The 141,497-nt window shown below is 42.6% G+C and overlaps 11 protein-coding genes across 25 annotated transcripts; 6 read left to right on the plus strand and 5 right to left on the minus strand.

Annotated features, from left to right (window-relative positions):
• Positions 1-291: 291 nt before the first annotated feature.
• LOC306705622 (potassium/sodium hyperpolarization-activated cyclic nucleotide-gated channel 2) lies at positions 292-25,577 on the minus strand (the record flags this gene model as incomplete). Its single annotated transcript, XM_079172425.1, has 8 exons — positions 292-1,241; positions 1,803-1,967; positions 2,081-2,321; positions 2,591-2,737; positions 11,313-11,531; positions 19,633-19,794; positions 21,811-22,234; positions 24,367-25,577. The coding sequence occupies 8 exons, from the start codon at positions 25,575-25,577 to the stop codon at positions 292-294; spliced, it is 3,519 nt and encodes a 1,172-aa protein (XP_079028551.1).
• A 2,579-nt stretch (positions 25,578-28,156) lies between these two features.
• On the minus strand, positions 28,157-33,858 carry rnf126 (ring finger protein 126). 2 transcript variants are annotated; one of them, XM_079173602.1, is made up of 9 exons: positions 33,764-33,858; positions 32,479-32,537; positions 32,309-32,369; positions 31,981-32,219; positions 31,560-31,628; positions 31,385-31,454; positions 30,915-31,008; positions 29,509-29,624; positions 28,157-29,207 (listed from the first exon to the last, which is right to left on the minus strand). In XM_079173602.1, the coding sequence occupies exons 1-9, from the start codon at positions 33,836-33,838 to the stop codon at positions 29,106-29,108; spliced, it is 885 nt and encodes a 294-aa protein (XP_079029728.1). In that variant the 5' UTR covers positions 33,839-33,858; the 3' UTR covers positions 28,157-29,105. The 2 variants fall into 2 exon arrangements, with proteins under 2 accessions (XP_079029728.1, XP_079029727.1); XM_079173601.1 differs by having other exon boundaries at positions 28,157-29,230.
• A 1,489-nt stretch (positions 33,859-35,347) lies between these two features.
• sugp1 (SURP and G patch domain containing 1) lies at positions 35,348-42,922 on the plus strand. Its single transcript, XM_079172507.1, has 14 exons — positions 35,348-35,478; positions 36,203-36,371; positions 36,521-36,624; positions 36,901-37,149; positions 37,299-37,422; positions 37,519-37,619; positions 38,431-38,554; positions 38,657-38,964; positions 39,272-39,378; positions 39,734-39,911; positions 40,044-40,150; positions 40,745-40,890; positions 41,475-41,604; positions 41,804-42,922. Exons 1-14 carry the CDS (start codon positions 35,460-35,462, stop codon positions 41,828-41,830), a joined length of 1,893 nt encoding a protein of 630 aa, XP_079028633.1. The 5' UTR covers positions 35,348-35,459; the 3' UTR covers positions 41,831-42,922.
• Positions 42,923-43,334: 412 nt separating this feature from the next.
• On the plus strand, positions 43,335-58,232 carry stk11 (serine/threonine kinase 11). The gene is made up of 11 exons (XM_079172503.1): positions 43,335-43,473; positions 44,294-45,226; positions 50,420-50,503; positions 50,681-50,770; positions 51,149-51,281; positions 51,521-51,657; positions 52,523-52,650; positions 53,925-53,982; positions 54,137-54,330; positions 56,567-56,811; positions 57,532-58,232. The coding sequence occupies exons 2-10, from the start codon at positions 44,943-44,945 to the stop codon at positions 56,773-56,775; spliced, it is 1,317 nt and encodes a 438-aa protein (XP_079028629.1). The 5' UTR covers positions 43,335-43,473; positions 44,294-44,942; the 3' UTR covers positions 56,776-56,811; positions 57,532-58,232.
• Positions 58,233-60,717: 2,485 nt separating this feature from the next.
• Positions 60,718-67,742, minus strand: cbarpa (CACN subunit beta associated regulatory protein a; the record flags this gene model as incomplete). The annotated part of the gene is made up of 9 exons (XM_079172988.1): positions 60,718-62,533; positions 62,613-62,817; positions 62,947-63,145; positions 63,867-64,010; positions 64,108-64,288; positions 64,372-64,534; positions 64,639-64,700; positions 64,867-65,012; positions 67,695-67,742. The coding sequence occupies 9 exons, from the start codon at positions 67,740-67,742 to the stop codon at positions 60,718-60,720; spliced, it is 2,964 nt and encodes a 987-aa protein (XP_079029114.1).
• A 7,454-nt stretch (positions 67,743-75,196) lies between these two features.
• LOC306705685 (midnolin) lies at positions 75,197-79,892 on the plus strand (the record flags this gene model as incomplete). Its single annotated transcript, XM_079172502.1, has 7 exons — positions 75,197-75,411; positions 75,499-75,586; positions 76,502-76,564; positions 77,290-77,802; positions 77,995-78,100; positions 78,899-79,141; positions 79,488-79,892. The coding sequence occupies 7 exons, from the start codon at positions 75,197-75,199 to the stop codon at positions 79,649-79,651; spliced, it is 1,392 nt and encodes a 463-aa protein (XP_079028628.1). The 3' UTR covers positions 79,652-79,892.
• A 1,526-nt stretch (positions 79,893-81,418) lies between these two features.
• cirbpa (cold inducible RNA binding protein a) lies at positions 81,419-86,164 on the plus strand. Of its 4 annotated transcripts, XR_013767362.1 has the most exons (8): positions 81,419-81,507; positions 82,211-82,317; positions 82,431-82,537; positions 82,640-82,784; positions 82,883-83,048; positions 83,143-83,201; positions 85,683-85,765; positions 85,851-86,164. XR_013767362.1 is itself a non-coding variant. In XM_079173247.1 (7 exons), the coding sequence occupies exons 2-7, from the start codon at positions 82,218-82,220 to the stop codon at positions 83,799-83,801; spliced, it is 591 nt and encodes a 196-aa protein (XP_079029373.1). In that variant the 5' UTR covers positions 81,419-81,507; positions 82,211-82,217; the 3' UTR covers positions 83,802-84,707. The 4 variants fall into 4 exon arrangements, 3 of the variants coding, with proteins under 3 accessions (XP_079029373.1, XP_079029374.1, XP_079029375.1); XM_079173247.1 differs by lacking the exons at positions 85,683-85,765; positions 85,851-86,164 and adding an exon at positions 83,788-84,707; XM_079173248.1 differs by lacking the exons at positions 85,683-85,765; positions 85,851-86,164 and adding an exon at positions 83,788-84,707 and having other exon boundaries at positions 82,640-82,763.
• A 390-nt stretch (positions 86,165-86,554) lies between these two features.
• Positions 86,555-89,962, minus strand: ndufa13 (NADH:ubiquinone oxidoreductase subunit A13). Its single transcript, XM_079173987.1, has 5 exons — positions 89,831-89,962; positions 87,735-87,813; positions 87,558-87,629; positions 87,383-87,452; positions 86,555-86,756 (listed from the first exon to the last, which is right to left on the minus strand). The coding sequence occupies exons 1-5, from the start codon at positions 89,922-89,924 to the stop codon at positions 86,637-86,639; spliced, it is 435 nt and encodes a 144-aa protein (XP_079030113.1). The 5' UTR covers positions 89,925-89,962; the 3' UTR covers positions 86,555-86,636.
• Positions 89,963-92,123: 2,161 nt separating this feature from the next.
• Positions 92,124-108,959, minus strand: LOC306706208 (transcriptional repressor p66-alpha-like). Of its 10 annotated transcripts, none has more exons than XM_079173181.1 (11): positions 108,820-108,959; positions 100,535-101,118; positions 98,366-98,495; positions 97,939-98,067; positions 97,740-97,817; positions 97,050-97,169; positions 96,577-96,744; positions 95,142-95,403; positions 94,158-94,570; positions 93,813-94,071; positions 92,124-93,331 (listed from the first exon to the last, which is right to left on the minus strand). In XM_079173181.1, exons 2-11 carry the CDS (start codon positions 101,113-101,115, stop codon positions 93,192-93,194), a joined length of 2,280 nt encoding a protein of 759 aa, XP_079029307.1. In that variant the 5' UTR covers positions 101,116-101,118; positions 108,820-108,959; the 3' UTR covers positions 92,124-93,191. The 10 variants fall into 10 exon arrangements, with proteins under 10 accessions (XP_079029307.1, XP_079029304.1, XP_079029306.1 ...); XM_079173178.1 differs by having other exon boundaries at positions 96,577-96,765; XM_079173180.1 differs by having other exon boundaries at positions 96,577-96,741; positions 98,366-98,498.
• An 8,713-nt stretch (positions 108,960-117,672) lies between these two features.
• armc6 (armadillo repeat containing 6) lies at positions 117,673-120,864 on the plus strand. Its single transcript, XM_079173495.1, has 7 exons — positions 117,673-118,066; positions 118,598-118,674; positions 118,760-119,330; positions 119,437-119,582; positions 119,677-119,808; positions 119,994-120,131; positions 120,236-120,864. Exons 1-7 carry the CDS (start codon positions 117,937-117,939, stop codon positions 120,446-120,448), a joined length of 1,407 nt encoding a protein of 468 aa, XP_079029621.1. The 5' UTR covers positions 117,673-117,936; the 3' UTR covers positions 120,449-120,864.
• A 396-nt stretch (positions 120,865-121,260) lies between these two features.
• Positions 121,261-130,074, plus strand: slc25a42 (solute carrier family 25 member 42). Of its 2 annotated transcripts, none has more exons than XM_079172529.1 (8): positions 121,261-121,694; positions 123,430-123,593; positions 124,089-124,200; positions 124,392-124,417; positions 124,584-124,750; positions 124,901-125,017; positions 125,265-125,416; positions 125,818-130,074. In XM_079172529.1, the coding sequence occupies exons 2-8, from the start codon at positions 123,513-123,515 to the stop codon at positions 126,141-126,143; spliced, it is 981 nt and encodes a 326-aa protein (XP_079028655.1). In that variant the 5' UTR covers positions 121,261-121,694; positions 123,430-123,512; the 3' UTR covers positions 126,144-130,074. The 2 variants fall into 2 exon arrangements, with proteins under 2 accessions (XP_079028655.1, XP_079028654.1); XM_079172528.1 differs by having other exon boundaries at positions 121,261-121,573.
• Positions 130,075-141,497: the final 11,423 nt, after the last annotated feature.

Consider the following 141,497-nt stretch of genomic DNA (forward strand, 5'->3'; position numbering starts at 1 on the left):
GAGTGTAAGGGGTGATACTAAGACTAAAGTTGCTGGCACAGTAGACTAGACCAGTTCCACCTTAAGTTATACTAGTTTAATTGTATAGACTTCTCCTAGCCAAAGTGTCTAAAGACTTTGAGTTGCTCTTTTCCTTCTGCTGACACCAGCACCACAGTGCATCCAGGTCCACTGACTGGTGCCGCTGGCGGTAGCTGATTGGTCATTTAGCAGGCTGACAGATCAGCTGGATTGACCTAAAACAAACAGATTCTCCTACAAAAAAGGCCTCTTTCCTGAACTCTACCAGGGTCACAAGTTGGAAGACAGCCGGGATCTGGCAGAGTCTAGCTCTGGAAGGCTGACAATTGAATCTTTCTTGGGAACTCCAGAGTCTGGAGGTCCTGATCCAGCAGCTGCTGCTACTGCCCCCATTCCAGCAGGTCCACCTGGAGGGGGTGCGGAGGCAAAGACCACCCTTTGTTGAGCTCCTGCCAATCTCACCACCCCCGAGGGCCCTGGCAGGCTGGGGTGAGTGGGCTGAGGGGGACCGATGGAGTTGTTGGAGGTGCGGGTGGATGGTGGAGGGCTGGGGGCTGCAGAGGCAGCTTGTTGTGTTCCCTCCTGGGGAAGTGAAAGCTGGGAGGCAGATATGGCCCGGGAATCCTGGCTCAAGCTACCTGCATGGAGGGAGTGGGTGCTCTTGTGTGAGGCAGCCCTCTGCTGGGTCTGTAGTGGGCTGGGAGCATGGTGCTGTACAAGGGACAATTGGGAACCAGAGGGTCCTGCGCTTGCCATGTACTGGAAAGTCCGTCCTGAGGCTGCGAGCGGGCTTTGGACAGGCGGGCTGGAGATGGCAGATCCAAACGCCCCTCCGAACGTTTGAGGGGGTTGAGACTGAAGAGGAGACATGGCGACTGGGCTGGCCAGATTCTGCATCACATGGAACCGTCGCACCACGCGAGGAGACTGCAGAGTCCCTGGACCCACCAGCGGACTCGCCATTTGAGGACAAAAGCTCATAGCCACAGCCTGCTGAAGCGTGGCGATAGCGGAACCCGACTGCGGCTGGCCAGGGGGAGCAAAGATACCGCCGATGGACGGGGTCATAGACATGGACCGCGGCCGCTGCAGGTCCACCAACTTCACCATCTCACGGTCGTACTTGACAATCTCCTGGATCAGCTCGTTCTCCTGGTTGTTGAAGACACCAGAGTTGAGATCATGCTGAACCTTGTGCATCAGGGTGGAATTCTTCTTACCTACAGAAAAAGTAAATGGATTCATTATTAAGGACGAGGCAAAGGGGACAAAAAGCAGAACACAAAAGGATCAGGAAAGGTAGAACAATATGGGTTAGAAATGGCATGGGATGTCCTTCAAATCAGGTAAATCCTCGAGCACAACAAGCCCTGAGGAAAATGGATGTGTCACCCTGTACTCTCATCTTCTGTTACCGTGTCCCGTGTTATTCTGAGGGAACAGCACGGCTCATTTTACTCTCTATTTTAACATTAATATTCTGGATAGATTTTCAAAGCACAATACCATTTTGTTCTGAGTACATGGGATTCATTTTAGAGTTTTTTAATTTGAAAAAAAAGCTTAACAGACTTACAAATGTGCAATAGAGATGTTACATGTGTTTGTACTGCTAGTGATATGTCTGACTGCATCAGTAGCTGCAACTTTCGGTCATTCGGACAAGATATGTACTTCATCCTCAGAACCTGCACCATCAGCGTTTAATAAAAAATAAAATCAATTGTACCCATATTTCAGCCTCTTATCTTATGCAAGCATTCACTGGAGGAACCTTTTACCTATGCGGTCTAGACGGTCAATGGCAACAGTCTCAAAGGCGCGTCTCATCATGGGATATTCTTCCAGCACCTCATTGAAGTGGTCAACAGACAGAGAGTAGAGTCGACAGTAAGTCTCTGCTCGCACGCTGGCTGTTCGCCGACCCCTCGTTAATAAACAGATCTCTGAAACGAGGAAGGATAAAGTGCATCAGCTTTAAAAAGAAGAACAAATGTCACCATCAGAGAAACAAAGAGAGAAAAGAGAAAAAAAGGGCAAGCTACAAACTGTGTCCTACCTCCAAAATAAGAGCCGTCAGAAAGTTTCATTGCCAGAGTGCCCTTAGTGATGACGCTGCAGACTCCGTGCTGAATGAAGTACATTTTCTTCCCAATGGTGCCTTCCCTTATAATGTAATCATGCGGCTGGAATACCTCAAAGCGCAGCTTGGTCAACATGGCCGTCACAAAGTACGGCTCTGCGTTGGCAAACAGCGGCATGGATGCCACCAGCTTGCGACAGTTGAAGTTCACAATTTCCTAAGAAAAGACATATGGTTTGGTGAGAACTATCTGTCAAATCTGCAACTGCAGCACTACACTGCAGTCAAGTATGAAGGCTGAGTTCAGGGATTTTCGTAATAAATGTTCATCTTGTAAGTATATGCGACAACTAACTACAAGGCTTAAAACAAATACTGCTTTATCTGTATTTTCAAAATCAAACAAGTACCTCAAACACAAAAATAATCCATCAGTACAGGACTTCATATGTAGATTGCATGTCTTATTGTCGATTTATGTCTTACCTCTCTGAGGGGCTCGCTGAGTTCTCCCAAAATGCTCTCCTCGTCAAACATCTTGCCCTGGTATCTGTGCTCATAGTAGTCATGGATTTTCTGTCGGAAGTCGGAAGGCAGCTTGTGGAAGGACATATACTGCTCCACTTGTTTGTACTGAGAGGGAGTGAGACGGACAGAGGTAATGTTCTGTTAATGCAGTTTACATAATAAAACAGTTTTCCCACTGTAACAATGTTTAGTTGTATTAAGTCTGGTGATATTCTGTATTTTTCTTATTGGCAGAAAAATCCCATGAAGAGGATCCAAAACCAACAATGCTTCTGATCCCACCAACAAGTGCTGTCTGTGTAGTCAAAGCCTGAAAAACCTGACTCGTCTGTGCCAAACAGCTCCATTGTTGTCCAAAAAATATCAAAAACACATCAATTAGCCACACAGTTGACTTGTTCCTTCATTATGATGAGAATGGGCACTGTAGTTTATTTTAAGTTAATCCCACAAACATGCTGTTAAATACTCACGACAGAACTAAATGTGTATTTCTCCACAGCTGAAAATAGCCACATGTTGTACAGCACGAGGGATCCGATCACGTATGCGCCCATATCGTTACACACTAATGTTAATATACACAGTAGGAATGTAGAGATCTTTGGACGTACGTATGCACAAAGCACAGCAAAATATAATCTTTGCTAAGCAGTTACATGTGTTTTTCTTTTTTACTACATTGATACCTACACTCAGTTCTAAAGGTTATAATGTCAGTTTATACTAGAACAGTTTTAGAGAGGTGCCTGATTAAAATGTATGGCAATTTCGAGGCTGTAGTTCATGGTGCTGTTGAATTGTATTGCATTGCATTATCCTCAGATGATTTTCAAATACTTCATTATTGGGTGGACAAAATAGTACATTATAGCGCATTACAATTCAACAGCACCACAAGCTACGGCCTCCAAAGAGGATGCAGCTAATCAATGAAAATAAACAAGGTATGATTCTGAAGGATGACTCAACAAACACAATACAGACTGCACAAATCAGTGCAAGCACATGTCCTTCAGCTGTCAGCTGAAATGAACACACTCCATTATGCTACCTAGAAGTTAATCGATGCCAGATCAATAAGAAGTGAGGGGACCAACATGGCAACATCACAAACAATCAGCTCCTGTTGTTGAGATATGCTAATCGCAATCCATCCAAAGAGCCCACTGAGAAACCAAAAAAACTACGTGGCCGGCCTGCGGACTGGGGAGTGATGGTCGGGTGGTGAATCGAGCAAACGATAAACTGAGAGAAAGAGAGAGATTTATCCTCGTACTTTGCTGTCCGACTGTGTGCACTTCAACCAAGCTCAAATGGAAAGCCTAAGAAGAGGCACAACTCCACCCTGCACCTATAAAGCTGTCCGAAACACAATTTTGAGAGGCAGTGACAGCTCAGCGGGCGAGCTGCTGTGTATTCTCGGCTGTCAGGGACTGAGGAAAGGCATCGTCCAAACCGCCTCTGTCCCGTCGGTCCTAACGCTGCGCGGTGGATGAACAGTGAACATCATGAAACACTTTCAGCTGGCATCAAGTGATATCTCCTGACAGTGTTTTCAGCAGGTTTAGTGTCAGAGCAGCAAGACACAACTCTAGGTGTTATTGCCTCAGCAGCCACGAATCCTGACGGAGGCCCCGAGCTAAACAATGAGGTACACCCGCTCGCAGATCTGAATCCTCAACAGCAACATATACGTACATGTCTAAATTGGAAATTGTTTGTTCTCAGAGACAGACAGGCTGGCTCCCAGTTTCCAAACGAGATACATACTTGGCAAACAAAGATTGCTAGTTGTACATAACTGAATACTTGTGTGCACATGGAGAATCCTGCAGTACAGGGAAATGAAATAGCAGCCCTCTATGTTATTGCAGCTGATATTGTCTTTGCACCTGAAACTAAACGGAACTGTGAGTACCACTTCATATAACTAAGGTCGCAGTAGCAACAGCAACTAAATTATCTCAACTGCAGAACTGACAAAGAGTATTTACAGTGCTGTCAGAAAGTTATTACATTTTGTTTCATTGTTTGATTTGCTATGAAACTAAACCTGGGGGGTAGAAGTTTTACTCAGTGTGATTACATCCACATCAGATGAACTGTGTAGGAATTGTAGTGGGTTTGTTTATGCAGTCATTCCGTTGTAGGAGGAAGAAAGTAAGTTAACATAATCTTGAATAAAGTCTCCATATTTCATATTCGTGTACACATTTTTCAATAGCTGGCTGAACTCTGTGACCCGAAGATATCAGCAGACACTTGGCATCCTCCCCTGTGATGCTCTGCCAGGTTTGTACTCTTCACTTCTTATTTAAGGCCCTTTCAACGTTCAGTCTGGTCTTCAGTAACAGAAACACATACTGTTTCTTTAGGAATATTATGGTAAATATTATCCTGGTGCTTTACATGCTTTACCTAACCAAAACACCTAAATTAAAACAAATGGACTATTTCTTTCCATTAGACCCTTGCGATTAATTTGGACTAACATTTTCAAGGATTAGTTTTTTTCTGTTTAACTGACAATTTGTGATTTGTCGTTGAGTGGGAAATGATTTTGTGCTTGTAAATTAGGCGACACTTTATTTTTAAGGGTTTTAAAGGTGTTTAGACATTAACCATGACTGAACCCCTCAAGATTATGTGTAATAACTTTGCAGATCTCTTGACTCCCCTCCTGACTTTTCACATTGTCAATACTTTGGTCTATGACCAAATACCTGCCAAACTAATGACATTCCCATCAGCCTCAGCTGTACTTTCTCCTCTAATTACAAAATGTTAGCAGGTTAACACGCCTAAGTATAGCCTCAGAGCTGCCAGCATAGCTGTAAGTGTTTTACCACCTCCGCTGAAAAGCCAAAAATCTAATCCAGAAAATAATGTCCATAATACTGGCAGTCTGATCTTAAAGCCTCGGCGTCTCTATTCTATTTCAAATCCGATATACTAGATTACAGAGTCAAAACAGTGAAAACAAATACTTTCTGACCTGTATGTAGGATTAATGCGACCAAATACTGCTTTTGCAGAGAGGATGTTGATATACAATCACCCCACATAGACAAGAAAAGTCTTGTCTCTCAGCCCAGAAAAAATAGCAATGTGTGTTTCTGACTGATACCGTCACCCACAATGCTTCCTTCTGCCATATAACATAAACATAAATAAACCAAACATGCAACGTTAGAATTATTTAGCATCTCCTGGACGGAGGGCAGCTGCACAGCTCCTCTGATCTTCCGGAGTTACACAACACAATTTCTCACCTGCATGAGTGACTCTGCTTCCTGACATTTGCAGATGGAGAGTGGCCTGAAGAAATGACCCCGTGTCACAACTCTTTACCCGACGTGTCAGAGCTAACGCTGCGGCTAGTGAGCCTTTCATAGAATAGAAATGCTGATTGCTGAACAAAGTGTAGGTGAGGGGGGCGGCCCGGGCAGCGAGGGAAAACCTCACGCTCCCCGCCAGAGAGGCAGCGGCCAAGCAGCCGTGGTTAGACTGTGACTCTAAATGAATGAGGCAGCAAAAAGCCTATCTGATTGAACTTAGATGGTGGCATTTAATGACTTGACTTTGAGAGCCATGTCACATTGCGGTGTATCGATCGTCACCAGGCCAAACCTGAAATCTCCCAAGTGTCACAGAGGAGAGGGAGCGAGCATTTAGCCGGTGCGTCACAGCGCCCACGGGGGACTGACAAATCCCCAAATGAGAGTGAAAATGACATCAATTTTCTGCGTCACTTTGATGACACTGCATGCGGCAGCAAAGTGCTCTGCTAACATTTTGTCATCTAAACTTCTGCTTTTGGGAACACATTGAAATTTATGGGGAGTTTTGTCTTTGACTTTGATTATATTTTTGAACTTTTAAACCCATTAACTACTGACCCAATATAACTAGCAGCTTTGTATCATTTCCACTTCTTTCTTTCCTTTCTTCCTGTTTCCTCTCCTCTCTTCTCCTTTTCCCTCCTCTCATCTCCTCTCCTCTTCTCTCCTCCTGCTCATTCATCCCACAACCTCTCTCCATTGGAAATGCTAATTCGGGTTCATCCCAAACGGCCATGTGGATGTATAATTCATTCACTTAATTCCCTGCTAAATCGCCTCATTATACTATGCAGCACATTCACCAAAGAGAAGAAGATCAGATAGCGTAAGTCGGAGCTTGTCTCGTCTTTCTTCAATTCAGGGATGTGTACACAGGGAGGAACAACACACTGTGGGGTCTCACACAGTACAAAGTCTCATTAAATGAAATGAGACTTCTTAGGAAACACTGATATTCCTACAATTCAGTCAAAGGGAGTGACGACCAAAGGAGACTGGCAGATAAGGGTTTGTTCATCAGACACACTTTCTACTGCAGTGAATATCATTCATGGCTAAAGGGATGCTGTTTTTGTTGTAGACGATGGCGTAGGAATTTCTTTGGCCCCTATCTTTGCACAGTCAGTCTGGCTCTGGATAATTGGTGCGATCAGTGACAAACCGTCTGGCTAATAGAGGACAGATCACTGTTGTTGATGATGCCAGTGGCGCAGAGAGGAAGCAGAGGAGGAGTGTATGTGGGGGGCATGAAACAATCTTGTATCCTGTCTTATGTCACATAATGGCAGAGAGCTCAAACTGATGTCTGCTCTCTTTCTTGCTGTTTCTCAGGAGCGCTGATTCAATGTAAAACTCCATGTCACATTAAGTGAAGATAATTGATGCAAAAAGGTGTATCTATAGTCTATTGTCTGCTGCATGTTACAAGGCTGGGTTATCTCAAGTGTTTATTATTTAAATTAAATGTATGAATGTATGTATGAATAGCACAGGTGTAAATAATATATTTAATTGTGGCTGAACTCGATCTAGCTGCTCCTCTTTCATGGTCCTGGTTGTGCATGCTGGCTCGTTTGTGTTATTAGTAACATCTGTGCTTTTCCTGCTTTGAGGTAAAAATATCTTCTCTTTATGTTAAATCTTCCTAATTAATTTTATTTACACTTCATCAAAACGAAAGTGGCGTCACATTTTCTAAAGTAGATGCTGGTTGATTTCAGGCAAGCTCTTAACTAAACGTAGTTATCATGTTAATTAAACAATAATATATCTGTCAACTGATGTAATGCAATGATCAGCTATCCATACCTTGAGACCGAAATCTGCCCGATTAAATGTAATCACGGAGTGCACCCAAAAGCTGATTAGATCAAACTTCACAAGCCAGTAAGGAGTTTAGGTGTATCCTCTCCAACCCAAACAGGTACATCCAAATGAATACAATGCTCGGACAAATGTCAGTAAAGCACAGCGTTACATGCCCACACAGTCACGTCATATTGTTACACCCTAATTATAAGTAGCCACGTCTGAAAATCGTCAGCCTCCCAGTTAAAGATATTTCCTGAATTTCTGACAGTGACGATTTGTCCCACTTAGTGAAAATAACTACAGAATTGTCAACAGACAGCAAGCAAAATAGCTGACTGCAAAACCACCATCCCTGGGTGTTGCATCTAAATATAATCCAACACTAACGTCACTATAATGGATTCAGCTGGTTTAAAATAGTTTATCTGTATCTGGTTTCACTTATTAAATACATAAACACAGAAAAAATACTGTGTGAACTCTCAGGTTGGTTTTCATGCTCTTCTTATTATGCCGACAGTGCATGAATCAAGCATGGGACAAAGTTTAATCAGGCAAAATAAGAGAAAACACCTCTGTGTCTGTTTGTGCACCCTAGAGTGTGACGGGCCTTTAATGCTGCATTTTCTAGTGACCTTACAACGGATTACATAAAACAGGGTAATGTCAGAATCACAAAGTCAAAATCACAGAATATAATGCACCAAAAGAAGGTGTTTCAACTGGCTAAACATGCAAGTTTGAAGGTCAGATATCATCAAACATGAATGCTGACTTTCTAAGAACCGTGATCCCCAGAAACACATGCCCGAATTGGTAATTTGCATTGTTTCCAAAGGTGCATTAAAAGTGGCACAAGTGAGACTATGTATTTATATTTTAGGTCTATTAGCCCTCCTGTTATGTGTGCTCTGTATAAATAACGCATAGGTCTCTGCACCAAAGCCACCAAAGCCAGATTCTCCCTAAATTCAACCAGCATGCATTGTGAGTCTGACATTACTGCCGGGCTGAAATGGAAACCTCCACACAATGCTAGCGCGAGCCTCACTGGGGCTGTAACAGACTGCCAGCAGACTTGTTTTGCTAACACTCTCCAAATGATAAAAATGTCACTCACAGTCCGATCTGGAGGAGTGGCGAATTCACCCAGCAGCATCGGCATCAGCCTCACTGGCATGGCTGGCACTTTTCTGCCATTTTTTATTTTCTTTTAATAACCACGTCTTCAGCTCAAATACTAATCCTCACAGAGCAGCAGAAAAAAACGTTGCACAAGGAAAAGGGAAAATCTGACAACTGGTCAGAAAAAGACTTTTGGGTAAATGCACTTTCCTGCACTCAGCGGCATAAATATATATTCTGGGATGGGGTGACGATGCATTAGCAAATATCTAAATACGAGCGAATACTCAAAAAAGCACACAGTATTATGAACACATTTCTGACGTGAAAGCATGTTTGTTTCTTACGTCTCAATTTATCCTTAAACTGAATAAAAAGGCTGTTTAAACTTATACAACTCGTCACTGCTCCTAAATACATAAGACACTGCTGCTTGTGGTGCAAATTTAACTGGATACTTAAAGCTGAGGTGAAAACTTTCAACCATCAGCAACAGGAAAAGGGGGCAGAGTAACGGTATTATCTTTGGACAGAGGAGTGAGACCCACTGTGGAGGAACCCATTCCTCCCAGATAAAACACAACTATCTATCGCTAGCCTTTAAACCATCATCCAGGACACACAGTTAAGAGCAACAGTGTAAGCACTCAAAGCATTTATTGGAAATGATTTGTACCCAAGCGTCCAGCCACTGGGAAAGCCACTGGGAAAAAAACCTCAGGGGAGCTCCAAACAATGCCAGCGAAATAAAACGCTGACAAAAACAATCTAAACGATGTGAAACAGACAGTGTTGAAATATATCACAGTGCACCAGGACTTAGCCCTGAGCCCTACCGTCTTCCACAGGTTTCCCCTCCCCCCCTTGCTTTGCTCCCTGTAGCAGACAGTTAGCAGTAGCACTGCACCTCTCAAGGACACCACCAACCGAGAGGATAGAGAGGGAGGAGGAGTGGGAGAAAGAGAGAGAAATTATGATCGAAATGAGAGGAGAGAGGGGTACAGATAAGAGAAAGATGGGGAGCTGAAAATCAGGTGGAAATATTTTAAAGGTGGATGAAAAGAGAAAAGAGGGGACGAGCTAATGAAAAGAGGGATGGTGAAAGATGCAAACAGATGATACAGAGTGCAGGTAGAGTGAGAGCCAGGGAATGAGTGATCAGGAAGAGAGGAAGAGAGGCCGCCATGGTTGCTTACATCACCTTCAGGATGACATTGGCAGGACACACAGGTCTGCTGCCTCATCAATTCTACTGCTGCCCAAGGGGACATTATATCTGACACACACACACACACACACACTCTCTCTCTTTCTCTCTCTATCTCTATGTCTCGTTCTCTCTCTCCCACATCAGCCCCCACGCACACATAGGCCCAGCCCCTGGCGACGTGGCTCTACCTGGCCGAACACACCCGCAGCCTCTGATTGGCTGCTGAGAGCCAGCAACACACCCCCTGCTCCCCAGCCAGCGAGACTCTGCTTGGAAACAGAGAGGCTGTGCCGTTACCACTATAGGCCACTGCTGCAGCACTGTTCAGCACTCCTCTGATCCCCATCCTTGTTTCTGATATTGGAAGAAAAATACTACCTAATGACCATATACGAGTGGTTAAACAGTGTCTGGTATCGCGCGATTAAGGTCAAAACCCAAAGCAAAGTGGTGTGACCTGATGCTACACTGGGCTGTTAGAAAATTACGCACACAGAAAAAAAATGTCCACTCATGTTTATGGTTATCAAATCCTGTGTTTTAAATAAATAATGGAGGAGCCTACAATATGCTAAATTTACATTTAATCAGTGACATCAGCTGCAGCCAATCACTAACAAAAACACAGGAGAAGAAAGATAAATAACAAGCTCTACCATTGTTTTGATCAACTAAGATCATTTTTAATATTGACCACTGAAGGAGCTCTTCAATTGCACTGGCCCACCAGTGGGTCAATCAGCACAAAACTACCGCTGAGCAGCCAAACATAGTTGAAAACCGTCACCTAAACCAAAGCTATCAGCATATGCTGACAGAGTACCGACCCGATACCAGTGATCTGTAAAATGATTCTATATATCAGGTAATATGAGGCTGTAACTACACCACAGCTCTCAAAGATATAGCGTGCTAATTACAGAACTTTGGAGGTGCTGGTAGGTGGATTTCCCCTTCATGCTAAGTTAGCTGGATGGTGATGGTAGCTTCCTATTTACTGTAGAGACATGAGAGTTGTACTGATTTTTTTTTCTTCTATAAGTCTCGGCAAGAAAGCAAATATTTCATAAAACGTCAATATTTTCCTTCAAGGGGAAATAAAAGTGGAAAACTGGTTATTAAGAGGTTAACAGGAAACAAGAAAAGGTTTGAGATCGTGGGACGGAGGTGATGTAATGAAGCTCCTCACCTTTTCCTGATACTGCCGTCTGGAGGAGTCCAGGGACTGGATAAGAGCTGTTGCATGGCCAATAAAAACAGCGTAGCAAGTCGCTCCTACAATCATACTCAGCATGGTGAGCCAGATGTCTGAAAGACTCTCCGGGGCCTGCCGGCCATAACCGATGCACAGCATGTGGCTCATTGCCTTGAACACGGCAAAGGAGTACAGCTCTGACCAGGTATCATTCTGTGGAGAGAGAGAAAAAGGAGATAAGCAAATAGTTAAAGACATCAATGTTACATAAAAAGGCATGTTTTGAGGGAGAGTGGTGGCAGAGAGTCAGAAGAAAGGCTTTGGGGACAGCGGGCTCGTGGAACAGCACTTAAACAAATGAGAACTCCAGGGATGGAGTTGCATTAGAAGGAGAGAGGGAGGAAGAGGAGACGACATCAGGGGAATCCTTCGAGGCCTAATCAGTAAAGTAGAGACGGTTTGGAAATTATTTCCTCAGAGAGGGATGATAATGAGAGGTCATTAAATATGCCCTTTCAGAGCTGTGTGAATAGGAATCTCCAACAGCCAGGCAGCGGCCACCAGGCTGCTTGTTTTGAGACTCACGAAAGGGGCACACTTATGGTCGAAAGTTACAAAAACATCAAGGGGCATTTCACATGTTGTTTGATCCCTTTGATAACATCTGTCCTAAATGTAAATAGTGGCTCTGTGTCATTCCACTGCAGCTTTAAGCCAAAACTCCCTTTGTCACAAAAGAGACGGGTGAATGAGAAATCCGAACAAGCTCCATTAATCTGATACTTTTGTCCACCAGCTCCCTTTGTTTCCCTTTTTGCTTTCATTAGCTCCAACTGTGGTGACCTCGACCTGAACACACTGCTCATGCCAATTAATATGAAGGTAAAGTCAAAAGCCAGGGTTGAAGTCCAGGTTTTGGGGTTTAATTTAAATCTTTCTACCAGGGGAACTACAATCTCCAGCCTCCTGAAAACCTCTTAGAGCCTGGCTTCAAGGGCACAAAAAACAACCTCTTCTATCTTGGCTCCTGACACACACACACACACACACACACACACACACACACACACACACACACACACACACACACACACACACACACACACACACACACACACACTCATAATCTCTAAATGTGTAGCAGGCTATACACAGAGGTTACAGTCTGCATTCAGCAAAGACAATTAACTATATCCTCTCTCATAACTTATAGCGGAGCATCAGCAGTCTATTAGTGGATGTGCCAACACATTATAAAACCTCTTTTTTATTTAAAATAACTAAATTAGCCCCATCACTATCTAAAGCCAGCTCCAAATTAAAATGTCAACATTTCACGAGTTAAGAAAGTTGCTTTAATATGTAAGATGTGTTATTTTAAATTGCAACGGGCACTTTTTTATTGATTAAATGATGAATAAATCAGTAACAAAAAATGTGTCAATAATTAAATAAATCACTATTTGCAACCCTTGAGAAGTGAACTATAGAGCAAATGTACAAAATGCATCAACAATACAGCAGCATGTGTCGCATGTGTCTCTTCTGATCTAAGAGGCACGACATTAAAGGGCCACGCGGCGATACAAGGACTTCTCCATCACGAGCAGAGAGAAAATGAAGACTCCAAAAATAAAACACAGCTCCACCAAGTGGGCTAAAGCTAAATGGTGTCTGTGAAAACAGAAAGAGAAACAGTGGAGTGAAACAGATTGAATAATAGATGAACGATGAGCACTTTGATTCTGAAATAGCACAGGCAAGACAGAGGGAGAAAGAGACTCCATAGCCTCCTAAGTCTCAACAGCCCTCCCCAGAGATCTCAGTTTGGGAAACTATCCGTTGCTTTGTTGGTAATCAGCGACTCCATTAGCTGCAGATGGTCTGTTTGAAGTTGGCTTTAAATGTATCTTCCACTGTCTTAAGATGCCCCTTTGTTTATATGCTGCTGCGGCCTCGCTGTGCAGCAGGCCTCATGTATCTCACATATATACTCGCACGTAAATTTCCCCTGCCAAACAGAATGACCGGCGGTTAGTCGTGTGCCTTACAGAAGTCACTAAATGTCCCAGCACTGAGCTCAGAGTGTGTGATAATTCAAGTGAGGTTATACTGTGAGGCTGTAATGCTCATTGGAAAGAAAAACCGAAATTCTAGATAGAAAAAAAAAACAGTTTTTAAACTTGAGCAGTCGCAGTGACATAAACGTAACAATTGGACAGAGGGTGATGTCAGAATAAAGGTCTTTGGTAACATATATCAGAAAGGTTCATCGGGGGTTTGTCATGAGAACTAAGGTGTTAAGATATGTGTGTGGCAGAATTACAAAGTTCACTTGTGTGAGGGTGGTGTAAGCAAAAAGGTGAGAAAGCTAGTGTTGGGTGAGGTAAAGAGATGTATGAAAATCTTTGTTTCTGCTGAAGCATAAAGTATGTTGAAAAGCATCAGTGTTTTCATCCTTTTGTTCCACTGTTAGCACCAGTTTAGAGTGTTAGCACATACAATAGCACAAAGTACGGCTGAGTCTGATGAGTGTATTAGAAGGGAACATCTGGTCCAAATTGTATGGTAATCCATCCAATGGTTGTCAAGACACTTAACTATGCAACACAAATATCAATCACATGGTGGCTGTAGAGGAACAGTCTGGGGATCCCCAAAATCACTAGGATTTAGCCTCTGAGGAATACATGCCTGTACACATTTCTATAGCAATCCTTCTGATAGTTGTTATATTTCAGTCTGGATCAAAGTGGTGGACCGACACGGCCATCCCTAGAGCTACAAATGACAAAAAGTGCACCCAGGGACCGACACAGAAGAAGATGAACGTTTGCCCTATTACCAGTCTCATCACTTCACACTTCCCTGGCTGAGGGACTGATCGGTGCAGGGATGGAAGAAATGACAGCGACAGGGAGATGCAGATAATAGAAAATGACGTTATATCAGACTGAATGATCGATCACTAAGTGTGTGTCTAACGGCTGATAAGCTGGGCAAATATCAAAAGATAATGGACACACATGTAACAAAGCCTCTGTCTGCTCGGCTTCCTCTCTTTGTGTCTCTGTCTTCCTTTCTTCTGGTCTGCCTCAGTGAGTGAGTGAGTGTGTGTGTGTGGGCTGGGCACTGTTGCTTGGGAATGAGGAAGGCAGGGCATCCTCATCCCTCGACAGTTCATTCAAAGGCCAAAAGAAAAGCGTCTCAACGCATTCTCTCCTTCAACATGAACACTGTGTGATCGCTTCCTGGAGTAGATGGTTTCAGTTTATCAATTTGAGGAAGTACACGACATGAGAGGATTGATATAACATGTTTGTGCGATATGACACTAGAGATGGCCAGCTTGCTTAGCTTAGCGAGACTGAAAGCAGAGGGAAACACAACTTGTCGTTATTACATTGTGTACTGATTAAACAAATAACTTGTTAATCGGTGAGCTTTAGAGGGGGTGGTTGGTATTTTCGTCCCACTTTGGACAGAGCCAGAATAGCCGTTTCCCCCCTGCTTTAAATGTTTAAGCTAAGCTAACCATACTCCAGATGGGGCTCAGTATCTCACACACAGATATGAGAGTGGTATTGTTCTTCCCATCCAACAGTTGGCAAGAAAATAAATAAGCGTGTTTCGCAAAGTGTCAAACTATTCCTTTAAAAGCTGTTGTACACATGCATGTGCAGATAACACAAGTATTCAGCATCTCTAAGTTCAGTAGAACAAACTGTTTACAAACTCTTCACACTATGATAAGAAATCGGAATTTCTATTTCTGAATATCAATTGAATCAGAAGATGACTTTTGGCCTCTAGGATCAAGCTCCAAAAACGTAGGATCCCACATTTCCCACAATGCAACTTAATAGCTTAATTGCTTAGTAAATGTCTATCAAGCTTATAGTTTAATATGTAGTCACTCCAGAGTGACAGAAAACACTATACGATTGTTATCACAAGCTGAGTGGGAATAATTATTATTAAACTAACCTTTATGTGTAAAATATGTTTGTTTATGTTGTTAAATATTTCCTTAGTATGTAAAGTGTGTGAAGACTTTTGATGAATTCGGCTGCATTCTGGAAATGCTAAAGCAACTATTAAGCCTATTTTGTTGTTGTGGGACAGTCTAGAATTTAAACCAGTAAGTTTGCTTTGAGAACACTATTTTTCTCATGAAGCTATTTATGAAAAAAATGTCTTACTAACATCTAAGATGCACTGATGACTACTGTATCACTTAACTGGAGAGGGCTTGGTTGGCAACATGTCATCATTTTGAAATAGTCCCTATCAGGGTGCCGCTTTCATGGCAACAAAATACTGTTTCCAAAACAGCAACATTTGCACTTCAACACAATAAGCTCACTGCTTCTGAAGTAATGGTTAAGTACAGTAACTGCACTTCTTGCTTGAGTAGGATACTGTAGCACTACTTGCCCTCAACACAATGTGATTCTTCAGAACAAAAACATCTGAGTTCCTCTGGGACTGAGATAATCTCATCTTTTCTCTCCTCCTCGCTCAGGAAACAAACACCACATCATTACTAGTCCATTTACAGAGGTTAGACAGCAGCTTTCGCTTTTCGTGTTTACAGTATATCCTTTTACAGGCCTTATGCGTTTACATCCAATTTGCAACGTCCAGCGGTAGTCCTGTAATGCCGTTTGGTCAAACTAGGTGCGGTGAGTAAATAAAGTGATTTAACACCATATCAAGTAATTGCCGGCTTATCTTCTCCGAGGGAGCAAACCAGTGTACTGCAAAAGCCCCCTCCTGCTGATGTCAGCGGGGGATAATCAGAAAGAGACGTCTCTGTGATGTGGATACAGTAAGGAATGGGTACACACACACAGTTGTAATTATAGAGTTGAAACCATACACCCTGTGTCTGTCTGTTAGCGCTGCTGTCGCTATCATTACCTTGTCGCCACCACGGATGCAGCGAGTGCTCTGCCACCAAACCGCAACTGCACCATGGAGATTAACTATGTGGCTGACAAAGCTGCATAAACCTAATGCTAAATATAAACCAAATGAAATGCATTGACGGAATTGGGGTGCACTGAAAGAAACGAACTATGTTCCCTGAGGTATTGAAAGTTTGACTGAATCCAATTACTGGTTGGTGGATGTCATCCAAAGTTACAGCGTTCTCAACGCCCTCCATGGGTCCTGCCTTTGGGCCCCTCACCACCAGTGCCACTGCAGGGTGTGAGATGGATAGATGGCCTGGCTGCAACACAATGGCTAATGTTACAAGTTGTCAGCCACTCAATAGGGGGGCGGTCTCAGGTGGCTGTAGGCAGCCTGTACCGTGCCAGAGCGGCCCTTTGGTTTGAGAGTGACGGCTCTCTGGAGACGGGCTGTCTTTGATTATACAGATAGAGAGAGCAATGGAGGAATCAGTGGCCTGTCACCTCCAAACTTCATCATCCTGGACTTCAAACGCTGCACGCAGCACAAGGTTGTCCTCTTGTGAGTTATGTAAGTTTATAAAAGAAGAAATATTCAAGTGTTCTTGAAGTTCAGTTTGCTGTGCCTGCAGTGCTTTGAAGGCAAGGTCAGCACGGTTTGTGTATTTTTTACACGCCCTACATTAAATAAAACAAAAAACATTAATAGTTGAGATTGAGATTATCATAATTCTATACGTCCAATATATTCTCGATTCATTGATTAATCGCTTAATGTCCAAATTCCCCAAAACTTTGCAAAAAAGCTAAATTTCTCAGAGCTAAAGATGATGTTCTCAATTTGCTTATTTTGTCTGGCCAACAGTCCCAAACCCAAAGATATTCAGTTTTAAATAATGTTAGAGAGAAAAGCAGAAGAGCAGGAACTGGTGGCTGTTAACTGAAAGATTTATCAATCATCAAAATAGTTGCTCATTACCTTCCTGTTGATCAACGTATTGATTAATCGACAAACCGTTTCAGCTCCAACTACCTCAACATATCAATCAGCCTTACTATTTGCTTTCTATTTTTGTTTCTATTGTATTACTTTCATGTTTGTTTTTAAAGAAAATACATGTATACCAGGATTCAGTATTTGCTTTGCTTTGTTCAGTAAAGTGAGTAAGTAAAATGTATATATATATATATATATATAGCGCTTTTCACAGACAAAAGTCACAAAGTGACTTAACAGGAGCGGTATTGCAAAGAAGAAAACTTAAATAACACAATATGACCATACAAGGGCCAATACTTTACAAGAACAGTTTTTAAAACATGAAACCTATCTAAGAAGGCACAATAAACAGTAAAATACGCAATAAAAACATTGAATAAAAGCAGACCTAGAGCATGAATTTTACCCAAACGCCAGTTTAAAGAGGTTTGTCTTGAGCTGATTTTTAAACAAAGTCGCAGACTCAGCAAACCGTTGAGATGCAGACAGAGCATTACACAACTTTGGTGCTACTGCCTCAAAAGCTCGCTCACCACGGGTCTTAAGGCAAGTGTGTGAGAGCAATTTGAACACGTTTGACCTGAGAGCTCGGGCTGGTAAATAATGGCAAAGTAGTTCAGCCACATATGCAGCAGTCTGACCGTGTAGTGCTCTGTAAGTGAGAGGGAGAATTCTAAAGTGGATCCTATATGCTACAGGGAGCCAGATCGGAGTATAGGGGAGATGTGAGACCGTCTATTTGTCCTAGTGAGTATTCTGGCGGCAGCATTCTGGATTAGCTGCAAACGGTTAATAGCAGAGGAAAAAAGTGCGTTACAATGATCAATGCGAAAAGAGATAAAGGCATGTATGATCATCTCTAGTTCAGCTGTTGATACTACAAATCTCAGGTTACTAATATTTCTTAGGTGGAAAAAACAAGATCTGGACAGTTGTTTAACAAGGGGGGGATCAAACAACAAGGATTTATAAATATTACCTACATACGTACATGTTTGTGTGAATGTATTTCAGTGCAGGGCAAACAGTTGAAGGATGCCGTTAAAGGCAATGTGTGATGATGTTTTTGATCGTCTGTAACATCAAAGACTTGTCTTGGATATGGTCGAGAGTCTGCCTCAGGGATAGTGGACACACCTGCTCTGGCTAAAGTCTTTCAATGTCTGCATTCTGGTTTTTGTAACATTTAGGTACACGTAGCTTAAATGTTGTCTTTTATATTATCTCAGAGTTTACCCAATCTGTTTAAAACCCCATTTGGACCTGTGCCTCATGTCTGGGTTGGTGTGGTCTCCCCTCACTCAGTAAAAGGCTCACAGACAGGACGTATAAACAACCAGCTTTTATCTCTGTGAGATAGACATGGCAACAAAGAGCCCAGCTGCCAGGTTATACCACCTCCCCATCCCTCTGTTTTCCCCTTTTATCTTTCCTGTCATCAGCCCACCATGCTGAAGAGGAGGCACGGAGGGATCTAGAGGTGTGCTTCAAATCTCTCCGGTTTCGTTTTCACAGCTTCTTATTTGGTATCCCACGGTTGTTTTGTCTGGCCTACCGGCTGAATGCTTTTGCAGAAGCCAGTGATTTAAATAATTTTCTTGATTTGTTGGAAAGAAATACTGACCTTTCCTCCTGATTCAGTAATAGCATAATTGCAACAATCATCCCTTAGGATAATAATGGTTCCCTGAATGGTGGAGTGCAAAGTGGACCATATTGATAGAAATTACAGTATATATAACGATCGCCGCTAACCTAGACACTTTAGCCCCACTAGTAGCATGGGTCTAAGTGTTGAAATGTTAGCAGGTCACTTTGGTTCAGACTGAATAAAAATGAATGAATATCTTAACAACTGCTGCATGGATTGCTGTGAAATTTTGCAGACATTCGTGGTCCTTAGAGGATGAAGCCAACTGACATTTATGTTCCCCTGACTTTTCATGAAGCGCCATTATCAGGTCACAATTTCATTAGTGTGGCTAATAGTTCTGGTCTTAAAATTTAAATAAAGCTCTTTCAAATGCGAAAGTTCACACACAGATTGAGCCTTTCCACTATCCTTACTAGAGCATGAGGAAAATTGCTCCCGTAGCTGTGCCTACGGTATGATAGCATCTAAAATGTAAGTCGCTTTGGATAAAAGCGTCAGCTAAATGACTGTAATGTAATGTAATGTAATGGGTTCCTGTTTTAGTTAAGACAAGAAAGAGTTTATCATGGCCATAAAACACTGATTGACATTCAGCCAATATTTTCTGATGGCGGCCAGAAAGAATCAATATTCTGTGACCACCGTTAGTTCTTTCCCAATTAACACAGAATAAAAGACGCAAATCCAGTTCCGGGGGTGATATGTGCAACTTGTTATGCGCAGACATGAAACCCTGTCACATACCTCCATCTTGTTGAGGGACACCCAGCAGTCTATGGGGAAGTCCTGCAGCATGGGAACCAGGAACTGCAGGCAGCCGTCCCAGTGACACAGCAGCAGCATCATACCAATCAGGTTAAATATCCGCATCACCGCACTGGCCAGGTCATAGGTCATATGGAAGATCTGGGGGGAGACAATAAGACAGGGAGGGGAGTTCAAACTAGGCTGAGACATATAGAGATAAGAGAATATGTTGGATTTTGCAATATAAACTCTGTGAATATGGCTTTCCTATATTTGTCACTTTAGACATTGACTTCATATCTCAGTGACAGCCTGGAATGGCTTACCACTCAGCTCCACAGTCTCCTTTGGATTGTATCAAGTTTGATTAATGAGTAGGGGAGACAGGTTCTCATCAGTCCCACATCAAACACAGCAAGAGCAGCAAGACATGTGTTACAAAGAGACACATGACATCAATCAGAGGCTCAAACATGCACACAAAGTCCAGCCACACACAAAACACTCACGCAAGCCTGCAGGCACACTGATATGCCAACAACACATGCAAACACCTACACGTACACAAATTCAAACACACAGAGTGATGGACAGGGGCCATCATGATCCTTAACAACTGATAGTCTATGTCGTCTCACACATCAATCATTCTGAGTCACTGGACAGTCACTTAGGCCAATTATCTATGACCTGGCTGACTTCGAGAAACCACCCTTTGTTGGTGCTCAATGGCATGCATTTAATACCACAACACTCTGTATGAGGTCTAAATCTGTAGAAAGTACAAAACGTTTCACAGTAAGACGTGTACAAAGGTCTGATAAATGGGTCATTTCTTACTCAGTGCAGCTGAGGTAGAAGAGATACTCTGTGACGGGAGTGAAGCGGAATGAGACTGGACATGAACCACATGTGCTGATGTTTCTAAATGCAGCTTCAACCTTTATGGAGTTTTCATTGTCCGTTTTTATCAATCAGCAAAATAGACTAATTTGTCATATCGTTGTCATGAGAGAAACTGTACTGTACACAGTCGTGTTGCGCTGGCTGATGGAAACATTCAGCACCATGGACAGCTCCAAGAGTGTTACAGGAACTTAAGCTAGTTTAGAGTCGAGATTCATGGATTTTCAAAATAAACTATATGACAGATAATGTCAACCAGACTGGGCTTTTGAAACTGAGCATTTCCTGTGTCAGCCTCTCACTCTCTGCCACATTTCTATTCTCATTCGACATGCATGCCAAGTATCACTTCCCATCATGCACCACTGTGTGTGTATGTGTGCACGCATCACATCATATCTTCAGAAATCCAATTATCCAAAGGTCAAGTTAGCAGCCGAGCCCCTCTGCGCTGCTCACTGCTGCAAAATGCCAACACCGGGTTGCCAATACTGGCATGAACGAAAAGTCCAGAGATCATGTGACTTTGTTGGACCTCCTGTCTCCCAGGCTGCCCTCCTTCTTTTGAGGAAGGAGTCCGATGGAGAAGCTGTGCATGCCTCAGATGGTAAATACAAGCTGAGTGGCCAGGAAGGGCAGGACTGGGTCGTTGAGTTCAGTCTTCAGTGGACTACCTAGCAACAGCACCCATTTTCATATCCAGAGTCTATCAGTCAGGCCTCTGAGGAAATGCCAGCGTACCTAACCTCTCCGATCCCTTTAAATGAACAATTAGTGACATATATAATCATAGTCAACAGCCCCCTAGTGCTGAATATTATCATCACCCTCTACCCCACCTGCTCCTCCTCTGGCACTGTAATTGATTAACTGTGTTTGCCCTGGTAATAGGCTGCTTATTAGACCGCCTGGTGCTGCCTGTGGGACTAGCAGGTCAGACAGGGAGACAGAGGGGTAGGGGGGCTTGTGTGACAATAACAGTCATTAGAATGCAAAGTTTGTTAAAGCTCCAACATCCTGCTGACATTATACATTTCTCACCAGGTGGCAGGTGAGAACATGAATATAAAGCCTCCAGGCGGAGGAGAGCAGACAGAGAGGCAGACTGTTGGTATGGTCACAAGCCAACAATCTGCATATTGGAGGCAAATCAGTGACCTTTTATCACAGACTAGATTGGGTGTTTCTTCCTCAGTGGCTCAGAGTTGTGTGATCAGAGTTAATATGATATTTACGGAGGGACCGTCATGAAACGTATGCTACTCTTACCTCTTCCCATTGGTGAATGTAGCGTATTAATCTGGAGAGCCTCAACAGCCTCAGAAGACTTAGGATCTTGGTAAAGCGGACGATCCTCAGGGCCCGGGCAGTCTTGTACACCTCCGAGTCAATCCCTTTCTCCACTATGAGGAATATGTAATCCACTGGGATGGAGGAGACAAAGTCCACAATGAACCAAGTTTTTAAGTACTTCCTCTTAATGGTTTCAGGGTCCAAAATGATGTCCGAGTTGTCCTCAATGATGATTCCAGTGCGAAAGTTGAGCATCAGGTCCATGAGGAAGAAGGTGTCAGAGACCACGTTGAAGATGATCCAGGGCGTAGTGGTCTCCTCCTTGAAGAAGGTGATGCCCACGGGGATGATGATCAGGTTGCCCACCATAAACAGCAGCATTGTGAAATCCCAGTAGAACCTAACAGGCATGTGTGTAGTTGAGTTGTGTACATGACAGAGTGTGTGTGTGTGTGTGTGTGTGTGTGTGTGTGTGTGTGTGTGTGTGTGTGTGTGTGTGTGTGTGTGTGTGTGTGTGTGTGTAGAATACAGGAGGGGAAAATGTGGGGGAAGGGAAAAAAGACAAAAATAGAGTCAGACAAGAAAAAGGGAGTTGCTGTGGAACTCAAGATGGGAAAGTGTAAAGCAGGAGCTACACTGTGTCTGAACATGAATGTAATGATATGCTAAACTTACTTTGATGATTGACATCCCTCATAACACATGCATACAATATTCTTAAAATGCAAAAGAAATAATCTTGTGATTGTCTTTGCTCATGGCTGAATTTTATTTTTTGCTATGTTTTCTAGTCATGGCTGAAGTGAATGTGCACTTCAGGTTTCATTTTCAAAGTTTTAAATAATGAAAGCAACTTTCAACCCTTCTGTTTTATTGACATTGGCTTGACTTACACTTATAATAATAATAATAATTTCCTTACAAAAAAACTGGAATATTTCACGTTATCTATGATGTACTGGCATATGTTTCTTATACATAACCTTCACGTCTTTGGGGAAAATTCGACCTCTTATGAACGAACTATTGTATGCAGAAGTATTATCAACACAAATCATAAATATTGAGCATATCCATTGTGTTTAACCGTGTTTTACAGTCAGGGGGCTTAACTGAGACCCCAAACACAGACAATTATCTCAAGCTGATAAAAAAATATGTTAATATGTTTCTTGAGCTGTTAAACAGGGCCGAGGGTCTCCAGCACCTCAGACAGCACATTAGGTTAAATGTATCGACCTTGCAGTGCACACGGATACCAAGGGAGCGTCTGTCTTGCTAATTGTTACCAACGCTGATGTGGCAGTTCGGTGAATGGGACGGAGAGAGTAAAAGTATTGAGGTTTGAGCCCGTCAGAGGAAGCTCTGCAGGACAGGTGCAGCGCTGAGTCATTACACTGCGACTTATGCAACAAGCTCCGACTCCTTCACCTCACGGTATAACCGCCCCGATGACAATGTTTGAAGGAACTTTTCTACTTTAACAATTCATGGATTAGCATAAGAATCACGGAGAGGGCATCTATAAATATTCACATCGTGTATGAGCTTGAATTACAGAGAAAGGTGTCCAAAACTCGTCAAACTGCATCTCTGCTGGAGGAAAACATGTGATACAAATTACAAATGGGCCAAACATGAATGGCGCTGTGTGTGGGGGGGGGGGGGGGGCTGAAGGTAGCGCTCATACGCGCGAGCCGACTCCAAAATAGACACGAGAGCTGTCCACTCCTTGTGGTGCTGAAACCAGCCGAGAGGAGAACCCACTGGTTTCAACGCAATTCAGCGACAGACACATGTCGAAAAAATTGAATTAGATGCTAATTTCTCTAAATATGTGGATGACAAATTAGCTGCTGAATAATCCAGTTGTGTCCGTCATTTAAATGAAGAATCCGGGGAGCCGTACAGGCGGATATGTCTCCAGTGAGCATGCTTGAGGTTTTTTCGCACACTTGGCTCAAGGTGACATTCCATTACTGAGTGCATCGCATATACGCACACACACACTTACACGCGCGCGCATAGCCTACATCCTGTCAGCACGGCTCACGTCACAGAGCATACCTTATACTACAACGAATATTAACCAGTTCTTTGAACAACAACAAATAATGGCGTTGTAAATTAGCCCAAATCAGCGACGTCCTCTTTGTTGAATGTGAGCGTGCTGCAAGGAAAAGTGTTAGCAGGCCGGGCTTGTTGAGCATCCCAGACATGCTACTGTATCTCTAGACTGGAATGGGATTTCTTTACAACCTTGAGAGGACACTCTTTGCTCAATTTGCCTGACAACAGGTTGTTTGGGAGGGGGGGTGCAGTGCATCGATTCAAATCTCTGGGCTACAGATTCAATCGTATGGGGTGAAGTGAAAATTCAGCAGCCTGTATAGCCTTGAACAATAACCATGTGTGTGTTCCCATGGAGTCACAGCGGTTACTCACTATGAAGTTAGTTGAAGATGACAATGAAGAGCCGCACGGGCCCCTCATGACTTTCAACGCGCGGCCAATGGCAGCCCCAGCTCTTACCTGAAATCGCTGTAAGGGTGGATAATCCAATTTCCAGCAGATTTGACCCTCTCTTGCTCTCTCTCCACTGCTTTTTGACTACCATACATGCGCAAGGAGAATTTGTTAACTCCAGGCTGCAGCATACTACTAAACTGCCGCTGCATGAAGCTGACTTGGCTGTCCTGAGGCTCCGCGTCCTCGGCGGGCACAATTGGGGGTCCATCCTCCGGCTTCAGGAAAGTGACAGAGTTCCGAGGCTGCTGGGTTTGAGTCTGAGTCGGGCCGTGCAGCGAGGACGACGCTTTCCGGCTCGGTGCGTTAGAGAAGGACACCTTGGAGTCCCTTTTATCGGGGACACCGCTGGACACGGGGGTATTGCCGGGGTTTGCGCTCTCTCCTCCGTGCCCCCCGGTCAGGGACCCGCCTGGCGTGATCGAGCCGTCCATGCTGGCGGTGGTCGAGTTACAGGCTCCTCGCTTGGCGCTCCCTCCGTCCTCGGCCCTCCCTGACCCCCCTGTCTGCTTCTCCTGCTTGGAGATGATTGAGCGCAGGCTCCCGGTACCCGAGTCCCTCCTGCATTCTCCGTTTTTGTTGCATTTCATACTGGAAATTGGAGCGACGCCTTTGCAACCATCACCCACTGTCGCATTTAAAACCTCTAACGCGACCGCTGATCCCGACGCCTCCGCCCCAGATGCTCTGCTGGTCTCGCCACGCTGGGCAGCATCGCCCGGAAAGGGTGTCTGGGTCTCGGTAGCTCTGGAGGCAGCAGTGGGCCGTGGAGCGGCAGCAGCGTCCTCTGGGTGCGTATGGCAGGGCTCCTTGTTTGAGTTTCTCCTGGAACCCGAGGACGCGGCTCCCCCTCCTGGCGTAAAGTTCTTCATCCTGATACTGCCGCCGCCTCCTCTTCCTCCTCCTCCTCCTCCTCCACCTCCGCCGCTGCCGCTCCCCCCGGCTCGGCGCAACCGCGGATGCTGGAACCTGGACTCCTCTTCTCCGTCCTCCGTCTCGTCCATCACGACGTCGCTGGCCGCACCGGGCTGCTTACCACTCGGTGCTCCGGGAGAACCGGAGTCCAGACAGTTCTGGCTGCTGTTGCTTCTCGTGCATTTGGACGCGGCAGCCTTTGGTGCGCTGATGTGGCTGCGTCCGCTGCCGCCCACCGCCTTCTTGTTCATGGTGGCAGCAGACGCCGGCGAAACCTCATTCCTGTCCATGACATTGAGCATATCAAATTTTGCCTCCAATTATCTTTGGAGAAAACCAATCAGAGGTAGAGGGGAGATGGAGAGAAGAAGAGAGAGAGAGGGAGAGAGAGAGAAGAGAGGGACAGGGGGACAGAGGGAGGGGTGGACGTGACTTCTTTGTAAACTACTGCGCTTTTACTTTCACTCGTCATTGTGTCAAAGATGCTCAAGCCACAAACTAACTGAGCCCCCTGACTGCGTGTCAAATGTCGTTAAATGAAATGAGCGCATAGCGGCTGCTAATTCAACTCAAGGTGCTTCCAGTCGAGGCCTCTCAGTCACGACGATGAAGCTCGATTTACCTCAAGAAGCTCTAGTTACAAACACTCACACAGAAAGAGATGCTTAATGTGTTGTCAGTCACGGTACAACGACTACAAAAGTGTAATTACCACGTGTTAATGAAAACTCAAATGATGTCATATGTTTTTAGAAGGTGCTTTCAATGACAACCTCCCTGATCCGCCCATTGTTGGTGTTTAGTGCGCCCTAGCGGCCACTCGAGGGTGTCGCAGAGGTTGAAAGACAAATGTTCATTGTTATGTGATTCTAACAGAACAGAAATGTCAAACGTAGTGGTCAGACACAGGAACAGGTAAACAGTTACGGTCAATTTATTTACAAAAAGGTAGTTATTGTGCGATATATGTCGCCTCAAAGGTGCCCGATCCTTTGGGTGCTTGTTGGCTGGGTCCATGCCCCTGAGGGAACATATTGTACCTTCCACTTCTCACAAGGTACATTTTGGACTTTTTGATTTCAGCCCCTTGGAGTCTGGTCTTGTTAGTTTAGAGGCACAGGTGGCATGAGTATAGAAGGGTTTGTTTTTTGTGTGCACAGTACACAATCCAGGCAACAACAGTTTGTGCTGTTTTGGAATACTGTGCCAATGGAGCACTGAGGAGTAATCCGTTTGCTATTCACGTCAGCTCTGTCAGCTACTGCATAATCCGTGCAGGTACTACCTGTAGCAAAGGTCAACGAGTACAGCAGAGGTATTCATGCGGTGCACACACATCACTGACAGCTGCAGGTTCAGCATAACTGCCGGACTATTTGTTGCTCTGGTTTGAACTGCATGGTGTGAGAATAAAAGCAGATGGTTGCACATAGTGCAGTAGTAATTACATTTCTAGTAGCATCTCTGTTGAATATATAAAATGGCCTTGAAGCATGTTTGTGCCTATAAGCTGCAATACTGCAGAGCATTATCCAAACACATGCGGGATATACATCATGATAGTGGAGTGCTTCGTCACTGGAGAAGAGATACAATAGTTAGCCTATTGTACATCATCACTATACTTACTTTTAAAACAGGAATTCAAACTGGTGTAGAATTTTCTTCCTGCACGACTTTTACCTTTTGACATCAGTGCTGGTGAGCCATAAGCGTCATCACTCTCTCCCCCTCCCCTCTCCTTCTCTCTGCCGTCCTTCCTCCACTTCAGACAAAACGCTGCACCAAGGTTCCCTTTTCATTTCCTGGTGAGGTGACGCAGCGGTGTGACGCTCTCTTAACAGTTTTCAATGAAAGACAGAGACCAAGAAGATGCTGCGATTCACTGAAATGGCAAGAAAATGAAAAGAAGTGTTGGTGGTATGAATGAGACGGACACACTTTAGAGTACTGCTCAGGAGCTAAAAGGGTTTTTATCTTAAAACCCTTTTAGCTCATAGGTGAGGAACAAAAGACACAAATGTTCTGAACCAAATAAAAGAGGATGATTGAGAATCTCTTGTTTTAAGTCAGCCTTTGCTCTGTCAAGGTCTCGTAAATAAGCCACTAAAAACCAAACAAACAGTATTTCATATTTGCTTCATGAATTCAACTTATTAGTACTTATTTGAATATGTAAACCTCTGGTCTGATGACTCATCGGCCACCTGTTTTTTAATTATTGCTAAAAATAAATTCCTGGTCCGAGTTAGTTTATCAACATTAATTAAAATTAATTTTTCATGTTTTTTGTGATTTGTTAATGTACTTGCCATGTGGAGTGTGATTTATTTTATATGGACATCACAGTATTTTAGTATTGTAACATTTATGCCTAAATACCAGATGCATTATGTTTAGAGTTTGTAGCAAAAGGTTAATTTACAACACCTGTCCACAGGAGGATTTAAAGAAAAAATAAATACGTCCACAAATACATTTGCCAGACTTGACAAAATGTCTGCAATTAACAGGATCTATTGGCTGCACCAGTGGGGACTGAGGTGCGTCCTTAAAGGGGCTGAATATAAACAAGTATTCTATATTATGTAATTTAGATATCTTTGTAACCATCTGCTTTCACCATTTTTAAAAAGGGTATTTTTCTGTTGATCAGTTTTAAAAGAGCCACATTAACTCTTTATTCAATGTTTAAAAGCATTAAAACATAAAAAAATTCCCAGTGGGGACTTTTATCCTGATCGACAATTGGGGTTTGATTGACCTTGAAGCGTCATAAAATGTGTTACATTAAACAACAGCACAGGTAGGATACGATTGTGAAAATGTTCATCATCAGCAGGAACTTCAAATGTGTTTGTTTTAGTACTTTATTGCGACGGTACGAAAAATCTGTAAATAAAACACTTGTTTTGTGAAACCCATTTGTCCGGTTTCACAGAGGTAAGATATTCCCATGCCGTTTTTATGTGTCCTCTTTTTTTCAGTTACAATCCTCAATTTGAGTTTTGTAAGTAGGTTGGTGAATATTTTCACTTTAGGAATAAAAATGTGTCCACTGATGAGCTGTGAGGATCTTCACCTCGTCAGGATGCAAACTCACTGAATCAATCTCCGATAGAAAGAGAATCTAATAAAAACAGATAAACAAGTCTTAAAGGACTTATTCAATGCAAAAGATGTGAAGTCTTTTTGTTGTTGTTCAGTAGTTTACCCAAATTCACATTCTCAACAGAATTGTGTGCAAAATAAAAAATAAAATAAAAGAAGGTGCAAATAAATAGGAATCAGATGAACACACTAAGGTTTTAGTTTGATCCTCCAGCTGTACAGTGGCTGACCATTCAAAATGAATTCTCTATCTACACATCTATGGACTCTGCACCACCACGGGCTATGTTTTAAAAAAAAGAAAAGCGCATTCTGTTATTTAAATATAAAATGTGCCCCAGCCTTGTGGCAAACGCATGTCTCCATCAAAAAGCAGTCCACTCCGGCTCAAAACTGAGCTCACGTCAGTTCTGGTCACAATCTCTCTCTTAGTATTACTCCTCGCAGCCTTTCTGGATCCTCTTTCAACACTGCCCAGTCCCACCTCCTCAAGTCCTCCGAGCTGGACCCGCTGTCCGTTCAGCACAGAGGAAGGAATGACGACTTCAAATCTGCAACAGATTTCACAGTTCAACTCGACTCATATTGTCCCCTGGCATTGAGACGGACTACTGTCCTGGTCTCGGCTGAGAGGCGCTGGTTCTCGTTCGTCGGTGAGGTTTCTTTTCAGATGTGAGGCGACGGTGAACATCTAGGAGTTTCTGGCAGCATTCTCATTGCTAGGTGAGCTGGGGGAGGAAGAGGAGGAGGACGAGGGAGAGAAGGTCATTCCCGATAACCCCGGCGGGTCTGTGGCTGTGTTCTGTCCGCTTAGACTCTTCCTGCACACAGGACATGTATCGTGCTGTAGGAAACAAGGACAAATTCCCTTTTTCTATACATCAAACACACACACATGACTGGTTGGATACAAACAATTGTGTCCTAAGCTGTTCAATTGTACAGTGTAACAGTACTGAAGAGGAGCACCACAGGTATGTCTCAAAAACAGAGTCATCAGTTTGATGTCGTTTTGCAGTTCACTTGCTCACACTGCAGTGCGTTTCTCACACGTTTTTACAAAGCACAATGTGTTAATGTGTTTGGGACATCCGTAATACGGTAGGTATTAGATTTACATACCTGTTCCAGCCACGGTATTATACAGTCATTGTGAAACAAGTGATTGCACGGCAGTTGTCTAACATTCTCCTCGACGCTGTAGTCTTCTTTGCACACAGGACACTCTAAACCAGCACCTGCACAAACAGAAAACAACACAGTCTGTCGGTCTGTCCGTGTGTTACAGAACCTCGGTCACATGCGTCAGCTGCAATGACAATAGTCGTCACACCAATTCTGTTTATTTGAGTTGAGGCAGTGTTGCTTCACTCCCCCCCCCCCAACAAGAATACGCAGGAATCTTCCTGCATACGTCTGTGATGATAGCACAACATTGTCTGAGTGAGTAACTGTCAGGACAGGCCCCGTTCACATCGGATCATCCAAGACGCACAGCTTTAAACTGCAGGTGTGAATGCACCCATGACGCCTCGAGGACGCACTGAGACGTGATCGCTCAGACCACATTCGGAGGTGGTCTGTGACGCATGTAGCGCCATTCTTTTAGCAGCATGTAGGCCAATGAATCCTGAGTCACACTGAAGGACCGCCTACTCAACTGGCAACTTAACAAAAAAGCGTATGTAGTTATTTTGCTAAATAGCTTTTTGGTGATGTGTGAGTGTTCTATACGCGGGTCCCCTGGGACCTGCCGGTAAACAACCTTGCAGGTATTTGTAGGTTCATAAAATGTACCGGAATTCACAAATCTGTAGTATATTACTGGTCTACTGCGCTCTCTCAGCGGTTAAAAACAAGTGGAAATGATGTAGGTTACATGTTTATTTGCATACAGAGTCTCGAGACGCATGTGGCGACACATTCTAATGCCAGGTGTGAACCGGGATACTTAGAGCGGTCCACTTGTGATCTTATCACACAAGACGCATGTTAATGCCAGGTCTGAACAGGGCTTAAGATCGCTCAGACCACGTTTGGATGCAGCCACATTATTTTAGCAGTGTGGACACGAGTGTGTCCTGGGGCCTCAGTGAAGGACCTCCTCACCAGACGTCCTCTGCGGTAGCGGAAGTGCGCACTCATTTGCGAGCCAAAGGCTCCATTTTAGAAATCAAGCTAAATGGATGGAGGATACAGGATGGATAGAGATATATTACAAGTAAGTCAAATGTCTTGACTTGTCTTTGGTTTGCCTGGAACACGACCAGTCTATATTGTTTTGATTTCTTCTTCCTTTATTTCGCTCTAGGTTTATCACTTCTCCTGTTAAAAACAATAACGCATTTGGTCTTTGCAATCGGAAAGGGTGCAAGTGTTCATTTTCTTACAGAGTGGGGAAGTGAGATCCGATCACAAGTGGTCACAACAGACTGACAAGAACGCGGAGCGGTCCTCTTGTGATCGGATCAGCAAACACGCATGTTAACGCCAGATGTGATCCAAGAGAGAGAGAGACGTGGACTTACCCACATGTTGTTCTGTGATGGTGACGGTGGGTAAACTCTTGATCCTTTCTCTGTCTGCAGGAGGCGGACCCGTGTTTTCAAACTGGTTCAATAACTACAAGTGAAACAGAACAGAAACCCAATAAATGTCTGTGGGATCATCTGCAGGACAACACGGCTGTTCTGTAAATTACAACTTTTAGACATTCACTTCTAATATCTAGCTTAACTACATGTCTGATTTAAAGGATGAATTATTCACAGGGTACCATCCATATATACTCAATACTACAAAAATGACACTTATTTAAAATGTAGAAAACACATTTTTAGGACATTGTATCCTGGTGTCATTATATTGCTTATACCATAGAAATATACTATGAATTATGTATTATGATTTTGTAAATAGCACAATTCCTGTGGCGCTATTCTAAAAGGCTCTTGGGACAATGTAGCCGCCTGCCATATAAAAGTAACACTTTCTATACCTGTGTAATGATAGCATCAAGACCATTGGCCCCCCAGGCGTAGTCCATTGGATTGGAATGGAGCATTCCCCTGCACGACAAGAAGGTAGTCAACAACAACAACAACAAAAAAATGATAACTTTACTTGGTGATATGAAACAAGTACACACACGTGCATCAGTTTCTTGTACTCACCACGGTCCCATCCCCATATTTGGCATGGCTGTAGGTGCTATGATTCCATTTACTAACTGCTGGATAATTCTGTATCCGGAAGAAAAACACTTCCAATGAATCAAACTAATTGCACAAATGGGAATTTTCTGTAAATATGAATAGTTTTATGGTCGTAAATATATATTAATACAAATGGTAATCCTAAATATCTGCTGTTTGGTATTTACAGGAATAGTGGCTCTTTGGTAATACTAGATATTTTGTGTTTTATACCTTTTGAATGAGGTAATATGTGTATACTAATATGTATAACAGGTCCCTTTAGTTACGCAAAAATCATATTAAAATGTATCTAAACATAATATTGTTCAAGTGTTTTTTTTTACATAACAACATGTGAAGCAACCTTCAACACACTCTGCTGGTGAACAAGTCTCACCCTTCTAGTGTGGGCACTCCTTCGTGACGCGTACCCTGCCGTCGAGGAACATGCCGGCCGCGGGGTTGCCGCGCACTGTATCGTTGTCGTGATGCCATTTCCCTTTCTCTCCTGTTCTCCGCGTCGCGGTTGTCTTCTGTGGGTAGCCGCATTCGGAGGTCGAAGTTCTCGTCAAAGATCCCGAGGGCAAACGGACCGTACCCGGAGGGAAACGTGAACAAGTGCTGGTGATCCACGTTCTAGTAGAAAAGACAAGAGGCAACGTCAAATCACGGCGCCGGGTGCAAAATGTATCCTGAAACCAACTGATTCAACACATCACACTGACCTCAAAGGCTTGCCGGTTATGATCACTGGTGGAGGTCGATGACACAGAACCATTTTCAGTACTGCACAAATACAGTGGTGAAGAAAGTGAAAAGTTAAGACTTGAAAATACACTTAAACATCAAATTAATCAAATTCATGAGAGTAAAAAAACAGAACAATCCTCCATACCTTTGTTCCTCGGCCAGTTCCTCGATGAAACCAGAATCACAGCGTGGACAGGTGTAGTCCTACAGTGAAGATATAAAAGGTGAATATCTAGTATACACCACAACATATACACAGGTATCTGTTTATTATGTACACATAGCTAGAATCATTGCTCAGCAACAAATCCTACCCTTATGAGCGTTGTAAAAGCAGTTTAGAGTGTTAGTAAAGGTGATGATTCAACTTCACGGTCATTTTGGAGGCTGCATGCTGCTTTTGAATCGTTTTATTGCGTTATTCTGAGAAATGTTTATATTTGGTCGAACACCATATAAATTGGGGGGGACTAAGTAGTAGAAATACAATTTAACAGCATCAGAAAACAGTTTGTTTCCAAAATGATCATAGACACTTAAAACTGAACACTATAACCTTCATACAAGTTGGATTTTTTACAAGGCTTGTAATAGACTGCATGGGTGTTAGCAAGGTGCACTTCAACCCAATATCTGATGTCTAAAAATGTCAAACTCTCTGAAGTGCAGACTATGTTCCCAATATTGATGTAAACCATTCATGTAATCAGTATCATCCAACATGTTAACTTTACATACTGTAACACATTGTGAGCACTTCCAATGAGTCTATACTCTCCAGAGTCACGTTACGCTGTAGCACGTGTCACACAGGTAAGCAGCTGTCAATAAATAACCGTTACTGTAACATTCAAGAAGCTTCCCATGAATAGCCACCGACAGACTGCTGTGGCAGGCAAGTGCACCGATAATACAACACTGATTGAGACTGGCTTCGGATAGATGTTGTGAAAGTGTCCCTGCTCTTTGAGGTGTTACCACAATAAGCTAACGGCAATTATTGTGGAAAATACATTTACATTAAGCGTTTTTATATTAGCTGATTGGAAATCTTTAAATGAAAACGTGCCTTAAGCCCCTGGACAGATAGTGATCCTTAGCTTTCTCCTGTTAGCCAGCTTGCTGGCGTTAAACGCCTCACTATGAAACCTTGACCTAAGCTAGCTGCTGTTTATTATGCCGCCATGAAGCTCAAATGTTATGTCTACAACACAAGAGCATAACGTGAGTGTTACTACCATTTGACCGTCACTCTGGACCGTTGTTGTGTATGTGGCTAACTAGCTAACTAGCGTAACGTTAGCTACACGGCAGCAATGGGTCGACGTGACTAGGTGTGAGCCACAAAATACATATACAACCACACTAAGACCAAACTCATTCTTCATTCTCATTCTTCAAGGAGGCAAATGTGTCTCTTGGGTCCTTACCGGTAAACGCGGACTAATCTCTGCTGAACACTGGTGACAAAAAAACCGGCAGGGCCGTGGTGGAGCTTCAGCCATTTCTAAGCAGACCAGTTCGTACGACACGGACGGGAAGCAACGAGGGACAATAAAACCTGACTTTTGCAACAGGAGAGACAAGTGGCAGCTGGAAAAAATGGTAAAGAAGAGGACTTCCGGTTTAATATTTACTTTCAAATTAAAACGAAAAAGCGAAAGGTTCTTTAATTTGACATTTTACAACACAGGGCTGCACAATGAAAGGGAAGTTGTAGCCATGCTACACAAATGTAATAAACATACAAATATACAAAACAAATTTGGGGAAATTCTATTAATTTATCACTTGTTATGTGGCATGTAAAATTATTTATTTACATAAAATCCTAGTTGTATAACTGAGGCTAGATATATTATGTTGAGCAGAATAAGTAATATAGAATACAATAATTGGTTAAAATTTAAATAATAAATTGGACGCTGTACAGTCTTTCTATCATTGCTCTTCCAATGATGTCGGTACTTTCCATAATCGTTAATAACACACTAAAATATGGACCCCAGCCCTCATTTTCAGATATTCATGCTAAGATCTTGAGAATACAGTGCACACAGTCGGGTTTCTGCAGACTGTGCTGCAAATATTAGCTCTGAGTTTTAAAATGTGATGCAAAGCAATATAATACACGTGCAATAAATTATATTTTCGTTTTGAAACTGAAGATGTCATGAGTATGTTTTGCCCAGCCCTGATCAAGGTCCTACAATGATGGGGACAGGACATTTGAAACATCTCTCTAAATTCTTGAATACAACACCACTGCACATGTCAACAAAGACTGATTATCATGGCCGTCACAAAGTTTATTGCAGGGCTATGTACTAGTTTGAATAACATTATAATGGTGTAGGCTATATAGTATAGTTTGGGGGCAGCATTGTGAGGAAAACTACCATACGCATGTTTTCTCCAAAATGTTCCTTTTGGGCTGTCATCATAGAAAACACTGCAGTCTGATGATGCTCTGTTGCATCATTATTTATTCCCCTATTCAGTTCACCAAATGATCCTAACAGCCGAGGGAAAGCACTGCAGTCATGACTCTCAGGCATCTGATAATTTAGTGCATCAGGTCCTAACCTCCTCAGGATAATGGGAGTTGCGTCTTCTCCCTGGGGTTGTAGATTAACAGAGAGGCCTGTTCTCTCTTTTGGGGAGTTTGTGTCTACTCAAGGACAAAGCCAGGGAGCTCAGCACACACACACACACACACACACACACACACACACACACACACACACACACACACACACACACACACACACACGCACATATTGCCAGGCTAGTTGAAGTAACAAAGCCCTCCCAGCGGATATAGTGGAGCTATGAGCCCCAGACATCGCTAGAGGCTCCTGACTTACTGGTTGATTGTTCTGCCTATGACCTGTAGCATGTGCGTCCTGGCCTCTGATTGGGTATTCTGATGTAGTCCACGCACTTACGGCTTTGCGACAGTAGTAGAGATAATGCTTTTATTCTGGAAAAACAACAACCGGAAGTCCTGTTGTGATGTTTGCTAGTGGACTTAACTTACGAATCAGCTATTTCGGTAGCAGCGATTGGCCTTATTGTAGTCCGTGTGCGTCTTTTTCTAAATAGATTTTTCCTCCTGCTGCGACCATGGAGCATAGCGATGCAGGTAAATCCTTACTGTGACTTTGACTGTGATGCTAGCGCTGAACATGTAGCAGCTGTCTGAGTTATGCTGAAGCCTTAAGTTAGCCAGGTTAGCCGTTAGCTCTTCATTTCATCTATCGAGCTCATGTAGCCGGAGGAGCCCTTTGCTCGATCAATAGCAAGACGTTAGCTAGCTATCGGCTAAGATAGCAAGGTTAGTTCATATATAAGACAATTTGTATTATATTTACGGAACTTAACTAATAACGTTACCCAAGTTTCATTAGTTCTGCAAACTGTAACGTTAATATCCTAAATGAATTACACAAATGTTGCTTTACCCCACAGTTCCTATTAGCTTTTAAAAGTTAAGCTTTCTTATATGCTACTCTGCAACACAAAGAATGGTGTGTGTGTGTGTGTGTGTGTGTGTGTGTGTGTGTGTGTGTGTGTGTGTGTGTGTGTGTACATTTAAAGAAGTTGAACCCTAGTAAAATCCAACAATGTAATAGAAAATATACTCCATCATTAGAATATAGTTATTGTTTTTTCTTGTGTATCGTAAATGGACTACAGCTTGCATTTCGTGTGCAACTCTGTGTTGTAGATTGACAATAAATTAACCTTGAAACCTAATTGAGAAAATGTAATTTTACTTTTTGCTCCCTCTACTGCCAGCTCCTCCGCCGCATTACATGCTTATTGTCTTGTTATATTGCATTTTCCCCTTTCTAATCTTGTTTTAGGGCGTGGAGGATGGAAGTCCAAGCCCATCCAGCCACAGAAAAACAAGATGAACATGAATATTCTCCGGCAAGAGAAGCTGATAGCTCAGAAGAAGAGGGAGATTGAGGCCAGAATGGCAGAGCAAGCTAAAGTGAACGTACAAACCCCGAGCAAACCCCTGCCTCCAAGGTATCAGTATACTGACGGACATACATTCAACACATGTATATCGTTTCATTTGAGAATGGTCCTGTTGGTCAGTATCGTTGACCCCAACATCAGCCTTTAACTATAACAAAGAGTATTTAAACCCATTTCATTCATTCTGATCCCAACAGTTCTCCCAGTTTTCAAGGAGCTTCCTCAAACAAGTTTGTAAATGATGGAAGCTTCTTACAGCAGTTCATCAGGATGCAGAAGGACAAACCCAACAATGGCTCTGGTTAGTACTTTGCTCTGCACAGTGACCAGGAGGTATTACTGTGATGTTGTATAGTGGAATTTAACACAGCAAGAGCAACCCTGGAACACTGAGCGATAGCCGTAACCTTGTAGCTTTGCCTACTCTTAGTCCTTGGCAGCTGCACGGTTTGTGGGAGGTTTTTTAAAGAGGGCATCCTGACCTAAGGAAAGTAGTTACATTGGTTAGCAGAAAGAATAATACCTCTTAAGGCTTGTGCTATTTTTACAAATGTGTCCTGTTTCATACTCTTTCTAGCTTCCACCACTGATGCCAAATCTCCCGCAGCTTCGACTTCACCACCAGGAGGAAACGCGCTGCAGAAAAAGAGCATTCTCGTTGGCAGGCGGCCCGGCCTCGGAGTCAGCAGCATGCTCAGTCAGTTCAAGAACTACTCGCACTCCAAGAAGAATCCCGTTCTCAGCCAGAGGCCGAGCGTGTTCTGTTCTCCAGACGATGAAGATGAGGAAGAAGAGGACGATTACTCCAGATTCTTAGAGATGAAAGGTAATTCAGAGGCCTGTGTTTTCCAGTGTATCTCTGGACAACTCCGCGGCTCGGACTTTTCAGTGCATCGTCGGCACACTCCGGTGCCTTGTGATTGGCATTTTGACATAGGTGCCCTTAGAGTAAATGTACTCATAGCCTGCTTAAAGTCTCTCCCCCAGAGGATTCAGACATCCGACTCATTATCGACAAGATGGCTTCCTTTGTGGCGGAGGGAGGAGCTGAGCTGGAGAGAAAAGCCAAGGAGGACTACAAGGACAATCCCGTTTTCTCGTACGTTTGACGCACAATGTAGCTCATCCAGATGTATTTACTTTTGCCGTATTCTTACAAACTCATCTCATTTCGAATGCTATCCTTGCCTTTCAGATTTTTATACGACAGGAGCACCATGGAGTATCTCTACTTCAAAAACAGAGTTGCCGTTTTGAGAAAGGATTCGCTAAGACCTGAGAATACGTCAGATAATGGTAAGATTGCCTCTTCTCACACTCCGGTCAATACAACATTGTCCGTTTCATTACCAGTTTTCACCATATGCCTTCACAGGGACGCCTATAAACATTATGATGTGTTGTGCTAGCCTAAACGTACGTGTATGCATCCACTCCCAAGTCCTTCCCTCACAGATACATTAGATTGTTTCACGCACGGTTACTGTAATACAGTCATTTCCCCTACAACTGACCAGTTCAGATGAACTAGAATATATGATTTACTGCTGACGTAACACAGCAGGACCGATTCAACTCTCCCTGTTAACTGGACACGTTCACCTGACTGCATTGGTATAAAACTATTTTTCGTCACGGTACTTATTTGGTTCACCGTCAAACTGCTTCTTTAGTTTTTCCCTCATTCTCCTGTGTTTGAACTAAACCATATTTGTTTTTGGATTGATCTACACTCTAGCCAGTAAATTGTGATGCGCACTATAAATATCCATATTGTTCACCCCTATGTCGTGCCTATTTGAATCATATTAAGAATTTTGAAGGTTGGGGTACATGTTCTAGTCTTGACGTGTGCACAGCACTGTACCTGCAGATAGAAGTTTCACGGTGTATATGGTGGAGCCTCTCTGGGCTTCACGTGGTCTGACTTTGTGACAGTGAAAGCCTCGCATCCATACAGTTCCCCATTCACCACCCCTGTCCCCCTTGCCCCTCCTTCCTCTTCTTATCCCCTATTAGCTCTAGACTGGTGGTGTGTGAGGGCCAGTTGAGTACGGTACAGTAGTAGAGTTTGAATTGAGTCCCAGTACTGATAGGCTGCTTAAAGTCTCCCCCCCAGTGGACCCGGAAACCCAGCAGATGGCTGAGAAGCTGGCCAGGTTTGTGGCCGAGAGTGGCCCCGAGGTGGAAGCCATTGCTGCTGAGCGAAACCGAGACAACCCTGCCTTCAGGTCAGTCGCTGTATATGTGTCACTCTGTTTATTTACACTATTAAAGCCTGGTTTTACACAAAATATCTACTGACCCCCCGCCCCCCCCCTCCCGCTTCTCAGTTTTTTATATGACCACCAAAGTCCAGCCCACCGCTTCTACAAAGAGAAAGTACGGCAGTATCGGGCCGCAGCCTCCCAGAGCTCCTCACCTCCAGCAGAGAAATCCTGGACGGACCCTCGGCGACCAGCCGCGCCAGCATTATCAGTAATCCCTCCACCACTGAACCCCGAGGCTGAAACTCCGCCTGTCAAGCGGAAGAGAAAGAGTAGGTGGGGGTCTGAGGATGACAAAGTGGAGATGCACATTCCTCCCATCGTCGCTCCTCCGGAGTTTCATGTTCCAGAACCCAACACGCCCTCTCTCTCCGGTACTTAAAGTTGTTTACTTGCTGTAAATATGTGTGTGCTCACACATTTAGTTCTTTTGGGGAATGAAAGTAATTAACATAAGACTTGGTGTGGTGTCAATGTGTTTTTGGCACCGATACCGTTGTCTATTCTTTTCCAGCACATACATGCTAATATATGCATTTTGTAAGATAATGTAATTATTGTCAAGAAATTTGTACTGCGATCATTATAGGTATTGATAAAATGGGCTCTTCTGGGCACACTATCGGCCGATCCAATGATTAATTCATGAATATATAAGTTTGTGGCAACGTTTTTTTTCAGTCCAGGATCTGAGAACTCTTGGTTATAAGAAGGGGAAGCCTCTTGGTCTGGTAGGAGTGACGGAACTATCCGAGGATCAGAAGAAACAAATCAAAGAACAACAAGAGGTACGAAAGTGCCAACTAAACATATTTATTAAGGAAAAATTGCACAACTGCAATTTTTAACTATACCTAAAGTCCACCCACCCCAAAAATATTTAATTTGCTGTTTTTTAGAATAGTCAAAAGGCACTTTGATGACTCGGGTTGAACGCACCCTAAACTAAGGATTATTAGGTCCTGTAATCTACTTTCAGCATCACTGTGTGTGTAATGTTTTGCTGTGTGTGTGTGTGTGTGTGTGTGTGTGTGTGTGTGTGTGTGTGTGTGTGTGTGTGTGTGTGTGTGTGTGTGTGTGTGTGTGTGTGTGTGTGTGTGTGTGTGTGTGTGTGTGTGTAATGTTTTCTCACACGTTCTGTAGATGCAAGAGATGTACGACATGATCATGAAGCACAAGCGTGCGATGGCAGAGATGCAGGTGATGTGGGAGAAGGCCATTAGAGACCACCAACATGAATATGACAGCGATGAAGAGGTGGACCAGCAGGCGGGCACCTGGGAGCATCGTCTCCGACATATGGAAATGGAGAAGACCCGCGGTGAGGTTCACCATCAGTGTGGAGTATTGGCCTTGCTTCTGCAACACTAGCAGCTGCCGGTGCTTGATAATCAGTTCTTGTATGGTTTTCGTGATCGCATGATAAATAAACGTCTTGTCTGTACTTTTCCAGAGTGGGCTGAATCTCTGACAGATATGGGTAAAGGGAAACATTTTATTGGTGACTTCCTGCCCCCGGAGGAGCTGGATAAGTTCATGGAGACCTTCAAGGCACTCAAGGTTTGTTTGCCTCTGAATTCACTTGTTCTCCAGCCTAACGGGGAAGGAGCGATGGTTTCCCTCCTCCATTAGTTTCAGCTTTAGAGGTGAATGAAGACGACTCCTTTATGAGTCAGAAAGAGGCAGCTAATGTCAATAATTGTTTTTCAGACATCCCACAGGTTACTAAATGCTTTGAGTGTGTGATGTGTACAGAGAAAATCCTATTCGCTGCAGGATCTCTTCAGCGTACTGTAAAACGTGTTTCACGTGTAATTTGTGGAAGCTGTTTGCCCTTTAAATGTCTGCGTCTCCACAAGAAGCACGTACACAGTTTAGTAGGGCCAGGGTCAGTTGGAAATGTCTGTAAACAGGATTGTAATCATCCATCCATGCCTCTGTTTTCAAGTTGCTTATCCAGGTCAGAGGCACTGTGGCAATAGACGCCCTTTTCTCCAGATGACAGTGTTCATTATATTCCAGTTAAACCAACTAAATAATAGTAGATCCTGACTCGCCTCATGCTGAATTAGTTTGAAATAATCTCCCCTTCTCGGTGCACCACGTCAGTGTGTTATGGCATGAATGAACACTCGCAGTCTTGTTGACTTGCAGGAGGGCCGGGACCCAGACTACACGGAATACAAAGAGTTTAAGTTGACGGTGGAGAATCTTGGTTTCCGAATGCTCATGAAGATGGGCTGGAAGGAAGGAGAAGGCCTGGGCAGTGACGGACAGGGCATCAAGGGTCCTGTCAACAAGTGAGCGTTCATCTTCACTACATTTGCCTTTCATTGCGTTTTCTTAACATTCAGGGAATCTGTAATTCAACAGTTGAATTAATATTTCCACCAACTATTGTTAGCTAGCTTTGCGTGTTTGTGTGTGTGTGTGTGTGTGTGTGTGTGTGTGTGTGTGTGTGTGTGTGTGTGTGTGTGTGTGTGTGTGTGTGTGTGTGTGTGTGTGTGTGTGTGTGTGTGTGTGTGTGTGTGTGTGTGTGTGTGTGTGTGTGTGTGTGTGTGTGTGTGTGTGTGTGCGCCATTGATGGCATTTACACCTGAACAGACCTTTTTTCCACAGCCAACATTTTGACTTGTCATGGCAGGAAATGCGCAGGTGTTACTAATTCCATTAACGACAGCTCTTTTTTTCATCAAGTGAGCCGTGCCAGTGGGCCGGCCTGTACATCGGATTATTCATTAATTTTATTATTTACACCTGTGCCTTTTCTACTGTGACATGTTCAAATATCCTCTGTGGGAAAGGGCGATATTTTAATGGTTTTGCTTTATCCAGATAGACTGAGATTACCACATTTTGAGTGCCCTTCTCTGTCTCGCTCTAGGGGAATTACCGCTATGAACGGAGCAGGGTTCGGAGTGGACCGTCCCGCTGAGCTCTCAAAGAGTGATGATGAGTACGATGCTTTTAGAAAGAGGATGATGCTTGCTTACCGCTTCAGGCCCAACCCACTGGTAACTTCCGTTTCATATTGTTTTCCGTTTGTTGTAACAATATTCTGTAAATGTAATGTGTAATAGCATGTAGAAATCCACACTCGTTGTGTTAATAATGTAGTTATTTTTAGAAACTTAGAACTTCTTCGTTCTTCCATTACTGTGCTGCTGATCCATTCATTTTAATTTATCAAGTGTTTCTTTTCTGTTTCCACAGAATAACCCACGGAGACCATATTACTGAAGTAGAGGACTGTTTTTGTTTGTACTTGTTTTTAGTTTATCATAACTTAAAAGCTGTTTTCTGCAGCTATCGCGTCTCTGCTCGGTTGTGGAATGGACTGTGTTGCAGAAACCTTTTAATTTGTGTGACATGTAGAAAGATTAGACTATCTATTACATTTGAGGTTTAATATGAGTGAGAGAAAAAGAAATCTTTCTTTAAATAATTGATCACCTGTTTTATACCATTTAAATGTAACAACGTGAAACATGTAGGCTCACATCGCCTGACTTCCAGAATGATTTCACTCTTCAGTTTGTGTTTCCATTTTGTTCTTTTCAGAGCTTGACTTTGCATTCTCAACTATACTGTACACTATAACAGTTCTGTCTTAGTGCACAATCTTCTGTGTAGTTTGTCTGCATCTCACTGTGCTATAACTGATATTTGATTCCTGTCATTATATGCTTCAGTGTTCACAATAAATGTCCATTTACTGAAATGTGGATTTGTAACAGATATGTCTGTATAACTGCTGTACTGTTTATTAGAAAATAAGTAGGAGCTAGTAGTGAACAGGGAACTCACCGTACGTGTATTGACTGTGCAGGTATCTAACCAATCATGTTGATGACTGCCATCAGGATTGATTTCTCTATGGCTCTGGACAGCGTTGAACCATTTGAGTAGAGCTGACCAGGCTCAAGCAGCCAGTGGTGAGGAGGAAGGTGACAGATCAGTGAAATCAGACCTACAGATTGCCATTCCCCGAGGGGGTTTACACGGGATAAATATAACTCCGAAATCCCAGCTAAGCAAGAGCCACTCTGGTGTTGGCCTCAGCATCAATCAGAAGCAACTTAAGCCATATTAGAAGGTAAACCGACGCTTTGATTGGTTAGTGGCGTGGTAAAGCTTTTAGTTGAATGTAACGATTATTTTTCATCGTCCACTAATATTGGGTTACTAAAATGTCAGAAAGTCAAGCTGCTTGTTTTGTCTAAAATATAATCAATTGACTATCTTATGAAGGGGGGGGGGCTTTGATTTGAGAAGCCAGAACCAGGGATCGTTAGGCCTTTTTGCTGGAAAAATACTGATTATAAAAATTGTTGCCAATTATTTTTCTGTCAATCAACAAAGTGACTAAGAACCTCAGCTTCGGAGCCAATGGATGTGGAGTGGGGTTCCTAAAGGGAAAGGAAGTATGACACAAGCTCAAACTAATGCGTTTGTGCCTCATTTTAGTGCCGATTATAATCAGTGTTAATAAAAACAATAAACACCTTGTGGAAGAACACAACTTGTCACGAGCGTTGGTGTGTTCTTTCCTCGTGATATCCATCGTAAATTCCCCCCCAAAAAATATCAATGGGATCAGACTGCTTAATTAAATGTAAAAGGCTAAATAGCTTACAATTTAAACTATGTATTGTGGGCACTGGGTGACATTGTTCTCGTTGCTCAGTGTGTGGGAGGAAACGCTTTGATTTGACGCATTAACGTAAGGGCTGTCAGTGCGAGTCGGGGGGGGAGGTAAACAAGATGGCGACAACCTGAGTAGCAAGAGTAACACGAAGACTGACATTTTACTGATAGACCCAAGTGAAACATTTGCTTTGACCAGGACGGACTAAAACCTGCAACGATTCATATGGATAAAGGTGAGACCCGGTGTCACGGTAGTTAACTAGTTAGCTCGTTAACTAGCTAGCATGCTAGCAATTTACCTCCTGAATCTGAACGGCTCGCTAGACAACGCAACTCCGGTTAGCTCGCGTTAGCGGGATGTATCGGGATCGTTTCTCCGGTGAAGGGGCCGGCTTGGCTGTTAGAGCTGATGTTGATTTTGCTATAGGGCCAACATAACGTTAATGCAGTACACACAGAGAACCATCCCCGTCTCCTACGGGGGGCCTCTATCGGTAAACGAGGTGAAGTTGGCTAACGCTAATCTTGGCAAAGTTGGCTATCGCTAGCTGGTGCTGCATAACCAGCAGGGTTAGCTACAGCTGTGTGACGACGTTTCGGTTGATCCTCCCCGGTTGTCGTTGGTCCTCATCATCCACGTTAAATCAGTTGTTTAAGAGCAGACTTCACGGTTAAAACCTGCAATGGTCGCCAAGGGTGTGTACCTCGATGAACAACGTTGCGAGTGTACGTTGGTGAGCTATTCATTCAAGCAGACGTGCTATGTTAGCTTACCAGCTAGCTAATAGTTAACACATTCAATTAAAAACAATTCAAGTGAGCAACGTCAGTGTCAACCGTACCTCACACACGACTGATTACAGCAGTGTGCTGAATGTGCACTCAACACAAATAACATCCTCGTGTCTCATGTGGACCTCACAGCAGATTAGAAACCCAATAAGGTTGACCGCTCAAGTGTTGATGTCTGGACAGATTGTTTACCAAAGAGGGCTAACGTAGTTCATCTATGTGTGCATGTTCATTAATGTCTAAATGCCCTCTTGTTTTCAGGCACCAGGCAGTAGAAAGCGCGGTGGCATGGAGGACACCTGAGGACGGTTGGGACACGTTGGATGGCTCAGTCGACCTCCAGGAGCCGGGCTGACACTGCTGCATGCGTTTGTCTGTAGATCTGAGCTTGGAGCCGGTCCAGCTGTACACACTTATGCATCCTGAGGAAACCTGTGCTCTGGAGCATGGACCTTTGACAGAAATGCTGTGCTGCACGGCCTTGAAGCAGGACTGGTCGCCTCTACCGTAGGCTGTATGGTGTTACATTCAGAGTTAAGCAGAGAATAGTAACATTTTAGAATCACAAATCACATTTCTGTTCTACTGCACAGAATGCACAGTATCGTACACTAACTTGGCACTGGACCCAGCACGTTTTGTTCCTCCTCTGTTCGCACCTCTTGAGAGAAAAGAGCGCTAATGTTTACAATTTGGGATTGATCTCCCACCACCCCCTCAACTCTCAGGCGTGATTATTGTCTCTCCCGTTGTTCAGTATTTTTTAAGTCGTCTGTATTCCATCTTGTGGAATCGAAACACTCGGCTCAGTGCTTAAAGGTTACCAGTGGATTACTCCCCAGCAGCAATCGTAGCTATTTGTGAACAATTTGCACAGGAGGCTAAAGTTGTGGCTGCCGAACTATCAGTCATGAGTGCCGGCGAGCTGCAACATCTTGACTATCTCAATGAAAATGAACTGATGGAAATGGATACGTTCATTCATCGCATCGACTCTACAGAGGTCATCTACCAGCCGAGGAGGAAGAGGGCAAAGCTGATTGGGAAGTACTTGATGGGGGATCTGCTAGGTGAGGGGTCGTATGGCAAAGTGAAAGAGATGCTGGACTCAGAGACTCTTTGTCGCAGGGCTGTCAAAATACTGAAGAAGAAGAAGCTGAGGAGGATTCCCAATGGAGAAGCCAATGTGAAAAAGTGAGTGTTTGTCAACCTGCTTTCTTTGACCATTTATTACCGTCTTTGCGCTGCACTCTTGACAATTTCAGTCATTACACCAGTGTCACTGACTTAGATGATTCTTTTCAGTTCGGGATAGTCCGTCATCCTGAGATACAGTAGCTTTGACTTGACTGGAATTCTTGTTCTTAATATGAGTTAATTGATTTAAATCTCCAAACTGAAAGTGTAATGACAACGGTTAACTGGGCTTCATGCCTGTCCCGCTTTATTAACAGTCAATCCCTGTGCACAACTCGTAACTTTCATTTAAACCTGCAACTGAACTATTTCCCTTGAAATCTCACTACTGTAGTTTCACTATAAATACCAATATAATACCTTTTTGTATTTACTTCCCTTTCTACAAACATTTTTTTTTTCTCATTTAACCAAATAAGCCAAACTTGTTAAACTAATCAGCATTTTGCACACTTTTTAAGAATAGTTTACACAACATTTCCTCTCTGGCCTCTTCTGGTTGAAGGGTTCATGTCTTTTGCACGTGTGCTCAGGTTCCACCTGTTCCACACATGATGTGAAGTTGCACTCGGCACACCCCGAATACGCTTCTGCGTCAATGAAAACTGTTGAAAGGCCGACAAAAAGTTAATTTAGCTTGTGTTTCAAAAAACGTAGCCTGAATAATAAACAGTTCTAAAGGAATTAAAGTATAAGATGTTTCAGTTTAAACGTATACCAGTCATAAGCTGACACAGACCAGGACTGCAAAAAATCAGCACCATGAGTTTAAATGTCCACAGGAAGGAGGGAATACCTCATCTTCATGCGTTGAGTGCACTTCAGTAAATGGGTCAACTTGTTTGCAACAACCCAGTTGTAAACATTGCATAGAAAAGAACCGTGGTTGCTGTAATCGAGGTGAAGTAATAAGGGAAGCTTGGTTAACACAGCTAGACCTTTTCTACAAAAACAGCCGCAGCATGTTGCTTTAACCAGATTTCGCTCAATAAGTTGCTTTGTTTGCACATTAATGTAGTCGGTGCAACCAAATATGTTCTTATAAATCATTGCGACTCAAGAAACTAAAAGATTACAGAGAAGAAACAGTCATTTAACAGTGTTGTTTGTTGCCAGTGTTTATTAACACTGGGAAATGCATCACAATGTATCACTTCATTGATTTTATTATGTTGAGCACAACACAGGAACACAATTTTCTCTTTGTGGCGTTGCTGGTAATATAAATCAAAATCAGGCGGTTATCAGATTAAATATCTTAAATGGATTTTTTTAACTTGTTCTATTTGTTCCAGTCTGTCTTAATGCCTCTGTGATTTGGCTGTAGCACAGGTTTTAATCACACCGTAGTTCATTAAGTATTACTCCAGCCTTTCGCTGCGGGCCTGTGCTAATTATAGAGGAAGCTTTAGAAAACTGTCAAAATGAGTTCACACGGAGAGAAAGAAGAGCTGCAAGATGGCGCGCTTTGTAGGCCGCAGTCAAAACGTCAGCAGAAGAGTGACGAACAGCCCATCGTAACGGCTCAGGGAGAACAATTCTGTTACTATAAGCTACAAGCAATGTTGTAGCTTATAGTAGGAACTATAACTTAAGTCTGTCACAGAGTATCGTGTTAACCATTCTAAGATAAGCAACTTAATGTGAAGAAATGCCATATTTCCCCCTCTCGGTCTGCAGTTAGTTGGGACTGAAAGCAGCCTGTCAGCAGCAGCAGCAGCTGCAGTTCTCCATCAGTGTCCACACTGGATCTTTTCACTCAGAAGCTTTGAGAGCGCTAGCAGCCCGATGGACTTTATGCCTAAAACGACACCTCAGGTTAAAGTGTGACGTGCACCTCATTGAAGGTGGAGGTTAAAACAGACGAAATTCCCAAATGCAAACCCACTGGTGACGTATGAGAAGCACCAAAGCTACACCGAAATTATTTAAAAACAACTCGTATTAATGTTCTGGAGGAGACAACTCTTAAGACCCGGCCTTAGTCAAATCCAGAACTTAAAATGACTGTTAAGTCAGTCAGTCCCCATGTTACGTGATAGGTTAAGCAGCTTTGTAAAAACAGAATGGTGAAAAACTCATGTTTAGATGTGTGAGATAAGTGATTACTATGTGTTCATATTTCTTTACATGTTTAAACAATTTAATAAGGTAGATACTCGATGGAAAGCTACTTAAATTTAAAAACTGGTCCCTCTTCGCAAATATTTCTCCTCCCATAACTCTTGTTTTCAAAGGAGTTGTATTTTTTAAATCCTGGCTACATGTATATGTTTAGGACAAAGCTGCAGAGGTTGGCTACATGGTTGAGTCGCTCTGTTCGGACGACCTCAGCAGGGTTCTGTCCTTACGTCTGCCAGCCGGAGGAAGCCGGACTCTCCCGTTCAGCCTCTGCTCAGCATTCCTGTCTGCTGAACACTTCCTGCTTTTTACAGGGTTGCCACGGGAATGGGCATGCTCATACCAGCATCGATTGAGTAACGCCACTCCTGTTTCTACGGCAACGCCCCAAAAATGCCATTTCCCTTGTTTGGAATGACGGGAGCGCGAATGCAGACACGCATACCTTAAACTAGACTCCGACTCTGGGCCGGCACACGGTGGAGATGCAGAATTTGATCCATTGTTAATGTTGCCACTGTGTGTGTGTGTGTGTGTGTGTGTGTGTGTGTGTGTGTGTGTGTGTGTGTGTGTGTGTGTGTGTGTGTGTGTGTGTGTGTGTGTGTGTGTGTGTGTGTGTGTGTGTGTGTGTGTGTGTGTGTTATATCGCATCGCTGAGTGCTGAAATCCTTTCAGCTCTGCAGCCTGCAGGCCTTGAACACACACGAGGTCCGTCAGCACACATCTGAGCTCAGAGACTGCAGATGGACTGCAGCAGTCACTGCTTTATGATTTGTTTTATGGAAACGAGTAGCGATGCAGCTTGGTTTGCTACATTTCAGGCATGTCGTCCGTGCTTGCTGTCCAGCTGAACAGCAGCGATGATGTATTGCTTATAAAGTATGCTATTCATGCCGTACCATATTTCTTTAACAAAGTTAAAGATTTTTTTGTCATTTTGACAATTCACTGTATAAACAGACTTGAAGGTACCCCCCCCCCCCCTTCCCCCACCCATGATACCATTTAGAAGATATACAACTTAATCTATGCAAGGATAATATATAAATAAATATACAAGTAATATAAAATAATCATTGTTTAAGAAAGGAAAAAGAACAATCTGCAGTTCAGAAGTCTCGCCCACGGTGAGCGAGGAAGTATTTTAGACTCGAATGCCTTTCCATATTTTAATCATCAGTCTGCTTTTAGGCGTGCATGAGTCAGCTGTCTTCTTACCAGTGCAGCGATGCAGCAGCAGCAGCTTGTGTGCGTCTGTGCGCAAGCAAGCGGCCGACTATGCCCAGAATATCCCTTTGTCAGTAGTACGATTGTGTAAAAGGCAGAGGACTGACTCGGCTCACAAACTGCAGGGTGATAAAGGACGGGACAGTTTGTTGTGAGATTGTGAAGAAGTAAAAAATAAAGGATGAACAGACGAGGCCTCAGCACTGTTAGAGCTTTATTTAGTTTTGGTACAGGCGCACTCCCTTCATGGCTTTGACTCACGTCTTTCCCGGAGGGATGGGGAAAATCTCTTTACATAAGAATCATTTTATCTTCTACAATTCTAAATATATATTCACAAAGACCAAAAATGTATTCTTTTATTTTTGTCAGTGACCGATGATGTCTTTGACATTGGTTACATAACGGTTTGTCCACGCTACACAGTGATGATGAAATGGTAAAGACAGAACTCCACCTCGAGCATATGGGACCATGGTGATGTCATACAAAGACCATCGTGATGTCATACAAAGACCATGGTTATGTCATACAAAGACCATGGTTATGTCATACAAAGACCATGGTGATGTCATACAAAGACCATCGTGATGTCATACAAAGACCATGGTGATGTCATACAAAGACCATGGCGATGTCAGACAAAGACCATCATGATGTCATACAAAGACCATGGCGATGTCAGACAAAGACCATCGTGATGTCATACAAAGACCATCGTGATGTCATACAAAGACCATCGTGATGTCAGACAAAGACCATGGTGATGTCAGACAAACACGACTACGTGCGGCGACCTCCAGCTCCTCCAGTAGAGCTTCCTCACGCTGGAGACCCCCAAAAGATTATCTTAAAAAAACAACCTTCAGTGACTGCAAACATTTAGGATTTTATCGTCTCCCCAATGAAGAAGGAAGTTGACACGACTGAAACATGTACAGAGAACAGCATCTAGTTTTTATTCAATATTCACTGCTGCTAATTAAAATGCATAACTGTCATTCATTTGCGGTAATCTGAACAAAGTACCTGTGAGACAGATTGAATCTAAATCTAATCACCAGATTCCCGTCCCTAATTGTTAGGCAGAGCTCTCCTGTGTGTGTGTGTGTGTGTGTGTGTGTGTGTGTGTGTGTGTGTGTGTGTGTGTGTGTGTGTGTGTGTGTGTGTGTGTGTGTGTGTGTGTGTGTGTGTGTGTGTGTGTGTGTGTGTGGATGTGGATGTGGGTTGTAAGTCTGTGGTTTGTTTCTTTGCGATCTTCCACATCCAAATTCATTAGCGTCCCTTCTCACAGCTCTGGGATGAATGTTGAGTCTCCTGGGTGTGTTGCCGTGCTGGTGATTTAAACCTCGTCTCCTTCGGGTTATCGGTCTTTATGAGACCGCTGTTATCGACTGCTGCTACACTCTGACAATATCAAGTCTTACAGGATCATTCCTGCAATTGTGTTTCCCACGAATCACCTTCTAGGAGAGTCTTATGTTTCATCTAACTGGATATACAAATTGAGTTTCTCGTTACTAAATCGCAATTCATTTGAATTTCAAAACGCCAACTACTGCGATGTGAAATGATCGGAGTTGCCATCGATTCTCGTCTCTGCTCAATATGCAGTGTATAGCTGCTCGGTATGCTTCGGTATCGTCCGACACCCAAAGCCCAGGTATCTGTGTCCGTATCGGGACTGAAAAAGTCGGACCGGTGCATCCCCAACGAGCACCTGGCGTTTATCCTACAGTCTCAGCAGACAAGCGGCAGTATTTGATTATACAACACTTCCTGTACGTTGCCTGATTGATCTTTTGCATGTTTGTTTTTTTTTGTTCTTTTGTATGTTTACAGGGAGATTCAGCTGCTAAGAAGACTCCAACACAAGAATGTGATTCAGTTGGTGGATGTGCTCTACAATGAAGAGAAGCAGAAAATATATCCTTACGTTGTGAATGAGTTGATTTTAGATGTTAGATTTGAATGTTGCTGCTCCTGAGGGTTATTTCTAATGCCTAAATATTTCCATTTGTTACCTATTGTCTTTATAATAGGCTCATTATATTAAAGGATGTGTTTGTTTGCTCTGGTAAATCCCCTTGACTCCTGACTCACGTATATGGTGATGGAGTATTGCGTTTGTGGGATGCAAGAAATGCTGGACAGCGTCCCAGAAAAAAGGTTTCCAGTGTCTCAAGCTCACGGGTAAGGGTCAGTTTTTCTCTCTCCCCCCCCCCCCCCCCCCCCCCCCCCCTTCTCTGCTCCCTCTCTCCCCTTTTCTCTTCGTCTCTCTGCTATATTTAGAACAAGCCTCTCTGCAGCCATTGCTCCAGCCTTAAGTTTAGATCTCAGACTGCAGGGCCTCTGCTGTTAAGATAACTGACCGTGGATTGTGTGAATGTGTGGTCACTGCTGAAAAGCCACTGACGCCAAAGTACAAAGTGATGAAGGTTCATGTCACCACAGTGATAAATTGTTTGAAATGCCAATTGTTTTTGTTTTTTTACAACTTGCAATATGAAACACTTCCAGTCTTTAAATTGAATCTGTCAACCCCTCTATTTCTTTTTTTTTTTTTTTCAGGTACTTCTGCCAACTCTTAGATGGCCTCGAATATTTGCACAGCCAGGGAATAGTTCACAAAGACATTAAACCAGGAAATCTGCTGCTGACCACAGACGGAGCGCTTAAGATCTCCGACCTGGGAGTAGCAGAGGTGAGCTTTGTGCTGCAGCATGGTGTTGTCACTGCCATGTTGGCGAGGTCTCATCAGAAACCTTTGAGTGACGCCATGTTTGATGCAGTCTATGGTCTCAAAATGTTATCACTACTGGTTCTACTGTGGATAGCGTTGCTTACGAAGGAAATGTCTTCAAGTTATTCAGTTATTTCATAATTCCTATTTAAACACTTAACTCAGATTCTCACTAATCTTATTCACTCTATATTTTTCAGGCCCTTCACCCATTTGCGGAGGACGACACATGTCGCACCAGTCAGGGCTCACCGGCCTTTCAGCCTCCAGAGATTGCAAATGGACTGGACACCTTTTCAGGGTTTAAAGTGGACATTTGGTCCGCTGGAGTAACACTGTGAGTAGTTCAGAGCCTCAGGCTGCTCGAGTCCTCAAAGAATGCCTTCAATTTCATCAATTATAGACAGAAGATCTGCTAAGTTGTCGTAATACTTGACAGAAGTCATGGGAAAATGCTCCTGCATGTCCTTTCATAGGGAGCTCAAAGGGCAGAGCAGCAGCCCTGAAGTTATAGAGAAAGACGCTGAACTTTAATATAATAAAGTAACTATCTATCTATCTATCAGATGTCCTTTCTGATTTTCAGTCATCTCTCTCTGGGTACTTGACACATTGGCATGCGTGAGTTGTCCACCTCTGAGGTCCTCAACAAGTCTTTCCTGCTCCTGGTCATTCTGTGTAAACTTCAAAGTGTAGGATTTAGGGATTGAATAGACTCACTGTCTACAATCTACAGAGAGGTTGACGAGTATACGGACATCGTATAGTAAAGAAAACGCTGTGACTACAATGTGCTTCAGGAGGGTTCTGTTAGTCTTTTAAAGAACAGTCAAAAATAACTCCAGAAAGGTCGAAACAATGACATAATATGTTCGTCAACGACCTTTTTTGATGAGATTTGAAGTTTGACTAAAACAGCAAAATGATTGGTTTTGGCTAGAATAGGTAGAATGAAATGTTCAATATAATCTGATGACTGAAAAAGGACAGTTGACCCAGGACTAAGACAAACACTAACAACATCTAGAGAACGTTTTGAAAAGTAATGACTTTGAGTTGTCTATGACTAAAATTATGAAAGATAGAAATAACTATAACGTGACTAAAACTAATAAGTATTTTTGTCTAAAGAGAGACAGAATTTGAAATAGCTGGTAACAGTGTCAGTTTATGAAACTTTCTTTCTTTTCTGACTCCTTCAGATACAACATCACAACGAGTCTGTATCCGTTCGAGGGAGACAACATCTATAAGCTATTTGAGAACATTGGAAAAGGAGACTTCACTATTCCCGAGGAATGTGGACCCCTCCTGTCAGACCTGCTGCAAGGTGAGTGTTTTAAAGAGATAATGTTTTTACCCATAAGGCCAAATCATACTTTCTCATCAAGGTGAAAGGATTAATCCATCGAGTGCAGTATTTCTTTTGTCACTGCAGTCGATGACTCTTGTCATGCATCGTCATGCAACACCATGCATTTATATCAACATAGTAGTGGAAGTGCTTTGCTCAAAGTGTGTTTTTCGATGCTTGTGTAGCATTGCAGACAAAAGTGTCGACTGGAAGTAAAAGCTTTGAAATGGAATTGGTCCGGTTTGTCCAGAAGGTGGTGCTGTGACTCTGAAAGTCACGATGCGAGGCTTCCTCCAAACTGTAGAAAACCCTCCAGCTGTTGACGTAGTTTCCATTGATCTGGAGCCAGCAGCGGAATACTAAACATTTCATAGTCAGGCGTTGCTTCTCCCGATTGGAATGCTGCAATGCTTCTGCCCCTTGTACAAACAAACCCCCCAAAAAAAGAGTCAAGTAGTGAAATTTACAATCGGCTGAATGGATGTAAATCCAAGAAGAATGTTGGGAAGATTATGTCTGCACCAACTAATGAAACAATGACGCTGAATCCCTGGTGTTCCAGCATTGATCCGTCTAATCTTGTTGTTTTGCTGTACTTGAATGGTGTCTTAACCGTGAACAGGAAAAAATAAGAACGGCCACATTCTGGTGCCGTTATAAGTCGGAGCGCCTGCATCCCCCATTTTGTGTGAGCGCGTGACGTCTGTGTGTGTGATGACGCAGCACCTGGGAGATAGTCGCTCCATAATTACACGGTCTAAAATAAGCCCAGTGCCACAAAAGGTGTCCTTCAGCACAGGCGCAGCACTACTATCAGCGCTGTGCACGCTGCCCCCTCGCTGCCTGCTGGCAGACAATCGCATTATTAGTTCTGGATAGACACCGCATCACTGCTGCCTTATCACACCGACGTTCTGCTTCTCCCACAAGATTCAGCCCACATTATGACAATTAAGGGATACAAATCTTCATTACATGGGTACAGCTGTAATGCTCCTCATGTTGATGTTTCCTTACTGTACCTCATTGACTCCTTAAGCTTTGCAGGATGCCTCGACACGCGGTGATGAATGAGACGATTATGTGCATTAATTAATGTTCCTTGAATGAGTTTTCCGTCCGTCTCGCTCCTCTCTGCGGCGACCTCCCACCGGTTTTATGTGAAAACACTTAACAGACCGGTAAAGAGGAGAAATTGTTCAGGATTGTTGTGATTCAATTCAACCTTTTTTGAATGTTTGTTTTCCCAGGAATGCTCGAGTATGACCCTGCGAAGAGGTTTTCCATACAGAACATAAGGCAACACAAGTGAGTGATAAAAGTATTCTGCATTTATCGTGTATCTCGTGTAAAAATCATAAAGTGCAGATTAAAAAAACGGTGTGAGAAGTGTTTTCGAAAGCATAGTTGAAGTCAGATCTGTCCTTTACACGTCCATCTCCTCCCTGCCTGTCCCTGCTAGCTGGGTGCGTAAGAAACACCCTCCGTCTGAGCCCCCTGTGCCCATCCCTGCCAACGCGGAGAGCAGGGATCCTTGGCGGAGTATGACGGTGGTGCCCTACCTGGAGGATCTCCACGGCTACACTGAGGAGGACGATGACGAGCTGTACGATGGAGAGGATGAGATCATATACACTCAGGACTTCACAGTGCCAGGTACGCGTGAGCTCAGACTGTTATTATTTATTATTATTAATCATTATGTGCTGTTACTTCTTGATTTAGATATACGTTTGTTGTTTTTACAGTGTGTGTTGTGAAAGCATCAGTGGTTAGTGAATGTCTTTTGTGTAGTTTAGGTTAGTCCTCTATTCTCTCTGTTCTGACTTGGAGAAGATTGTAAAACATCTGTAGTCTCATTGTCCGCTACTTCCTCCTTTTCATGACCGCACTGAATCTTCCTTCTTAGAAATGCGTCGCGTTACACTTACACCGAACCGCTTCCTTGAGTCAAAAAGACTTTCATCAACTTCTAACATTCAACTGTCACCTGTGACTTAAAGCCAAGAAAAACATTCTTGATGCGCTTCACTGTGACGTGAAAGGCAGAAACAGGAATTGTTCACGTTATATTAACGCCATGCTTACACTGCTTTTACTCATTTCAGGAGGCTTTCCTCCGTTACTGCTCTTTTGTTTTAGTGGTTGAAAAAAACTTGAACTATTTGATTTTGTGTAATCAGAGTTCCAGACATGACGGACATAAACTGATCCTTAAATATGTCTTTTAAAATGTCCAACATAATTTAACATGACCTTGTATAAGGCTGCATATTACATCACTTATCACTAAAAACACAATGAGGTAAACTAAGGCTTACCAGAAATATCCCTCATTCTGTCGCCTGATAATAAGACTGAATTATCGTTTAATTTCACTTCATTAATTCTGACATTTTGGTCACATTTGGCAGTTTTCTGTTTGAAGTTTCCCGACATTTTTAATTTTTTTTTCTGTTGACACTGAAGCTGCTGTAGCAGTTGCCAGGATCAGCCAACGTAACATTTTCCAAATAGATCAAAGAATTATGTTGTTTTAGTATTTATGATTATTGTATGTCTAAGATTAACTTGGGGGCAATTTGTAGTACAGCACAGTAAACATAAATATGTCGGCAAAGTTAAAACACAGAACAACCGAGACAAAAACAAAAGTTCATGATCAATATCTATCAACAGATCAGAGATTTTTTTTGTTGCACGTCAGCCTTCCACAGCTGCGTCGATCTCATCCATGCTAGTTGGAGTTTTTCTTTCTGTATTTCTCATGAATGTATGTAGTTAGCCAGCTTCACGTGTGTAGGAAGATCCTAAACCCAGCTACAGAGCTCTGATTGGTTGACGGTTCACCAACTAGGAATGGGTAAACAAGGCTTAGATCCAGAGTCCCGTCTGGAAAAAGCTACATTTTATGTCAATTTTGTTTATTTTCAGAAAACTTTATTTAACTGTGTGTACAAACGTTCTCGGCGTTTACTGACTTTGGGGTGAATAGATCATGACGCCATCTTTTATATTACACTTCATTTGTTTCCCCGCTCTTCTTTTATCTTTTTCTCCCAGAATTCAGAGCCTTTATCCGTTGCCAGGCAACAGTCGGTAATAATAAATGCAGTAGTCGTGTCGGGGACCTAGAAGTGGTGCTCCACATGAAAAACAAGCGGAGCTGCACGTTGTGAATGAAGGGATCTAAAAATAGTCCAGCTGAAATGGTTTTGGTGTGGGAGTATGAAAGGTTTGTCAGGGTTCACTCCCACACGCGCTCGACACGGTTTCAGATGAATTAAATAAAAGAGTCGACGGTAAATTAAACAGTAAGACCGAATGTTTCTCCTAAGCAGCAGCTACATCGCCCTGCTGTTATTATTCTCCTCCGTGTTACACTTCTCACAGTGTGGGAAGTTATTTAAGAGTTTCTTTGCCTAAAACACACGCACTAAGATGCACCGATCGATCGGCCGCCGGTCAAAACTAGCTAGTTGTCAGCTGATCGGCCATGTATCAGTGGAAATCTAAATCCGCAGGTCAGAGATTTAAAAAAATCGGAAATCGGTCGAGAAAACACAGGCGCACACCTCTGCACCTGAAATTGAAAGATCACATTGAGGTTCGGGCCTATTTTTCACTCGGCTGACTTCCTGTTGTTGTCGGTGACCTGACATTTTGCCAGTGCTGCTGACAGATGAGCTTTTCAAAGGTCCCAAAAACAAAATGTGTTAACAGCTTTTTACAGCAGCAGCTCTGTTGTAATTTCCATCCATGTGATCACTCACAGTTTTCCACACTCGTGCTATTACGTCACGCTTGCTGAAGGACGCAGCGGTCGCGACGGCACTTGTTTGAAACTGTGACGGATTTGTTCTGAGCCTGCTGTGCGTGTACTTTTTTTTAGGACAAGTGGCCGAAGAAGATCTGGATCAGGGGCACGAAGACTACAGTCCAGCTCTAGCCAAGCCAGTTTGTGTGAACGGGACAGACGGGGGGTCTCTGAATAGCAAGGCCAAAGCCGAACGCCGATCCTCCTCTTCATCCAACCCCTCACGTAAAGGAGTCTCCACAGCCAGCAAGATCCGCAAGCTCTCCACCTGCAAACAGCAATGACCCCCCCGCCCTCTTCCCTCGGCAACAACCCGCCTGGTGAGTGTGTAGACTCTGAACAAAAGCTCTGAATTGTGTTCAGAGGACGTCTTCCGTACAGTAGACAGAGGAGAAAGATTGAGATAAACACCTACGGAGCACAGTCGAAAAGATGGGAGGGACGAGATAAGAAGACGTTAGAAGAGACGGAGACGTAGAGATGAGTATCAGTGGAAGAGGGAATCGGGGAGGAGAGAGAGTGTGTTGATATTCAGAGAGCAGTGCCTCTGACTCACCACCTCTCCCCAGGAGGTTTCCTATACAGTCACGAAAACGAGAACTGGACTCGTCCGGTCTTGGGGCGTCATTTTTCTATTCTCCGTCAGGTCTAATCTAGACGATAACCTTCCAGGGGTTCGTCAGTGGCCCCGCATTCAGGAGAAGAAGTGGGACCGATTGTATGCTGCAAGCGTACACAGCAATTGAATAGGTTGATCTCCTCTCTTTCCAGTTACCACCCACAGCTTGCTCTTTCAGTCTGTAGCGCATACAAACCAGTCGCAGTGTGAGGCTGTTTGTCATGAGTTCAGTGCAGAGGAGAGGCTGTGTATTCATTTGTTCAGGCGATGACTCACCCTGGATGAGAGAGAAAGTGGGCTGTCGGATGTGTGTATCTCTTTCTCACCCAGTGGATGAGTCTGTCCAATGTTAACGAATGAGATATCAACTAAAACGCAACCACACCAGACGTCTTGTTATATTCTGTCCTCTGTCTCTCAGGTTGGTCTGTCCCCGTCCTTCTGTGTCCGGAGTCCTCACAGTTGTGAGAGAAACCTGCTGACGTTTATGCCCCCGAACCTCCTTGGACCACTGGCCTGCAGAGTCTTTCGAAGATGCGGTATGAGTGACGGGGAGGAGGAGGACAGCATGAAATGTTCTTTTTGCTCGCAGACTGAGGCACTGGCTGTGAAGATGGGGTTTTTTTTTTCCTCCCATATTTTTGCTCCTTTCAACTCTTGTCATCCACTTCTGTCATCTAGTCAATTTCCCGTCTCCACCCTGTCACCCTCTTAGGAGGGTCAAGTGTTGCACCGGACGTTACAAACACCATCACCCCTGTACCCCACCCATCCAAACCCCCCCACCCCACACCTTCTGTTTCTATTACTACTTTTGTTTTTACAGAACCCTAATGGCAGTTTTTAAGACGCATTGTGAAGTGTAAAAAATTAAAGAGGAAAAAAAAAGATTCAAAAGTTATGAATAATTCTATATTTAAATCTATAATGAGAATAATTATAATAGTACTCTACTACCACAAACTGCATGCTGTACAGAGCTGGGAAAAGGGAAAGTGCTGAAGACTGAAGCTTTGAGATCCACCGCTGACCTGTTTCCATTTAGGTTCTTTTCTTTTTCTTCTTTTTTTCCAATGAATATTTTTTAATTATTATTTATATAAAATATGTCCCAAAACAGGCTATTTTGTTGGATGATCCTTTGTCCTGTTTTTATTATTTTTGTACCTGCCCTTAACGAGGTTATTATTTGACGGGAGCACTACTCTCGTCTTACTCTGATGTCTGCAGCTAGTTTGTAGTCAGATCCTAGAATATCAGGCCGATGCGGCTGCAGGCGGTGTGCCGTCACAATCTCCCCGCAGTCGCCTGTTTTTCCAGCGATGCTGCTCCTTTATTGCGCCGATCACATCCGAGGGGGAGCCCCGCCCCTCTCTCTCTCTCTCGTACGCAGCCAGGCCCATCGTCAGCCCCTCGCTGGGAATAGATCAGAGAGCAGGTGAGTCATTGCTCTGAGGGAGGGAGAGCGCAGCGCTTCACACGTCAGCAAGGTCGACGCAGAGATTCTCTGTTCAACGAAACACACGAGGAAGGATGAAGAGATGCCTCGCGTTTACAGGCTGAATTAATATTCCAGCGGTGTGATTAGTGTGTCACACCTTCTGTTTCACACAGTACATAAGCTTACATGAAATATGTTACAACAGTATAAAACCACGGGTTGCGTTTTTTTTTTCCATGTTTTTATTCACAAAAATGTTTCGGTCCAAAATGAATAAGGGCCTCAGTTGGTCCCACACGGTCTGGCATTCGTCAAGGCTGCGAGACATTTTAATTTTCTGCACTACTCATTTACAATAAAACAGATGGTCCACCATGATTGAGGACAAAGACATGAGTTTTATAATATACATGTATTCTAGATCCAACCCACGTCTGTGAAAGGAACAGGGACACGCTCTACCTGCCCGTTTCCCAGGTGACATCATGCATAACGTGCTGCAATGTTCTCCTGTTGAAGAAATACAGTTTGACATGAATGCGCAACGACTAGTGTTACAACCATCCTGGCACACAGTGGATTCCTGTGATGTTAACCTGTAAACACGGAGGATATCGGCAAAGCATTACTTTAAGGATTGGGCTGCGAATATTTTATCTTTTCAATGGCAACAAATAAACAAAACCAACAAGATGTCAGTTTGTCTCTTAATATTTTCTGACTTCCCCAGCCCCTATGTGGTTCTCAGCTCCAAGCCCATTGTTTTTCAACTTGAGATAATTCCTAAGAAATGGTGAAATGTAATGGTAAATAATTTACTAACACTGCTGGCCACTGCAGTTTTTAGAAAACCCTACTCTTAATGGGAGTACATGTTCAGCCGTGGATTAACGGCGCAGTTTTTTATAATGAAAGTAGTCTTCACTCAAAATCAATGAATGTGCCTATTTGTAGCAATGATTGAATGTCACCTGCTCCAGCGACGTGGCTCACCGTTTTAGTTTTTTAATAGTTTACGGACAACAATGGAGAGCTGTAAACTAAGTCAGGCTTTGACTACATCATTCCTGATCGTATCATGAAGTCATTGTTAGTTTTGGTCTTTTCATGGGATTTGTTGACAATAAGAAAAATATAGAGTATCACCAGACGTGTCTTTTATTTAGTAATACGGAGTGAGTTTATCCCACTGCTATTCAGTTTCAACCTCCCCTTTCACAGCCTCAACTCTTTGTCACCGGACCATCTGTCTGAAAGCCTGAGAGGCTCCCATGTCAGTCACTTTAAGTATCATCTGTCAGTCTCACCCTCAACAGAGTCCCGGCACTGATGCAACACTTCGCTCAAACCCTGATACCGCCTCCTTAATTATGATGAATAACGGGGACAAATCATTAACAAAAATCCTATAAAAATATATGAAATATGAGTATAAAAAATCCTTGATGCATGTTATTCCGAACGCTGTGTTGGCTGTGTAGTTTGGGTATCCCATCTGTTTTTACAGATCTGCTGATATGGTGTAAATGAGAGGGTTGCGAGCGATTAAGTTATGTTTTTTTCTTTTACATGGTCACTGTTCTTCTCGCCAAATACATAAACCTCAAGCTTTCACGGAGACATTTACCCTCGTGGTGATCGAGACGAGAAGGACACTTGGAAGGACATGGTTTTGAAATGAGAGAAATGGGTGACGGACACTCCATCGTTATCTTTCTTCCCATCAAAGTGCTTTTTGTTTTTAAAGTCAAAACTGTACAGTATTCACATACACATTGTTTGGACATACAGTAGCATGCTGAAAATTCACAGTTAAGTCTGAAAATATTACATTTTTCTAAAGATGGGTCTATATTTTCAAAGCTATGTAACAAATGCATTTGATTTTGAGAATGGTTACCAATAAAAAGGGGCAACACGTGTCACATGGCGTCACAGTGGAAATCAAGGTCTGAATGGAAATGTTGGAAGAGACTGTTCTTCTGTCCTTTAGGATATGTCTGGGTTTTGATGCGTCAGCTATTTACCCAAATATAAGGGACACAAATGGCCAAGCATCTTAACACATGATGCTTGAAGTGCTAAAAGACCCTTTTGTTGAAGTCTGTCGTCAATAGATAATGGATGTGAAATAAAGTCGATGAAGAAGATGAGATTATTAACAGGTTATATGGGACTGAAGCCGGGTGAGGCTGTGTGTGACACGGTGCGCACACGCTCCGTTCCGCCCTGGCTGAGCTTCTCTGCACTGCGCAGGCCGCCGTAGAGCCTCTCTTCAACCGACACGACCAGCTTGTCTGTCAGGCTGCTCTCTGATAGAATAGCTTGACTGCTGTTGTTGTTTCTGTTGTTGACTCTCGGATCCATGTTGCTCGTCTGTGTAGTGGTCAAAGACCGGATAGTTGTGCTTTCCTTGCCCTTTTTTGTAGAGACCTGGCACCCTGGACCCTCACCAGTCGACTCTGTGCAACTCCTTGTTGCGTCGGCTGTACTTTCTGCGGGTTCCTCTGCACCTCCTTCACTTGGCGGATCTTTGTCATCTGTGCTCTCTTTGGCGGCTTCCTCACAGGCCGCAACCTCGCTGGCTTCCTCATCAGCAGCACTCGCAATGCGCGAGAGTGTGCTGTGATACCTGGTGTCCAGAGGGTAACCGGCGCTGTCGCCTCTCCTCAGCGGAGTGAACCTCTGCCTCTCCAAAGATGGGGAGTACCTACCCCCGGCACCTGACCCTGGGTCGCTGTATTGCTTGTGTCGCTGCCACTGTTTTCGGAGGTGAACTCTGGATCGGTGCCTGGAGCGCAGCGGCGAATCCTGCTGGTCAAAGCGTGGATCGTGACGGAGGAACTCGTTGAAGAGAGCGTCTGTCTTCTCGTCGATGCTGTAGTCGCGGCGGCGGAGACGGGGTTTGTGGGGAGTAGAGGACTGTGGGATTGGCTTAATCAGAGGAGACATCAACTGTGATTGTGATTCTGGAGGTTGAAGGGATTTCAGAAGCTGATGTGGTTCTTGAAGGGTAAGAGACTGGCTGCCAGTTTGAGATCTCTCCCTTAGTTTCTCCTCTGTGCCGTCTGCCATCTCGTCCTCCAGCTCCTCCTGAAACTGCCTGGCCTCGACGCTCTCGCACACTGAACCTTTTCTCCCAGAGCTGGTGAAGAACAACCTTCTCTCAGACGCCGTCTTCCCTCTCGGAGCTCCAGGAGTCCCAAAAAGGCGCATTTCCTCTGGTGCCCTGGATGGTGCTTCAATGGAGGTGTAGCCGCTGTCCATCTGGAGGAGTTTACGGTTCCCTGCCTCACCCTCTCCCCCAGCTCCACTTCCCACCTCATTGTCCCCACTTGACGCCCCTCTGATTCCTCCCTCCAACATCTCTCCCTCGCCTTCTCCTTCAGGCTCATCGTCCAGGTCTTGGGACAAGCAGCTGTCCAGGCCAGAGCGAGCTCCTGCACCACCATGGGATGAGACGCTGTCAGGATCGCTGCGGATGGACTCCCGATCTGTGCTGCTCTGGTCTGAGGAGGCGTATTGCTCAAGAGAGGCTCGCAAGCTCCAAATGTCTCTGTACAGGGAGGGAGGGGCCTCCGAGCTCTCCTGGCGCATCATGAAGGAAAGGGATGAGCCTGAGCCGGCCCTTAACCTGGCCTCAGCTCCCAACACCAGCTCATCTCCTTCATCTGCCTCACTTGTTTTCCTCACGTCCGATGTCTGTGTGTCTTTCGTTGTATTTAACATGTCTTCGAACCTTTCCTGTACAGCAGTTACTTTTCGTACAGCAAACAAGTCGTCATCTTCTACCGACTCTAGCCCGACTCCCGCTGCTTCTGGTCTTGTACCTGCACCAAACTTTGTTTCTGTTTCTACTCCTGTCCCATTGGCTGTTGCCTCCTCCTGCCTCTGGGCGCGACAATCATTGATTGGCGAACAGAGATCCTCTCCTCTGGGGCCGCTGCTACCACCTAACTCCACCATGGCCTCTAGTTTTAACCTGCAGAGATGGAAAACAGTTAATCATTCTTTCTGGGAATTTCATGGTCCAAGTCATGGGGTTATGGAAAGGGATGTACCTGCTGAGGAAGATTGAGGACGTGAGTACAGTGTCTGGTTGAGAAAGAGACTCTGCAGAGAGGGCCTGGAGGCCACTGGTCGGGACAGGGGACTGTGGGAACGACTCAATGACCTCATCTTGGAGGGACAAAGAGTCGTCATCGGTGTGATCAGTGGTTTCACTTGCTGCTCTCTGTCTCTGGAAGGGCCTTCTCTTGGGGGATCCTAGTAGAAATACACATGAAAAGAAAGAATGTCTACTTGATGTTTTTCACCTTTTCTATATATTTCTTTTGCCTTTTTACATCATTCACTAATCTAAGTTTATCATCTATTTATGACATTTATCCAAACCTTTGGCATCCAGGCTGGCAGCCCGATGACTGCTGTCAAACTTCCACTTCCTGAAGTAAGGCCCTGCCCCCTCCAGACTGGCATGACGCCGCAGTTTAGAGAAGAAATGTAGAACTGAAGTCTGTCCCGGAGCTTGAGTCGACTCTCCTCTCATCCCCCTTTCGCTCTCAGCCTCTCCCCTGTCCCCGATAGCCTCCATCTGACAGAAGAGATGAAGGGAGAGGAGGACGGAGGGAAGTGATGAGACATTAAGGAGGGTTGAGGCAGACAAGCTGAGATGAATCACGACGGGCAGAGGCAAAGCCCCTCAGGGGACAGCAGTTTGTCATATTGTCACTCAGCTGCAGTGATGACTGATGTCACAGTGCATCACTAGCTTTGAGCCGGTGGCAGCTGCTTTTCACAGCTCTGTTAATGTGTGACACAAGTGGGTCAATGCTGATGAGGAATCTATCTGGGCAAATGCATTTCTGGCTCACAACTTTACTGTAAAAAAATAAACATTTAGTGGTTTGCAGATTTTGAGGAAATGTGTTCTTTTCATCTAAACAAAAATGTTTCAAGCGGGAACTTAAAGCGTGCACAAAAAAAGCTGTGATTGGAATCTTTTCTGACAGACATTCCTGAAAGTCTGACCCGGAAATGTTGACGTTTCACTGATGACAAAACCCAGGATGAAAACTTCAATAAAAACACTGAGCGTATCATCCCATGATAAAGAAGTGATAAAACAAGACTTAGAGTCTGCAGCGGTGTGAGGTTGTACTTATAGGCACAGCATCAGTTGATGGTCTGGACGAAAGTGGTTCACCGAGCAACATTACCCTCCAATGCCGCTAGTGTGGCTAAAAACGTATTGACCTGTAATATGCAATGACCATTTTATAGCTGCCACAAAGTGTAAAAAGGGTTCAACTCACTGTCTGGGACCATGACTGCTGTGCTTTCATGGCGGATGAAGCCTGTCTGGGGGCCTGGTCCAGTATGGTGGAGTGGTGCGGGTCTCCAGGCAGACCTCCGCTGAGGCTGAGTCCCACCCAGTCAGGGACTCTTCTCTCAGTGGGCTGGAAAGAGAAATCAACGCAGGGAGACAACAAAAATGAGGAAACGAACCGGATTTGGTGACGTGAGTGAGATAAATCACAGCCAGGGAAAAGATACCTGGTAGATAGTGAGGGGCAGTTTTGGAGCTGCAGTCTCATTGATGTTGACGGTGCTGCTCTCTGTTGAGTCACACTCCATGATGGTGAGGATCTTCAGGTCACACGGGGCCGGAGGCAGGTGAAGGTGGGTCAGCCGGGCCTTTTTCAGGTGATGGAAGTCTCCCTCAGTCAGAGTGTACCTGAGAGAGAGGACGAATCATTTAATCTGATTCCACCGACAGCTCGTCCAAATTATAATGTAAAATCACCTGTTTAACTGTACCTGCGTCCCTTGTCCTGAGTCGTCTTCTCCTGTTCATAAAGTGCAGATTCATTAAATGAAACTCTGCGGCCGGTAGACCCAGTGGAGACAAATCGCTCCGACTCTCCATCGTGACAGCTGGCAGCTGAGACAGCGTCTGATTCATCCAGATGAATGGTGATCTCTGAGCGACAAAGAGAAGAAGGACGAAGCGAGGGCATGAAACAACGTGAGTGACGACAGCAGAAGAGAAGTATGTATGAACCTAAGAAAATACACAGCTCTGACCTTGGGTGGGCTGAGAATCCTCAGCATAAGTGGTGTTTGTCTTCTCTGGGTCATCACTCGCTCTGACAGGAGGAAAAGATTTTTACTCTTTGCAAGCGTCACGCCACAGCTTTCAACGTCAGATTTAATCCACTGCTGTTACAATCACGTTGCCTCCTGTAATCCCTGCGTGTAAAACCAGGCCTACCCAGGTCCCACAAAGTGTGTCACCTAGCCGGGCGCACCCACCTGGAGTAGCGTCGTCCACCCATGCAGCAGCGGTGACAGAAGAGGAGCAGCAAGGAGAGCAGGACCAGCATCCCCCCGGCAAAGACACTCAGCAGCACCAACAGCAGCACATAGTCCTCCACCTGGCCCGCCGCCACAGGCACATCCTGACCAACAGCAGCCGAGAAAAGAGGTTATAGGTATTTAGTCTACACAATACAATTATGAGGTACTTGAAGTTTACTTTAGTATAGTGGTTGAATGTTAGAATTAACCAAAATATTTTGAAAAAACAGGTAATAATTCTCTTTAAGAATATAAATATGTATTATTGCACCAGTTTTCCAATCTCACCCTATATCTCCCTTGGATCAAAAGAAAACAACAACAAAAATATAGTGTCCTGAAATTGGAATTTTGGATATTTTGAATTTTCCTTAAAAGTAAAAAATAGATCTCAACCTTTTCTTGCTGTATAAAAATCAGATATTGACAGAATATATAATGTGGCATTAAACATATCGGCTTTCAAAACCAGTATCAGCCAAACCCTGGTACCCTCTGTATTGTCACCGTTCCACTTTAATTCCCGATGCTGTATTCACATGTCATTGCTGGAGCTCGTAACTCGCTCCTTAAAAGCACAAAGACATATCTCTGTTGTCATATTTCGTTGTTGTGAGCTCGCTGGCTGCGTTGGTCCTGCTGGGGCAGTAATTGATTCTTCTCCCTTTGAGCTTCACTGAGGAATATCTTTGTCGCATTACGCTGCCAGCAAATCCTCGTAATATTTAATAAGGAGAGAATTAACACTGAGAGTCTCTGCCTCCTCACAGTGATTCTTATCCACACACACACACACACACACACACACACACAATGCTTTACTCCCTCTGATTAATACTCTGTCTTGCTGAGTGAGCTTGGGGATGCTAATCGAAACGTCAGCGAGACCCTTAATTCAATCTCCCAGCTCTTCTCAATGAGGGGGAATTGAGGCCTCCGCAGGCTAAAAATGGAAATCGGAGGAGGTTGCAGACGCACATGAGCAATCCCCACACCAGACTTTCCTGGCTCTTCTTCCGATGTCAGTTTCACAAGAGAGAGAAAATAATTGGGCTCTTCTCACCGTCACAAAGGGAATATTCATCTATTGCAACATTTAGCGTTACATAATATATGAAAAATGTTAAAGGTTGTCATCGTGCACAGATTTAAAGAAAACTGAGAAGTGGAGAAGCTCCTCACTGAGCACAGGAAGACCTTTAGATGATGATGACGGCCTTAGCAAGAGCAGCATCAAGGTCAATAACGGTCATTTGAAAGTTTGTGCTCCTTATACAACTGTAGAATGAAACATTCGAACATTTTTTTATTATAAGGCCAAACTGCCTCCTTATCTGCACTGTTTTAGGTGAAAGTGTTTTTAAAGTTTTTGCTTCAGAGACACTTTAAACTAGATATTTGTACAAGCATGGAAGGAGTTAAAAGCAGGATTAAGGACTATTTAACCACTGAAAGTTTAAAGTACAGCTCAAACCCAAAGCCTGCTGCTGACAGACACTAAAGGGCTGCAACTAATGGTTTTATTTTCATTATATTGTAATCTGCCCATTACTTTCTCAATCAAATGTTTTGTCTATAAAATGTCAGAAAATTGTGAAAACTATTTTTTGCAAGTCTTTTTATTTGTAGTTAGCTTTCTCCAAATGTCCTGTTTTGTCTGACAATCAGCTAAAAAACAACAACAATATATTCTGTTAACAGAGAATGTTTGACATTTTGATTGAAAAATGACTGAAACACTTAATCTTCTGTCAGTCGACTAATGGAGTTGCATTTAAAAAAAAAAACCTGCTTGTGTGTGTGATAAAGACTGTGTTGGGTTGACTCTGCATTCAATGTAAAGGTGCTTCCGTAAGACAAAGCATCAATCAATCTGTGTCAACCTCAACCGCAGGCTCAATCCAACAGCAAGCAAGTCGCAACATGGAGGAGGGACTTTCCTCTTATACAACCAGACATGGTTGACGATTACGTGAGAGCAAATGAAAATACCCTTTTCCCCCCTCTTTTCATTCAACCTCAAACCTGCTTCAGGCCTGAACATGTCAAACTAAGTCCCATGTCATACAAACACACACACACACACACACACATAGAGTATATTTTCACATTCATTAGATGCCATAGTGGCCTACATTCTGCTGAAGCCTAGGGAGATCACAGTATAATGTGTTTGAAGCCGTATGTGTGTGTAGGTAACATGCACACCTTGATACACACACACACACACACACACACACACACACACACAGAAAGCTTGTCAGAGCATCTGTAGCTTAATTAAATCTGCTGTTTTCACAAGCTCAGCCAAACAGGAAGAACAACACGATCAATCAGCCTGAGCAGCGAAGCCTCCCGCCAGTCTTTAGGCCATGCTTCTAACACATACTCTCGAGGGAAGCTACAGTCCATTCTCCCTCCGCACAGACAGCTTTAACTGTCCGATAATCACCTCCGCAGGCTCAGATATACTCCTCGGCCTCCAGGGGCTATATGGCACTCAAATTCGGCATCAAAATAACGCCCCGTTTTTGAGTAAAAATCTCTTTTGGATGCAGATCAAGCTTTCCCCCATTACAGGGCCTGCTGGGATATGATACCTGTTACTGGGACAGTGAGGCGTTAACTCACTGCCTGTACCTATTTGTGGCTGCTTTTGGCTGAGGTCCAGTTCAATCTGTAAAGTATTGTGGGAGAGTTGTCGCAGACACCAGCTGATGTGAAGGTGGGGAGACTAGTGTTGGTGGACACAGAGTGGGAGGGGCGGACGTAGCGGTACTCACGGTGGAGTGCTCAGTCAGACTTGTCAGAACAGGCGAATCATTGCTCATGGTCCAGGTCAGCGTGTGTGAACCCTGCAGAGGATGGAGACAGTGAAGTCAGACGGAGCTGCTGCTTCTTTCTCGACAATAACGCGGTTTCTGTTATTTCATGCGGAAAAGTCAGAGAGCAGGAGAAACAAATCCTGTGACCAAGACCAACAGTGAAATGATCCTATCTTATGCATATGTCATAGACCTCCATTGTTTAAAAAAACACATCAATGAGCCACACAGTTGCACCGGGTGACATGTTCCTTCAACGTGATGAATGTGGGCACTGTAGTTTGTTTTGAATGTCACACAAACGTCCTGCTGCAGTAAATAAGCACCACTTGTGTATCAGTCCTCAACAAAAACATGATTTCTTCCTATTCCAGAAACATTTGATAGAAAACCTACAGAGCCCACCAGTTTTAAAATGTAAGTGTGCATTGATTTATCTTGTGATAATTACTACATGGGCATTGTGTGATCACTCCTAACCGAATGACTGGGCATGTTGTCCTCGCGTGTATCAATATTCCAATTCAAAGACGACGACGAGCCATCACATCTCATCTCATCAGGGAGATGAATTCTAACCTTGTCTACGCCAAACAGAAGAAGAATTGTGCTCATACTTTTTGTGCTGATTATTGACTCCTGGACTCTTGCTATTTAGTATTAGACTTCCAAACCCCCAGGAAGAGACCTTGGAAGCTAATTTAGCGACCAAACTGGGGAATTAAAACTTCAAGGTTCTTCATGTGATGTCATTGGGCTCAAAAAGACTCCCCCCCCCCCATAAACTTACACTGAGAGAGTGACATCTGTTACTCAGTGTAACTAATTTTGTTTTGGTAAATCAACTTTCCAGTACGAACACATGAATAGCTCTTAATTAAATCATTAGGTCCTAAATTGCACTAATAGCCAAATCCAAAGTTATTTCCTTTCTCCGTTCATGTGAATGAGCCAGAGAACGAAGCTGGGCCGAGCAACAGAAAACAGTAAACTGTGTTTGCAGACTGTACAGTACCTGCACCTCATGACAAGTAAACTGGTCCTCTTGTTTAAAACTGCTGTAATACATTTAACATTGAGCACAATGCATTAAATGTGTCTAAAGATTCACTGACATCTCCTGAAGAGGGACTGTTACACACACACACACACACACACACACACACACACACACACACACGAACAATATCACACAATAACCAAGAATCTCTCATTTCGGTCATTAGACGACAGTCCACTGTCTGTAAAATAAGACGGAGACAGACAAAGATGTAAGAGAGGGAGAAGACTGACACATATATTATACACAGAGTGCAGCTTGTGTAACATCCGTCCATGAATGCATTCCTTTCACATACTGATAACACTGCCGCACATTCCCTCTCCATGTGATAGTCATATTTTCTGTAATATGCTATCTCATACCAACAGCTCAAGGTAACACTGATGAGGACAAAGCTCTGAATAGAAAGAGCACACCAACAATAGAGAACCACACTCACTCAGATCATGTTGAAGTTTGGTAACACTTTACATTTACCGAATGGTTTAACACTCTATGACGTAGTTGTAAGCAGATATGGTCGTGTTTAAATGTTTATTCATGTACATTATGAATTATTATTTGTCAACAATTATAAACATATTAAAATGGTATATTATTACAGCTGTTATAAACTAGTTATAATAGGGGGACTTAAAGTAAGAAAATAATTAACATTTTTTAAAATGTCCTTGCTGGTGGTCTTACATTTTACTTTTCTTTCTTATTACGACCTAATAAAACCACTAAATCCACACCGAGAGCATTTAGCATGTTTTTTTCATAGCATAAGCCCATTTTAATGATGTCACTATATTACTGACCTGTTACAGAAATAATATATATAAACTTGATGACATGACATGACAAACCCATGCTGTGAAGCCAAACAGCTCAATCCCACATAAAGCTTTATTTTAAATTCTAATTGAGGTCCAAGTGTTCCCAAAAAAATACCAAATATATGCAGATAAAATAATAAATAATAAAATGTGTTTATATATATTATTTAATTTTTTTTTCATTTTATAAGTATTCATTGATTCATAATAACCTTTTCCTATTAGTCTACTTTTGACTAAATGTTCATGACTTAAAGTGTTTGAAATGTTATTTTCATTATTTTGTATTATTGTATTTGTATATAACATTATTATTATCTAAGAAGTAACCAGAATAAAATTCTGACACTGACTCGTAGAGAAAAAAATAAATCCAAAGTGTGTGTGTGTGTGTGTGTGTGTGTGTGTGTGTGTGTGTGTGTGTGTGTGTGTGTGTGTGTGTGTGTGTGTGTGTGTGTGTGCGTGTGTGCGTGCGTGTGTGCGTGTGTGCGTGTGTGCGTGTGTGTTTATATATATATGTACGTGTGTATGTGCGTGTATGCGCGCGCGAGCGTTAGTTTCGAAGGTGTCATGACATGTTACATCCTCACATCATCTCTCGCTTTAACCATGTACACCAGACAGACAGATGGACGATGCGGCTCAGACAGACGCACATTCACATACTTTCATACCATTAGCAGATTGTAATGATGTCTGTGATGTTTACACCCTCATAAGCACCATCAGTAGTAGGCTGAAGGGAGGAGGAGGAGGGAGGGAGGGAGGGAAAGGGGTCACTGCATATCACCCTGACGTGTGACTGGATGATGAAAGTCTCCAGATGTGTTGTATCTTACGGTCTATGCAGGCGGTGTTGAAGCAGCTCCCCTCCGCTCTGTGCAGACTGACTACAGCGACCCGCTGCAGCCGGCAGCGCTCAGCAGCAGCAGCCTCAGCAGCAGCAGCAGCAGCATCTTCCTTTCGCCTCCGAAAACTCGCCGATCAGGGCTGTCCCGCATCTTTGTGTCGTCTGCTCTCAGCCTGCGGGGAATAAATCAAGATCAGTCACTCAGGAACCCCGCGCGTCAAACACCTCTCACTGAAAAAACTCCGATGAAGCTACTTAGAGCTGGCTCACCTATTTTACCTATTTCACACATCTTACAGAATGAAATAGTAACACATTACACCGCGAGTACGCCTGCAGGTCCATGAACTGGTCCCGGTTGTGAGTGGGACGTGGATCGGACTCACCGGGCTGTAGACTCCGTTTGAAGCGGCGGTCCACAGGCAGCCTGCCCCGTCTGCATACTTTAATTTGGGCTTCAAATGAAGACTGTAGTTATGAATGAAACCACACGCGATTGGACACACCCACCGCCCGCTCCCTACTCACCACGTGACCAGCTCTGACGGTGATGGTGGTGGTGATGGTGGTGATGATGTGAGATGGAGGAGAGAACCTCATTCACAGCAGTTGCTCATGAATGGCAGCTGCTGTGAGGGCAATTCATTGGTTGGCTATTTTATTTTTTTAATAATTTTTTTTTTGGGGGGGGGTGTCGATCCAGACATGATTCATATTTTAAATAATATGTTCCATGTGCTGTGTTTGAGTCTGCCTCTGTTTCTTTGTTGCGCGACAAATTGCAGAGAGATGGGTGTTGTGGACGTCTTTGTAATCTCACGTTTCACCACCTGGCGGCAGCGTTGCACTGTTGTGTTCAGGTTGAACACACTTTAGGCGGAAGTCCTTCAGTTCTTCATGCAGCTTTTCTTTTTCTTTTTTCAAAGTCAGATACAGTCAAGACTCCCTTCTTATTTTTAGATAATAGAACTTGTCCAAATGAGAGACTTCACTCCATAAGAACGTGTTGATCCCTTAATAGTGTTATCTCCTCAAATGCGCACTGTAGAAAGATATGTTATTCAGGACAAACATATATCTATATATACATAATCAACCTGCAGTCCATACTGAAATGCCTTGTTGTGTTTTATTTACTTAAAAAAAGGTTCTTACATCCTAATACATGCAACAATGAAATAAACTCTGTTAAGATAAATGTTTTTCAAACCCTATAGAATCATACTAATATAATGTAACAGATTGAATAATGCACCGTGGACTTATTTAATTGGACTCACGACAAATGCAGCTAAAGGCATTCAGTATGACCGAGATGACCCACCAAGAGCATTTGTAATTTGATACGTTGTGTGTTTACTGTCCCCTGTGGCTTCTTGCACCACGAAGATTCTCTACACTATTTGCACTCACACTCCAATCCAAAAAAGGCTTCTCGCAACCATCCCCTCTGCAGTCTACATTCTTGAGTCATGTAGAAATGAAGGAGTTGCACAGATGGAAGATGCGTTAGCTGCAAAGGGGGCAGGAGGTCTAATCTGCGCCTGAGTGATAACAAGCTGGAGGACGATATCTGAGTTAGTTGGAACCCAATTCATGTTTCTGCGTAACGACTTTCCCAAAAAGTAGAGCAGCTGCTTGAGTGACAGAAATAAAGGCCCACACTGACTACTTTGATTCCACTGAGTGAATCAGTTCAGGGCCAACTAAATGACCTACATGTATTGACTCACTGGAGTTAACCCACAGAGTGAAGTCTGTTGGGGGACTGAGGTGTCACATTGTTGGGACAAAGGAGGAAGAGACGCTGTATTCAGGAATGTGACCACATGTCCTAGTATGTGAACTTTAATAGCCTCTCATGGCTCCTCAGGTTACGAATCTCACATTCCAATACATTTTTGGTATTTGAAAGCTCCTGCAGTCTCTTTTCCGCATGCTAAACTCGGTCTACTTTACTCTTCTATCATCTGAAACATAAACACAGCATATGTTTTCAAGGACTTGAGACTTCTTCATGCACTTTAGAAGAAGAAAAAATGTTGCCACTGTGGGCCCAGTCCCTGAGAACATCTGTCGTTTTTAGACCTCTACATGTAATTAATACATGCATTGTGAATATGTATTATTACAGGTGTAATACTCAACTCATATAGAATAAAAGTGGAGCTTTCACCACTGATTACAAAACTCCAGTACTCTTTCAAAGCAATTCATTGGCTAGAATTGCATACTAAATATAATGAAACATCAAAAATGGAGACATTTCAGTCTAAACAAGCAGACTCCTTTGGTGCTTTGTGACATGGGGGTACCCCTCAGGGTTTCTGGCTCAGCGTATTGGGAACATTGGTCCGTACACTTATACCAACAGAAATAAGCATTAGATAAATAAATACATTGTTTTTGAGGACTGTTGTGCTTCACATGATGGCTGAGCTAAAGACAATGACAAGAACATTTCATTTGAAGCAATAAATTCAGATTCATATAAAAATGTGCCCTCCTCTATATGTCTTTCTGTATTTTCAGACAATGCGACAATCATTTGATGATTTTCTCAGTCTATCACTGAGATTTGTTGTTGAAATATCCAGGGGGTTTTTATCTCTGAAATTCCATGAATTGTAAGGTGTGCCATACCAGAGGATTGAAACGTCTGGGAGAGGGGCTGTGTAGGGGGAGTGTGTGTGTGTGTGTGTGTGTGTGTGTGTGTGTGTGTGTGTGTGTGTGTCGGTTGACGTCACAGTGGCGTCTGTGCATGCTCTGGAGAGCAGGACATCCTGTGGAATTGTTCTCAGCAAGGCCCGAAGAATGTAAAGCAGCCACCCCTCCCTTCTCACTCGTCTTTGTGAAACGTTGGATTGGCACGCTGCCATAGAAACGTTGGGAGAGGATTGGGGGGGGGGGGGGGGGGGAGATCTCTATCAGAATCTCAGTGGGACATCGTGTTTATCAAGTCACTGTAAAGGAGAAAAGACTAAGAGATTAGTCTGTGTGTGTGGCTCTCATGTTCCTGGAGCATATTAGAGATGGGAACAAATAGAGATGAAAATACTGAACAGCTATGCAAAGCAAAACAGAACAGAAAAGGAGGTGGATAGCTGCGGTTTTTCTCACACACACTGCACAGACAGAAAAAGACATCGGGAGGCAAACATGTCTGCATTTCGGAGAGGAGTGAGTGTGGGGGTGAGTTGAGGGAGGGAGGTGATATGGACGTGGAGTGACGCAGGCCGTATAAAGCGGGGGAGTTGTGGGTGCAGCTATTTTTAGCCACTGTGTGGAAACACATATTAGCTGCATTTCTCTGCCCTATCCCGGTTTCCTACGTCACTTTACTCCAAGCCGGTCCTCTCTCGACCGTAAGTCATGTGACAGGTGCAGACCAGAGGCCCTGCTGGGGACCAGAGGTGGGACACGAATACCAAACAGGAGAGGGAGGGGGAAAAAAGACTGCAGAGAACAAAGGGTGGATACTGTCTGTGAGCGTCTCCCCCCACCGGCTGAACAGCGAAGTTATACTGCATCCACATAGATGTGCATGTAGGGTGTTTCCCTGCCTTCAGTGCATGCTGGGACAGGCTTCAGCACCCATGTGAACTGGTAATGGAAAAAAAGGAGGAATAATAGCATATAAATATATATATATAATAAGAATAAGAATATAAAAATATATAGAGAGAGAGAAAAAATAGAGCTCTTCTTTATTGTTGAGCTGTTGTTGCAGGAATTACTAATATTGTAGTTTCTACACTGTTGTAGCTTCACTAATGTGTCTTGGAGTTGACAGGTGTATAGTTAGGTGTCCCTTCCATTTTATTTATATAGCACACAATCACATATCTGTCTCTGAGTGCTTTTCAATCTGTACCACTATGACCACCTCTATCCTTATTCCAAAATAAAAAATAAAAAAGCATGATTTAGCAGGTGGGTTTAAACTATAGTTTTATGATCATTAAGTTCAGGTTTCCCACTTAAGGTGGGCGGCACAGTGTTTGTAGGTCACACAAGTACAGATGAGTTAGTGGTTGATGTAATAATTTCACACAGCCTGGGGTTTTTTTACACATTGAAATAGTGTCATGGAAGAAAACAGTGTCATAATTGGGCTATTAGGTTCAGTAGAAGGTCAATATTTGTTAGTGGTGGGGACTATGATTAATTTTAGGAGCAAAGACAAATTGTGACTCATCTCTGGGAAGCTTTTAATAATGTGAATAATCATTTTAAATACAATAATAGCCTACAGTCTGTATTGTTTTTCTAAGAAAATGAGACAAACATTTCGACATGATGACATTATGTACAACATATGCAGCGCTCTGCAGATTGCATCATTTATGAATGGTGAGTGATACACGAAACAGGGTGGGTCCGCGTGAGAAACAGACGTATATGATTGGACGGCACAGGCCGACCGGTCTCCTGCGCACTCGCTGATTGGCTGTGCTTTCGAGTGGGCGGGGCCTACACTGACCGGGTCTGGGTGTTTTACGCTCGGTGGAGTAGTGCTGCGTCTGTCAAAGCCAGAAAGAGCAACTGCCACAGTCCGCTGTGGTCCAGCCGTTCTGTAATCGTATTGTTAATGTCCAAAGCTGCTTCACACCGTCCTCTGAGGAATGAGGAGCAAGACTAAAAACAAAAAAATATTGTCGCGTCTCGCCTTAATTCAATCCAGCGATCAGAATCTGGTCTGAAAACTTCGACCTTTCACAGCTGAATGGAGCAGCAGCGGGGGCTATGTAGCTTCACCCCAGGGTGCCAGGCTGGGGTCTCCACCGGTCAGCCAACCATGCGTTTGTCCATCACCTCGACCGCGGGCAGCCCGGTGGAGCTCACTGTCCCCCGGGGAGAGACTGTGGAGGGACTGAGGACACACATCTCGCACAAACTCAGGCTGCAGACAGACAGAATCGTCCTCCTGTACAGAGACAAGTGAGTCGCGCTTCACGTGACACATATTGCTTCATCTCTTCTATTCTTAAGTCAATATATGCTAACTATATAATGTGCATGTGGCAGGCAGCTAACCGCAGGCCAACTGTTGGACCTGGGTGTAACAGATGGAAGCAAGCTGACCCTGGTCCCTGCCATTGAAGCTGGTTCAGTGGTGAGTAAGCCGATGCAGCCTCCAACCATACACACAGTTGTTATCATCACTTCATGATTGCCTGTGCATTATTAGTTGTGTGCCCCCTCTTGTGTAAAGTGGTGCATCATTGTTACTGAGTATAATCGATCAAATCTACGATTGATTCCTTTTTGTCCCTTCCTGTTCTAGTCCAGTTAATTTTCTTGTCATACAATTGTGATGCTGTATGCACAACTGATTCCCACACTGTAGATTGATAAGCATGAAGTAATGATAGATTACATGCAAAAATGTGTTCATAAGGCTAAAATGGTGACTAGTGACTAATATCTAGTGCTGTAATGAGTACGGTTATCCATCAGTTTGGGTGATGCACCACTTTACTTTGGCGGAGGAAAGGGAAATGTTAGCTGTTGATGAAGTATATTCATTCAGTTAAACTCTGTGATGCACCACTTTACTTGAGGGGCACAAAATTGGTAACTAATGGACAAGTAATCATGAACTAATGATTCAGCTCACTTTACTTAAGGGCGGGCATAGAAACATAAAGGTGGGTATTAATGATGTAATGATTTGTGTGTGTGGTTAAGTGCTGTTTACAACATTACTCAGAATTAACCAAGAATGATAAGTTAATGACCATTATAAGGATTCACAGATAACCACGAACAATTAAATACATATTAGTTCATTAACATAACATCTTACAGTCATTTCTCAATCAAGTTATCAGCTAATTTAATGAAGATAAAATCAAGAACTGCCGGTTAACTGATGGTTTACAAGCAGTCAGTTCCTCATTCCATCTTCATTTGCTCCCTGGTAATATACTTTTATGTAATATTGTAAAGTGTTCCCGAAACACATTTCCATCCACATCCATGTACACAAGTAATCAGACTTCATGTTGTGATATCTTTACTGCCACAGTGCTCCACTGCCAGAGCTGAGAGAACTATGATGGACGTCTTAGAAAGTTTAACAGAAGTCCAGGTAAGTTTAATGTCTTTTTGACTCTGTGCTGTAAATAAATAGACACTTGTTTAATGCATGAATGTGATGTGGGGGGGGGGATCGTGTTCTTGAAGAATTCAAACTATTTACTGGTGTTTTCCAGTTATTTTCATGCAGTAGGATTTAACACACATCTCACCGCTGTCCTGTGAAAACCACGTATATTGACAATATTTTTTTTTCTTCAGATAATCCAAATAAGTTTTTCAGAAAAATTCAAAATTAACCGAATTCGGAGTGCATTCTTATCATTGGACAGCAAAGGGAAATGAAAAGCCCAACATACTTGTTTTGATGTTTTAAGGAAAACAATATGCATAAACCATGCTAAGATCATTGCGTCATGTCCTTCACAAAGCCAATGCAGACTTCATTGATTACAGACACTAGTCATACACACACACGCACACACACACACACACACACACACACACGCACACACACACACACACACACACACACACACACACACAGCAATTCCCATGGTTACTGGATGGGTACGCCAAAGGAAACATTTCATGCACGTACTCCAATACACCCATGATGACATTTGTCTTAAAATATTATATTATATATATTATATACAAAGTAGACACTCAATGAATGTTTGCTGAAATATTGTAAATCACACTTGCTGTTGCCATGGTATCCATGACTGTCAACAAATTGAACTCTGATGTGTGTCTTTCCTGACTATCCTGCAGATCAGTGACTTCCTGTCTGGGCGCTCACCTCTGACCATTAAACTGGGAATTGGTGCCCACATGATGTATGTGCAGCTTGAACTGCCTGCGCAGAACGTGGCGGAGCTGCAGCGCCAGCACGGGGACTTGAGCAGCAACCTTCAAACTGGCCTGCCCACTGCTGCCGGGATGAGCCCCCCTGACTCCTCAAACAAGACCACAGGATCCCCCTCCCAAACCTCTACTCGAGCCCCGGACTCTACATCCGTGATCCAATTGAGTGCTCAAAGACCCAGAACTTCCTTGAACTCAACAGCTCCCGGCTCCCACTCACTCACCACTGCCCTTCCACATCGGTCCTGTCCGCCCCACTCTACACACACATCCTCTCCTGGTCTTTCCACCCCTTCTTTGCCTTCTGGTTGTCCACATCCCAGCAGTCCACAACCAGCAGCCACGCCAGTCTGTTCCCCTGCTCCCACCGGCTCCATTCCTGGACCCCGGAGCCCAGCGTCAGCTTCAACCCTCGAAGAGGTTAGCCTTACATATTCTACTGCGAAAGTGTATCGTATAATCACAATGCATTGTCATGGTTTCACCAATATGTATTATTGGCATGTTTTAGTAACATTTCCTATAACAAGCCAGTTTAGAGTTTAAAACAGTTCTACTAGTGTATATTCCTCCTCGTGGGTGGTTAAACATCTTTTCCTTCTCGTTTTACAGAGTAATGTTCACGACTCATCCACTGCAGAGCTGAGCAAGCAGCCAGGAGCAGTCATAGAAAGTTTTGTGAGCCCCTCACCAGGCGTCTTCTCCGGGACTTTCTCTGGTAAGTGTCTCAGCAGCGGAAGCCTGACAACGACACAATCAGAAGACAATAGATTTTGATTAGTTTAATCAAGATAGATACACAGACAGAGTTCTTTATTAATCCCAAAGGACAATTGCAGCGTTGCAGCAGCCAAGTCACAGAAGTCCTGAAAATAGATGAGGTAGGCAAAGAAACTAATATTTAAAAAAATCACAATTATATACAATAACTAAAACACACTAAATAGAATAAGTTAATGACAGAGAATAGAGACTAAACATAGACCTGTGTTGATGTACACTGTACAATGACGCCATATTGTACAGTAGTGGTGTCTAGTAGATAATGTTCTATGCTGTACTGCAAGATGTAGGATCGTCAAATAATCTGAAAATCATTTTCTCCATTAGTTGATTAATCATTTTATTTATAAAACGACAAACATCTTAAAATGTCCATTATGATTTTGCATTGCCAAAGGAGACATGTTTAATTTGCTTGTTTTATTCGACCATCGGTCCAAACCCAAAGATATTCAGTTCTTGACAAAGAAAAGCTGCAAATCATTACATTTGAGCTGCTGGAACCAGTGAATTGTGGAATTTTTGCTTGGAAAATGAGTAAAATGATTAATTGATAATCGATTGTTAGAGTAAGTTGCTTTTATTTTACGTAGATCTACTGTTTTATTTGTATTTGTTATTGTTGCCCTAATGTCTACTGCCTCAGTTTGCCTCTAGTTGTTCTTTTTCATCAACTATCAGCCCCCTCTTCCTCTCTCATGTCCCCTGCTCTCTTCTCTTCTCTTCCCATCAGGCACTCTGGCCCCGTGCAGTCAGAGCGGCTTCAGCCATCCTCGGCGTGGCATCGCCATCATTCTCCAGATCTTCAACGACCTCCTCAGAGCTGCCTACCACCACCAGGGGGCTCAGCCTACCCCTCCCCATCATCCCCACCATCCTGAGTCCAACCCTCCAGCCAGCCTGCTGCTCACAGCGGAGGAGGGGCCAAGCAAAGCAAAGAGCAAAACAGTGGCGACCCAGAGGACAGAAACTCCAGGTGAACACATGATATCACACACTTGAACACAGGAGGAGTTACTGGAGATTTCATTCATAATACATTCCTTATGCAAATAAATATTCCAGAAACAAGGAAATGACTGACAGTAAAACAAGGACAGTAAACAAAAAAAAAGGTAAAATACATGAAAAACCTGGATGCATTGGCTCTCAATAGAGCTCCAGCTGGATTAAATGACACTGACCTTTATCATTAAAGTATGGCATTGGGTGACAGTGTATAAAGCCTTCTTCTCTTTACTCTTCTTCCACCTGGAACTTTATCATTGTGTAGCATGTCTAACAAGTTGTTACCCCCCCCCCCCCCCCCCCCCCCCCTGTAGGTGAGGAGAGTCACCTGACCTGCCCACCCACGCAGGAAAATCAAACATTACACTGTAAGCTGGAGCGCCTGCAGTTTTTGATGCATCAGAGGCGTCTTCGCAGGCGAACTCGGAGGCACTCACAAACGTCTCACCCGTACCAGCACCATCGCCCTCGTCCCTAGCCTCCTGCATGGGAGAGATCCACTCACTGTGACAGCAGGGGCTGCTTTCTGGTGACTAGAAGGAACCAGCTTTGCAACCGAAGCTGACCTCTTAACCCGTGGAACAGGTGAAAGAGCAGCAGAGTGACCTCAAATGCTTTGGGGCTATTTTGACAGATAAGAATTTCTGAAGAATGTAAGACCGAAAGGTCCGAGGAGTCTGATTCCTGTGGCTGTCACTGTGCTGAGCATGTTATTTCATCTGAGTCTGTCAGTGACAATGGCTCACATTGATATGTAGCATTATGTCATAAAAAGGTCCAATGTGCATTTTTATGTTATACATCTTGGTGTTTTGTACAAAGACCTATTACCGTATGTCTGTTTATGTACTGCAATGCCTTAAATGTACATGTCTTGAATGTAAACTACGTCTTGTTCTGTGCTGAGGATGTTCCTAATGTTTTAATATCACTAATATTAGACACAAGGAAGGCAAAAAAAGAATAAAGGAATACATTAAGAAACCTTGGGATATTTCCGTTCCCGTTTTTAGACTCGGAACACCAAACATTGCTGTTTCCATCTGCCATCATGACATTTTACTGTAAGGAGATGGATTAATGAGGCAAAACTGAAGTTACAGTCTTGCTTTGGACTAATTGTCATGGTTTTTGAGGCTGCAGTTTAAGACTTAGATGAACTCACAGATACTGTGACGTCTCATACCAGGCCAAGAAGGAGGCCTACAGAAGTGGGGGAATTCTGAAGAACCAAGTCAGAAACATACTGACAAAGGAGATCAGAATAACAAAGAGTAGTACCCTGAAAAGCCTCTCAGCCAGCGACCCTGCAGGACATCACCAGCTGCAAGAAACCATCACCCCCATTGGGGAGAACCATCAAGTGGCTGACGACCGGAATGTGTTTTACTGCAGTTTTGATCAGCGAACATTCACACCCCTCACCCGCTCCGATTCATACATACATCACACCTCCACCTACAACCCCTGCCAGCCCCTCCCCACTTACCCCAACAACTGCTCCTATATGCACCTTTATATATTTATATATATATATATATAAAAGATTCCAATGTGCATTTTCATGTTATACATCTTTGTGTTTGGTACAAAAACCTTTAATCGTATGTTTGTAGTAGGCTACTCCAATGCCTTAAATGTAGGCTACATGTCTTGAATGTAAACTATGTCTTGTTCTGTGCGGAGGATGTTCCTAATGTTTCAATATTACTAATATCAAACACAAGGAAGGCAAAAATACAATAAAGGAATACATTAAGAAACCTTGGGATATTTACGTTTCCTTTTTTAGACCTGTACAAAGACCGTTTACCGTATGTTTGTTTAAGTAATCCAATGCCTTAAATGTGCATATCTTGAATGTAAACTACATGTTGTTCTGTGCAGAGGATGTTCCTTTGAAATGTTTCAATATTAAACACAAGGAAGGCAAAAAATAAAATAGGAATACATTAAGAAACCGTGGGATATTTCCGTTTCCTTTTTTAGACCTGGAACACCTAACATTGCTGTTTTCATCTGCCTCTTAATTTATACTATATATATATATATATATATATATATATATATATATATATATATATATATATATATATATATATATATATATATATAGGATAACAAACTCACATTGCTAATCCAATCAGAGTAGTTTCATGGAGAGACGTTACACCACCCGGTACAGTAGGTGGCAGTGGGTATCGCCACGCTACCACCAATAAAGCAACAGAAGAAGACGTTGCGCAGAGCCATGTAAAGCAGAAAGCGCATCCCTCTCTCTGTCATTCCACCCGCTGCCTCGCTCTTCATCGGTTGGACTCCTGCTCGCTAAAGGTAATTGCCATTTTTTTCTGTTTTCACAGTAGATTTGGTGGTAATTATACATGTTTACGCGTGCCTGCATTTACAAGGCATGATTATTATGTCTGGTTTAAAGTATTTATTTAATGCTACGTTTTTTAAAAAGGTGGGGGGTGGGGATTATAAAATTGTACGTGCATTGTGTTGCTGTTCAGAGGGATAATGTGAAACTGCGCCGAATTGTGTACGGTATCCTACTCGTTTTGTCGGAACCATTATGTAACCACGATAACATGGCATCGAGCGGGATGTGGAGCTAATGTCGGCCAGTGAAACAAAAGTGGAGCGCACGAGCTCGCTGCCACAAAATGGCGCCCACAGAATAACTACTAGCTACCTAATCCGCCAACATAACGGTACCACGTTTATAGGCCCCGAGGCCTAGCTCCTCGCGGTACTCGTCCTTCAATGGCGGTGATTAATTTACACTAAATGAACCGTAAAACTAAATAATTTCGGTTTAGTAGGATTTATTTGAGTGTTTAACACAAAATGAGCAATAAATGTGTATTTTTAAAAAAAAACCCGGCTACGCAGGTTATTGTGGCCGTTGACCTACTTTTGGACGGTATTTGTCGATGTTTAACAAAGGACGTTGTTCTTCAGATCTGTTTATACATATTTTTTCTAATGTAGATAAACCGGTTGTTTAAGCGTTTGTTTTGTTTTCCCCCAGCTGCACTATGTCGGACGACGGTAAATTGTTCATCGGAGGGCTAAGCTTTGACACCAACGAGGAGACTCTAGCTGCGGCCTTCGGCAAATATGGATCCATCGAGAAAGGTAAATCCTTGTAGCGTCTTGTTTTCTGGATAAAAGTCATTGATATGCCGACAATGTTTTTTTAAGTCTTTTGACGCGCCCTTTTAAAGAATTTATTTTTCCTCCCTCACTAGTGGATGTGATCAGAGACAAAGAGACGGGGAAATCTCGTGGGTTTGGCTTTGTGAAATTCGACAACTCAGACGACGCTAAAGACGCACTGGAAGCAATGAACGGCAAGGTAAGACAAAGCGTCGCGGTTAACCAACGTTTTTAACATTAATCTTTGTTTATTTTTTTAAAACTAATTTATTTTTTTCAATATTTTTTTTATTATTTGCAGACTCTGGATGGACGGTCAATTCGCGTGGATGAAGCAGGAAAAGGAGGACGCTCCAGGGGAGGATTCAGTTCCGGTGGCCCAAGGGGGGGACAGCGAGGTGGAGGATTTGGCGGGCGTGGGAGAGGTGGACGGAGTTACTCCAGAGGTGGACACTAGCTGTCTGCGCAGTAATATTCATGTGTTGTGGTTGCAACACCGTGCCCCTTCCTTTGTGGGTCAATGTTGCCCTTGTTGTTTTTTTAGGTGGTGGATACAACGGAGACAGGAGCTACGGTGACAGGAGCTACAGTGACAGAAGCTTCCATTCTGAAGGGAGGTTTGGCGGCGGTGGCAGCCAGTACAGGAATAGCAGCGGAGGTGGTGGTGGTGGAGGAGGCGGCGGTGGATACTCAAGCTACAGAGACAACCGGTAAGAGAAATTAATATAATCCCCAGACGAGGCTAGGTTTACCTGCAAAAGTTACTGTGATGCTAATTATGTAAAATATTTGTTATAATTTCAGGGGCCAGGGTGGATACAGCGACCGCGGTTCATCCTACCGTGACGGATACGACAGCTATGGTAAGCATATGATATGCATTTGTACTGTGTATGTGGACTTATGTTGGGGCTGTCATTTTCAAATTTTAAAGCCAAAATCAACCTGCCATAAGACAATTGTTTATTTTAGTAAACAGGTTAATAATTAAAAAAAAAAAATGTAATGGCTAACATTACACTTAAGTTGAAATATGAACAGATTTTGTCTGTGGTATGCTGATTTCACACTATCATTTAAATTAGGTAACTAAACCAGCACACTAAGGGTTATCACACATTTAATTAAAACGAGCACAGCCCCAACATATGAAGACTTGTATAATGTATGTCCCTCAGTTTTGTACCTGAGCCCAAGATGATGTCTCTCTGCGGTTGCCAAATTTTGCTAGCCCCCCCACTCTCCTTCCTCAGTCCCACTCTGATACAGAGGCTGGCAAAGAATTTGAATCACTTAACAAATGTTACTACTTCTGACATGGGTCAGCGAATGGAGCGGAAAAACTGAGGGAGGGTTTCAGGACTGTCTGGTGGGATTGAGGGGATGTTGTGAAACTCGAGTGTTGGAACTTTCAGTGTCTTTACCTGTGTGCCCACTTCTTATCCTCAGCTGCAAACGAGTAAACATCTCCCTGATTCAAGATCATCACTTGGCTGGCTGTATTTCAAAGATGCGCTCCTCAAGAAAAATGTCCACGTGTTATTGCTGACCTTAGTTTTGTAGTTCTGTTGTAGTAGCTCAAGCATCTTAAAAAAAAAAAAAATGTAGCCATGAGTTTTGGTCATTCCTTAACAAACCATGTTACGAATTACAGTTCCAGACTCTTACCTTGCTTGATTGGGCATCTTTATTCCTCAAAAATCGTTTGTTAACTAAAAGGCATCTGTGTAATCTGATTAGTACTGTAAGTCCCACTTTGAGGACCGAACAACTGCTCTCCACATGGCCACTACCATCGCTGTAGACTTTGTCCAGCACGTAAAGTGTTTCCTGATTTTGATTCCTTAGTTTTTTGGTTTTGTTTTTTTATATATTGAAATATCCGATGGGCTTGTTCTGTTTCCTTTACTTATTTCCCTCTCAGTCTCAGTGGCTGACCTACCACTTGCCAGGTTTTAAAGTGAGGAAAGACATCCGAATTACTCAAACAGACTTTTGGGGGATTTTATGCTAAATTCCTTTTACTATTAAAAAAAAAAAAAACTTAGCTGAGGCTCCTGTGTGTTCAAAGAGTGAATTCCTTTCAGACTGAACTACACAACCGAAGTGGTCGGCTGTCATGAAGTTGCGAATTGCAGCATGCTACAGTCAGTCCAAGGTATCTTTTGTGCTCTGCTCAACATCTGCATTTTAAATGTGCTGTAAAATGGACTAATCTTGTTTAAGTGATCGAAAAATGTAACTTCGTTTCCCCAAAGTAATATCTCAACCGGGAACAGTTTTGTACTTTATGTTCTTTGTATGATCAACATTTTTTTTCTTTGTCAGTTTGGCTTCATGGAGCCTATTAAACAGACTGTGGAAAATAATCTTGATTCTTTTGCCTTTCAAAACTACCGCATGGGGTAATTTAGGTGAACGCTGTAGGCCCATGTTACTGTAAGGCCGCGTGACGCCCTGAAATTTCTTTGGAGAATTTAAAAGTTGTCTAAATTATCTTAAGGATAAAACGGCGGTTTAATCTCCAATTGGGTGTATTTTTTTTTAAATTTCACACGCTGCTGTCTGGTCTCCTAAAAACCTAATGGTTTTTGGCCTTGTGCAGTCTACTGTAAAAGGAGAAAACGTAGTGTACTAGTAGTGCATTGAGATCATATAATAATAAACTCCTAACGGTGATGCTGGGAAAAAAAATCAGCTGGTCATGTTAATGCTTCATTACGTTCAAGAGGTCAGCCACATCAAAAACCTACAAGTCCTTGGAGATTGAAGTGTTGCGCCTTCCAACAAGTGCTCATCAGAGAGGAAAGCCGCTCTCTTGCCTAGGTCAAATGTGGAGAAAGTAGGCCAATGCACGTGAGGTAAAGATCTACTTTTGCTTTGCTCACATCCTTCAACCTCAGTTCTCATTGTTACCATGAATACCTTCCAAGTTAGTCGTTGTTTTTAGTCCTCTGCTTCAGATGTCGCCTGCAACATGCCATGGCCTCTTCCCCGATTGGAAAAAGTTCATTGAGAAAATGTTTCTAAGAAGCTCCTCTGGATTGTAGTGCTCATCCTCCCGAGTCCACCAAAAAAAGCATTGGCCTCTAAGTCATGGGTAGTATTGTGCTCAGTCCACTTCTGTTCACTGCACTAGTCCTCACATTTGCTCCAGTAATGCCCCGCAGCAGTCCTAATTGACGTCTAAGGTGTCTAGACTGTATTCAGTTTTTTTGTTGTACCCTTACATATGAATAAGTGGTGAGTTCCAGACTCTTAATAGGATTGCATGCATATTGTGATTTGACTTGTGTCAAATGTGAACTGCCAGGCTTAATCCATGTCTTGATCTCTCCCTTTAGAGTGAACTGGCTATCAGTGGAACCCCTCACAGCTGAAGTATCTGGCTTTAGATGGCAGTGATCGATGCAGATTCAGTTCTCAGGTAAGGTATTGTACAGCAGTCGATCCCTCGTGTTACTGCGTCAGTCAACCTGGCTGCTTTACGACTCCTTACTGTCTCGTTTCAGGTCCAATGTGCAACAGCGGTGGTGCAGCTGCACGCAGTGGCTCCGTGGGAGGAACCTGCCAGGATCCTGCCGACTGAAAGGTCTAATGTTGGCTTGCCAGAAGGACACATTTCTCAAATGTAATGGCGGCTTTTCACAGGTCTTTGGAGAAAAGACGAAACGGGCGAGAGGACAGAGCTGTACGTGTTCTGACTCGTCTGATGTAACGCTGTTGTGACTATTTCAATGCTAATTCAATTAACAAGTCACTTTAGTATTCTACTACAGTATTCTGCTGTTTGAACTTCTTGTACAATTTACAAAATAAAATTGTTGTGATCAAACTGCTTGTGTTCTTATTACCAAAATATTTTAGTTGGATGGCTTAAGTTACAATTAATTTAAAATTTAGATTTATGGGTTTACAACCAAAAAAGGATGCTTTAGTTCAGGCTCTTAACATGTGTAAAAAATGTTTAGTGTAGTTCTGTAGGTGTAGTGATTTTACATTTTTCCTGCAAAATTATCAAAAGCACAATAAGGCCTGTCCTAAAATAATTTTCCTTAATGCATTGTGTAAGCTTATTCTGCTTTTGGGTTTAACAATGCACTATACCTAATATTTGCCTCTTGTGTAAATGTAACTAAGTTACAGTAGATATTCCACCATTAGATGCATGCTGTGAAATTCAATATAAACTGAAAAAATATCACGTAAACCAAGATGAGGTACAGGAAAAAAAGATACTTTATTATAGAACATTTACAAGCTGAATGGAGGTCCTGGTGGCGCTTCGCTGGCGGTCCTTACACGTACCACAAGAAGCCGAAACGCTTGTGCAGGAGCTCCTCGCGGGGCCGCAGGTTGAACAGCTCCTCTGACAGAGGGGCGACCCAGCGGTCTGTGTGGAAGACGTTCTCACCAACCTGCAAGAGGGAACGGGCCACCGTTAAAAACCAGACACACTGATACTGATCTGGATCGAATGATAATCAACTAGGATTATTACTCCCATTAAATAGATATTAAGCATTGTTTTTAGTTATAATATCCAACGATGGACAAATGGATTATAAATATTCAATAGTGAACTAAAACCTAACTTTAAAATGTATCTAATGTGGTAAACCAACACTTTTCCATAAGTGGGTCTTAGAATCAGTGTTTATTGGTAATAATACATAAATGTATGTCTTTTGCATAAAATCATTGTAAAAGTAATTATGAACAAAACTGAGCATTAACATCATTTTGCAGGCAACTACCGTAGCTGCTACTTAGTTATGCCAACAATACATCCAGAACTAAAGTGTTAAAGTGTAGTGCTGGCTATAAAGTGACTTACAAACACAAAGTGTTTTTGCACCAGACTCACTTCAAACGAGATTATTTTACAAACGGGAGTAAGTGCTATTTGACCACTGTATGAACTGCTAATTCATCGTTTGCTGATTGTTTTTTTAATTAATCTATATGCTGCTGTCTAATGTTAAGTTACAAAGAAAAAGAAAAAATGTGTTGACTGCAGAAAGTCTGTGAAGCTTCTCTTTACCTTCCAACCAGGAACGTCCTTCATGAGAACCGCCTCCTCTTCTAGATTTTCCCTCAGCATCCGTAAGGACCTGGACCAGAGAGGGAGTTCAACAGTTACATAAAGACTAGCGTGAGGGAGTTACCGCATTTAAAACGTACATGTTCGTGTGCGAGTGTTTTGTGGTTGTCGTCACCTTCGGTCTTGCTCTGCCTGCAGCAGAGGCATCAGAGCAATCCTGGCTTCCATCTCCTCGATCTGCAGGCGCCTTTATTGCACAAACACATCACCAATAGTTCCAGTCATACTGGGAAATATTATTCATTGTGACCAACATTTAAACCCAAAGTATAATAGTCAGAATAACCCCTACCTCCTTTCTCTGTTCCAGCTGAAAAGCCTCCAGTAACCAAACACCATGATGCCAATCCCAATGCCAAACATGCTATATCCTGTTGATTAGAGGAGAGGATAGACTGTTTGAGGCAACATTGTATTTAACCACATCATCAGGTTTCAGTGTAAAAAAAGAGACGAAAAGAAGAGCTGCATCTTTCTTAACTGTGGCCTTCAGTATCCTATGTGCCGTGAGACAGCGTCAGGTGTGCCGTGGAAAAACGTCCAATTTTACTTAATTGGTCCAAAAAAATATATAATTTAGTTGCTGCCAGTGGTGTAACGGGTCACCACTCACGGCTCTGCACTTCAGCATTTGACGGTGAAAGTCTTGGCGAGCGGCGTCATTTAAGTCGCATGTTTGTCTTCCCTGTATATCTTATAAAGACGGGATGAGGGTGGTGGACAAAAGCGTTACGGTATGAAGGCGTTGTTTAAAGATACGACAATACATCAGGGGCATGTCCACACATATGAAGCACCACCACCCCGGTCTGTGACCAAGTCACAACAACAACAACCACCACCACCACCACTTCAGTATGAAGATCGCTCCAGGCCTCTATGAAAAGGAAAAGACTGTGACAGCTCATCATTGCGGAGAGTCACACAGACACACAATGTAGATATTCTTTATGAAAATAAATATCTTAAATATTGTGGTTTTCATGTGAGACTAGCCCAAAGTTATTTGCTTTAAGTATCCTTGAAGTAATTTTAATTAATAAATGGAAAGTTATATTTCTATCCGAGCCGTGAGGTTTGTGATCCGTTGAGCCCCTAGTTGCTGAGCGTCTCAGCCTGCAATACAGTGGCTGACTAAGTAATTTTAGGTAGCACAGTAATGACCTTGTTAATTTAAGACAGTAGAATTAAATGATGCAAATGGGCAGAACCCAGATGAAAAGCCTCGTGTGAGTGGTGATCAAAATAAAGAAGAAACAGTGAGCTCGAGGCAATACAGTGGAAGTTATCTGTCGTTTGGATTTACACTGAACTAAGACATCCAGATAACAACTGATCAAACCAGTAGAACACACTTCATGTTTGCACTTATGGAGAGTTAAAAGGGAACTTTCCGATAATCAGACTTCAGAGACTGGAGCAAGTTTCTTTTGCGCTCGCTCAAATCTTTTGTCATCACTAAACTTGCATACAGGAAGCGGTTTGTATCGACCTGACAAAGGGATCAGTGGAAAGGTTTCGCTTCGGTCATTTGTGAGCAAACACGAGCACAGAATCTGGTCGGGCAGATTTAATCGCAACACTACTTCCGTTGTAAAATATGAACCGGGGTTTGAATTAACTGCTACATTTTCACGTACGTGACCTTTCGGGACCCATATATCGACTAACCAGGAAATAAACATTTTGGGACAAACTGATAGGTCAGCCCGAGGTCATGACACGCGCGTCAGGCTGTGGTTGCGAAACCCGAGCACGAGATAAGGACAAAAGTAGGAGGTTGATCTCGACGCCTGTTGAAAACACGATAATACACATTTTACAAAAGGCTCTTCTCCGTTTTATATTTGTATAATACCTGACGTCAAGTCGATCTGACACTCGTCTACGCTTTCATACAGCTTCAACACATGAAGCTGATTTTCAATCAATCCTCGTTTCTTCTGTCACAGTAAAGTTAAGGAGAAAGTCGAGCTTGATTTGAATATTCTAACTTTAATGTAGCCACTGTATACATATGTAAAATGATCACCGTAGGTTGCTGTTGACTATTTGATTTTGGTGTGTCGTAATGATGCAAGATAGAACAGGCAGCCAGTAGCCTACTGCTAGACTTTATTGTATATGTATACTGTATGGCTACTAATATATGTAATACCTCAATGAGCTCACATTTTAGAAGCACCAAGATTACTATGCTATTATACTAATGTGAATGTGACACCATTAGCACTGGGATTCGTGCTCTGCCGGTTTGTCATCTCCGTGTCTTTACGGTACTTTGGGAGGCAACAATGGACCGAGCTAATGCTACTTTGAGAGGTTGCACATTTAACAGCTCGTGTGTGGACCTGTATATTTCGCTGACTGCGTATGTAATGTAAGTACCTGACAGTCCTCTTTTCGGCAGATTTCTCTTATAGTCAAACGAAGCATAGCCTCCTGCAGGAGGCATGTCCTGCTTCACCTTGGACCCCGCCATCTTCCTCCGTCTTCTCCGCAAACACGCTGGTGACGTCACTACAGTAACTCTTCTTCTCTTGTTGGACAAAGCGTGTGTGGCTCTCTACCGCCCCCACCGGTCTGGATGACAACTCCAGGACCACGCCGGCATTTAAAAAATATGTTTTAATAAATTATATACAATACTAACGCAGTATTAAGAATACTGCTGCCAGTGTTTTTAATTTGTACTTCTTACAGTTTCCATCCATAATAAGTTAGGTATTAAAGGCAGCGTTTGTAACCTTGAGAATAGCAAGAGTCTTCTAAATTTGATGATACAACCGAGAAACCCAGCTCAGTGTTGCCAACTATTATCCAATGAAAGTAGCTAGCTCCAAAAGTTACTCAATCTAGCAAGAAATTCACCAAGTAGGCAACACTGACAGCCCGTCCCTTCAGGCCTTTACCCAAAATAACTCCCATTTTTATGGGCGAAAACTCATAGACTGTACTGTATACAAGAAGGGAAAACTCAGATGAATATGAGGCAGTAGGCAGACAGGCAGGTAGACCGTCCAATCATTATATTCAAGATGATATCAAAGGATTGGATGGTCTTATTACCGTCCTGTGACATCCACAGAGACCAAATTTGTCAGATTTCTTTCTTTTTTTTTTGGTCAGAGCATTTGATTCATTGATTTCTGTAAGGGTGTAATGAGAATTTCAACAAAAAGTATTAGAAATGTTTTTGAAGAACATTACCAACCCTGCCTTTAAAGAGACCCCATAGCTTTGGCTGAAGTGCATCTACCCCTGGAGATTTAAGGGTAAGAGGGGCGTCTTTTCACCAGCTTTGTCTGAGGGGAGGCTGGTGTATGTGTGTTCTAGCAATCAGCATCGGCTATTCACTGGCTATTTGAAAGAATGAGGGCTATTCTTCACTAATACTTCCCTCTCCACAGTCTGCACACGGGGGTTGGTTAGAGACAAAAGATATCTCCATAAAAGCCAATAGCTAAATTCAATTGCAAATTACTCGTAGAGGGCAGTCACAGTATGTAGAACTCAAATACTTTGCACAAAAATGTCAAGATGTGAACCTGAATCAATAGTAACAACACTACTGAAGACTAAATTGGTTTTCAGTTGAAAAAAAGTTGGTTTGGAGTTTTATTCCTCTTAAAGATGAACCAGTAGAGTCTTGAATGTGGCTTGAGATGTTTAATTTTGCTTTAATTTGATCAAATGAATAGTACTGTTTTGTCTCAATGCAGTGTACTTTTTGTCACAAGCATGCAGAGCATAAATGCTGTGTTTGGTGACAGATTACCTCAATGGTTCACATGTAAGCAGTGTCCAGCAATCAAAATCCTACTTAAGTAGAAGTACAAAAGTATTGCATGGAAGTACAAATGTATACAAATGCTCCAGTCAGCTGTATTATCACATTTCATATGTGAGTCCCCTCCTACATTCCTCAGCAGGCAGTTGGTTGACAAGGGAGGGTAGTTAAGTTCCCTTGGGTCTTTCAGGCTATGAGAGCTGGTCCTTGTGTTCACGGTCTCTCTCCCTTGCTGCAGCAGACATCCCGATTGCATAACTTTTGTCTCGCTTTGCCGGGTTTTCAAACCTGCCACACATCCATGGCATGGCTTTCATCACACACTGACTTTGCTGATTTGCACACGCAATGGTTCACTTTTTGAGTTAACCTTAGTTTATTAGTTTGGTTTTAAGTATAACCTTGTGTGCACGTTCTTTTTGGCACATGTTTGTGACATGTACTATTGGATTATAACAGGTGTAAGCAGCATTGCAATGTTGTAGATTAGGTGCCTAAGATGGCAGTTTGCTCACATATACTATGTGTGATCTCACCAACCTGTCTCCTGTTTTCACCTCACTTCCCAACTGTTATCTGATCTGCCTTATGCTAAACTTTCCTTCACTGACATTTCATTTTCCTTCTTGCTTGCTTTTGAATTTCATTTTCTTCTCTCTGTCTTAAGACCGTTGCTTGCTTTGTAACGAAAAAACGATCTTAGAACCTCAACATATAATTTCACTAGGTAAAATTTGTAAAGATGCAATAGTGAATGCCAGTAAATTGATTCAATAACCCATGAGCTGATCATATGAGAGAGAGCACTCTCATGTCATCCCACACGGTTTTGTTAGTAGATGAATTGTTAAGTTTGTGTTACATCATCCACACACAATCGATGAAAACATGTTTAAAATGTAAATGTTTTATTTTTTTAGGAGCTAGGAAAAAAGTAAACCAAATAACTTTTAACATAAGTTTGTACAATGTAGCTAGAATCGGGAAGCAGAGAGATTATGCCATATTGTGATGGTACAAGATAAAGATACCTTATGTGTTCCAGACTCTTGGTAACTGGGAGATAGTCCCTTTATTCAGGCCTTGTTGGCTGCATTATGTTTGAAGACTAGATCTCTGGTTCAAGTGTGGAAAATTCAGCTCATTCAGAGTTTGCATTTTCTCAGCAATGACAAAACACTCAAAAATAATCTTACAATGTTGACATTAATATAAAATAAGCAAATTACAGATGGTAATTACAGATGAATTAAGCAATGACACCATGCTTCTTCAGCTAAGGTGCTTGAGGGAAGGCATGCTGTTTAACAGGAAAAACAAAAGCTAGAATAAACTCTTCATTTGTGGAAACCACCGTATACTGAAATATAATTAAAAAAACAAAATAACTTATTGTAAATACAAAATAAATTCAAACCTTTAACTACGGGGGTGATGTACTGAAACTGTTACGACTCAGTTATTTTGTATTTGCTTAAAACCAATGTGTGTTTGTTGAGTATTGAATGTGAACTCTTGGGTATGACTACGACCATTCAAGTGTCAAAATGTTAGATCAGTTTGACCCACATCATGGCAGAAAGGGCTAATAAGCCCAGATCATATTACTTATTTTAATTATTCTTTTATCAAAGTACTTAATGCACACATAGCCTCTTTTTACACAATCATTTAACAACCCAGTCTGGAGGACAGAGGAACCCAGGGGGAAGCCTTTCAAGTATTGTTTTTTTTTCTTTGCCCCAATCAAATCAAAATAGTTTCTACACAATTACCAAAGAACAGCAAATCTCAAAATAAACAACAGAAAATAAGAATACTAAAACAACAATCATACAAAAGTAAGGAAGGAAGGTTTCTTCAATTTGAGAGATTGTATTTGCTTAACAGTCCTCCGGGGGTTGCTGTTGACCATATTATTGAAACTTGGAAAAAAACTAAGTAGCACAAGAGTACTGTTTATTTCCACGTGTTTGCAGTCTGCGAGATCGACGAGCGAGAGGGGATCATGTCCAGCAGGTACTCCCTCTGACGAGCGTCGACCGTGGCTGACGTCTTGTGGCCTGTCAGGCTGGGGTTCACGTAAGCCATGGTGACTCCTGTGAACATGCAAGAGAGCAGCAGGTCAAGGTGTGGAGCGTAATGCCTTTTGACTTGAATAAGAAAAAAGCAGTATGATTTCATAGCACCTGAATATCTAGCAGCCCATGTCCCCCACAACAGACAGACAGATACAAAGGAAAAATGATGGATAATAAAAAAAGTCTACTCTCGGGTTTACTAGTGACACCCAGGGAAAAACAGTACACCACCAAACCGAGGGGCTAAAGCAGGAAGATTGAGATCACTGGCAGGGGGAGAACTGGAGAGTGGGATTGCCTTGTCCGAAAACATTTCCCCCTTAACTCTATATTTTTTTTAATCTACTATTTGAGATCATACTAGAAGGCCACTTTTGGATAAGATTCCCTAACGCTAGAAAAATTTGGACATGGGATGTTCAAGGATTGCTTTTGGACCAGACAGGAATTTGAAAGACAGCCGATGTCAGCAGGCGGGCTGGTGTTAATGTGAGTCTACCTGTGTTGCTGTGGCTCTGCTTCTTCCATGCAGTGGATGAGGCACTACCTCCGCTGATATTCCTGCCGCCGGCGATTCCACTGCTGCTCACCTTTGAGCTCTGGACAGAGCGGTGGGAAACGTGGGCATGCTTACCTGGCCGGCTGACTAAAGCTGCAGCCGCCACTGCACTCTGCAGCTGGGAGGAGGAGGAGAAGGAGTGGGGGACGCCCCTCACCCCCAGTGACGAGACACCATGGGACAGCTGGCCCTGGGAGCTCTGAGGGCAGTTAAGAAACACGGAGAGGAGTTTGTGTCACAGTTGCATCAGCGGCACAAATGCTTCTCTTTAAAACAAATTCCAACCTGCTTGATGGAGTGATGGTGAACCATGTTGGCTCCTCGACTGGCCTGGTGGAGGTGCTGGAAGGAAGACGCTCTGGCGTGAGCCTGCTTCAGCTGCTGAGACAACCCCCTCTCTGCTTTCATCGACGAAGAGGATGAGGAGCTACTGTGGGAAACTTGTGAGGACGTCTGCTGAAAAATACGCTTCTCTATTTCCTGCTCTTGCTGCAGTGCTTTGACAAACGCAGCTTTCAGCCTGTTGGTGTGCTCAGCTTTCAAAAGCTTTTTCTGACTGGATGACATGCAGTGTTCGCAGAGGACAGCCCCGCCTTTTGTCTTGTCCTGCCTCCAGCGGCAGGTGAAGTCGGTTTTGCACTGGGTGCAGGTGAAGGGTTCTCTGGTAATGTTCTTTGACAGTGCTGCACCTGTCTTTCCTGGATGGAGAGAGATGGGAAACCCTGAGTCACTGATTGAAAATGGAAAGAGTTGCTTGTATGGTGTCAAAGAAGTAATAAGAAAGCAACAGACACAAGTAAGCAGCTATTTAGATCCTGGATTAAAGTGGGAATGTCCTGACTACATATGGACAATATTTAAATTCCATAAAAACAAGACAATTGCTAAAGCTTGTTTGAAACTGATCCAACATCTTAAACTAACATCTAGGGCTGAAATGAAATTTACATTATCGATGAATCTGACAATTATTTTCTGAATTAATAGTTGTATTAGTTGTGTAAAATGGCCATCACAATTTACTACAGCCTGAAGAGATCACAAAATAGCTAGTTGTGCAACCAGCAGTCCAAACCTAAAGATATTGAGTTTACTGTTATATACGACGAAGAAAAATCTTCACAATTTAGAAGCTGGAAAAAGAGAACGTTTCCTTTTTTTAAATTACTTGAATGATTATTAATATTATTCTGTTGATCGACTGATTGATTCATCTTTTTACTTCTACAACATGTAAACAAAAACCATCAAAAGAAAAAAGTAACACACCTCTGTGGATTGTATCCAGCAGATTCTGTACCACTTCTTCCAGCCCCACCAGGTAGATGAACTCATTATTGGCTGCAGACGGCAGGAAGTTAAACTCTGGTGCAGGAGGCTTTGGTGGGGGAATCTCCAGTAGGGTCTTCTCCAGTTGTTTCCGTAAGGCGAGTTTAGCTGCAGCTTGGCGGCTGGCCGGAGAGTCATTCATGCTAACCACAGACATACCGCTGCTTCCCGAGGATGAGCTCTTCAAACTGGATGCCGAGGCCTTTGAAAACAAGCAAAGACGGGAAGAAACAAGACAGGTGTAAACCTCCAGTCAAGATCAGGATATCTTTGACTTGTCTGAGCGATACAGACGTAACCAAAGGGCTGTTGGTGTTGATTAATTGCAAGGTGTTTAATGATCAATTGTTATTGTTACCATTGGGCCACTGAAATGTTTTGTTTCTGATTGGCTGGCCATTGGCTTGTGCCTATTGATGAACAGTGTAGCCCACAAGGTAGCTAACGTTATAAAAACATTAGACTTGTAGTTGTATTTATCTAAATTAAGTTATGTTACCTGTCGTTTCTTCTGTACTTATCTAATGAAGTTTAAGCACCCTGTAAATTTAACGAGGATGTTAAACTGAAGCGTAATGAACGTAACAGCTTCCATGATTTCTAACGTTAGCGGCACACATCTATGCTAACTTAGCTTCAAATGTGAACAAAATAATGCCAATAGTTTTATTCAGGGTCAAATGATGACGCGTTTTCCAATGTTTTTAGTCGACTGCAGCTGTAGATACATATTTAACTTAGAATATGGACAGAAGCCTTCAATATCACGTTTAAGAAACACCATGAAAGAATCCCTCAATGAGAGAATGCATGTATGGACACGGCTCAGTCTGACAGAAGCTAATGTTAGCTTGAGAAGCCAGTGGAAGTTCAACTCTCTTTCTAAAGAGATTTATTGAACCGGGTGTTATTATTGCATCTTTTTGTGCATCTGCACCTACTTGGTACAACAACATTATTAGTATATAATTGCATACTTTACGCCGGAATTTTTCGGTCATCCATTTCTTCCGAGTTTAAGGTCGAAACTAGACTTGATGGTGGAAATTGCTAAATGTCTGTATGAGGACTTCATTTATAATCGTTGAGTCTGCACAAAACAGGGCCTGAAAGGCGTACGCCACTTCCCACACAAGATTTGTGATCCGTGCATGAATGTGCGCAACTCTGACTCATGCATACGGACATTTTGGAAACAGGGTAATTGCCAACACATATGGTGAATTGAAGCCAGATTGTAGAAATTAAATGTGAGAGGAATCATTTTACTGATGCCAGGATGTGGCAGGACTCAGGAAACCCTGGCTTGCCTTTTCCCGATATTAACCGGGAATATACTTTTTTTATTACTTGAAAGCACCTGTAAAATACTGACCAGTGTGTTAGCACCACTACCAATTCTAATGAAGCCTGAGTTGACCATGCCTCTCTGGCCATGGATTGCAGGGGCGGAGTTCCTGGGGCCCAACAGCAGAGGAGGGGGTCCTGAGCCTCCAGAGGCAGCCAACTGCTGCTGCTGCTGCTGGCGGAGAGCCTGGATCTGCTGTGGAGATACAGAGATGGGCTAACCAGGACAATGAGAGGGGTGACACGAAGGGACATCACAGACAAAGGTAGTGGAGGACAAGGGAGGGGCATCAAAAGCACCGAGGCAAAGGGCACACACACACAAAGAGAGAAAGGCGCAAAGAGAGATCATAAGTCCCGAGTTTAAGAGTCATTATTTCCCTGCTAATTGTCCCAGAGTGACTAACAGCAGTAAGACTACCATTGACCTGACAAAGACAGCATTGTCATTTTAACATCGTACCGTATTAATAATATTGGTAACATTTCTCCATGACTCACCTGTGCCCCTCTGACCAGAGGCGGCATTATAATCTGGGAGCCATGTTTGGACGACAACTGCTGCCCTCCTCTCACCAGCGGCGGAGGGATGACTGTGCCTGAACTCCTGCCTGTCAAAATCTGTTCAGAGAAAAACACAACGACAAAAAAGGTCAACTACAGCTGCTGTGACACAGATATGCTGATTGGTGCGTGGCTGCGGTTGAATAAGCCTTTTTTTGCTTAGAAAGATTCCTAATTGAGTGAAATGATCCATACGTATTTAAGTAGCAGCCATGTTAAGAGAAGGAGAATCTCCTTTAGCATGGGGTACACGGCTGGAGATAATGTTGTCCAACAATTCCTTGCGACAGCAACATTTGAAGCAACGCACATTAATTGTACACGATGGATAAATTGAAAACATCCTTCTTAGGAGGCGCAATACTATTTTGCACAGGAATCCTTAATTAGTACATCATTAAGTTTGTCACTGTTCTCATTTTCTGCGTTATAATGAAGTTGCTAAAACACAATAACAAAACGCTGTTGCATGTTGTAAGTGTAACTGGATTCTCTCAGCACTGCTGTCGTATTTCCCTATGTCCATATAAATTCTTCTTCATATCATAAAAGTGGTCAGGAAAGGACACTGGGACATAATATTTTGACTATTCAACCGCAGCCTGTGTGTCAGAGAAGAGCATTAACCTGCTGAGTGCCTTTATTGCTTGTAATTGTTCCTCGAATGAGAGGAGGAGGAGCAGAGGAGCCAGACAGACCTGTGGGCTAAAAAGGAAATGGAGAAAGATATTAAACAATAAACAGGATGCTTGAAGTGGAGGCCAGTGTTGTGGGGGTGTGCAGCTCTTCGTGTGACCCTGTGTTGATGCGGGTAGTAACTGTTTACCTTCTGGTGAGTGTCCTTCTGTATCTGGCTCTGTCGAAGTTTCTTCAGCAGCACCAGCTTGGCCTCCTCCAGTCTCAGCTCCTCCTTCAGCTGCTTAATGATGCACTCCCTCTCTGCTGGGCTGCTCTTCTACACTCCACAGATAACAACATCACTCACAAAATCCTTTCCAGCAAATAAAACATTAGATGTTGGAGCCTAAACTGTCCATTAACAGCCATGCATCCTGGGATACTGAACCCTTATCTGCTACCGAATTTTCAGTTGTTCTGAGCATCAATGAAACACCCAGAGTGTAACTTAAATCTTCACGGTTAGAAAATAAGTTGTTCACACCAAGGCCCAATTGGACCAACTTGCCGTGTCCATATTTTAAAGGCTTAGGCTATGATTTAAACATGTCTAGCTTTGTGTGCATGTGTCTCACCATGAGCAGGTCGGTGTCCAGCTCCTTAAAGTGGCTCAAGCCGTTCATCGGAGGACTGGGGGAGTCATTATCTGACAGGACGATGACATCGTCATCTTCAGAGGATGGAGGGCGCTTCTCCCTTTTTATACTGCTGGACATAAGTAGGACAATGACATTCAAATTTAGATTTTAGTATCATATATATCCAGCAATTACACTGGATACAGTGAACACAGAACTGCATTACCGGTAAATCAGTTATCAGTCAACATTATTACTCAAATAAAATGTATGGGTTGTAAAATAATATAGATTGACATTTTTCCAAATTTTTCCCATTTTCGCCTTATTCCACGCTGGTTCTAGCTCCTAACCTTATGATGCGCACTATTCAAATCCATGGCGTCATGTCTTTTTTTTACGGTTGCTCTGACATATTATAAATGCCTTGTGCAGAATTTTATACACATTTCCCCAAATTTAGACATATTTGGTATTTTGAAAACTTTGGGATCTCCACTAGAATTTATACATTTTTTATTTGGGTTAAAACAATGTGTGGATATTATCAGTCCGTACTCTTTGATCCTGTGGGGGTAAGGTTAAGAACATTCGATGGCTGTTTGAGGCAAATATTACTCAAATAATAGCAACCATTAGTGATGTTTGAATTCATGGAGATCTGCTCCTCAACCACATTCATTATTTGAATCCGCTTCACTACGATCTAGAACAGTGATTCTCAACCTTCAAAGGGGATTTTTTTATGCTGCGGAGTGCCGTCTATTCTCACTCCTTAACAATAGTTGGTGTTAATGCCTTGTAATGCTAATATCAGCAGGGGATGAACTGAAAACTATAGCTCTGTCAAATGACACTAGACGAATTAAAGACATGTCGGATGACATCAAACAACAGACCACAGCTCAAATTTAGGCAAGTGGTCATTTTGCATTACAAATGGACGAATCTACAGACACAACAAACAAAGCAGTTTTACTCGTTTACGTGAAACATGTGTGGGACGGGGACTGACAGGAACAATTTATCTGCACAAGAGAGCTCCCTACTACTACGACTGCAGAGGACATTTTCAGCTCAGGTTCAAACTGCACCATCTTTTTGTTAATTCAATTTGAGAAGTTGAAAATTGTCCTCGATTTGGGTCGATTAAGGGGTGATGGTGGGTCCCGCAGCCAGACCAGTTGAGAACCACTGATCTAGAAGGTCCACACATCCTCCACACAGCTAATCTTCATGTTGATGTTACTCCAACAACAGAACAATCCTAAATAACCTGGGACCTTAAGCTCCAGTAAGGTCTTTCAGTCACAACGCTACGGCTGTGCACGTATTTCCTGTTGAAACAGGATATTGTGGCAGCACATTATAGGTGTCTGAGTCTTTTGGGGGTGACCTGTATTGCTGAATGCTTATGTCATTCAAAGCCCGCAAAGGAAATTAAAGCAAGTGGTAATGTGACAGCAGATGAACCTAAATTTTGAAACAAGTGTCACTCAAAGATGGAAAGAACACGAGTAATGTCCTTCTAAAAAACACGGGTGTTCTTGTGATTACACAGATTATGTATTTCTATGAATTCGTTAAAGTCTACACACGAAATCGTGAGGCCTGTCTCTTCTTGCCGTCCTCTTTATGTGTGTGTCTATGTGTGTGTGTGTCTATGTGTGTGTGTGTGTGTGTGTGTGTGTGTGTGTGTGTATTAGACTCTCCTCGGGGCTTAGCGCCATCATCACTTCCTGTGGATTAATCACTACTCTTCCAAAGAAGTCACATGACCTCAAAGTCATCATCACGTGACCCACTCACTTTTACTCCCCCCCCCTCCCTCACTGTTCCTTCTACTGTGGAAACCATGGCAACAACCGGCTGGAACCGGTTTGTGACACACGGCTTCATTTTGTGTGAGGGGAGTTTTTAGGGTTCAGGTGCTGAGTGGGGGGAAAATGGAGATGGTCTAAAAGATAAAGTTAAACAACACCCCCCCCACCCCCACCCTACACAGTAATTCACTATCATAAAGTAACTTTAGTGTAATTCATCCTTTTGTACACTAAGTAAGTACGTTTTTCAGCCTGTCTGATCTTTACTTTTTTGACGGATAAATCATGTGTTTGTCCCAGCTGAAGAGAGTTTACTATAATAGATATATATTTATGTTCTCACCCTCTGGAGGTGCTCATGTCCACGGGCTGCTCCTCCGTCTGAACCTCCACTTTAATGGTGGCTTTCACCTCTCCTGCAGCCAGCGTGCCACTGGACGCCTTTGTCTCTGCCAGTCGGACCTGGCTCCTTGTATCCAAAGCTGGCTCTGTCCTCACCTCGCCGTCTCTGTCATTGCAGTCAGTTCGATTGTCTGAGCTGGGTTCAACCGTCGCCTGCTGTCTCTGGGTCCGCTCCTGATCCTCCTTCACCGGCTGAGAGGCCAAAGGTAAGGCCAAAGGTAAGGCCACAGGTAAGGCCAAAGGTATCGCCAAAGGTAACGCCAAAGGTAACGGCGACGGGCTCTGCTCTTTCTCCTGATCCTTCTCGTGCTCTGGTCCGACCATAGTCTGGCCCTGATCTTCCCGTGCCAGCACAGAGTCGGGTTCAGGTTCAGTTTGTTCCTGTGTTGTGGGTTCAGAAGGGTCCAACTTAGGCTTTTTGCTTTCATTTTCAGCATCAGAGGTTTCTGTAGACTGGGGAGCAGCATCCTTTTCCAGCGCCCTCTTCTGGCTGCGCGTCTGGCGGACAGCCTCCTCAGACATCCCCTGCAGAAAAAAGAAAGAAATAACTGTATTATTAGATATTCGACAATAAATTACCAAAATATTTGAAATGGAGTTTGTTCCCATATAGATTTCAAATCTGACCAGTCATATGGGTAAATTGTGAGAAACATGTTCCCACATCACCAAAGGTTATCCATACAGCTCTGATTGTTGATTAGAGCGTTTGAAATCAGCTCCGCACAATACTTAAAAATACTATCTTAAGCTCTGATTGGATGTCACATTTCATTCCTCATGTTGACATTATATGACAAACAACAATAACAACAATAGAGAGCTTTTAACAAAATAAATTGTTAATATTACTGAAAGTGTGGTTGTGATTGTGGGCCTATCATTCAGAATGTAAGCAGACAAAGCTGACCTTGAGTCAGCTGGAGGGGGGGGGGGGGGGGGGGGGGGGTGACTAAAATGGCCCCCAGACAAAACATGACCAAGATGTTGACTCAAGTATACATATTATATTCCACAACAATCCAATCCATCCAATTATCCAAATGTCTGTAAGTACGCAGTGTTCAAAACAAAATTAAATATCTGAAGATCACTTTTGGAAGAAGGGTGCGACAACAAAAACCTGTTGCAATGAGTCAGAAGGAAATATATGACAACATTGTTCAAATTGACTTGGGGAATATACTAAATTAACTGGAGCATGATTTCTGTTAAAATATTCATAACGAATACAAGTATGTTCGTTATTTATGTGTGTAAGTAGTGCTGGGCGGTATACCGGTTTTAATTTCCCGTATGATATTAAGTTTTCACACACCGTCATACCGGTGCATAGCCGAAACAACTGATGTCACTCTTCAACAGGCAGCAAAATATGTTGTTCGCAGCTAAGAGCGCAACAGTCAGAGCTACTTGACTTGTGTGTATTGAGAGGGACTCCTAGTCATGGTTATAACAACAATTAATAACCCACAATTAACGGTCTTTAACAGGACAAAACACCACGACACAACAGTTTGTGACAAATAAACAATTTGTAACTTGCATCTTAAAAGAAATTGCTTGCTTTTTGAAAAATTAATGAAAAGGAAAAAAGAAAAGTGTGGCTGGAGTGAACTTTTTTCTTCTCTTTTGTTAAATCCATTTCACATCATAACTGTCTCAGTGAACTTTATAATAAACAATCTCTACACATTTCAACATCTTGCCCTCAGTTCAGACTGGAGTGTTTGGTCCAAAGATGTGTTTGGTCTCATAGTGGCGTTTCACATCGGCGCATTTAATAATGGCCACGGTGTAAGAGCCATTTTGTTGTTGTACAACCTCCCACCACATGGGGGCGTAGTGCCGGTGGGAATTGGGGCACAGGTACATAATCAGTCGGGTAATTGCATACAAGTGTTGCTGAACAGAAGGGAGCAAACTGTTTTTGACCGTGCGACGTCGACCGTTCCATATTTAATGAATATAAATGTTTGGTAGGAAAATGGATTACAGCAGAGAAAGGCATGAACTCTGTTTATATAGAAAATAAATTGTTTATATTGGAAGTGGAATTTGTTCTTGGGCACACGTCTAAACAAACATTTTCAGCAACCGTGGTGGCCTTTTTTTTGGGAAGCAACGGGGTCACGACACACGGTATCTGAACATACGAGTCGTTTAATAGCGCCAGCAGGAAGAATGAACAGAATGAAGAGTTCGTCCATTCTTTGTTAAAAGGTCTGTTTTCGTGGTCCACTTCTCTTTTTAGAATACGCCATGTAAAATTCTCCCGACTTACTTCACCTACTGCTCTCTCTCCGTCTCCCGTGTCTGTGTGCAAATCTCACTCGGCTCACGAACGATGCGTTTCAGAATACAGATATTCGATTGGCTGAGTAGCGTCACGTGAGATGATTTACAACGTATGTGATTGGTCGGTGTATTTCCTGGACTGCTGAACAAGTGCCGTAAAGGCTGGAAAAGCTGTGCAGGTTAAAATAGAAGCGCTCCGCCAAAATGTATAATTCTCAATTATCCATCAGTTATACGTCCGGGTCCGGATAGGACAGCGTCTGGGTCCGGATCCGGATCCGGACCACGGTCGGCTATTGGTGACCCCTGCCCTATAGTAAGCAAAGCCTTTATACATGATGCCATTACAATGTTTTTATATTCTATGTACTTCTGACAGTAGAGTAAGCCACTATATACCTATATAAAAACACAGTCAAGGGGAAAGAAATACCGTGATATACCGTGAAACCGTCAGAATCTTAAACAATACCGTGAAACACATTTTTGGTCATACCGCCCAGCACTATGTGTAAGTGAAATATATTTGTATTCATCTCAAAAGGAATTGTGTTTAACCTTTCTTCCCTTGAGGCCGACACCAGAGAGCACCAGAACCATTACCATCAGATGTGCCATGAAGAACAAATCCAATCCCACCACATGTTGACATGCCAGCAGTAGTGGAGACGGAGAAGGAGGTGGCTGCTAGTTCACTCACAGATATGCACCAGCACAACGTACAGACACACATTTGAGCCTGACAGTGGCTGCTTTGAGTCACTCAGTGTAGGGTCAGAAAATAAGAGGAGACCCAGGGAGATGGTGGACTACATTGGTCAATACATGTTTACCTTCATGGTTTTGATAATGGCCTGTCACATTGTTCTATGTGTTTAAAGTACCAGTTATGTGTAATAGACTCAACAACAAAATAAATGTGTCTATAGGAGAGTAAATGTTATTATCCTTGTTATGTGTTGTGCATGATAACATCTTATTATTTCAGAAATGTGGATAAACCCTTGTCCCGAGCTGGGGTTCTCCGATGGAAACTGCAATATTGTAACATGTGGACACTATATCCAGGTTTTCTGTTCCTTATAGTTACTCATAAAAACTAAAAACAAGAAGGGAAATGATCTAACGATGGTCAACATGCTGAAAAAAAAGGGAAAGTATGTTTATCTTCAGCTGATGAGGTAACTCAGTCAGTATAGAAATGACAAAGTGGTTCAGATGTCAAAAGATCAAGACACACCTGCATGCAGAGGATCAGAAACCTGAAGACTGTTACGACCATTGAAACAAGGACGCGAATAACCAGGTTTTCAATGTTCCATGTAAACTTCATATACAGAATAAGATCAAAACCAGGATGAGACTCAAAATCGGCATTCTACTTGTGTAGAAGGTGAACACGTGCTGGCCCACATGGCATGCTGCAGAAGACGACCTGTGCTCGAAGTTCAGAGTCGCTAACAGAAAGCACAAGTGACATTGAGAGACTGACTCAGACGTTGACTATTTACTGGACGACCACAAAGAAGAAACACAGAACCGTTAACGTCCTGAATCACATTCATGCATTTCTGTCTGAGGCCCTCAGTCCGCCCGGTGACGCACTACAGGAAGCTGTGTTTTTTTTTTTTTTTTAGGGAAAACAGGACTAAAATTAACCCTTACAACCTACTACGTCTATGTGACACTGTACACACACTTCTACCCCCTCCCCTTCCTGTTCTCAGAGTGGTTATGGCGGCGAGCATAAAGCACACAGTGTATCTATGATGCACACAGACTACACATACAGAGTCACAATGCAGCATGCAGAGCAATCATCTGATAACAGAGAGCTGACTTAAGTTTGCTTTTTTTAATACTCTGACATCACTGAGACACACATGACATGACCCTTCCCAGGATTCAGTGGGACACAAAGCACTTTTCCTGACAACCGGCCTAAACCGGTTGCCCAGTGTGTGTGTGCGTGTGTGTGTGTATGACGGAGAGAGAAGCTGAAGCTGGATTTAACCCTTCAGGTGCCGGAGTAGACGGCGTGCTTCCACAACGACGGCCATTACACACTATGTGAGTCCATGTGTGCGTGCTGAGGAGAGTCGTGATGGCATTATGATTTCTGATGCATACAGCTGTCAAATGATGCTGGGGGAAGAAGTTAGACACACAAACCCACCCAACCTCTCCCAGACACTGACCCTGTCTTTATAACAGGGGATCTGAATGGCTGACAGGTTTCACATTTCATCTCCATGGCAGTTTACACACATTTCCATCAAGCCCACACACACACACACACACACACACACACACACATACGTACACCCAAGAGTTTGACTTCACATGCAACCAGTGCAAAGGCTCTGAAAGCCAAAAACAACTGAAAGGAAAATTCAACTTTACACTTTAAAATTATTCTGTGTACACAAAGTTAACAAGTAAAACGACTGTTCACTAACACACACATCAGGATAAAGAGCTATGCTGCCTAATTCAATATTATACTTTTCTAATCAGACTCGTGACAGTTTCATGGTACGATTATCATAATTATCTCGCTAGACATTATAATCTGGATAAATATTCAAATAAAATGGAAATCCTCAAACAGCATTCAACGACACTGTAAAGACATCATTGTACGGTGTGTAAAACTGCAGCAAAACAAGGTTTATGTTTGGGTGCAAAGAGCATTACAAAATAATACTACATATACATCAATTATTAATCAAGCAACTATAGTTGCTGCTTCACGAGGGCCTTGAGATTGTAGTCTGGGTTTAAAAATAAATTTAAGAAATGTATCTAATCCAACTCAATCATACCATTAACATTTGCATTGTAACTACATCTCAAGGTTCACTACCATATCATCTTATTGCACCATGCAGGCACTTGACTCTTCACCAGGCAGAATACTCGTACGTTGGTCTGGTATCTGATTGCCACCACTATCAGGGCGCCGCTCAGCCGAACCCACAGTTTATCTACACCTGTCTTCTTTTTTTTTTTTTTTTTTGCTGAGTGCCTTTTCTTCTTGCAAGATGGTTGGTGGTTATTTATCTCGTCACTCGTGGATCACGCCAACCATCAATCACTCAATCACCCGTCATTCAGGCCGGCTGACTCTCAACCATCATCGATGTCTGGCAGCACATACAGTATGTGTTAAGCATTGTATTTAACCACTGACAAACCTTCAACCTGTGAAAACATCTCTCAACACTGCACTGGATTTACAGAAAACCGTGCACCCACGCAGTCGCACTTGCTTTGGGAAACTGCTGCACCAGCAAAATATTTGTATCAGATATCTGGTTGCATCTGTCAGAAAAAAATTTTTTTTTAAATGAGCTGGCAGGCTTTTAATTGAACAATTTAACTTTGGAGCTGATCACTGGTTTGCTAGATTAAATAACTTAAAACTCTTTTAAAAAGTCAGTGCTTGATGCAGCAACTGAGCACCACTTTCTACACAAAGTAGGCTGAAAAAGGCAATCAGTCAGTGCTGCCTATATATTTGATGAAGTCATGGAGGCCTGACTGAACAGCTGCCCTGTGACCCCTGCAATCATGTGCAACAGCTTAAAATATGGCCAGCGGACGACCCTTTCCAGAACAGTGGCGATTACACAACTGTCATACGTACGCGACATGTGTGTGATCACTGGAACAGTGATTCCTGGAAAACAACAAAACTGAAACGTCTGAACACTTTCTGACCCACTCGCTCTTGTAATAACACCATGAATACAGTCACTCTATATGACCAGTGGACATACACCTTCAACACTGTCTGTCACAACAGCGAGCACTGCCGGTGTCAAAGCAAAGCATTCTCCGCTCTTCTAACCAGTGTTAGTCAACCCCTTCTCTAAAAGGCAACATGTATTTTGTTCACTCACAGTGACAGGTCATAAACAATGCCAGCATGTAACAGATTAACATGCAGATAACTCTTTACAGGGGCGTTGTTCACATGAACAGCTGACTGTTTATTCCAGATCTTCACAAGAGGCAATAAAGCCTCCTAACAGCAGATCACCGTACCGTCCTCAGTCTACATGGCATGCAGCTGCTTTTAAGTGGCTTTGTTGTGCACAGGTCCGACTCAAACAATGATCATTGATTACTGATAAGGATGTTTACCATATGTGACAAAAAGTAGAGCTGCAACAGTTAGTCGATTGATGGACAATCAATCAGGAACAACTTTAAATAATCAATCAATTGTTCAAGTAATGTTTCAGGCAAAATTCACAACTATTGTATATTTCTGAAGATGTCACCTTGGACTCAGGTAAACTTGACATGGATCAAAAGTTGCTATCATTTAATAAACCAAGCGATTAATCTGGAAAATAATCAGCACATTAAGCAATATTAAAAGCAGTGCGTAGTTGTAGCCCTAAAAAAAACCAATTACCTCTGAAATCTGTAACATTACGTAACAAGATCAATAATGAATGAAACAATTTAAAGCCATTCATTTATTCCTCTACTTATTGCTTTTTTAATTAGTCTTATTATGAGCATACTGCAGTTCAAGTTGTAAACTACATTATAATTGTCACTGAGACACTGAATAACATCACACATATTATGTAATAACACCTCAGTAAAGCTCAATCGAAAACAATGTCATTAAAAGTGCATAAAGTGAACATCAGCAGCCATCATAACACAACATTAAAATGCTGCATGAAGTTTTGTCAACACACCGGCTTCCGTCATATTTATTCATTAGGTTAAATATGAAACGCTTTTATCCGAGTGCGTACAAATAAAGAGACAATAAACAAATTAGTACAAACTAATTAAACTGGACCCCACTGGTATGGCTGTTGTGGCTAGAAACGTGTGTGTATGTGTGCGTGTGCGCCTGTCTGGGTGAGACAGAGTGTGTGCGGTGTGTGCCAGAGTGTGCCTGTGTGTGTGTGTGTGTGTGTTCAGCTTTAAGAGGAGGAAGACTACGGTTGTCACAGAGCGAAGTAGGAAGATTAGCTACCAGATAGCAGAACCAACACTGGTGCCAAGGGGCTTAAAATGAGCAGCAGCGTCCACCATTAACGTCCCGACACCCAGTACACCATCCAAACCACACTCAGCCCTTTAAAAGCTAAACCCAGCCCACACTACATGTGCAACCAACCGGCTTTTTATTATTGACACCGCCTCAGAGGAGGTGAGCGTGTTATTAGTTAGCGAGCTAACATTAGCTAACATCGACGCAAACAACAACACGAAGCCACTTTAGCATCGGATGCGACGTGGACGCAAACGTCTCAACGTCAACGGCTGCTCGGAGACTTTCAAGTCAAAGTGAGCAAACTCCTCCGGCCGAGCTCATCAACGTGACCCGCACAACCAGAACCGAGCCCGGACCGTTGACCTGGCTGGCAGCACCCCCCCTCCCCACCCCCCCCGATGCGGGACAAGCATCAGCTCGAAAAGCGGGCACAAACTTTTCTACCCTACTATAGTAAAAGTGAGGCTGTATGAGGCTCAGCGGCACTGTTTACCTGGGTGTCCCCTCCCGAAGGGAAAAAAAACCCGAGTCGGAACTCATACATTTCATCGACCGGCCCACAAGGACCGAGCGTGCCGCGTAGAGCCGAGCCGCTGGCGATGAAACGTTGTAATCCTTACCTCATTTAACGACTTCTACCGCACACAATCAAGTCCGGGGATCACATTTACAAGCTGGCACGCGCATGAAAACGTAAAACAAGACAATCGGTGGCTGAGCGAGCCCCCCATCTCCTCCCCAGTGCTCAACCTTTGGCTCTGCGGAGAAGTGTTACTTTTCAACAGCCCATCAGCTTCTTTATCGTCACAGATAGGTGGAGGAAAACCTGGCTCCTCTCGACGACTCCGAATAAAAGATCCACTTACTAAAAAACTTCGGCTTCACCTCAGTCAACTTACTCGGTCGCTTTGTCGCCCGTTCTTCGCCGATGGTCGACCAAGGAATGTTTAATCTGCAGTTAACCTCGATAAATCGTTGCTTTTTTTAAATCCAGGGGATATCCTCTTTTTTTTCGGCCCTCCCCACTGCCGCGTCTGTTGCCAAATAATGCGCCTCAACACACATGGAGCCGCTGCGTCCTCTTAGTGGGCATGCGCACCTCGGCATACCAGGGCGACCGGATCACATCATGTTAGCCACTGACCACCAAGGGCCAAAGCAGGACGCCCATGTCAGGGGCCAAGGGGTTGACCCATGACTGTACCAGCAAGTACAGATATCCCTTCAACACTCACTCACTCACTCACTCACTAAGGCTCTCTCTCACTCTCTCTCTCTCTCACACACACACACACACACACACACACACACCACATTACAATAACACGGCATCACACATTTCACTCAAAACACTCAAAACACTCACCGGTACCACAATTAACCCCAAACATACAATAAAGACGGAAACCAGCAACTTCAGGTTCAGGAATAGAAAACCACTTTATTGCCGGTATGATGAGCACCCAGACCTGGTTATACCACAAACATTATGACAATAGAGCAACATGTAGAACAAAATCAATTCATATAGTAAACAGAGGGCAAGCAGCAGCTGCAAGAGCATGCAGCACCAACAGAGCACAACGGATATACTGTGCAGGTTAGCCAGGAACCAAGACTGGTTTGCCAAACGAGCACAGTTGGCAATTTAAGTGTCCCAGACCCCCAGACCCCCAGGGGCCCCTCAAAAGTCCTGTGTTTACTGTATGTCGATTTAAAAAAAAAAAAGTTATAATCTGATTTACTGCAAAATTGTTAAGCAAAACTTCTTTTTTTTGATAATCAGATTTACTAGGTTTACACCACCAAAGCACAATAAAAGCTAATGTGGATTCTTCATTATTCTATGAAGAGATGCCTTCAACCTGCAGCAGCTCCTCCTCTGGCCAGGAGCAGAGCTTCCGCACCATGCTGCTGGAGGCCCAGTATTGCTGGGTCCGCTAGAGTGAAGGGAGGCTCGGGAGAACCACGAGTACGCGGGGAAGACTGACAGATCCTGCAGCAGTAAAATGAGAGGCATTCTAACAGGATTCTGTTGCTCATAAACACGACTGCTTATTTACACAAAATGAAAGTTACTCATAGCAGCTTTAAGTTCTAATTATTTTAGTTTATATTGTGCTTACGTAGCACATGTTCCTAAATAAAGTCGTCAAACTTTGGTCACACGCCAACAACCTCACTTCACTTTCGCAGGCTCTCAACAAGGACCTGCTTCAGCATCACATCAGGATCCTTATCCCAACCTCAGCATCACATAAGTACCTCATGTCTCTTTAGGACCGATGCTATAGCATCACATACTGTATTACTCCCTGACCCCACATAAAACTCCAAACCATCAACCCAAATCACATCTCACTTTATCAAAGAGATTAAAAGGAGAGTTGCATTGATAGCCATTCAAACAGACTTGCACTTACAGTCAGATCCATACATGTTAGTGAAGAGCACATATGGCAGGGTTACTACGTCAGAGGTTGCAGAAGGGTCCAGCTGGCTGCCTCTTTCATGGCATCACTTCAAAGCATCACTGTGAACTGAACTAATCCACAGACATCCATAGAAATGCACACATACACACACATTTGAAAGACTGTGATCTAAGTAATAGAAGTAGACTGTAGGCAGGGGGCTGCTGTTCTCTAGGTGGGGGGGTTTGAGTGCTTTGTCAGCGTCCTTTGTTGCTGTTCTTTAAATGACAAAAAAAAGCTCTCTTTAGAGATGATGCTGTGTCATCAAGTCTGATTGTTTCCATCCTCACATCCACTCCATCTCCTGAGGCTACTGATTGTCACATATAAATGCAATCAAATCTGTGCCAATGGGCCATCCTCATTATCACCCCACCTAAAGCAAAAATTAAACAATACTCTGGAGTTTACAGATAACGATGACTCTGTAAATATTATCACTGTTCCTGTGGACCCAGGGACAAGTAGATGTTACCTCAGCCAGATATAACTTAAGTAAGAAACAACCCGAGTCAGCTTGAAGACACAACCTCAGGACACTGATGAAGCTGAAACGTGGTAAATGACAAGATTATTGTCAGTCACTGAAGTTCACAGTACGACAGACCATTTATTGGATGATTGAGAAGTTCAACCTGCTGGTGGCGCTATAAAAACCATTAAGATCTGTCCTCTAGAGAACATGGTTGTCTGTACAAAATATTATGGCTATCGATCCAGTGGATGTCAAGATATTTCGCTTTTAAACAAACCCAAATATGTTTATCTCAAGGTGGCGCTAGAGGACAAGACAGGGGATCACTGGGATAGAGGAATAATTATATAATAATCTAACAATTATAGAAAAACTATTTTAGAGAGCTCCCCTTTGGTGTCTGGTTGTGGTAATGGGGGACTCTTGGAGGACTCATAACATCAGTATTTCTAAAATCCTGGCTACGGCCCTGCAGACATTAGTAAATGAAAGGCTCATTTGTAATAATTTGAATGTGTAAATGTACAGAGGCTTTTGGAGCTGATAATAAAGGTCAGGTCAGAACGTTTTCTGAGGCTGAATGGGATTTTGTGTTAGATTACATAATATTGTAAGGTGGTCCTGTTTCTTTGTCCACCTCATCTATTAAACAAGTGTAAATATACTTATTGCTATTACTCATCGTTCATAACCATTACATAACAATGATGATGTGAGTTTTTTTTTATTGCTATACACACGTGTTATTATTTCTCAAATTAATTGATATGTTGTAATGTTTTATATATATATATATATATATATATATATATATATATATATATATATATATATATATATATATATATATATACGTATATGCCAATATGGACAGGACAGAGTCAGTCAGCAGGTCCTGACCAGGTGAAGGGATCAGCTCTGAAATCAAACAGGGGTAAGATCAGCCTCCAGACTCTCTCCGTGTGGAGGAGGCCTAATGGCCGCCCGTTTCAACATGACAGCTTCAACTTAATCCTCATTAAGTACTGTAACAATGCAGGAAGTAGCTGCTGCAGTCACGATTAGACGGGCTCACTATTTGGCAGGAAATGGCTCCTTTCAGCTGCGTCCGAGACACCTAGAGCGTCCAAAAGTTTTCACTTCTCACTAAACCTCTGTATTTTGGTGAAGGATGGTTTCCCGGCAGCTGCGGACACGAGGAAATATAAGAAGGGAGAAATATGTTATAACTTGATGGAAATATGTCACAAAATATGTATTTGTGTTGGGGGGGGGGGAATATGAGCTCTCGGAGGATCTCCATTGAATGCCGATGGGCTGCAGAACTTCACGTTCATACAAAATATACGATGAGCCTGTCTTGAATTTCTTAATAAGACATTTTTAGGATATACGAATCAACATAACCATCACTTTAGGTTAACACCCCGCCGTGTGTTTACTTTAATTACATCAATCGCATTGTCCACATCGGGTAATATGTTGGATATTTTCAGTTGTAGAAATAAAATAAAAGACATCTGAATACATATCAGGGTATAAACAATGTAATGTCACAGACTTTCAGATTCAGCAGAAATAGCATAAAGTAAATCTAATTGCGTTATCGTTTAAATTACTTTGTCAAAGTCCGATAATATTCAATTAAGACGGTTTTTTGGAGGCACTTTCACTAGTGCTGCAAACATCTTTAAATGTCTGATTTATATATTATAGAAAGTCAAATATATCACCCTGAATGGCTTTAGCCTAATGATTTATCTTTCAATCAGATTGAGGTTTATTGTGATTGTCACAACGAAATCAGTAACTTTGTCTCCCATTTTCTAAGCTTAAAGAATCTCCATAGACAGTTGGAGACCCGTGGTTATCATTGGAAACATTTGGCCTGTTGATGACCTTCTTCTAAACAGGTGACCTGATCCTCAGCTCCTTCAAGTCTTGATGGTCTTTGCATTTGACACAAAGGTCATGTCCTTCACAGTTTACTCAGTGGTTCCTCCAAGGTCATAGTTTTTTTTAGTTATCTTCTGAACCTAAAACTTTTAAAGAGGACAAGCTATGACTCAAATCTAAGCTCTTGTATTTAAAAATGTGACTCTCTCAAACTAATGTCAATATAAAACTCTTAACTAGGATGCAACAATACAATTTAGATGTCTGACCCTTTGTAAATGAAAGCTATGTCTCAGATTTCTAGATTTGTTTCTTCTTCGGTTACAAGCATCCAAGAATTTCTGTGTGCAGTCAAATTGAATATGCAGACACACTTGCCTGAGTTTAACTCCATAGCTGTGTGGTATTTGTTTTGTATAAGTGCAGATTATTCTAAAAAGTGTGCACTGCATTACAGACAATACAGCAACTTTGACATAGATTTAAGCAGACTTCACAGTGGCAACTTAAGGAAGTATCAAGTCTGCTTACAGGTTTACATTATGCTCAGACATAAGTGGAAATGTCTGAAACACTGCAACACAGTTGCCTCTGGTGTAAAGTGTGTTTTGTACTAAGTGGGCTACAACATAAAAAACCCTGGTATGGTTCTTTCAGTCAGCACTTAGATTTTAGAGTCTGATACAGAACAATCAAAAAGAATCGTCTACTTCTATTTTTATATTTATAAAGTTAAAGATGTGTTGAAGTTCAGCAGTTAAAATGACAATGGAGAGAACACAAATACAACATTCCGCTTCATAACATACTATAAAATGTATAAAATAAACATATAAAATAAATAGCATCCATCATGTAGTTCTAATTGCAGTAGTTACTTTGCAAATGACTGAACTCAGTAGTTCATTTTGAAACTACCAGTGCAGAAATCTGCATAACAGATGTCTTGACCAGATAAACAAAATGCCCCAATCCTACAGCAGCGTTACTAAATCAACAGTCCTAGTCATTTGATAATATATCAACAGTAAACAGCACTCATGGTATAATGGAAAGCAGCATTGAATAAATAAGGTATCAAAATAGTGGTTTATGCTGACACCATCTGGAAGACTTGAGTATAACAGGAAACAAGAAAAAGAATGTGAGTTTCATCATGAAAGAACATATTATGTGCAAACAGGTAACAGTCAATCTTATTATTGTCTCATGATTACTGATTTCTTGACTCCACGCAAAATGTGCACAGCATATAAAACATACAACACAGTGAGCGTGAAAGGGTAAAAATCTAAAAGGTCAAGCAGCAAGTCAACTGAATTGCAGTGTCCAAAAATTATCCAAATACTTTTTTACATCACAGTCTCAAAAAAGGTTTAAAGTACACTTTTCATACCTTAAAAAACATTAATTAATACTATTAGATGTGAAGCAAGCCAATGTTTGCCTTTATATAAAACGATCAGCTGGTTCTAGGATCGAGTAAATATAATTAAAGTAAATATGTCTCTAATTTCACATTTGTTCCTCCTCAGTAAATAAACTATATGCAGCTGTCAACCCAACCATCAACATACATGAAGCTCATTACAGACATATAATGTACTGTATATCCAGCTGCATCATAACTAATACTGCATCAGAACTATAGCCAACCAGTGTTTTTTAAAGACAGATATTGAATTCATACATAACAGTATAGACAACAGAGTCACATATGTTAGGCTAATGGATAGTTTCAGTTCAACAATAATACTAAAGCTAACTTTTTTATGTTCACTGAACATTTACATTTGACTTCATCCCCTCAACCACTCTAATGTGTGTATGGTACATATGAAGCTCAGCAACAACTTAGCTTAGCACAAAGACTGGAAACAGGGGGAAAGACTATACCGGCTCTGTCCAATGGTAATGAAATCCCCCAGTCAGCATCTCTACACTCTAGTAGTTTCTAGTCTTTTTGCTAAGCTAAACTGATTGGCTGCTGGCTGTAGCTTCTTATTGACCATACAGATATAAAAGTGATATCAAATTCATAACTTTTCCTTTATTTTGTTTTTGGTCCAGTAGGTCAAACTATCACAACAACTCTTAAGCGTGTCAGTGTAATAACAACCGTCCCCTGACACCTTTTGCTTTCTCCAATTCTTATTTCCTAAAATCTATTCAGGATGCCACAGATCCCTAAATACTAGAAGGGATGCATTGAATAGATACCAAATGACACAATTTCATTATCCTGCCTCCTCTTACCCTCTTATCAGCTGCTTCTCCCCTTTATTCATCTTGTTTTGTCATTGTCACTGCAATTACTCTTCTGTGTCTCTTTTTCCCAGTCAGGGGGGGTTTTGTTCTCAGAGCAGGCTGGCATGAGGTCCATTTTGAGGCTGAAACTGCACGGGGGGGGAGGCCGTCTGTCCACTGAAACACAACATATTACAGTTTCTTTCAGATTCCAGATAGGAAGGATGGTCTCACTGTTTATGGGACTGAGCTGACCCGTGGGCGTTTCCACAAGCCATGTTCAGATCTGCTGGGAAAGGATCATTGTGAATACTGATGACAGCTGCAGTTTTATGTTTCACGACCCTGAATCCTAACGTCAGATCCGCCGATGAGGATGCTTAAACTTATCAGGTTACTAAAGAGTGATTCATTGTTTCTTCAGTCACTTTGTTGTTTCCCCTAAGCTGCTTCAACTTCTAATTCAGTTGTGGCTTCGTTACTCAGTTGTGTATTTGTGTGGGTGACAAGTGGATATCTCCGCCTGCTCTGGTTGCCCAGGACAAAGAAGACGTGACTCAGCAGAACTAGTGAGCAGGAAGTCCATCTGTTAAGATCCTCAGCATTAGACATCTTCGGGGTCTCCCTTAGAAATCTTCTGTTGATGCAAGTTTACATTTGCTCTAAACATACAGGCAGAACAGGATCCACGATGTAAAGTTTACAGTGCACATATTAAAATCAGAAGTCAGATGTTCTTACTTGGCCTTGTTGTAACGTCCCTGGAAGAAAGACAGGAGCTCTCTGATGTAAAACGCTGCAGCTTGTAGACAAGTTATATTGTTTCAAAATTCAGCAAAAAGCATGGAACAAACACACATGATGTTATCATGATGTATAGTTTATCTGACAGGAAAGTTGTGATCAGGATTAATCCTCTATAGAAGGCTGTACAGCTACTGATGAAAGAAAATAAGATTTTTTTCATATACATACAGTATATATATATATATATATATATATATATATATATATATAAACTGTTTAAATGCTGGAGGAAGGAGCACTCCCTGAGCTCTTGATGTCTGTTGCATTCCCTGATGTTGGCCAGGTTCGTCACAATAGACGTCCAGAGCTCCTGGTGAGTTGTCATCTAACAGAAGAAGAAAAAAAGAGAGCCACTGAGTCATATAAGCATCACATAGTCACACAAACCCCAATCTCTTTGGAAGTGTCACAAAATATTGCATTTAGCGCTGTCATGATAACCTTGTGTCTTCAATAATGTCATTATTTTTTCTTATCATAGGCCTGACTGTGTTTCCTTGACCGTAAAGGTGTGTTTTCTTTGTCTGTATAGACCTACCAGTAGTGTATGAAGCTGGGCAGCATGATTTATAATTTGGTAGATCTGATATAAATCATAAAGGGATTTTATTGCCCTATAATTAGATAGGTTAGTGCCAAGATGAAGCTCTGTATAAAGCGTGTATATACATGATTGTGAGGAGATACATTGATGCTGATGTAAAACACACTGTATCAGTTTGTGTGCAATCTCATGGTATACACAAAAAGATTACTTGTTGTGATATACACTGCAGGGAACATAATGAAACCAAATATTAGTGACAGCATCACACTGAGCAGGGATTTTATAATTTGTTTGGGACAGTGAGCTGGTGCAATTAAAGGAAAAGCATAAAACACTGATGGATATGTTTCTAGTAACGTTACTTGTGGTTTATTGTACCACAGCTTGGTATCAAACACGTTGGCTGCTGTTCACCGCTTTCTCCATGTGAAACTGGGCGAGTTCGCTGTCCTTTGTGTGTCGGTACAGAACAGAGCCCGGCTGGACGTTGAGTCCGGGCCTCGACCCGAGTATGCGACGTGAAGTGAAACTCTGTCTGCAGACAGTGGACGCACATGCGGATCTTCGGCTGACCCGACGTGCGGAAATGTTGTGCAAGAAGACAACACAACAACAAAAAGTTCACGGAATTTGCTCCAGCAATAGTTAGACTCTCACGTTTTCTAAATCTACCTCAATGCTTTTGCAAGATATTGAGTACTAGCGGAAATCTAGCAAATCCGTTTTCTTCTTCAAAATAAAGCCACATGAGTAAAAGTGAGACAAAATAACTCACATATTCGTGTAATTCGGGTTATTGTAGTGACACGATTGCAACAAAAATAAAAAACGTTTACCTCGAAAGGGTATTTCACGATGTTTATCCACTAGATATAGGAGTTTATCGAATTTATCACGGGGATGTTATCAATTACTAAAATGCTTCCTTTATTTTGAAGGGAAAGTCGTCAAAATAGCTTCCACCTTAAATTACCCTTTTGTAAACTATTACAGAGCGCTTCCCTCTTCTTAATATGGAACAAACTATTTGTCTATTTGTAAATTTATTCCCGTTTCGTGAGTCGGTAATAAAATAAAAGTCATGAAATGGTTTTCTTCAGGAGAAACCAAGGGAGAAACGGCAGACGGTCTATTGGTGGAACCAATGTAGTGCAGTGTATGTTCCAACCGAGAATATTTATGAGTCGGACCTTTTGAGGAATTTACTATTCACTTAAATTGTTGCGCACAACTCACGCCCTTACTGAGCGCTGCTTACATGCAGTGAACACAACGACTACGGAAAAGGCGTAAATCGACAGCATTGGACGGTTGAGCAGGCTGTCTGTCACTGGGCGGTGGGAACAGTTAAGTGATTTGACTCGTGCTGTTTCTGACGATATTTTTATTAAGTGGGAAAAAACACTACATTACAACAGCTTTATGTCACGGTAACTTTGTGACTTTCAACAGCCAGTCGGCAACAAGAGCAGAAACACAGCATCTATTAGCTAACATTAGCTCTTACTAGCTATCCTTGATCAAACTGAATAGACACAATCAGCTTTCTCGTCTGTTATTAAACCGTTAAATGGCAACTATGGAAACGCGGAGGATCACACAGGAAACCTTTGACGCTGCTGTCAAGGAGAACATGGAGGAGTTTGAGATGGATCCCGATGAGGCTTTGAAGGAGGCTGCGGAGCAGTTTGAGTCTCAAGGTAACGTAGCTAGAAAGAACAATGACTGATTATTGTACAGCCGAGCGTGTATATTGCCTCTGAGTATGTTATGTTATGTTATGATCTATATAAATGTCAGTGCTAAATATCAGTATGTCTAGCTGTTTCTTGAAAATGTGGATAAATAAAAAATCTCTCAGTGGCCTTACAGACTGCCATATGTAAACATCTCTGCACCTTTTATGGGGGGTTTAAGACGAATACGTATTAAAAAGTGATTTATTTTTCATCTCTCAATTAACTGGAGGTAGCTGTCTTGAATGATTGTCCACCAACCCACACACAGAGTGAGGCTGCAGTGTGACTGATCTGTTTTATAAAATCCTCTTTGGACAGTTGATATTCCTACATTCTGATTTGTGTCATCTCCTTCAAAGTGTGTAGTTTCAAAGAATATAACACACTCTGAACTTAGTTTTGCATGCTTACCGAATGATGATTATTTTTAAACTTGTCTTTTTTGTGCTTGATATCTTTTGTCATTAACCCCAATCTTATGTGTGGCTGCAGGTGTGAACCTCCGTTGTATAGTAAAAGCTGTACCAGATGCCTCATCTGATGGGGAGCAAACACACGAGGTCTTACAGGTGAGTTCTGTTCTTTTGTGAAAGGGGATTGCTGAACGCAAAAGTGTCGTAATCTCACGTTGTTTTTTTTTTTTGTTACTTGCAGGCGTTGGATTCCCTCCGCATTGGGAAAGATTCTGCCAGTTTGAAGGAAGTGACGGCAGACATGAAACGCTTCACTAAGCATTGCTTGCTTGGATTTGCCCACAGGTACCTGGCTGCCCAAAAAGACGCCTACCCCGTCATCCTCTCTTACTGCAAAAAGAGTGTGGAGGAGCAGGAAGCTGTGTTGACTGCACTGTCTGCTCTGGCTGCACTGACAGACGGACAGCCAGACTTGTTGGATGCAGAGGGCAAGCAGTTCCTTTTGAATGTCCTTAAGAAGTATAAGGCAGATTCCTTTGTGGTGCGCGCCGCCATCTGCACCGTGCGTCACTGCTGTTTGAAACATGAACAGAACAGGCAGGATTTGGTAAAAGGGGGCGTCGTGCCTCTTCTGACCGGTGTCATTACCCAACACAGTGGATGTGCTGAGGTGGTTAAGGAAGCCTCTGCAGCTCTCAGGATCATGTGCTTTGACGATGACATCCGCGTTCCGTTTGGGCAGGCTCATGAACACGCCAAGATTATTGTTCTTGAGCACAATGGACTTAAGGTTTTAATTGACGCTGCGAAAGGTGAGGCCAGCTGATGCCTAGTTTATGTGGGTGTTTAGCAAAATAGCTTCAACTACTTTGTCTGATTTCAATAATTTCTTTTATCTCCTGTGTTCCTCCCTCACAGCTCACCTCGATAATACTTCTGTACTGAGTGAGCTGTGTGCAACTCTGTCCCGTCTGGCTGTAAGGAACGAGTTCTGTCAAGACATCTGTGATCTTGGAGGATTGAAGCTCATCATGACGCTGCTGGCGGACAGCTATGAGAAACCGGTAGCCAACTAAAAACAAGCGATTGTGATACAAACTGATTGAAGATTCAACCTCCATGTTTGTTATGCTCACTCAACTGATGTTCTTCTTGCAGGAGTTGGTTCGGCAGGTCCTTAGTGCAATACGAGCTGTAGCGGGAAATGACGATGTGAAAGATGCAGTTGTTGATTCTGGTGGAGTCGAGCTCATCGTCATTGCCATGAACAAACACATGAGCAACTCTGCTGTGAGTTGAATGTCATACCTACACACTAATTGACTGTGACTAGGCTTGATATAGTATTTACCTTTTTATTTAGTATACAAACTTTAATATTGGTTGTTTTGATTTATTTTTGTTGGACAACAATTAAGTTGAGTTATAAATAAATTCTGCAAATGTCCTACGATTATGTTCGCATTGTGCTGTAGGTGTGTGAGCACGGCTGTGCATGCCTCTCGGTCCTTGCTTTGCGGAAACCCAACAACTGCAAAGTCATCATGGAAAACGGAGGCGCCTTGGCTGCTGTGCAGGCTATGAAGATGCACACAGATTCCGTCAATGTGCAGGTAATATTAAGTCATTATTAATATTTGATATGCTTACTTAAAAAAACAGTTCCTCTGACAGTCTGACAACTCTCTATGTCCCTGTTTTATTTCTTTATAAACAGAAACAGGCGTGTATGGTGATGAGAAACCTGGTTGCACGTATGAGTAACTTAAGCCAACCGATCCTGGAGATGGGAGCAGAGGCCCTGATAACCCAGGCACTAAAGACCCACAAAGACTGTGATGACGTGGGTAAAGCAGCCCTCAGAGATCTGGGATGCCAGGTGGAGCTCAGAGAGCTGTGGACCGGCAAACATGGCAGCCTTACCTACTGAAAGTAGAGGAGAGCAATCACTCCTAACCATCACATGAAATTTTAGGCAAGATAAAAATGCTATGTTGGTGTACCTAGCCAAGAGTTTAAGCAGATGCGTTCTACCCAGATAGACATATTTGCTAAAAGAAAGTTGATGTGGAAAAGGCTCGTCCCACACAGCGCCCTTTAGAGGTTGAATATGTTTTCCAGTCCTTTTTTTTGTTTTTGACAAGTACAAAAAGGTAATTGTAGTCCTGTTGAACATGTTTTGTTTGCTATTCATATTTTGTCCACATATGTTATTAGGATGTTAGGAGCTGAATTTGTATGTTTTCTGCTATGGGTAAATATAAATAAGTGTATTTGCTTCTATGTAAATCGTTTAACTGCACTATTCTGTCCAGATTCCTTTCGTAGCCACATTTTAACATGTATTTAATGCCTTAAACTTTGACTAGATCAACACATTTCCTTTTTATGTTTGTTAATTTGTATATGCATTATTTACAGTCAACAACTGAAATATCTGATACTTACACCAACCACTGACAGCATTACAGTGTATATTTTGCATGATTAGGATAAAAGTCACCTTTGGTGCATCACCTCTATCACACACGGTAAGACTGAGTACTTCACGGACAAGAAAAAAACCCAGGAGAAACCATACTGAGCCAGTTTGTTGCCAAGTGTGCCTCCTGTTCACGCCCCTCTAACCGACCTATCCTAACATGCCCCTTCTCGCTCAGACTTCAATTCCCAGAATGCCTCTGGGCTCGTCCTTGTCAGAATCCAATATCTCAACGCTGTCACGAGTAGTAACGGCAGAAATACAACAGCATGGGCGATGCTAGTCAGTTAAAGTCACGTCAGAGTCAATGAATACGAGCAATGTGTGAAAGGCAGTGCCTTCAACACCAGGAGACGTTTTTAGAAAGACACAAGCGTACTGTGAACACTCACAACACTGTCGACGAGCGTTACATTTACGGCAATGTAGCAGTAAGCTAACGGCTATCCAACGTTACTCAACCTGCTATTTGGCTAACTTGGAAACCGCTTCCGAAGAAGCTGCTAGCAACAACGCACTGAGTGAGGGATACCAAAGCATCAGACATCTCCGAGCTGATGTCAACTTAGTACGGTAAGAATGTGACGTTAGTGTTTTTGAGTACTGACAGCTTGCTGGTTGGTATGTCGGTAAGAGGACAAGTTTCGACAAGAGTGGCGCGTGCACCGGCCAGTGAGACCGAATGAGAAGCAAGGTGATTATGTTATAGATGCATATCTGATTCTGGACAAATATGTATGTGTTGTAACCTTTTCATTGTAGTTATGCCGGGATAGTACTTGCACAACTAATTTGAAAACAATCTTTTTACATAACAAGGAAAATGGTGGCATATGGGATACAATGCTGTTACAAGACTATTGCCTGTTACACAACAAGACAGACAAAACACCAGGAGGTAGACAAATACAAACACAATACAATGCAGTCCCCTAGAGCTACACGAGAAGTAATCGTGTATTTGTTTAAATTAACACTATGTATCCTCAAGGGCAGCTCTGCCTTTCCACTGCTGTGTATAGTATGTTGGATCATAGATCATAGAGGGAAAAAGTCCTGCAGCCCAGCCTGAGGCCCACCAAACAGGTTAAACTAGAAGTAAGAAGTAAGAAACAAGGAACAATAACATGATATGCACGAGGAAGGAGGCTGCTGGGACGACCCCTGATTAAGGACAGTGGTTGAGGTGAAAGGGGACACAAAATGTGTCTAAATGGAATATATTTATATATATATAGACACTTGATCTGACTTTAAGCCCTGTCATACTGAGCCCAATATCAGTTGCCCTTGTCCTTTACTCACTTGTTTCATGCTTTCTCTCTACATCTTGTTTCTCCTAACTGTTGCTTGACTCCTTTTTTTTGAAAGTGCATTTTTTCCCACTTAAGTTAAAAAATATTCAGTAGGCCTTTGTTTTGAAGCTGGATCAAGCTTGTATTTAGTGAAGTATTACGACTTTACCATTAAATGGAATAATGCACTACTGAAAAGGTACATCAGAATAGGATAATCATTTATTTATATATATTAGATGTAACAAAATGTTGGTTCTAGAGCACAGCAATGCTTACAACAGCGTATTTACTATGTAAACTCAATAGTATCTCCCTGGGAACAAATCTAAACCCTAAATAGCATAAATAATATTCCTGATTAATAAAAGTATGTCGAATATAAAAACCAGTCACTATATTCGCTGTGGTTTAGAATAGCCTATATGTGTTAGAATGAAAATATTTTTTTGCCGACCTACAACAACATACAAGCTACATTTAAACACATTCTCCCACATTTTAGGTTTACATAGAGTATTTGATTCAACTTATGAGTTGTGTCTTATGTAAAGTGGTTTGAGCAATGCTTGCCTGTTTAACCTGTGCAGGGTGTAATAGGAGCCTGTGGGGGTGGAAGGTTGCAGGAATCGGTGTTTTGTCCAGTGAAATGATTAACTCATTGTAGAACATGCAGACGTCTTTGTTGGTAAAGGTGTGACTGCTACAGATAATGTTCTTTCTCTAAACTTCATCTCATCCAAGTCTCCATTGACTACAATCAAGGGTGTCAAAGATGTGGTCAGACTTTATGAATGGAGTTTCAATTGTATTGTTGTTTTTGCTTGTATTGTTCAGACACTTTTCACCCACACGTCCTCCACTTTGACCTTCATATCTTTGGGTGTCACTTACTGCAGCTCTGAGTTCTTTGGTCCTCACTGCAAGTGCAGCATGACGAAGCTAGCTATACTCCTGAACGCAAGATCTTAATCTGTAAACAGTGTTGGCATCTTGGCAATGACATGCTTGTCACTGGATCCTGACACAGAAGCGTAACCACCGAAATATGTTGTTGATTGTTTTATATTTAGACTTACCTAAAACTGACCTTTTTTTTTTTTCCTCTCTCTGACCTCTTCCTCTCCTCTGTAGCTCTCAGCACCGGGTGTTGGTGGGGACACCACTTGCAGTGGTTGAATTCATGAGCCCGCTCAGTGAGCGCTAGTCCTCGTGGGATGGGGACCGGAGTACAGGAACAACGGGCAGCAGAAGTGCTGCCGCTGGATTCCTCCAGTCAGTCAGAAGGGAGCTATGAGGTGACATTTTATAGACATGGTCCTTCACTGCTTTAATGAAAACATCCATCAGGTTGCATTTTTTTATCTGTACATTTGAATCAGCTGTCTCATTTAGAGACCTGACACATTGAAGAAAGTAAGCAATGACTATATTATTGTGTAGATGGCAGAGTTATCGTGGCGTCCGGATGCTATTTCAGTATCTGAGTTTTATCTGTGTACTGACTTTATTTAAAGGACATTCTCTCTGCTTGTTAAGAGTTGAGGATTGTGCAGAGCTTAAAGGCTTCATGGCCTCGTCTCTGTCTTTGAGTTCATTTAAGGACATCTGCTCCTATTTGTTATTTTTTGTGAACTGGTTAGCCATATGTGATCTATTCTCCTTACATAACTCCCAAGTTAATGATCAACAGCATCTCAAACACTACTTTGTTCACATAAGGAGGCAGTTTTTACAGGATTCACTGTGTTGGTGTTGATGACCCTGAATGTGATTCCTCCATCACTGCGCAGGGCCTGAGGCACCCTCGGTCTGTCCTCAACTCGCTCTTCTCTGGGGCTTTAGCGGGGGCCCTGGCCAAGACAGCTGTTGCCCCATTGGACAGGACTAAAATCATCTTCCAAGGCAAGTTGAATTCTCAGCTGACCTTAAAGTGGAAAGTGTTTTTAATTTAGAAATGACCCACATGGATGCCATGGAATTAAATCTGGAACTAATGTTATGTCTGTGATGTATTTATATCAATGAGAATATTAGAAAATGAGTGACTTACAGAAACACTGGACATTTATAGTGTGTTTTTTTTTGTTTTATAGTGTCTTCAGCAAGATTCTCTGCCAAGGTAAGTTTGATCACTTCAGTTTCTTGGTAAAACAACAAGAGATTAATTCACACATGTTCATTTAGTAGCATATTAGTTGTCAGTCTGACCTTTTTTTCAAAGTTTCAAGACAAAAATCTAAGAATCATGAGCATGTATGTGTTCATGTGTGCACGCTACATTACAGGAGGCCTACAGGTTGATCTACCGCACCTACCTGAAGAATGGCTTCCTCAGTCTGTGGAGGGGCAACTCTGCCACCATGGTGCGAGTCATCCCGTACGCTGCTATCCAGTTTTGTGCACACGAGCAGTACAAGGGACTGTTAGGAGGCTACTATGGCTTTCAGGGGAAGTAAGTGTCGCTTTTTATACCGTTAGACCTACGACCCGGGTCTGTTGGCTCATCTAATGACTTTTACCGTGACAGATTTTCTTTGTCTTGTGGAGTAATAAACAATCTGGAAGGCTGATGCACATACGATTGTTTTTCTGTGTGTTCCAGAGTCCTTCCTCCAGTTCCGAGGTTATTGGCCGGGTCCATGGCGGGTACCACGGCAGCCATGGTGACCTATCCTCTGGACATGGTGCGAGCTAGGATGGCTGTGACGCCAAAGGAAATGTAAGGTCATCTTTAACTACCAGTACACAGTCATCAGTGGGTATTTAACACATATAGCACGACAGCTAAATAACAGTTGGGGTGTGCTCCTTCAAGGTTGAGGTTTACAACTTGATCGGTGTACTTCAAATTTGCCAGTCAGAAAAATAAAGTTTGTGCTCCTGTTTAACCTTGAATGGACGTTACACAGCGCTTCTCATCCAGTTTCATGCTAATATGTTTTGTTTTTGGGGCCTCCACTGTTTAGGTACAGTAACATCCTGCACGTGTTTGTGCGGATATCCCGAGAAGAGGGCCTGAAGACATTGTATCGAGGCTTCACTCCCACCATGCTGGGTGTTATTCCCTATGCTGGTCTGAGCTTCTTTACCTATGAGACACTGAAGAAAGTACATGCAGGTAATGGTGACCAAATCATCAATCAATCATTTAATCTAGCGACTTATTTATCGATTATTCTCAAGATTTTCTTTTTACAATTTTCCACAATTTAATTTACCCAACACAACTTCATTATTTCAATTATTTTCTGTTAAAAACAAACAAATATACAAGTAGATAACATTAGTCAGATACCTGATCAGAAAAGTACTGGACCTTATATTCAAAAGGTTTGCTGTGACACATTAAGACTTGAGGGAATGCCTCCCTTGACCAGGAGCAGCCATTCATGTGACGTTCTAACAGACTTTATGCAAATTGACGTATTTTTGTATTCCATGACGTCGATTATGTCGCAAGTCGCCGCAGCTTTAGCATATTTAATATGTCCCTTCTTAACATCCTCCTCTCCCATGCAGAGCGCAGTGGGCGCCCGCACCCCTACTCATATGAACGTCTGGCGTTCGGAGCCTGTGCAGGACTTCTTGGCCAGTCGGCGTCTTATCCTCTGGATGTGGTACGACGTCGTATGCAGACCGCAGGAGTCACAGGTCACACGTACGGCACCATCCTGGGCACCATGAAGGACATTGTGGCCGAGGAAGGGGTCGTCCGTGGACTCTACAAAGGTCTCAGTATGAACTGGGTCAAGGGGCCCATCGCAGTCGGGATCAGCTTCACCACCTTTGACCTCACTCAGATTCTCTTGAGGAAGCTGCATCAGATGGGCTATACGGCTCGGTAATAGTAACGCTACAGAGAGAGGAAGACGGGGATAGTGGGATGACGAGTTCCCCCTTACACCCTCCGAAAGAGAAAGGAAGTGAGAGAGTAAGGATTGTGTGCTGCTGAATAGAAGCAAGCAGACACTGGCTCAGGATGCGGGATATTAATGTGTTCTCTCGCTTTATCTGTGTGCAGCGGGGGATGTACAGTCCCTGTAGGCGTGCGCTATGTTGGATGGTACAGAGAACCTGTACACACTGTTGTCATGTACAGCGAAGTGCAATATGCTCAGTGAGTTTTCCGTGTGGTTGTGTGTGCACGTATTTTATAACGCGTTTGCCCTCGTGGACCAGGCCTGTGAGTGTCAGTCTGAGAGTTTAGAGGTTCACACACACACACACTGAGGTCTCCATACTGCCTTGTGTGTCTGCTTACAACTGAGACCTTCCAGCGTAATGCAGGTTGCCACTCATTTATATGTAATGTTGTAAGATGCATTTGATTTAACAGTAAAATATACCCCCCTTGAGATTAGTTTTTTAATGAGTGTGTTGTTCTTATATGAGCTTGTTTCAGATTCTATGATATTAGTTTGTATATCGAAGCACAAAGGCTCTCAGAGTACGACTTTGGAGCCAAAATCTTGCCTAGAAATCTAGCACAGAGGTAACAGCATCGTTACTGTCCTCACATGGTCAGTTGTACTTAGAGTTGAATGTATTGAATGAGTCCAGTATCTTTGAGTGGAGCTCCTTGAGAGTGAATTCACAGACCTTTATTTGTAGTTCAGCTGTAGTGACGACTGCAGACTAATGAGCTAGATAGTATGCCAGTCCCAGTGCCATCACATATGAAGTATAAAGAGTGCCCAAATGATTTAGTTTGTTTTCACTGTGATCATATATAGTGGATCTTTCGAAAAATTATTATCAATTGCGATGGAACGTTTAGTTGTTGGCGTGTGTGCAAATGATCAGACGGATATCCGTACGAGACGGGAATACTAGTCGAAAATAACCTCTTTGGACACAGAGTCCCATGTTATGCACATCAAGCAAGTTAATGGTCATTTTCCAAACGTATGATCATAAACAGTTTTAGTAGGAACACATGACCAGTCTAATGTAAGCCACTACAACAGCTCTGCAATGAGCTCTACCTTTATCAAGTGTGTGATGTTCTGTCGTCGAGGTGTCGCTTTATCTCCGGTAATCTTTTAGCTGTATTGTTTTGAAAGGTGTTTTGTTATTTTCTGTCACCGGTAAAGGAGGAAGAGGGACACATACAAGTATTTAAATGTTGTCTTCCATTTGCTGTTGGTTTGGCAGCTGCAGGGGGGCATTGTTTAAAACTGTGAAGAGATCATTTGAGTTCTCTGTTACAGGCGTGATTTAGTATACTTGAGTGTTCTCAGCATTGTACTTCACCTCAGCACATAGTCAAATGAACATGGCGTTCTTACATAGCAATGTTTTATGTGGAGTCGTTTCTCGGTTTTCATGCGAGTGTATCTGAGACAGTTTGAACAGTATTGATGCAGGCGGCTCACAGTCGTTGAAGAGTGTCAATAATTTCTATACTTAGACCACACATGCCGAGGGAGGACGGTTGAGCTGAGGGAGCAGCTGGCTGCAGAGCAGAGTCTTCATGGAGGTTTGCTCTGTGAGACGAGTGTGGGGATCTCCACTGACATTCAAGTTGCTTTGTTAGTTAAGATACTAAAAAAACAAAACAATATTGTAATCCTGAAGTAATGGTATTGTAATTAGTATTTTTCACTATGCGGATCACTAGTATTTGTTCTTTATTGGTTAATCTATACATTATCAGACTGTCATAGTTTGAGTAATGTCTTAACTTTGCTTACTGAACGTTTACTGACCAGCAGACAAACAACCCGAACATGTGTTCAGTGTTTGATAATCTCTAATCAGCCAATGTTTTGTGATTTCACTATTAACCAAAAGAAGATTAACCGAATATCAAATGAGTTACTTTAAAGTTGCAATAGAAAGATGGAGGCTTGATTTATGGTACAAAGGAAGATCGTTAACTATTGTTCAACCTAAACAGGAACATGACGGTGCGGTCGAAAAGTCCTTTTTGCTTAAGAGGGTTCCTAACTGAGTGAAATGACCCGGAAGTATCTCAGTGGCCGCCATGATGAGAGCTGTTTGTATTCTCTAAATGCTAAGGAAAGGTGCTTCAATGCTTCCTTTCTTAGCTCCTTCAGCATAGGAAACACTAAACCTTCCTTTACCAGAGGAAAAAAGATAATGCTGTAGCCTGCATAATAACTTTAAGTACGATACACGGGGCGAAGTATCGGAGGCACAAAAGTTGTCTGTTGCCACTTTAAGAAATAGAAACTTTTTCTCCATTTAACAAGAGGCCAAACTTTTCAAATGTCAAATATGTCTAAACACAAGCAGCATACAAACATTTGCCGAAATAAAATAGTCTGAAATTGATAAATTCATGATTGAAATCAGAAATTATTTGATCAAGAAATGAACTAAAGCAACCGTGGGAAACAAAATGAAAGAAATGAAATGAAAGAAGCTAGCACTAGCTCCAAAAGTCGCTAAAGGTCGCCAGATGCGGTCACATGCTCATTTACATATTGGGGACGACATTGCCCATTCAAGCTTTGGGTTAGTCCCCAAAAAGTATTGAGATTCGATTCCCAGCCCTGTACTGGAAAGACTATTACACTTTGCCCCCGTTCACCAAAAATTCAGTTTCCCATCTCAGGGTTCATCAACTCGGAGCTCAGAGTTTGTTAAACCTCTTTTCTGAAACAGGGCCCAGGACAGATGTGACAGACACCAAACACAGACACATATTATTGTAATCTGCAAACAGTGGTGATGCATTCTTGCTCACAGCAGATGCCAGTGTCGTCTTTTGATATCAGTGTGTTTATCTTTAGGCCTCTCCTTCGTTAGCAGGTGGGAAATCATTTCAGCTGAGGTTTGATCACTGACAGCTTGAAACCCGCACATGTTCTGAGCTGAAGCGTCCAGGAGTGCTGTACTGTAGAAAGTATACAGTAACTGAAAGCTGATGGGTAGTTACTGAATCTCAAGTGCCTAGCAAAGAATAGTAATGTTTGTACTATGACTGAGCTACTTCTACTCACCTTTTTGAAGGTTGCTTCCATTTTCTAGCCTTTACAAATATTTAAGGGGCAGAAGACGGTTTGACGTTTGGAGATTGTTAGACCTCTGTGACTGAATGTGTCACTTACGGTCCAGTTTTTGTATGTGAATTTTGTAAAACGTATGAACTGCCTTGCAGTGTTCGGCTGTCTAGGGTGAGATGCGTGAAACCGTGGCTCCCTGGCAGACTTGAACAATCCATTCCAACCAGTCTAGGACTCATTTCAAAGTACATCTGATGGTCATTTGTGTCCTGATTTCAATTGGAAGAGCATTGTAATGTTATCTCCCTATAGATCAAGGGAAGTAGGTTAATACACAATGAAATACACTGATAGGTAGAGTAACAACAAGCCTGGAAAAACACCAGACAATCATGAAATGCCAAAAAAAGTTTAGAAAGAAAAGTAGATTTTTAGTTGAGTACCTGACAGTGGCCTAATGATGGAGAATACTAAATCACTACAACAACTAAAAAACTGGAAGATGTGATTTTTTCTTTTTTTATTTGCTCTTGTAAAAGCAGATTTGATTGTTTTAACCCTATTTGTGGGTAACCCTACGTCGACATGCAGACATACTGTGTTGCATGTTCCAACATCGTGTATCGTGTTTGCTTCAGTGCAGCAGCGATCAGACCGCTGTGTTGTAAATCCTCGTGATTTGTGCCAACTGAATGTAAACGTAGCTACTAATACCACACCCTGTGTTTGATCTCTATTGATGATGATGTATCTGTTGGACAGTTTGAAATATCAAATTCCAAAATAAAAGTGGATGTTAACACCAGATTGATGTTGTTATTTCACTGTTACTTCTGTGCCTGAATGATGTCTTTTAGTTCTTATGGATTCAAACTTTCGAATCTAAAATTTTGATTTAAACAATAGTTCCAGTGTGGTACTTGACGTTAACGCTTAACACTCTAGACTAGTCCATTGTGTCATTATTTTAATAAAAAATATGAATAATTGTATTGTAGATTAAATGTCAATTAAGAAACATGATGAAATACAAAAAAAAGAAAATATTACGTAAACAAAGTGACTCACTTTGTTTGTTCAAATGTCTGAAGCATATTAATCACACGTACACATTTACTATTAATTATAAGCTCATTAAGTGGCCCGTTAACAGTAGTGGCCCAAAGTGACACAGAACATGAATAAATAAATTGGAGATTAATATATGAATACGTGTATAAATATATATATGGAAAGTAATAAATACATTTAGAATATAGTTTAAAAAGTATAAATAATAAATGTGTAAATAAAGAAATAAATACATGCATATGGATGTATAAATAAATAAGTAAATTAATGTGAAAATGAATAAGAATATACTGGTAAATAAATAATGTAATAAATTAATAAAAAAATATTTATAATCGAATTATATATAAATAAATCAATGCATACAGTAAAAATGGAACATTCGTTAATCATTAATTTATTTATGGCAAAACATTGTATTTATTTTCAATTTCTCATGCTGATTCCTTTTATTTATCTAATCTAATTCTCTGGTCACTTTAGAAAAAAAGTGTCTTTGTTTAGGCCGAATGCACGTGGTGTGTAATGATACCCAGTGACCACTAGAGGGCGCTGCCTCCCCGTGAATGCGTGAACTCCTCTGGCTGTAGTTCCACAGCTGGCCGACAGGTGGCGGTGCAGCACCGCGCTGGCAGCCAAGGGAAGGTGAGCTGGGTCAAGCGGTGCTTCTCCTCCGCCCGAGGCCCTGATGAAGCTTTGAACTTGACCGTGAACGCAACACGGCAACATAGGAACCTGAGGAATAAACTGAGCAAAACTGAAAACAATAATACTTAATTAAAACGCCTGATATTATCAAATACGAACGTTGTTTGAGATCAGATGTAGACGTATTAATATAAGGTAGAAAGAAAGGAATCCATATGTTATTCATTAAACGGGTTTTACTGTTCTTTGTGTTAATTGAGCGGCTGTTTAAATGACATGTAGTATTTCGTTTAGTCCTTCTTGAACGGGACAGACCAGACTCTTTGTGCACAGATCTCTGGGAACGTGGGGGGAAAAGCACCAAAAGAAAAGAGCTATAGGGAAGATAGAGGACTAATTAGAGAGTGAAGGAAGGAGGGATGGACGGAGGCTGTCGGAGGACATGGTTGCTATAGATACTTGGCATGATGCCAGGTGGAGGCAGCGCCAATTTGCATTTATTCAGATGATGGCTGCTCTCTTTCTCTCTCTCTCTCTCTCTCTCTCTCTCTCTCTCTCTCTCTCTCTCTCTCTCTTCCTCTCTTTCTCTCTCTCTCTTTCTCTCTCTCTCTTTCCTTCTCTATCTGAAATAAAAGCAGCAAAACACACATCTCTTCCATTTTAAATGAATTCTAACTCAATTTCCTTTTATTTTTTTATGTAAAACCAGTGAAAACTGATTCAAAAATATATTATCTACTGAAGTATGATGAAAAATATTTGTGTTATTTTTGTTTGTGCCACAAAACAAAATGTTCTGTCGGAAAACCAAGATGCTTCTTGGCTACGTTAGATTATATTCGATTTCGAAGTTGAAAGATGTAAAACCAGATTATTGCTTCTTTTTCTAAACACTATATATCAATTTCTCTCTTTCATTAATTGAAAATACAAAGAATAAAATACTGAACTGTACTTTAGGCCTGTGGATAGTTTCGTGTAGGCCGTCATTTTTTTCTCAAGATTAGCACCAAAAAGAAAATGATGCATAACTTTTAGATAAAAAGCTTGCGTTACAAAAAATAGAGTTTTTATTGTAATTTTGCCCATTATATAATAGTCTATTTAATATTTAAACTGTACTGTTAGCAGACATTTCATATTCTTCGAGGAGTGTGGCCTGTACAGCGTAGCTCGTTAGCTTCTGTTGGGCCTGTGGACTAATAGATAGTATATAGAAGTATTTCTTTATTTTTACAAATAAAAGTAAAACGGCATGAAAACCCTGAATCACTAAAAGCATGATCAGTAACAGCATCAAAATCTGAAGAAAATTAAACATTGAATGAAGTCTAATACAGGTTAAATTAAAAACAATAGACAAAGATTAAATAATAATATTTCTGGGGTAGTGAAGGTATAGTTAAAAATGCAGCGGTTTAATTTAAATTAACTTTCATATCTCTTGTGGTCTTAGTTGTGTTTATTTGTTACGTGAATACAAACATCTCCCTGTTTTACAATGTCCACTAAATGACAGTCAGACCGTAATCAATTCAATAAAAGCAACTAATGTAAGTTTCTAAAAACAGGATACAGATTTAGCTCCATAGATACAGGGATAAACATTTTTCATTCTTTAATCATATAAATGTGAGAGCATTGTGTCAAAGACAAGATTTTATACTGAAAATATAATTAGAAAATGGGAAAAATTCACTGGAGAGAAATGTCAAAATCAATGTTCTCTTTATTTACCAAATATTCACACAGTACAGCTTCAACAAATGACACCTCAGAGTATTTATCAATGGATTCAACCTCGACATCGAGACATAGTGGAGTGATCGCTACTAAAAAATACATTTAAAAACCACACTTCCAATGACTTTTCCACAACGTACAACAGGATCAATTAAAGTAGTTAAGCCCACAATCAGATATCACTTTACTTCAATTAGCATGATCATCAATATATTTAGAAAAATAAAATCACTTTAATTATAATACCTTTTCATATCTAATTTAATAACCCACTAAATATAAATGCTGTTTAACTTTAAAAACACATCTTGAAGTACAAAAATCTATTTCAGAGTCTCTCTTTGTCAGTGACTATTCCTTGGATTTGAAGATTTAGCGGCTCACCTTAACATGTGTTTGTGTGTAAATTCAGAGGCAAAGTAGTGACGGTCTATCACAACATAGTTTGTGTCAGAAGCTTTAATCATTTAGCAGGAAATCAACAAAAAGTGGTTAAATCGGTCCAGTCCAATCTGGGTGGAATCTGGGTCAGTTGAGTGAAGTTGTTCAGCCAAACGGTGATTTTCTACCATCACCAATCTGCAGAGGAACACAAAAAACACAGGGAATTAGTGACAGAATAATACTAAAATAAAAAATAGAGCAAAATTGTCTTTTTTACAGTCAGGATCATAAAGCTCAGAGAGATTGTCTGAGATACACCTATCCTACGCTTGAGCTTTCACAGTGAATACTCATGAATACGAGTCACGTCACAGGACTGACGCAGCAATTTTGGACTAAGATGGAAAAAAAAGGGGTTTGAGGAGAGATACAGAAGGGACCCGCTCCTCATGACTACTAATATCTGTCTGTGTTGGAGTCTACACTCATCCACCTCTGACCTCTAAAGCCTGGAGCGTCGAGAGGACACATAGTCAGCAGAGAACCCCACAACTATGCCCGAGGGAAAAGACACACACACACACACACACACACACACACACACACACACACACACACACACACACACACATACCAGACACACTTCTGCTGTCTGGTTTTGCAACGTCATGACTGAACAAGATAAGGATCCCAGCAGCAGAGATAAGGGATTTAATCCTAATTTGTCCAGACTTTAATCAGGATTATAATGAAACAGGACCAAACCAACTGCCTTTGAATTTGGACTTCTAGAAAACCTTAAATAGCCTAAAGTTCATAGCTTCTTATTTCTGTTAATGCTCCAAAAGCAAGGTGTGTGTGGGATGTGAGGAGGCAGAAGAGGGTTAGTCATGATAGAGGAGATCAGAGCTGGACCACAGTCCCCGGATAGATAGCAGGGTTTCAGACATTGGGCAATTATGAGGGGCCTTCCCGAGCCTGTAGGGCTCTCCAGGGCTCCTCTTCTGCCCACGCTGTCCCAACAACCCGCTAATGTATGCAGAGGGGAGACTGCAGTCCTCTCTCCACACCGCACACAGAGAGTAACTTGCAAAGACTGTGACATTATTATGTGTAGTGTTATTCCTTCTCTGACTCCTCTGTGTCATATAATCTTAAAATAGCTACAGAACTTTTCATATCTTTGGGAGGAAAAGAGACTAGATCGTAATCTCCTCCACTCAAAACGTATTTGTTGTCCCTAATTTAACTCTTTGTAAGATGGAGAACACGCACAGCGAGATGCTCCATCACAGTGAAAAACTCATCAAGAATGTTCAGGTGTCTTGCCTTCATTAAAAAGCATTAAAAAGGGAAGGTAATGATGTTTTGTATACTTGTATATTTTGTATAGTATCTGTGGTGTTTTACAAGTCAGGCCTGTATATAAGGACAGACATCGCCCTGATGAAGGCGAGACCGCCGAAACCATTTGGTGAATGAAACACGATGGTGTTGTGTTGAGTGACATGTGCTTATTTTGATGGCCTCGATTTATCGCTTGACTTGATACTTTATAATAAAAGAATCCAAGTCTCAAGTTTTGACAGGTATGACAGGACAATGTTGACACAGCTGTGTCATTGTAATAATCAGCAATAAGAGACCCGAGAGGCACCCTGACCTATAATTTTTTGTTGGGACAAACTGTTTGGGACGACAGCTCTGATTTGAACTGTTTTCAGAGACAGAGAACTGTCCACCAAATTCTTCCTCTCTTCCTCTCGACAAGGTCGGTCTGACGATACCTTCGTAGTAACGAGGTAGATCTTTGCTACGCATCAACAAGGCAAGACAGAGAAGGTGTGTGAAAGAGTTGGAGAAGTATAGGAGAGGCGTAAATAGATGCAAAAAAAGGCTTGAATTTGTATCAACGAGGAGGGTGTGTGTGTGTGTGTGTGTTGAGGGGGGGGGTCTACGGGACTTTAACCCCCCTCCCCAACAAACACACTCTTATGCTGAGTCTGTGTGTCTGTCCAACAAAGACGTCCCCACAGCCACCTCATTATAAATACATGTCATTGGATCACAGCTCGTCTGAATCCCTGAGTCTGCTGCGCTCTAAGTGGCCGTGACTGAGCCCTGAATGGGTGGCCGAGCGACAGCTATACCAATAGAGCCAACAGCATGTGTGTGTGTGTGTGTGTGTGTGTGTGTGTGTGTGTGTGTGTGTGTGCAGAGACGACCACAGCAACCAGCCTATGGGAATGAAAGCCTCACAGCAGGACAAGGTCAGAGGTCAGGCTGTCTGTTACATACACATGTATACACACACACACACACACACACACACACACACACGCAGCTTATTGGATATTTGTGATAAGAAGTGATGCAGAGAAGAAAAAGGATGAAATTGTGATGAAAATAGTTGGATTCAGTTGGAGTGTGGGAAGAGTTTACTGCTGCATGTGTGAAGCAGGTTCGCTTAAATCTGGGGCAATAAGTTTTCTGCTGCCTCAACAACAAAGCCACAGGAATCTAGTCCTGGCTCACTTAGAAGGAGGGAACAAGGTGTGCATGTGTATATTTGTGCAAATTGTGTGAGTGTGTGTATGTGTGTTAAAAGAGCTCATCCTATCTCGTTTTGCAGGGGAAAGTGTCTCTATCCCTCTGGAACCACAAACCAGGCCACAGTGTTGTACTCTCATTCCTCCTCCTCTCTCTCTCTCTCTCTCTCTCTCTCTCTCTCTCTCTCTCTCTCTCTCTCTCTCTCTCTCTCTCTATCTCTATAAAGGCTTCTATTTCTGAGTCAAAGCTTGCATTTCTCTACGGGTATAACAATTTCTTCCTCATCTACTTTCACCAAAGTTTTGAACCCCCAGAGATATGACCTGGACTCTACTGGAAATCAATAATTAAAAGAATAACTAAAAACACCAGCGGGTGTGTTAAATATCCACACCGAGTTATCTTTCACTCTGTCTTGATTAGACAAAATAATTGTCTGACACAAGAAAGAAGCTCTGCTCCTCAATGTATTTGCACAAGTGAATGACCGGTGAGTGATCCGAATGAAAGGGTGAGTCGTGCTGTATGTGTTTTATTCTACCACGCTGTGCTCTGTATGTGTTTATCATGGACAGACTGTTGGATGCACACTGGGCTCATTAATGCAGCACTGCAACAATAAGCAGAGCACGCGATGGCGGCTGCCCATGCTAATCATCTCTGCTAGCCCGCCACTTTCCAGCACCTTTGCCTATATGTGTGCTTGCGTCTCCTCCCCCCTCGCTAGACGAGGACCCTGAATAGCTGCCTGCACACAGTTCCTGATGGGAAATGGAGGCGTCATAGCGGGGTTTTGAGGAATAGTCTCCCGTCTTTTGTGTTTCCATTTCATTTAGATCACGCCAAGTTTATTTAATGATGGCTTCAGGAAGGGTTTTCATGAAAGCAAAAATATTTTACACTGAATTATTTCACTAACTTTGTAGAATAAATATGCAATATTTCAATGAATGTAATTATTTCAAACAGAACACGTCTTGAAACAACACAATCACATAAATGGTATAATTGTATCAGATTTGGTTGGTCACAGGGGAATCTGTTGTTTTAAACCTCAGAGGCCCCTGATATAACTTATAATAATAATTTATGAGAGGATCTACTGTTAGTACCAGCATACTGAATTTACCTCCTCAGTTATCAGAAAATTCAGATTCAGATGTTGTGAGCTCAGTTGGTCTTTTGAGTAAACTGTCAAAGTTCTGCCGAGTAATCATTGCAAATACAGTTAGGATCAGTTGCTTAAATAACAGTGAAATTCAAATTTTAGGTGCAAGCTATTCTTGGAAAGCCCTTTTAATCTCAAATGTAGGCTAAAGAGACAGGAGAGGTCAATTTTAAGTAACATAAGTCAAGATAAAACCAGGAAAATGTGTCTAAAAATCCAGATCTGCTGCAGAGTACAGACGTGCTGTACAGCATATGCTCCTTCACTGAATAGTTGTGTGAGAGATCTGAGACGAAGCGACTGAGAGAGAAAACACAATGAGGAAAAATTGAGAAATGGAGAATAATGGAAAGCATGCGAGAGAAAACAAGAGAACGAGGAACAAAGAGAGATGTGAGTCTCACAAAAACGTGTCAATGCCAGGCTTCCTTTAGGCATGAGTGAGAGACTATGAGGCCTGGTGGTGTGTGAATGGTTCGGCAACACACACGCAAACACGCACACACGCTCACACGCTCACACACACACACACACACACACACACACACACACACACACACACACACACGCACACACACTCCCCACTGAGCCAGAGCCTGTGCCAGTGAGACAGGTCTATGGGTCTATTGAGGGGACTGGGAGGGAGCTGTCCCTTTCTGTAGAGCTAATGAAGCCTGCACCCACAGGCATAAAGGAGTGGAGAGAGTTAGCACTGCGCTCCTTCGCCCATTCACCCACTTCCTTCCTTTACACAGCTCCTGATGAGGTAATGCTTTCCCTCTTAAAGGGACACCATAAGCAACGTGCACCTTTACGCATGCAGCCCCTCACGATTACAGGAGATGTCATAAATAAATTATTTTTATGCGCGATCCTGCTCAGGAAACTGGATACGATCTTATGACAGGAATCAAACCAAGCTGTCTCCAGCATGGTGAAACAAAAGCTGTTTAAAAACCGTATGTTTTAAGCGTTAGTTGGTGTCTGGTCGCATTATGCTCTGTGGCTCCTGAGCCCCAAACCTATTCGTTCATCCTGAAGATGTAAATGATTCACAACTATATTTAAATAGTTTCATTAAAAAAAGGTATTCCCTAAAACAGCTGGGTAATGTAATTTTTAACAAATCTCACTCAAACAAGAGTAAACAGAGCATTTGTGGGGGACTATTTTCTGTTGCGGAATAATACACATTTGATGAACATCCTAGTGTTAACAGCAGCACTCAAAATAAATCACAGTGCTCGTGTTCATTGCAATGAAGGAACACATCATCTAGTGTAATGTTGTGGCTCGGACTGCTGTTTTTAATAGTGTAACAGTGGAGGAAACAGCGTTTTTGTAAAGTTTGATTACACAGAAATCACAGCGGCTAAAGCTATAAAGCCGGCATCCAATAGTACGCTCTAAATCAGTGCACTCTTGACGATTTCCTCCATCATGGAAATGTGTAGTCGCGGTACAAAGCGGCCATCAATCTAGAGAGAAACAAAAGACAGGCACCATGCTGGAAGAGCCTGAGACCAATGTGTCACTCAGAGAAGAAATGTTACAGAAAGCAGAGATGTGGGGAGAAAAGGCTTCCACACAACACAATCACACTTTCAGCAGGGGAGGTCTGACTTTACGCTGCCCGTCTATCTGCCTGTCTGCTACTCTGCTGCGACTACAAGATGATGAAGGAGCTCTTGTCCAAGTCTACACACCCAGACTAGGCCTCTCTGAACAAACCAGACTGAGCCAACAATAGACAGCCGTGCTTATCAAACAGCCTGGCAACTTCATTAGCATCCCACATGACCCAGACGACGACAGAAGTGGCCCTACACACACACACACACACGCACACACACGCACACTCGTGAGCCAGACAACCCCTTCACTGGCCTTGACCCATGAACTCTAGGGTCCTCTTTCACCTGCTACAACAGCATTCATGCTAGCAGGGCTGTCTCGCCAGCGGCCGACTGTTCTGCATATGTTCTCCTAACATTCCCACGCTCCGAGCTCAGGCCTCCAGCACGATCACACTTTAAATGCAGCAGTATTCATGTAGGACATTATGGAGATCTGCATTGTGCCTCTGTCTGGCTTCATGACGACCACCACTAACTAAAGAGGAGGCTTTTCTTTCCCTTCTTCCCCCTCAAATTGATCTGTAAATATTCTGCGATGACGTGTCTGACTATAGCTCACAAAGGAAATGTAACACAGTCATCCTTTTTGTTTCTAATAAACTGCTTTATTTCCCTTCTTTTTTTGTTTTATGTTTGGAAAACTAGGTCGTCTTGATCACTAAATAACGCTCTCGTGTCGTTCCTCCCCTTCCCACTATCCTTTGCTCCCATCTCTTCAATTTCTTCCCGCCGAAGCCGTGTTGTTGATTCAGTTTTCAACGGCACTTCAAGGGTAAACTCGTGACTCTCCTCGCCTTTTCCTTCCTCTTCCTGATTCTTCACTGTTTGCCATTGGCTGACACCAGCTTCGCATCTCCCCATTGGCTGGCGTAACAGGCAGAAACAGTGATGCGGCTAACATGAGGCTTCAGTGTAGTAGGAGCGTTTAAGTGTTATTGCGAGAAATGGGGTAGAGCGTGTTCCTGCTCACCGACGGATAATGTGACTGTCAGATGTGGAGGGGTGCGACACTCGGCGGGTTTTCATTCAGATCATGTGAGAGAGACCCTGAGAGGCGTGCAAAAGACTGTGACTGAATTTGCCTCGCCGCACAGCATATGGACGCCCTGATCGCTCTATGCAAATGGACGAGACGCAGACACATGTTCACAAATGCAGACAAACTACCCCCCCCCCCCCCTCCAGTCCCTCATTAATTGTTCTTCGTAAAACCAGACACCCCCCCCCCCCCCCTCAAATAATAACCTCTCCACTAACACCCCCCACTCCATCTTCCCCTTATGAGCGACCCCCCACCCCACAGTCTAGACCCCGCAACCCTCTCTTTAACTCAAACTAGACGCCCCAAAAATCCTCTCCCCCCCCCCTCCCCCTCCCCCTCCTCCTCTCTCCTCTCCTCAGCTCCTACGACCAGCAGACAGACCCTATGATTCGCGTGACCGCCATTTTGCTGCCCACAGTAGAACCTAACTGTACAGCGCAGCAGCTGCCTTGATGGGCGAATGCAAATATGAACGCTGCTTTGTTACTCAGCCGCTCAGCCGACTCTTCATCGCATGAATTAACGCCCCCAAAAACAAGACCTGCTCAATCAAATGCAACCACAAAACGACGCACTGCCAAAATGCAAAAAAAAAGCTATTCATTTATACAACGCTTCGATCCTCTGACTACATGAACGGCTCCGAACGTTATCATGCCAAGTTATGAGATCTGCATGTTGAATATTTTTCAGGTTCTTTTAAGTCTCGAAAAGATGAAAAGCACTTTGATTGTCTCTCATTTTCCTCTAACTGGTGTATTCTTGGCAAAACGCCCTGATATGATACGTCACAGCTCGTGTTCTTCAGGCGGCAGTTTTTTGTCACACCTCCCATTTATATGTTTCATGCGCAGCCCTTCTCTAGCAAAATCAGTCACCCCTTGATTTGTTCAGTGCCATGGTAACCAGACACCCATGTGCATGAAAATGAGACTATTATGGTCTGTCAGTCTGGAGTTTGTTGGGCCTATGGATCCCTTTTTAATTAGAGTCTGTGTGCATGTCTGAGCTTCTCTGTTTGCTTAATGCTTTCATCAGTGCATTATATATGTCCGCATGTTCAAAAACTCTGTGCATGCTTGACGGGGCGCTATCTGATTAAAAAAAAAAACGTCTCGACTTAATCTTTTGCACATTGTCACATTTGCATGCGAGGGAATCACATGCAAACACGCGCACCATATGGCACAGTAGGACCAGACTCCTGATCTCACACGCAGCCCAACACCTATCAAACACATTTCAGGGTGCGCATACTCACAAAAAACAAACGGCGCCAAAATACACTTTAAGACACCACTCTTGTTTCGCTCGCCGCTACGCCGCGCTCATCGGAGCAATTATCAGCACATGCCAATGACATGATGGTTGGAGGTTATGCAAATGCAATTAGCCTCGATTTGCATTCGACAACAGCTAACGGACGCACAGATGGCAGACAACAGAGATGCGCCCTCCATCTTTGGCAGAGGGAGAGACTGGCGGCCATTTTGTCTGAAGCTGTGCCCATCTGGATGGAAACAACCACACTGCATTACTGTGACGACGGCAGCAGTTTGGGAGCTGTGGGTGCACTGCTGCTGCTGCTCGCTGGCTTTCAAGGCCAAGCATATCTATTCATACACACAAACAGAGCTGTCTATTGGGGGAAATGTAAATCGAGAATAGTTCTCTCATATGATTCAAAATGTTCAGATCTGAGGTTAAATTAACCTGTTAACTTCCAAACATGTCTTAGAGTTAAAGAAACATCTTTTACATCTGTAATCAAAATCATAAAATGATCCTCTATTAACTAAAGAGGCTGCAAAGTTACAGTCATACACACACACACGCACACACACACACACACAAAGGATTTTAGGTGATGTATGAGGTAATGAGAGCACATAGCGAGTTGTTCAGAGTGGAACATGTGGAGTGCTAAAGAGAGATACTTGCCTTTTTACCATCTCCACTACAAGAGGAGAAGGTCTCTCTGCTCT

The sequence above is a fragment of the Pholis gunnellus genome (genome assembly GCF_910591455.1).
Source record: "Pholis gunnellus genome assembly, chromosome: 14".
NCBI lineage: Eukaryota > Metazoa > Chordata > Actinopteri > Perciformes > Pholidae > Pholis > Pholis gunnellus.

Excerpts from the sequence above, each read along its gene's own strand:
- rnf126 (XM_079173601.1), bottom strand. The coding sequence starts at position 33,838 with ATGGCTGAAGCTCCACCACGGCCCTGCCGGTTTTTTTGTCACCAGTGT. Across the intron at positions 31,009-31,384 it reads TTGATGCTATCATTACACAG|TTATTGAACCAGTTTGAAAA; the intron begins GTATAGAAAGTG and ends TTTCACTTGTAG. Across the intron at positions 29,231-29,508 it reads TAATACCGTGGCTGGAACAG|CACGATACATGTCCTGTGTG; the intron begins GTATGTAAATCT and ends TGTTTCCTACAG.
- stk11 (XM_079172503.1), top strand. The coding sequence starts at position 44,943 with ATGAGTGCCGGCGAGCTGCAACATCTTGACTATCTCAATGAAAATGAA. Across the intron at positions 51,658-52,522 it reads TGGTCCGCTGGAGTAACACT|ATACAACATCACAACGAGTC; the intron begins GTGAGTAGTTCA and ends TGACTCCTTCAG. Across the intron at positions 53,983-54,136 it reads CAGAACATAAGGCAACACAA|CTGGGTGCGTAAGAAACACC; the intron begins GTGAGTGATAAA and ends TGTCCCTGCTAG.
- armc6 (XM_079173495.1), top strand. The coding sequence starts at position 117,937 with ATGGCAACTATGGAAACGCGGAGGATCACACAGGAAACCTTTGACGCT. Across the intron at positions 118,675-118,759 it reads AAACACACGAGGTCTTACAG|GCGTTGGATTCCCTCCGCAT; the intron begins GTGAGTTCTGTT and ends TGTTACTTGCAG. Across the intron at positions 119,809-119,993 it reads AACACATGAGCAACTCTGCT|GTGTGTGAGCACGGCTGTGC; the intron begins GTGAGTTGAATG and ends ATTGTGCTGTAG.
- LOC306706208 (XM_079173174.1), bottom strand. The coding sequence starts at position 101,115 with ATGTCTGAGGAGGCTGTCCGCCAGACGCGCAGCCAGAAGAGGGCGCTG. Across the intron at positions 98,068-98,365 it reads TGGACACCGACCTGCTCATG|AAGAGCAGCCCAGCAGAGAG; the intron begins GTGAGACACATG and ends TGTGGAGTGTAG. Across the intron at positions 97,818-97,938 it reads AGAAGGACACTCACCAGAAG|CCCACAGGTCTGTCTGGCTC; the intron begins GTAAACAGTTAC and ends TTTCCTTTTTAG.
- slc25a42 (XM_079172529.1), top strand. The coding sequence starts at position 123,513 with ATGGGGACCGGAGTACAGGAACAACGGGCAGCAGAAGTGCTGCCGCTG. Across the intron at positions 123,594-124,088 it reads AGTCAGAAGGGAGCTATGAG|GGCCTGAGGCACCCTCGGTC; the intron begins GTGACATTTTAT and ends ATCACTGCGCAG. Across the intron at positions 124,751-124,900 it reads TACTATGGCTTTCAGGGGAA|AGTCCTTCCTCCAGTTCCGA; the intron begins GTAAGTGTCGCT and ends TGTGTGTTCCAG.
- ndufa13 (XM_079173987.1), bottom strand. The coding sequence starts at position 89,924 with ATGGCGGGGTCCAAGGTGAAGCAGGACATGCCTCCTGCAGGAGGCTAT. Across the intron at positions 87,814-89,830 it reads GCCGAAAAGAGGACTGTCAG|GATATAGCATGTTTGGCATT; the intron begins GTACTTACATTA and ends TCTAATCAACAG. Across the intron at positions 87,453-87,557 it reads CAGGCAGAGCAAGACCGAAG|GTCCTTACGGATGCTGAGGG; the intron begins GTGACGACAACC and ends TCTCTGGTCCAG.
- cirbpa (XM_079173247.1), top strand. The coding sequence starts at position 82,218 with ATGTCGGACGACGGTAAATTGTTCATCGGAGGGCTAAGCTTTGACACC. Across the intron at positions 82,318-82,430 it reads ATATGGATCCATCGAGAAAG|TGGATGTGATCAGAGACAAA; the intron begins GTAAATCCTTGT and ends CTCCCTCACTAG. Across the intron at positions 83,049-83,142 it reads TCAAGCTACAGAGACAACCG|GGGCCAGGGTGGATACAGCG; the intron begins GTAAGAGAAATT and ends TTATAATTTCAG.
- sugp1 (XM_079172507.1), top strand. Across the intron at positions 37,620-38,430 it reads TGAGAATACGTCAGATAATG|TCTCCCCCCCAGTGGACCCG; the intron begins GTAAGATTGCCT and ends GGCTGCTTAAAG. Across the intron at positions 40,151-40,744 it reads AGACCTTCAAGGCACTCAAG|GAGGGCCGGGACCCAGACTA; the intron begins GTTTGTTTGCCT and ends GTTGACTTGCAG.